Source organism: Martes martes, assembly GCF_963455335.1.
Source record: "Martes martes genome assembly, chromosome: 6".
NCBI classification, from domain to species: domain Eukaryota; kingdom Metazoa; phylum Chordata; class Mammalia; order Carnivora; family Mustelidae; genus Martes; species Martes martes.
The window spans coordinates 8409871-8554049 of NC_137893.1; the positions used below are offsets into that span (position 1 = coordinate 8409871).

The window sequence follows — 144179 nt, forward strand, 5'->3', positions numbered from 1 at the left end:
GGATGATGGAAAACATTTTTTAAATTTATATTAAAAAAATTTAAGGTGAGAAAGACTAGAGTATGTCTGAATGTTGGGGAAGAATCTTTCAACACAAGAGGGAGACACCACAGCATAGAGATCAGGGCACTGGGCCTGGATTGAGGAGGCATCTCAACAACAAGAGGGACATGCTTCAGGCTCGTGGGAGACTGGTGGCTCCGTCTGCCTTGAGAGCTGAGGAGTTTCCTGAATAAGGGTCAGTGGAGTGTGCAGGTGAGTGATGATGGGGAGTAGATGTCAAGACCCTGAGGACAACCTGATGAACCTTTGTGGAAAACTGCAGGAAGCTGAGGGAATCCCAGACATACTGGTGGACTGGAGAGGCTCATTTTGCTCATTGAGAATCTTGGATGGAAATACTTTGTATTTTCAATTCCCATCTATATCTTAGCCATATGTTTACCTATTTGGTGAATATTTACTGTAAGCCCACTCTGTGCAGGCTCTGCGACAGGTAGGAGCAAGGGGGGTAGGCAGGAGGTCAGAGTAGTGGCAGGGTCGTTGGTGTCAGTGGGTATGTTGGGGGAAGTTGTGGGGTGACCAAATTGTGGGGTGCCTTGGAGGATGTGGAAAAGACCTAAGATTTTATCCTGAAGAAGCTGGGTATCTCAGAGCACTGAACAAAGTATATCCCCTCGTTACACCAGAGCCTGGAGTAAACTCCTCTAGCCCTCATGAGGGCTCAGGGCCAGTTACTTCCAGGGCTTTCACAAACTTTCAAACTTTCTTTTCTTTTTTTTTTCCTTTCCTTTTCTTTCTTTCTTTCTTTCTTTCTTTCTTTCTTTCTTTCTTTCTTTCTTTCTTTTTCTTTCTTCTCTCTTTCTTTCTTTCTTTGCAGGGGGGAGGAGCAGAGGGAGAGAGAGAGAATCTCAAGCACACTGCCTTCTGAGCATGAGCCTGAGATCATGACCTGAGCTAAAATCAAGAGTTGGACGCTCAAGTGATGGAGGCACCCAGGCACCCCCTCAAGAATTAACTCATTATATCTTGTTCAGAAAGACTATGTTAACATCAGTTATTCATTTCATCATTGGCCTGGTAACAAAAAGCTTCATAAAGGCTGTGTATTGCTCTCTTATTTCTGTTCAAAATTTAAAAATTTCCTGGAGCATCTCAGACAGCAAAAAGAATGTACTTGGTTTTTTTCTTCAAAAACATAGGTGTGGTAGCGTGCATCTAAGCCATAATTTAATTATAAATATTTGGAATTGTCTTCAAACTTTTTCAGTTAAGAAAGTTAAGAAGGAATGCTACCCCAGTGGTAGCTAGGACTGAAGAGAAGGAAACATAACGCCTCATGTGAACAACAGAAAATCCTCAATATATCCTGAGTGAAATTTTAAAATGACCAGTTGCCTAATACAATGACTCACTTTCCTTATTTGATTTCTCATTCACCTATGTGTATTTGTCCTAAGATGTCAGTACTTTTTCCATATGCAAAGAGCCCCACGTAAGGGGCAGGCATTGGCAGCCTTGTTTCCCCCAGTTGACAGCCCTATGTAGGAACAGCTGATTGGATCAGGGTGTGGACCCTTGCCCCAGACATCCAGTCAGAACCTGGTTGGGATGGTTAAAACTGGGTACTGAGAGACTTGGAAAGCTGGTTGAGAGAAGCAGAGTTACAAGGTCTGGTGGACCAGTCATTGTATACAGGGTGGCAGCTGGACACTTGTATATGGCAGCACTGTGTGAAGTCTAGGGGCTGGTGGCATTTAGGTATCATGTGTCCAGAGAAAGCCATCTGCACAGAAGAAGATGGGGCCATGCATGGAGAGAAGTAGAGAGAACAGACCAGAGAGAAAAGGAGACAAGAGCTGCTACTGACCAACCTGTCACTCCCTGGCACTCCACAGAACCTCCCACACATTATTTCCTGTCTTGAGACTGTGTGGTCCCACCTTAGGCAAACCCTTGACTTAGCTCTTGAGTTATTTCTATTCTTGACCATCAAATAATCTCAACCTGAGAGAATATTGCTTTCCTAATCTAGACCAAGAATTTGTATGCGTGTGTTAAATTTATTGGCTTCCAACATTATATCAATTTTACTTCCCTTTTATCATAAGCCCTTGTGTGCTTAGTTCTCATTATGATTTTTAAATTCTGTACATTAATAACCTTACAACTAAGATTTAAAATCACACCTCTGTTCAAAACAGGTATGCTCTGTGGTTTCATACAATTTTACTGAGCTCAGCCTGATCTGAGAATGGCTGGAAATGGATGGTTGGGGAGACATTCTTACTTTCCAAACTCACTTCTTATTTCCAACTGCAAAATAGTTACACCTCAAGGAGAGGATTTTAAGGGATCCACAACATGCAAGATGCTCCATCAGCATGGACGGGCTCACTGATTCTATCAGAGGAACCCTCCCAATAGTGACCAAGAGCTTATTTCCATGTAGAGAGAGGAACCCCACTATAACCCCATTCATCATCACATTCCCAAATTCCCCAGCCCCCTGAACTGACCAGGACCTGTGGCTTGAGTAGGTCAAAGGGGAGAAAATAAATCAAAACTCATCTGGTAAAAGCTGGAAATTATGTTTTAACCAGATGGTAATAAAAATGCATGAAGCCTCCCAAAGAGCACGTTGCCTCCTGAGACCATCGCACAAAGGACTTGCCAAACGGGGAATCTGGGAACCGAGGATCCAGCCACTTGGGGACTACACGTTCCAAGTGAGAGATGGTCAGAAAAAAATATAACTCAAGTAAGAGAAAGTGGAATGGACATGTATTAAGTAGTATGTGCTAGTTTTTATTTTTATTTTTTATTTTTTGTGATAGTTTTTAAATTAGGACTATACTTTAACCTTCTTTCAACCTCAAGAAAACAAATGCATGGATACACAAATTTTTCTTATAGGGTGAAATAATATTTTAGGCCTTGCAAACTACAGAATATAGTCTCTGTCATATACTACTTTTTTTTTTTTTTTTGCTTGTCTGTCTGCTCTGTTTACAACCCTTTTGATGTGTGGACACTGTTCTGAGCTCACAGACCATCAAAAAACAGGTGGGAGCCTCCAATGACAAATTTAGATATTTCCATGTATATTCAAGGCCTTTCGGTAATGGACATTGTCCTATTTTCCAACAAAGCTCACTTGCTAACTGCACTCTTCTAAAATTTCATCATAATGAGCCAAATGTTGGGGCGTCTGGTGGCTCAGTTGGTTAAGCATCTGCCTTCAGCTCAGGTCATGATCCCCAAGTACCAGGATTGAGCCCCACATCGGGCTTCCCCGCTCAGTGGAGTGTCTGCTTCTCCCTCTCCCTCTGCCCCTCACCCTTGGAGTCTGCTTCTCCCTCTGTTCCTTAACCTGCTTGTGTTCTCTCTCAGATAAATAAATAAAATCTTTAAAACAAAAACAAAAAACATGGAGCCAAATATTCTTTTCCTTTAATTCCCACTTGTGCCTACTTCTGACCTCCAGGGTTGGCAAGCTCTTCTTTCTCAAAGCCTTTGAACTAGATGAAGCCTTCTTTAGGGAATCAGTACATTAATTTCCTACTAACTTGATACATAATGGTTTTGAGACCCATGGCATTCCTAGAACATGACCTCCAGACCTGACACAGAACCAGAAACTCGATGGTGCCCCTGTGCACTCATTTAAACTGTTATGTAACCTAGTTTGGACAGAAATCAGTAACAATACCACTTACTTATGCTTAGATTCAGTGGGGATTTTTTGATATTTTGTTTTGTTTCATTTTCGCTTTGGCTACTCTGTCACCTGGGGTTTGTAGTAATTTCTGTCAAAAAACTGCCAACATTTATTTATTTATTTATTTATTTATTTATTTATTTTTTAAGATTTTATTTATTTATCTGACACAGAGAGAGATCACAAGTAGGCAGAGAGAGAGGGGGAAGCAGGCTCCCTGCCGAGCAGAGAGCCCGATGCGGGACTCGATCCCAGGACCCTGAGATCATGACCTGGGCGAAAGGCAGAGGCTTAACCCACTGAGCCACCCAGGTGCCCGGCCAACATTTATTTTTAATAGAAGTTCAGATTTCCAGGATGAATTACAGTCTGAGGAGGTAGCAGGGCTCGAAAATCATCGTGTGAATGAATGCCAGGGAATTTCTTTGGCTTTCTGTGAGGTGAGCATAAACTCCTGAGCGACCCATGTCCTTTAAGATGTGGCTCGAGCATCCGGCCCTTTGGGGGTGAGACAGGGAAATTGCCCTTCAATGTGTGAGTCGCAAAGGGTGAGGGTGGCTTCCTCTCAGTGCTGATCTGGATACGTGTGTCTTCCAAAAGGGGCCCCAGCACCAAGACAGGCTTGTGGAACTGACCAAATGGCTCTTCTCTCATACATGCTAATGAATTATTTATACCCAAGGAGACACTTTCAGGAAATGTGCAATCTGCTGGTGCTCTCCCCAACAGGGGCCTCATTTTGCATCTTTCTCCAGTCTTTGATAGCAGGCCAGTGGAGGCTGAAACCAGATAGAAGTTCCAGAGGAGTGGGTGGGAGAAATGAAGGAAGCCACTTATGTGTTTATCAGGAAAAGTCACTTGTATCTGAAGACCATATCTTTCGCTTGGCCTTATGAAGCATGTTTGAATGTTATCTGTGTGAAAAACAAGGTTTTTAGATATCCTTTTTAAAATAATCCCTCTTTCATGGACAAGAGCCCTAAAAGCTACTTAGAGGTTCCCATCCTGTTTTGCAAACTAAACTGTGAGTGATAGATGAACTTGGTATCTAATCTGCTCTCTAAGGAATTCTAGTACTTCCCAGGCTGTCAGAATGCTTGCATTTTCTTTACTGTTGTTTACTGTGGAAAGGGGATCATGGAATCTGAGGAGAATGTCAGCGTTCACAGCCCCATGGAAAGAACCCTGTTAAGTTTCCTTGTAAGTTTTACCTTCAAACCCACCAGATACATCAGGCCGCCCCTCAACACAGTACTGGCACTGAAAGGAATGGACCCCAGGAAGCTGGACTGCATTCTGCCATTAAATCATTCCGTAGTAGCCTGGGGGCCCCAGAAAAGGGTACACCACCAGCCCCCCCACCTCCACCCGCTTCTCCGATGCTGAAACCTTTATGAAAGAAGACAAAACCTTCATGCCACGGAGCTCCCTGATTACATGGGACAGCCGAGCGCATGGAAAGGACACCATGTTTGAAAAAGAATTAGAATAATGTGTCTTTAAATAAATGTTGTCGTGTTGCCGTCCAAAGGGATAACAAGCATGTATTTTGAGGAGGAAATACTCAGGCAGGGAAGAGGAAAGGATTTTTCTTAACTGGACTTTTAAATCATTTGGGACCTAAAACCTTGATAATTCTGAAAACATACTGGATATGCCCCCATAGAGGCAAGTGGTAGTTTTCACCCGGGTCTGGACAGATTGCCTCCTGAAGATACGGTCCATATATACAGTGGACTGTTACTCAGCCATGAGAAAGGATGAATACCCACCATTTGCACCGACATGGACAGGACTCGAGGAGATTATTCTGAGTGAAATAAGTCAAGCAGAGAAAGACAATTTTCCTGTGCTTTCACTTATTTGTGGAACATAAGGAATAGCATGGAGGACGTTAGGAGAAGGAAAGGAAAAGTGAAGGGGAGGAAATTAGAGGAGGAGATGAACCATGAGACACTATGGTCTCTGGGAAACAATCTGAGGGTTTCAGAGGGGAGGGGGGTGGAGGGATGGGTGAGCCCAGTGATGGGTATTAAGGAGGGCACGTATTGCATGGAGCACTGGGTATTACACTCAAACAATGAATCATGGAACACTACATCAAAAACTAATGATGTCCTGTACAGTGACTAACATAACATAATTTAAAAAAAAAAAAAAAAGAAAGATTGTCTCCTGAGGTAGAAGGCACTCGGCTTGCATCTAGGTGGCCAGTGTCAGTCGCTGTCACCGCCAGCTCCCCATCACTCCCAGAGTCCAGCAGCGATCACTCTGCTGGTCTCATTACATAGAGTACAGATTCTTTGGACACTTCTAAAAGAGGCTCATAAAGAGAACATTTGCTCCAAAAAGTCCCACACGCATTTATCTAGTAAATAAGTACAAATTTAGCCACTTTAATCAATGTTCTTGCAGACAAGTGAGGATATGTATATGCCTATATACACATATATATATCTTTCAAAATTGAGAATTTACAAATATGATTTGATACATTTGGTCTAGCAATGGGTACACCCACGGAATAAATCTTAAGTATGGATCTATTTCCTTTGGTGGTGTTTTTAGTAACTCAGTTCTACTGCATAGTGAGAGATCTGAAGCTTAGATCTGGCGACTTTTGGAAGAGTCCAGTGAGAAAAGAGAAAGTGTGCAGCATTCCAAGAAGCAAGCACAGCATATTGATGCTGTTCCCTGGAGACACTGACGTGTCTGACTTTCGTGCCTATAAAGTGTGAAGACTGCAGTGAGTCAGTGGACATCCCCTGAAGCCGTGTGTTTCTGCTGTCTCTGGCAGGTGCTATTACAATCAAAACACGTGGAGAAGCGAAGTTAACAGCAACATTGAATTCTGTGTGTAGTCCAGGCCAATAAGTAGGACCGAGTTCCAGAGGGGAGATGCCTGAAATGTCCAGTGTCCATCACGTGGTCTTGCTGGAACCCGGGGTCCGTGGGGCTTGGAACACTGTCTTTTCCTGCTCACAGTCCCTAGTGCAAGTTAGTCAAGGGGGCCGGACAGGTGAGCTTTCAGTATGATCTTCCTGTAGTTACCACTTCCCTGGAATGGAGACCCCACACTCATACCAGCCCACGTAGTAGTAGGGGGTTCCAAAACCAATGTTGCCGAAGCTGACTGGCTCCTGGCGATACTGGCGGAAGTAGCCTACAAGGGTAAAAGGAGAGGAAGGGAAAGAAAATGCAATCTGTGATATTGTGATTGATAATAAGAAATCTATATTTGGTCTTCATCCCTGTTCCTGGCACACAGCTCCTAAAACCCTAGGACTTCCTAAGTGATGAGAGTGGTATAGGTATCTTGATATTCCTAACAAACCCCATTAGACCACGCCTGAGTTTATGCTGATGGGATTACTATCAGAAAGCATCTAATGATGGATTAGTCCATCAGAGAGACCACCAGAGAGACCAATCATGGGATTAGAGGTGAAAGTCCCACCTCCTGGCCTCTGCGGAGGGGAGAGGGACTGGAGATTGAGTTCAGTCATGAAGGGTCAATGTTTTCTTCAATCAGGCCTAGATAATGAAGTCTCCAGAAAAACCCAAACACACCAGGTTCTGAAAGTTTTGGGTTGTTGAACACATGCAGATGCTGGGAGGGTGGCGCTCCCAGAGAGGACACTCTGTGTTCTCTCCCCACACTGTGCCCTGGCATCTCTTCCATCCAGCAGCCCCCAAATTGTACACTTTTGTAGTAAACTGGTAGGTTGCCTAGTAAGTAAAATGTTTCTCTGAGTCCTGTGAGCCACTCTTGCAAATTACTCAAACCCAAGAAGGGGGTAGTAGGACCCTCCAATATGTAGCCAATAGGTCAGACACTCAGATGGCAGTCTGGACTTGTGACTGCCGCCTGAAGTTGGTTGGGGGGTGGGCGTCAGTCTTATGGGACTGAGCCCTTAACCTGTGTGATCTGACGCCACCTCTGGGAACACAGTGTCAGAACAGACTTGATTTGTAGTACATCCAGCTAATGTCCAAGAATTGCTATTGGTGTGGAGGAAAATCCCATACTTGGAATTGGTGTCACAACTGTAGTATCAAAAGTGGCCAAACCAAGAGAAAAATTCCCATCCTTAGAACCTCTGTTCAGACAGAAGATCTCTGAGGAATTGTTCTTATAACAAACGTTACTTCTAAATAAATACTACCATTTTTATGTGGGTCACAATAACCCCTTGGGTTTATACCAGACATGATTTGAGGGGATAATCCAGTCCCCACATGTGTGTGACACAGGTGGGAAAGCGTGTTTGTTAGTCCCCTATTTCTCTCTCCCCACAAAAGAATATCATTTGTAGCCGCTCTCTATGGAGACTCCCCGCAGGGTGAACAACTGCAGCACTAAGGACCTCAAGACTCTCCTACCTCAAGCCTCCAGGTTCAACTCTTGAAGTCTGTGGTAGGTTTTTAGATCTTTCAGGTAAATCTCTCAAGGAAAGAATACGATAGCACTTTTGAGCCATTATACTTTAAAGTAAAACTGAGGCCCCAGCCTATTCAAAAAAAATTTTTTTGGCAACTTCTCTTTGGCCCTGTTTACTCTTGCCAGATGAAAGGTTACCTGCCATCCTACCAGTGAGCATGCGGGTTAGGCAACACCTCTGCTCAGAACCAAAACCATGACCACAGCAAAATACAAATAATGCATAGTAACCCTGGGTCAATGCAAGATCCTGAAAAAAGGAAGAAATGTTATATATCTTGTATACTAACTATGACGGTTAATTCTATGTGCCAACAGGGCTAGGCCATGGTGCTCAGATATTTGGTCAAATATTATTTTAGATATTTCTGTAAAAATAGTTTTAGACGAGATTAACTTTTAAATCATCAGATTTTGAACAAAGTAAGTTACTCTCTATAATGTGGGTGGGCCTCATCCAATCAGTTGAAGGCCCTCATAGGAAAAGATTACCCTCCCTGACAAAGTCTGCCAGTAGACTGCCTTCAGACACAAACTACAACCTAGACTCTTCCTTGGGTCTCCAGCCTATTGACCTGCTCTGCAGATTTTGGACTTGACTGCCCCTATAATCATATGAGCCAACTCCTTAAGACACCTCTCTCTCAATCTCTCTCTCTGGTTCTGTTCCTCTGGAAAACTCTGACTAATACACTTACTTTTCTGTTCTGTATATTTTACTCTATCTTAATTCTTTGAAAATAGGAAATTTGTGTTTACCAGCCAATGGTATTTTTTTTCCAATTTAAAAAAATTGATAGAGCATCTCGTGTTTTGAAATTGCCAGATCACTAAGAGTTGAATGCATAATGGAAAGAGCGTTGGACTTCATTCAGTTGTTCTGTTTATTTTCTTGTTTTGGCAGTTGAGGGAGTTAGTAGCATACTGCAGGTTGTTAAACTTTGAGATTAATATTTTTGTTCTCACACTGTGATACCATAATGAAATAGTTACTACATTACCTCCTGAAGTATATGATAAGCTATGGTTGCTTTGCATGTTTGTTTACCTTTCTTTCTCTGCACCTGTGTTCATGCTGTCCTCTGCCTGGAAGACTAATCTTTACATGTCTAGGTCTTAATGACTCAGCTCAGACTCTGCTTCTTCTTTCCTGACAGCCTCAACTAGGCTTCCCTGAACTCAGATAGTGATTACAACCTGCACAATTACCTAAAAATAGTTCAACTATGTGATATAACTCCTGTCATTATCTGTACTTTAAGTTGTTCACTCTTAGTTGCCTTTCACATATTTATTTCCTCTTCCCAGTTATGGAGCAGGGAAAAGATTTTTCTGAAGTAAGGACAAGGTCTTATATTCCTTTGTATCCCTGCCTCTCCTAGGTTCACACCAATTCCAGCACATGGTTGGAGTATTTTGTTGGTTCCTTATCTATATGATCCAAAATGCTGTCAACATCCATCTTTAAGTGGTAAGCAAAAAGGAGAGCTATGATGATTTCCTCCTTATATCAGCCCTCCTTTCCTAACCCACAGGGTAGTATAATCAGGACTTTGTTTGAATTACCTTGAATGGTAGGGAGAGCTTCTACATAGGACTGAGGCCCTGTTCTTCCATCAAGATGTGAATCCACAAACTGGCAATGATCTTCACCTCTTCCCCAACTGTCCCCAATGTTGTAGAATGTGTCTGCATAAGGAAATATCATGGGTTAGTGACTGGTCAAAACATATACACTTTTCTAAGAGTTTGCACAAGCTTTGGAGACCATTTGAACTGGGTACTTAAACTCAGTGTGTCATACTTTCCATGTTGGAAAAATAGTAATAATGGCACCAAGGTCAAAGTGTTGTAAGGATTCAGCAAGATCATATACACTAAATACTTAACAAGTCCTCAATAAATGGAAACTATTAATAATACAGACTGTTTCAGCCTACAAATGGTAGGCCTTTTTACTCCTTGGTTTTAAAAAAGGAATAGATAAAACCACAATAGGAATGTATTATGAAATAATTACAAAAGGCATGAAATCTGTAAAAAACAGAAGAACCTATTTTCACACACAGCTAGAAGTAGGGTGTGTCTGTGGCATAACCTGCTGTCCATGGTCCTGAACCACCGCTGCACAGTAGGGCATTTTTTTCTGTCGACCCTGGGACACTGGAGCTGGCTGTGTAATTTCTGCCAAGAATTCTGATGCAGGGGAGGGCAAGCACAGTGGTGGGAGAGAAAATAAAGAGCAGAGAGAAACAGACAGTAGGTATTGGGAGAGGCATATGCACTGAGAAACTGCCAGAGAGGAGAATGGTAGGGAAGACTCTGTTTTGACATTGTCTTTAAATGATCACCACTAGCAAGAAAAAAAAATCTATAGCAGCCAAGGAAAAGTTTTAAAAATGTATGTACTAAAAAAATTAAAAGTGTGCAAGTTTAAAAATAAAAAACAGATTTGTGTAGGTAGGGGAATCAAAGCCAACTGGGTAGAAATGACATTTTGAAATGTTAGTAGTTCAAGGTGCTTACAGTATTCTTTGTTTCAATCCCCTACCATAATGAAAATAATGTAATTTTTGTCCAGGCACAGAAGAAGTAATACTGGGGTATGTTTCATCATCTACATTTTTTTCTGCATGAAGGTGTAGCAATGGCAAGAGCAGGAAGGGGGTGGCTTTTCCTTGATATTTCTAGCCTACGCTCTTATCTAGTATTATTGAACACACAGCAAAGAAAATTGGCCTTTACACTTTTAACAGAATTTTGGACCTCATTTCTAAACTGAAGTGGATTTTAAAAAATAATATATTTATAATAAATATAAATTTATAATAAATTTATAAATTTATAATAAATTTATATCTATTATAAATTTATAATAAATATAAATATATTATTTTTAAAAATCCACTTCAGTTTAGAAATGAGGTCCAAAATTCTGTTAAAAGTGTAAAGAACCAAGATGCCCTTCAACGGACGAATGGATATGGAAGATGTGGTCCATATACACTATGGAGCATTATGCCTCCATCAGAAAGGATGAATACCCAACTTTTGTAGCAACATGGACGGGACTGGAAGAGATGATGCTGAGTGAAATAAGTCAAGCAGAGAGAGTCAAGTATCATATGGTTTCACTTATTTGTGGTGCATAACAAATAACATGGAGGACATAGGGAGATGGAGAGGAGAAGGGAGTTGAGGGAAATTGGGGGGGGAGGTGAACCATGAGAGACTATGGACTCTGAAAAACAATCTGAGGGTTTTGAAGGGGCAGGGGGTGGGAGGTTGGGGGAGCCAGGTGATGGGTATTAAGGAGGGCACGTATTGCATGGAGCACTGGGTGTGGTGCATAAACAATGAATACTATTACGCTGAAAAGAAAAAAAAAAGATCAAATGATTTTTCAAAAGCAAAAAAATAAATAAATAAACAAAAAATAATATATTTATAAAGTAATGTATTTAAAAGAAATACAATGAGAGAGCACTTCACACCTACCAGGATGGTCATAATGGGGAAAAAAAGAACATGGAAAAGAATAAGTGCTGGCTATGATGTGGAGAAACTGGAACGCTCACATAGTATTGGCAGACTGTAAAATGTTACAGCCACTTTGGAAAAACAGTTTGGCAGTTCTTCCAGACTTAAACACAGAGTCACCATATGACCCAGCAATTCCACTCCCAGGCATGTGCCCAGGAGAACTGAAAACAGGTATTCACACGAAAACTCAGACACGAAGGTTCATTAAAGCATTATTCAAAATGCTGCAAAAGCAGAAATGACCAGAAATGTCCATCAGTGATGGATGAATAAACAAACTGTGGTCTACCCATATAATGGGGTATTATTCAGTCTTTAAAAGGAATAGGATTCATTTATATGTTACCATACAGATGAACCTTCAAGCCTTCAAGACAAAGGGACAGATACATAGTTCCAATTTTACGAGGAACCTGGAACAGGCAGGTGCATACAGATAGAAAGTAGAATGGAGCTTACCAGGTGCTGGAAGAGGGGAAATGGAGAGACTGTTTAGTGAGTATAAGTTTCCTTTTGGGAAGGTGAAAAAGCTCTGGAAATGGGTAGTGGTGATGGATATATTTAATATTTAGTATCACTGAATTGTGCACTTAAACATGGTTAAAAATGGTAAATTTTATGCTACATACATTTTACCACAATAAAAATATATACATTAAAAAATATAAAGTGGATTTAAAAAAATTATATGAGTGTGTGTGTGTGTGTGTTTATTTCTGGATGTCAAAGTTAAAACGAGGAACTCCAAAGTAAAGCCTGAAAAACTGATTTGTGTTCAAGCCACAGTGAGATATAATGGGTCCACAGCTCAAATACATTCTGATGCACCTGCTGTGTCAAGTTAGTACCTGACAACATACCTTCACATACCTTCCCATACCACACCATTCCCAAAGACCCACCTTTCAGATTGTCACTGAGGTAGATCTTATACCGCAGTGAATTACAAAGAACAACTCCCACGAATTTTCTATACCACGTCCGCTTCACGTATTGCCGGCCATGGCAGTCGGTGTAACTAGGGTCATGTTTGAAAGCAAATGGGATCCAGATGGGCTCACCACCTTGACAACACAAACACACTCTCTCAATCATGGCATTCCACGATGTTTATTCTCACACAAAATGTCAGAGAATTTGACTTATTCATCAGCCTTTCCCCTCCTCTCAGGGCTTTCCCCACCTCCCCAATAAGCACTCTTTCCCTCATTCTGCTTCTTTCTTGGCACTGATGTACAACTGAGGAGGTTCTTATACCTGAACACATTTAAAGTATTTGAATTTCTACAAGGGATTCTTGAAGTAAGAAAAAGCCCTTAAGCTTCAAGGAAAATAAGATATAATGGCATATTTGATCTTTTGGGATATGCCATCCTACCTGCCCCCCCACCAGTAGTCCCTCCTCATAGATTCTCACTGTTTTCATCACTCCCAAGAACTGTCTTGAACTTGAGAAATAGAGCTTTCACAGTTTGTTTGAAATATGAAGTAAAACTTTATTGTATATTTAATGCATTTTGCTACCTTTTCAGCCATTTAAAATATTCAAAGAGATTATGTAAATTAAGTTATCTATTTTATAGATATTGGTCACCCCATAACAGTTTCTTTTATATAGATTGGCTGCTATGGTCCTATAAAAAATTTCCAGATCATTCTTTTCCCTAGATCAGGATAAAGGGGGCAAGGAAACCAAAGAAGTTGTCAGAAAATCATAAAAATGCAAAAACAGTCTAGCATTTCTACTTGTGAACAATCATAGCAATCTCATTGTCAATATCCAACTTGGCTACTAGAACATCAAGTTTGTCAAGAAGAGAAACTTACCTGGTGGCCTCACAACAAGCAGAGGATTGTCTGTAAAATGAAAAAGAAAGAATTGGCTTCACTATCCTATTTGATAACCATGCAATTGTTGAAATGTTACTGTGGCAGAGACAGCTAACCGAAGAGCTCCCTGGAATAGGTACAAATAGAGTTTATTCGAGTGGTGCCAATGTTTTCCTTAGTTTTTATTTTCTAAACATTTCCTTTTGAAAAATATCCTTTTCTAGTTAAACTACCTTGATATTTGTATGGAAGTTGTGGTCAGTATAGTCAGATTTTGATTTGGAGTACAACAGAATAATTCAATACTCATCATTTTTAAAAGATGTGTCTGTCTTCAGAAAACAGTTTTGTGGTTTCTTGAAAAGGTAAACATACACCTACTCTATGACCTATCCATCCCACTCCTAAGTTTTTACCCAAGAGACATTAAAATACATGTCCGTGCAAACACTAGTACGTGAGCGTTCATAGCAGTTTTGTTTGTAATAGTCAAAAAGTAGAAGCAGCTCAAATGTCTATGAACAAGTGAATGAGTAAGTTATGGCAAGTGGTTAAGTTATGATGAAATATTGCTAAGTAATTAAAGAATGAACTATAAATAAGACAACAATATGAACACAATGGTTTTGCTGAGGGGAAGAAGCCAGACAAAGAGTTCATATTGTATGATTTTGTTTATATAAAATTCTAGGAAGCGCAAACCAATAGAAAGTGACAGACAGCAGATGAGTTATTCCTTGTTGACAGGGGAGAAGATAAGCCCGTGGAGGGGGGCAGGGGAGCTGGGTTTCGCAGCAGCAGTCAGCATGCTGCGGTGACACTGATGTTCACTAGTGTGATTGTGGCGATGGCCTGAAGGGGGCGAATATCCTTTAAAACACATCGAGTTGTACGCCGCACATATGTGCATCTTACTGTATACCACTTGCATCTCAATAAAGCTATATGTAAAACATCTCTATGTCTTAGCCAAAGTAACGCCCCTTAAGAAAATACGGCAGCGCCTGGGTGGCAGAGTTGGAGACACGTCTGACTGTTGGTTTGGGTTCAGGTCGTGATCTCAGTGTTGTTAGATCGAGCCCCAGGTCGGGGAGTCTGTTTGACTCTCCCTCTCCCTCCACCCTTTCCCCCAACTCTCTTTCTCTCTCTAAAAATAAATAAATAAATCTTAAAAAAAATACGGAACTAGTCTTCAAGCAATTCTGTTTTAGAAAGAATTCATTTTTACAAAATAACATGTGCCATTCTCCTTTTTTTTTTTTTTTTGAAAAATTATCATGGAGTAAGAGTACTCTTTTAAGGTAAATATCCTGTGAGTTTGAACACATGCATTGATTCACAGAGCCCTACTACAATCAAGACATAGAATATTTCCATCACCCCAAATCTCCTGTGACCTGCCCCTTTGTACAGACCATTCCTTCACTCCCACAGAAGAGTGACCTACCCTTAGCTATACGTGTAAACGCTCATGTTGCTCTCCTGCTCTTAAGTTTCAATAGTCTGCTGGGAAAAACTTCAAATGCTCCAGGGTGGAGGGGGACACATAAACCAACAACAGCACTTCACAAACGACATCAAAAGTTGACCCCATGCAGCAGCCTGTGCTCACATATGCATCTACCTCATGTATTTTCTATGTTTGGCAAGTGCCAAAATTCAATTACTTGACAGTCTTCCTGTTGTTAACCTAACCTCTTACGGCAGGGTTGTGCAAAGTGAAGGAGAAATTTGAACAAACTGAATAAAGTAAAGATGACCAAAGCTAATAATTGTCAAATTTCAAGTAATTGTCAAATGGCGTGCATGAGGATCTCCTGGGAGCTGACGGTAAAAGAGGTCTACATGCGGGGCCCTAGAGTGCCATCACCCATCCTTTAGGGGTCACAAAGTATAGGGTGGGGGCATGGTGGGGCTTTTCTTGGGAGGGAGAGTAGCAGAGCGCTGTCTTTTCCAATTTATACTGCAGTCTCAGAAATTACGTTTATATTTCTATTCTCAGACTTTGGGCCAATTTCTTGAAAGCTTTCTAGATTTGAATTATTATTTTTTTCCTATAGACTTTTATCATGTTAATTCTGATAGTCACCAAAGGTCCATTCCCTTTCCAGAAAATGTAGCCATGAACATAGACACGTTCCCTACTTTAGCAAATTAACCCTTGAAAATGGTTTTCTTTGACTCTTTCTTAATTACTAATGAGGAACACACTTCTTAAATGAAAACACTCTTGAGGTCCTTTGCCAACATTTCCAATATGAAGCTCACTCTCACAAAAGATTTTATTTTTTCCACTTAATTGTGAGTCAGTAGATTTCAAAGAAACACACTTAAAAGTAGCTTCCAATGATCAATATTCTGGGATCAAGCTACATGTGGGAAATAATCTAACTGAATAGAAGCTAGAGCAAATTTAGTGCACAGCTGGTTCAGCCGGACCTCTGAAGGCGGTCTGGCTTAGAGGCAGGGGGACCAGCTCCCAGTGTAGCTTCCTGTGTGGAAAGGCTCCCCACCCAGGACCATCACCACGGCCAGCTCGGGGCATAACTGCTTCAGATGACCACAAGATGACCACATCTTACAGAGGGCTGGAGAGTTCTGTACACCAGGCGTCCCCCAGTGCAGGGCCATCCTCTGAGTAATACTGCTTCTAAGATTGGATAGTATTCTAATTAAACTTTCCATATTAGGACCTCTTTGTCTCCTAGTGAAAGAACCATCTTGGAGACCTAATTGGGGGACGCAAATGACTCTCAGGCCACATGACATTTATGCTTTTCAGCTGTTTGTAATTTAAAAAAATTAGCTCTGCAATGAAACATTTTACAGAGAAATTCAAAATTATCTTTCCCACATGGCTGAAAACTAGATTTTTTTTCCTTTCTTTGGAATGTGACCTTTCCACTTTCTAGGCAGTTCCTCTTAATTTTGTTGTCCAGATTTTAACACAGCACAAAGAAAACGATGTTTATTTTATAAAGTGATATCCAGTAAGACTCACTAAACAGAAAAGTGAGGACTTCATTTCTTCAGTTTTTATTCTATTGTAGTCATGATTCCAAATTATTTGTCTTTGAGAAAAACGGGGGGAAAATGAGAATGTGAAGTCACAGGTACCTGATTCTGTAACAAATGAGACCGAAGGGCTGATGGGTCCGTAGCCATGTGGATTTTTGGCTTGAACTTTAAAATAATACCTGAAATTGGAAAAAAAAACCACATTTTTTTTTAAAGAGAAGCTTGTTTAATTTCTGTGTAATGAGACAGATCCCAAACTATTGAGCATTTAACTCTGTGGCAGGGTTTGAGTGTTATTTCATAACAAATGCGTACATCGCTGCTATTCGTATTTTTTCTGAACTTTCTCACTTTCCAATAACTCAAAATAATACAATTCACAGCATTGACCAATGCAGCTGATGGCAGCAGAAGGAGCCCATGGGGCAAATAAGCCATGTAGAGAGCGTATGTTCCTTAGGGCGTCAAGGCTGTGTGGCCCCACATGGACTCCCGCCTGGAGTGATGCTCCTGCTCCGACCCACCTGAGTTCCACAGCTCAAGAGGGAGACGCTGGAGCAGCAAGACACTTACAGCAAAATTCAAAGTTAACCTAATTCTTATCACTGGACTCCCTGTGAAAAAGCGGGTGTTTGACCCAGTAATGATGCAACTCATTGTTGGTGGAAGGAAGGCCAGCCCGTCCCGAGGTTGGCCTCCTCAGCGGAACGAACGTGACGATGATGTTTTGGGTGCATGACAAGTGCTACGGTCGGCTCTGGAGCTTTAAAAGTCACGGAGTCCTGAGCTTCTGTGCCTCCAGGAAAGGGAAGCAAGTCCAAGAAGAGGAAATGGAAAAGGCTGGGAGCGGTTTTGCTGTCGGATTTATCCTTGTCTTGGAACAGAGAATGTACTCGTTTGCCTGGAGGGAGACTGATAGGCAGAGCGGGTGGGAAGTCCCCAAACATCTTGCTCTGTGCTCTGACGAGCTACAGGACAAAAAGTGGTGGTGAAGTGAGTAATATTAGAGACCAACAAAGCAGCTGTGACCCACTATATCCACGGTTAATCTCCGTATTTCCTTTCCCTCTGGGACACCAGACATTCCCTGTGCTCTCCAAGTCCTGAGCTACTTACAGGTGAAGAAGGGGGTTAGAAACCCCTGTAAGGGGTGGTTCTGCCATTGCAGAGAGTTCCTGACAAGTCTTTTCCTATGTCAGTCTTGACACACAGGTTCTAAGCGGTAATTGAAATGCACTCTATTTTCAAAAGGTGGATAATTTATCCAGAGAGCAAAGGCATACGTCTGTTACACCACTGTCCTGGCACCAAGCCTCCAGAGCTCCTGAGATCACCAAGGGAGCCTCTGGCTTCACGGTTACACAGAAATATTTGACTTTGGGTTTGAATAAACAGAGAGCAAAGAAAGGCTAATTTGGTAAATTTAGTCTTCTTTTCAGGCTTTCAAGAAAGTCATTCACATCTCATTTAGAAGAGAATCCTTTTAAAATTTCATTTTAAAAAAAGATATGCACAATTAAGAACATATGAGTTTCCAAATCTCAATTCACTCAGTGGTCTGTGTTTTCCCAATTATGCATACTTTTATTCAGTGGTTATGGAGTTATTTAAGACAAAATTCTACAGGCAGTGGGTTTGGCATACGTCAATGATACTGGTCAAACTTTAAAGATACTTTTTCTTTCCTTAAAAAGGGAAATCAAACCCTAAGGAATGACACCTCCTCAGAGGCTACATGAAATATTTCTGCCGAACATTTCTTAAGCCTGAGTGGTCCTGACACCAGTTCTCAAGGTCCACAGAGGGAATCATGGCTCTACGATTGTAGGGAGGGGACAGGATGCCAAACTGGTTTGATTCCTTCATTGTATCAATTCTGTCTCCCCACTGAAACCCCAGTGTTCTCGTCTACTTTCTCTGTCCCCACAGTTCCTCTGTCCTCCAACAAGGACCGCATGGCCCAATTCCAAAGACACACTTCCATTTGAACCTTACTGAATGTATCAAAGCAAATTTAAATACATGAAGTCAAAAAAACACAAAATTATGGGGGAAAAGTAAGATTCCTGTTTTCCAAACCATATTAAACTTCTTCTAGAAACAAAAATAGCTATCTCATATTCCGAACAGTCTCTGCCTCACCCAAGTAACAAGAGAAACCCATGCCTTGCCTTCTTACATAAATTCTTTTTTTTTTTTTTCTTACATAAATTCTTGACACCTTCTTCTGAATAAGCCCCCACAGTCAGAATCTTTGTGTTTTGAAGGATGGATGAATTACGCAGATTCCAGAAAGTGGTCTAGGACTGCGTCGGGTGAACAAGACAGGCCATCCCCAGACTGAGTTATAAAGAACCAAAGCTGGTGTCTTACATTCCGGCCCATCTTGAGGGGACTGACTTCTTGTGTCTCCTCCAGGGACGCGATGGTGGTGGGTTCCTGAGAAGCCCCGAGGATAGTGCTAAAAACGGGGACACGTAGCCTCCGTGGAAGAAGGATGTGAACCACTAATGTGGGCCCATCAGTGTAATGCAGGGAAACAATAAGGGTCCTTACATCAGGCTGTTCATAGGGGTTTTGAGGAAATCTGTGTAGAAGACCACATGTTCTCTATGCCCCTGCCCAGTGCCCTCCATCAGAAGAAAGAATAATTGAGCAGGCATCCCAGAGAGAAGGCTACAGTAGCAGCTACTGTTCCCAGTCTATCAGGGCACTGAATGTGGGTGGAGGGTAAGAGAGAAGCCACAAGGGACTCCCAAGGCCCTCTGGGACCAGCCTGTTCAGCCTCCTCTCCTCCTGCTCCCGTCATCCTGGCCTCCTTCCCTTCCTAGAACATACCATGCTGTTGGACATGCTTTCCACCTAAAACAACTTGGCCTCACCCCACCCACCTTCTCCACGTTCACCACTGCTTATCTATTTCTCCAGGAAAACTCACCACTGCCCACCCCCTCCCCACAAGCTCAGGAAAAAAGTCTCCCTCGGGATATTGATTAGTCAACGTTTATATTTATGCTGCTGCTAAACAATCTGTCTCTGCTGAACTGTGAACTCCATGAGGACCATTCCTCCGTATTTTACAGCCCACCCTGACCCTGCTCCACTCCTCACTCCCTTCCTGCTCCCAATGCCATTCCACCCTCAGTGTATAACCTGTGTCTGGTGAAGAGCAAACACCTAGTACGAACAGAAGGAGCCGTGGACACTCCTTCATACCAGTTGAAAGAACAAATAAACCTTTATCTTCCATAACCATCTCCTGACATTCTAAACTCAAGATCAGCCTGGCAGCAAAAGTTGGAGAAAGAACATTGGCCAGAGGGGAAGGGGGGTCAGGAGACCGAGATTCAAGTTCCACCACAAGAAGCTATGCAGATAAACCCCTCCGGTACCTCTTTCAGTTTTGGGATACTGAGGCTGTGCTGGGGAAGCACCCTCACTCTGTACAATAAAGAGAATTGAGTGTTGACGCCACTGTCTTAAATGTGTTGTTTATGTTTGCTTTAATTAATCCATTTTCTCTCACTATTAGGGAAAAAATAAAGTCCCTTCTCAGGTTCCAGTTTTGCTCCTTGCTTTTTACTTGCTGAATCCGCAAATTGATAATAGTTTGTGAACTAAGTTTAGCTCAGGGAAGCCCACGGCACCTCTAATACCCTGAGGAAAGTTCTCAGCTAGTTCAGCAGAGTCTTAGTACCCATGGCTATTAATTAGTTTCTATCCCCTTTGGCACATTTCTGTTTAAGGAGAGTATTTTTTTTTTCAACTTTCTCCATATTTCTCTAACTATACAGGATACGAGAGACCTCAGACCCACAGACACATCATTTAGAGCTCTTCGCCCCATAACTGTGGGGCTTAATGTGACCATGGGGTGCTGGACTCAAATGCATGGGCTTGAGAGAAGCAATTATTAAATATTCAAGAATCCTGCAGGCCCACAGGAAGGCTGGAATTGACCACGGAGGGAGTGCTCACACTAGAGAAAATGGTAAGCTCCATAAACCAGGGACTTTTTCCTCCCCAGAGAGCTGTTTTACATGCACACCATGCTTGATCCTCATGCGCTTGGTGCTTTGCCCATTTTAACCGATCAGGAAAGCTTTCCTGATGATCATTACTATCAAAACCAGATAGTGTGAAAGAGGAAGTGCACGCTCACTCTGTAACCCTGGGAACAAGTTTTGTAGATTTCACACTGAGTGCCACAAACTCTGGCTCCCAGAGGGGCCTCTGGCCAGGCAGCTACTGCCCAGTCTAGGAAGACATGTGTGTAACCTTATTAATGTGCAACATTCGTCTTTCTAAATGGTCTGAACTTCCACATCATAGAGTCTGAGTACAGTTAACTAATATGTTCAACAATGGCTGCCTCATTAGTGCTACACATGAAGGTTGTGCTCTCTAATGTCACCACCTGGGTGCCTGCACATGGATCCGAGTCCCTTTCAAAACACAGAACAGTAGGCAGTGTTTAGTCTCTGGAAAATTGGTAACAAAATAGAACACAAAAGACTAACAACTCTAATAGATGCAGTAATTTCTTCTAAGAGAAATATGATGACACATGGTGTGTATTGATATTCTATGAGAAGTAAACAGAGATGACAAAGGAAATCATAAAACCTTTTCATCAACCTTTTCATTTCCAACCTGAGGATACCTGTGACAATGCACACAGGTCTCTCTCTCTCTCTCTTTCTTTAATGACTGACACATCATACCTTGTGTTTGGCTTCAGGTTCTCAATGGGCAAATGAGTTACTGAGGAAGCTTGAGTGGACCACTTGTTCCTAATGAAGTCTTCATAGGATGCACTGTAAACCAGGTAACCTGCAGATGGAGATACAGAAGGACTCACTGAGCATCAAGGAACCACATCACCCAAGAGGCGTGCCTGATGGAGGAGGATGGGTAGGAGGCCATGGCACAGAGGCATTGCCATCTGAGGGTAAATTTCAAGAATGGGAGCAACCTCCATATTGCGTCTGGATCGGTATAATGGTAACTTCTGATGAATTCAGATGTGGATAATAAAATTAAACACACTTTTTTGAAAACTGCTCGTTCCCTACTTCTCTTCCTTCTCTTTAACTCCCACATTTCCTGGCCGCCTTCATTTCCTCAGAACTAATCACCTCAACTGACCTTGACAGCACAGAGAAAAAGGCAGTGGAAGAAAAAGCAGTGACCTCCATGGAAATATTTAAGAATTTCTTGTCAGAGATATATACAATTGTCCTTACATGAAATGACAAAACTGTTGATGGCAAATGCTGTGTGTGTGTGTGTGCATGCACAAATGTGCACTAGCATGTGTATGTGGGACTGAAAGACTCCAGATTGGCAGTGGTCTCCTCACCCAGTTGGTGAAGGCTCTCCTTTGATTGCTAGTCGTTGAATATCTGTGCCTGCCCTTGACCTTGATGTCTAGTGACAGCAGGCAGGCAGGGCCTTCTGCCTTCTCTCTATGAATGGACCACAGCGGGTCCTGTCATCTGCCCAGCCTTCAAGGAGACCTCAGAAGGCCAAGTGAAGTCATGGTTCAGCGCATCCTCTACAGTTTCCCATGTTATACACAAAGGAAGAAAACATTCATCAGGAATTTCCCATGTGTCAAACATTCCAAACACATTCAACCAAGTTTTATTTTGATTAATTCTCCTGCTCTTAGTATGTAGACATCACTATCCCCATTTTGACACGAGAAAACTGAGTCTTACAGAGCTGTTAAAGCATGAGATGAAACTGAAGAAGCATAAAACAGAAATATTCAGTGCCCTTGAGTCATGCAGGTTTTTACTTTTCATTCTAAAATAAAGAGGAAGACATTACAGGGTGGCACAACCAGACTGCTTTTTTTGTTTTGTTTTGTTTTTTTCAGTGTTCCAAGATTCATTGTTTATGCACCACACCCAGTGCTCCATGCAATACGTGCCCTCCTTAATACCCACCACCAGACTGCTTTCAATGTCTCCCTCTGGTGCACAGTGAAATGGGTAAGGTATGGGGTGTGGATTGGGTCGTCTAGCCAGCTGGCTACTGTAATATCCAAGGGACAGATGGCAACAGAAGGTTAACTTGGTAGTTAATGGAGAGAAATGGATGGGTTCACGAGAAACGTGGAAGGTAAAACTAATAGGATTCAGTGATAAATTGAATATGGTGGGGGAAATTAATAAGATTTTAATACAATCCTATGCTTACAGAAAAAGGGTGGAGAATAGGGTCATGCTCTGAGATAGGAAACACAGATGAGTAGGTTTGGGAATCAGAAGGATCATGAGTTTGATTTTGGATATGCTGTCTGAGATGCTTTGGAGACATCCTAGTGATGATATCAAGTGCCCATTTGGTTTTAGTGTTTGAAGCTCGGAGGAGAGGTAGGCTTAGCCTCGAGCTATAAACCAATGACTCATCTCCAGGATGAATTAAGACTATGTTCCTGGGTAAGATCCTGGAGGAGAAGAGATGGAGCAAAAAGGAAAGAGGAGTTGGGATCATGCCCTGAGAAGTTCCAACACTTAATTCTGGGGCATTAAATGTCTGTCTCACAGATAAGCCTATGAGAGTGACTCAGAGGTTGAGAGAAACAGGTCACAAGTTTAGGGGAGGAAAATGTTAACAGCATCGAATGCATCTATGAGGCATACTTTATTTAACAACCCGTGGCTGCTGATTACTTTCCACAAGAGTCATTTTGGTGACATAAAGAGAGTGCATTAGAGGAACACAGCTAACCAATGGGCATATCAGAAGCAGGTGCACTGGGCTCCATAGCCCTTTACACACTGTTCCCCGGAGGAGTTCATTCTTCTCTTTTTTCAACAAACGTTGTGTGAGAACTCATGAAGGGCTGTTGCTCCCTCTACAGGGTTTCCTGCTCTGCTAACAGTGACATCAAGCCATGTATGCTTCCCGTGATGCTGTATGCATCACGGGAAGTGGTGCTCAGTTTGGTCTGTTGCTCTGCCTGCACCTGGCAGGGCTGTCGTGACTGAAATGTTCCATGGTCATCAATTTAGCGGGCACAGCTTTAAACTAGAAATGCCCAAGTCCCTGGAAATACCTCCTCTGTATTATTTATACTAGGGGCATGAGTGCCTGTGATAGGAGCACTGAGGTTTGGTTTCGGATGAGGTGTAGGGTACATGATGATGTGATGAGACCGAAATCTCCAGGCAGCTTTGTACTCCTTGGGATTCGTATTAACAAGAGCACGTGGTTCAGAAACACACCCTCTACAGGATAATACAGGAGCCGCATCTGAATTAATTCCAGAGGCAGAATCTTGGTCCCAGGGTTGACTCTTCCACAGGACAGCGCACATTAAGAAGTCTTTCAGGGCCTGTGCTGCAGGGTCTGACCTTGCAAGTGGCTATGTGGACTTTGTGACCATTTGTGGGATTACATAATGTTAGAGATGTAATCATATTTTTATAGGAAGGGATCAAAGTCCAGAGAGATGAAGCAGCTAGTTCAAGGTCATACAAACCAATGTGGGACGAAGACTCAGGACTTTTGACTTCCACCTGGTATTCTTCATACTACTTCACAAGGCTTCCCTTGTGGCCTGTATGTCATCCTTTTGAAAGGAGACATTTGCCTTCATCCCTCCAGTCCACCCACCTATCCACCCACCCTCGCATCCATCCACTTATCCATCACCTATTCATCCCTTGTAGTCTGTATTTTCCACCTACAGTCAATGAGAACTCTGAGCATCTGCCTTGGACACACCTGTTACCACATCTCCTGGGGTAGCTTTGTCCCAGTCCACAATGACAAATGAGTGGCAGCCTTCCATGGCGACCACAGTGATGTTGCGGGGGGGATGTTGAGGAGGCAGGTCACTCTTCCTCATGTCATTTGGAATGATTTCATCCAGGCTTTCCACTTGAAAGTGATCCAGAGCGTCGGTCAGAGAACATGGGGCCGATGGGTCTTTACTTAGGTATGTCACATAAGGAGCTGGAAAAGAAGAGAGATACCCAACTGCATTGTTGAAAACTTTCTCTAGAGGCAGAAACGCAATGTCGGCTGGATGGAGCAGACCCACCATTCAGTCTTTCCCTGCTAGACAGAGGCTCCAGCACCATCAGCCCATCAGCCCTGATGATAAACTCAGAAACACATCCTTAGCTCTCCTCAATGGATCCACCCATTTACATCTTCCAATCTAGAAGTTTCAGAAGATTGGTCTCCCCATCAATATCAACGACTGGGTCTTCAAAGTAATTTTGAAGGACCCCCAAACTATAATTGAATGTCGTATAAGTCTGCAGCATTCCACCATTTGTATGCCCAGATGTATGGAAAGGTATGAATCGGGCCCAGCTGACACTTAACTAGAGCTCTCTTGGCACTGTTCACTCCCTAGACTGTGCTGGAACCAGGAAAAAAAAATACCCTGATGAGGATGTGCAGCTTCTAGCCTCCAGTCATGGGTGGTCTTCCCTAGAGCTTCAGAGATACCCAAATCATCTAGGATATTTGCACAAGGCCAGGCCTGAACAGCCTTTACAACATTACTCCTAAGTACAATACAGCTACTCACATTTATGGACAGGTTCAAGGTTTCCTACATACATTGTCTCAGTGGATACAAGGGCCCTGGGAATAAAGCAGGACATGGACAGATACTCCATGTTCCACGTGAGCCAACTGATGCTGAGAGGGCCCACAAAGCTAGGCTCAAACAACACTCTACCTCTAGCCCATACTTCTTTATTATAAATGCTCTGTAAGAAGACAGAAATGTCAAGGAGTTGGAGCTGGGGCTTCATATATGCAAAACTCTGAAGTGCTTTCAAGTGACAATTTCTAGTACTTTCTAAACATTCCATTGCATACCAAAAGATGGTATAGGTTCTCATTCTTGGTGGCCACTGAGACTAAAAGCAATTTTTAGATCCTCTAATATCCAATAATTTGTATAAAATTAGACCTTGAGAGTTTGTTGATGGATCTAATCAGGTAGTTCTGGGGAGTAATGTACTATGCTTTGAAGAGTTTACAGACATTAAAAAAAAAAAATAGCCGGACAATAGTAAGCCTTGCAGTCTTGAGAAGAGTTCTGTGGAACAGCAAACAATAGTGCTGAAAGCATTTTCATTTCTGTCCTGGAGCCACAGAGAGGACGGACCAGAACATTCAGCAGATTCAGTCAGTCTGCTTAATGCCAGGGGCCAGCATTAGTGCTTGCCTCAGGAATGCTACCTCAAATTAATATTCTTGTTCTTCAAGCACATGAGATTTAGACACTCAAGACTACATCTTGGCTGGCAAGCACTTTTCTCTGCTTATGGCAGAACATTTGTTTTGGAAACAGAAAAGTGTGATATTAGTTTAAGCTGTTGCCTGTCTCCACTTGGTAATATTTTTTTCCGCTTTGTAATGTACTAATCTAACTGTCTCGTTAGTGAAGTTCATTAAGGGCATGGGAAAAGAAGACTCCCAAAGGGAGTGAAGCACAGTGTAGCGAAATAGAATTTCTTCTTGAAATTGTTTAATAACCGAGAAAGAAGAGTCAAGTAAACGTCTAGATTCCTAGTCCCCAAGGCTAATGAAAATTACAGGAAACAACAGAAGAAACCCAGCTTTGGCTCTGTGGTACCTTAAGATGTACCAGTAGCTCAATTCGGTAAGCAGCTCATCTTTGAGGAAGAACTTAACAACGTATAGGTGAGTCCCAGTGGAAGCCCCAGCTTGGAAAAGTTGCTAGAACACAAACAGTCATGTTCTCTGCTCCTGAAGATGTTTACAAGTGTTCCTTACCCTTGGTCTACACGAGGCAGACTCTCGAAGCTCTACTCGATTGGATACCAGATGTTCTCCTGCCAACCCCATTCACATGACTCCTGCAGAAAGCAAGCTAATATGCCTTCCAGCAGGACTGACTCACTGAGTCACCCCGAATGGAAACTTCACTCTGGGAAAGCTTCTGCTCCAAACGCGCTGCCTTGGCCAAGTCAAGAAATTGGTTATGCTCTTCCTCAAAGAAAAAAGTTAAAACCCATGTTTCTCTGACAAAGGAAATTCTATTTACCAACAAATCGTTTCTTTCCAGCCAAATCGAACTCTTCTCCAGGAAAGGAGCTAATGGAGCCTTCTGGTGAGATGACCTCAGGCACCGCAGCCGTGGTGGAGGGCCTGGTGGTGGCCGGTGGCCTTGAGGTCTCAAATTCATAATCTGAAATGATACAAAGGCTTTGTAATTGGGCTCCTCCAGAAAAGGGGCATAACTTCTCGAAATTCAACTCGAGACTAAAGCACACATGCACACACACCCCCCCCCCAAAATGCTATGCCTGAACCTAATTTGTTCCCAATGAAAAAGTATCCCTCCTACTTCAATCCCCTCAGAGAAGCAGCTACAGATAAAAGAAAGGAAGAGGAAAAGGAAACACATACGAGCAGAAAAATGAGGCTTTATACTCAGAGCTGGACAGAACCTTAGAATTCATCCAGTTTAGCACGCTCCTGTTACTGGCCCCCGGACATTCTGTACCTAAGTAATTTTCTCTTTTAGAGCCATGAAAGAGTCACATCAGAAAATAAACTTGATTTTTTAAAAAAAATTTACCTTCTGGGTATGGGCTTCTTTTCTGGGGACTGGGTGGAATGAATCCTATTAAAAAACTAATCCTTTAACATTTAAAAAAGAAAACTCTGCTCCCTTTCAACCGCTCAAAGATAAAAAGAAAGTAAGAATGGAGTTTAATGTTTTCAGAGGTGCTAAGAAACTCTTTTTTTTCTCCTGACATCTGTTGTTTTTCTTTTAAGTCAGTTTTTTCTTAAACTGTGGGATGAAACCACGTATCAAGCTTTACGATGACTGCATCAAAGGTGACATTATTCTCACATCGGGGTTTTGGGGCCCCTGGAGTTACAGATAATGGCAGACAAGGAAGCACAAAAGTGAGAATATCCTAAGTATCAAAGGCCAGCCCTGACATGGGGACAAAATGCCCACAGGAAAACTGCAGAGACAATTTATAAAACAGACAGAACCATCACAGGGTCACAGGGTCATACGTAGACTAACTGCACTGGCTCCAGATTCTACCCAAAGCATATTACATCCTCAGTCTTATAAGCTTATCCTTGCTTGAAAAGATTTTGTGATAAAAACACCTGCATAGTACTGCATTTCTTTCTTTCTCCCTTCCTTCCTTTCTTTCTTTCTTCTTTCTTTTTCTTCCTTTCTTCTTTCTTTCTTTCTTTCTTTCTTTTTCTTCCTTCCTTCCTTCCTTCCTTCCTTTCTTTTTCTTTTTTAGAGAGTGAGAGAGCACAGGCATGCACATGAGCAGGGGGTGGTTGGAGGGGGAGGGCCAGAGGAAGAGAGAGAAACTCAAGCAGGCCCCATGCCCGGTGTGGAGTTCCAGGCAGGGCTTAATCGTTCAACACTGAGATCATGACCTGATCCCAAATCAAGAGTCAGATGCTCAACTGAATGAGCCACCCAGGTGCCCCCATAGCACTGCATTTTTTAAACACAATTAGAAAAGGAGAGAAAAGAGAACAGTGAGAGGAGCCAACAGAGGAAGCGGAGTCATGGGTTAAACCAAGTCAGTTCACAAGGGCTGGTGGAAGCACAGGCCCAGACAAGCAGCTCCAGAGTTCCAGGGGGCAGGGAGAGAACGGGGACAAAAGTGCTCGTCTGGAGGCTTCATTCACATATGAAACTCACTGTTTTCCTTTGGATCAAGTAGTACTAGGGGCTAACTTGGAAGCTAGGGTACAACCACCTTTCCTGAGCATTACCATGCAGCCCAGAGTTCTGAGAGACACATGGAAAATTGAGATCATCCACTTAGTAATTAAAGTGAAAGAAACTGTCCACATCCAAACTGTAAAAATCAGTTGGTACCTTCGTCATAGATAACGTACGCCTCTTCCGTGGGCATTGCGGTGTCCGTCTCCAGTCCTGAGAATTCATCTAGTGGAGAAAAAAGGGAGAAAGGTTTCCGCTCAGCGACTGGGAACCGTGCCCCGGGCACAGCGTCCAGTCCCCACCATCCTTCCACAGGGGTCCGTCGCCAGGCCAGCGTCGCCCAGCTTTCTCAGAAGGGAGAGCATTAGAACCCAGACAGGAAATCCAGACTTCCTTTCCTTCACATTCGGGCGCAGGCACCCAGAATGCCCCCTGGCAATCGGAGGAAAGCCACCTCCCCTAGCACACCCACTCTCTGGCACAAAGCACCTTCTGACCTCCCCACCGCACACAGTGCCCGCTCACCCGCCTGCCCAGGGAGCTCTCAGGAGGCCGTGAGAAGGGCCCCAGGCCAGCAGGTCACAGGCCTGAGAACACACATTCTCAGAAAGCAGGAGGGTGGGAAACTGCTGCTCAGGGTGGGTCCAAAAACCCCTCCACCTGTGAGCTCCCTTGTGTATTAGGCCTCCATCTTCCTTACCCCCGCAATCTTGCCACAGTCACATGTTCTGGAAGCAGGGTGATTTCCTGCCTCTCCCATATTCTACGTTGGCAAACCACACCAATGTGAATTGCCTGTGCCTCACTGCTTCCCTTCTAACCCCCAACCCTCTCTGGTAGGAAGCCCGCAGCCCCAGGCCTGTGAGATGCTCTAGCACCTGCTTTGCCATTTAGGTAGGGGCCCTCGGTGTGTTCTGATGGGGCCAATGGATGTCAGCAGGACAGAGGTTGTAAATTACTATCCACCCTTCAGGGCTCAGGACTGTCATTTCAAGAACAGCTATTAAGACATAATTTTTCGGGGCACCTGGGTGGCTCAGTGGGTTAAAGCCTCTGCCTTCGGCTCAGGTCATGATCTCAGGGTGCTGGGATCGAGCCCCGCATTGGGCTCTCTGCTTGGTGGGGAACCTGCTTGCCCTTCTCTCTCTACCTGCCTCTCTGCCTACTTGTGATCCCTCTCTGTCAAATAAATAAACAAAATCTTTATTTTAAAAAAAGGCATAATTTTTCCTTAGGTTAGTCCAACGTCAATATTCTTGGATCCAAGAGGAATTACTTCTGGGGTGGTTCAAATCAGACAGTTTTTAAGTTCACATCACCGAGTTTGGGGCTATTTTGCCATTGCTTCCTTGGGTACCATTTTCCTTCCCTTGTCAATTTAACTTTTAAGAACATGGTCTTCTTTTTCTTCATTCTTGGTTCACATTCATTTCTTTTTCTTTTATTTTTAGCCAGATCAAAAATGAATAAATTGTATAACTTTAGCATCCCAGAGGAAAGAGGAAAAGGGGAAAGGATAGCATTTCTTTGCTGGATCTCGCTGTGGAGTGTAATTCTTGTGCTGGAACTGCACGCAGCAGGCCACAGAAATCATGCCTTTTACCTACACACTGGGATCACTTCTTGAATGAGTGTCAGTTAAGTCTTCTGGCAAAAGTAAACATTCTACTGAGTGATTTAGTGCTCTTTTTTTTTTTCCACTTAAGCTCAAATAAAGTCAGGCATAATTTTCCTAAAATAGCACCATCTTGGCTCCAAGTAAAAGTAAATTCCAGATGGAAGAAAGCTGTTGTGTGTTTTTTTTTTTTAAATTGACCCTCAGAATTTGTCCCACCTGATTGCCATTTTGAAGCATTGGGAACTACATAAAACTAGATACTTTATACGTCAACTCAGCATCATCATCAAAAGCTTCCAGCTCTTTACATAAAAGAGCCACAGCTGGCAGCCACCAACATAGTAGTACGGTTCATTCTTCGAGTAGTTTACCCAAATGGTTATGAAAAAAAATTGAGCGCAAGCTAGCACCAAAAAATTAAGGCCTTAGCTCCAGAGATATTTAACAAAACTATAAAAAAAAAATTCTGAGTAGAAGTTTGAAGAAAAGGCAGGACAGCCCTTGAAAACCAAGGATATTCGTAAATTATAAAGTTTGTCCAGCTCAAGTGAATTTTCGATTATTCTCCTTGTATTTTCTGTTTTCAGAGTGAGCTGTGAGTGAGTGGACTCATTTTCCATAATGACTGATGTTCTTCTGAAACACAGCCCAAGATCATGTTACAAATTATTGAAGATGTTCAGCTGGCTCAAAATTTCCACACATGCATGATAGCATCTAATCCACTGTAGAAATGGAACCTGAAAAACAAAGACCACTGGCTTTTACTTGTCAGTTAGAAAAACGGAGAGTGCCTATAGATTAAGCTATTGCTTAGATAACCAAAGACAAGTAATAAGGTACCATGAAGAATGTGAGATGAGCAGAAGGCACTGTCTCTACTGCAAAGAATTTGTTATTTAATGGGGGGGTGAGATCAAGCAAAAAAAAGTGTGTGTGTGTGTGTGTGTGCGCGCGCGCGCGTGCACACATGCGCGCACATGTGTGTATGGCAAGAAAGCAAGAAGAATAAAAGCAACAAAACACGGAAAACAAGCATATAATATGCTTCCAGGAATATACATACACATATGGCATGTATAACAAATGAGGAAGTACGTAAATACTGCTTGAATTACTGGAATTGTTGAATGACACAAGGTTATTCCTAGAATGTTATTTTAAAGCAATGTTTTAAAGGAAAAGAGTGCATGATTTAACCAGGGAAGCCAAGACTTTGAGATCTGAAAAAATGATTTTAAAATTGATGGGCTAGAAACAAAATTTTAGGACTTCACCAGTGGGATATAATAACAAATGGGTGACTAGGTGGGATTGTGGAGCAGGGGTCTTGAAGGACAGGTATTCATTTGCTGATCACTAATGCAGGTGCTAGATCATAAGCACTACCACAACAAACATTTGAGACTACTGGCCTGCAAAGTGCTATGGCCAAAGTGTCACTGACTGTGTACACATGGAGCCCCAGCACTTGTGAGTGTACATTATGGACTTCACTAAATACAACAAAAGAGAAGGGCCATGAGAAAAACACAAACCGGAGAGCAGAATAAGAGGAGACAGGACATAGGTGGTTCTGCAGTTCATGTGTGAGGGAGAACCTTGGGACTGTCCTTCAGCTGACAGAGCCTCTTACTGAAAGCATCCCTCTGCTTTCAGTATCATTACAGCATTTACAAAATAAATATCAAGGCCACTAAGAGTTGTTTCACCAACAAATGACAAACTCCATTGTATTTCATAGATAATGCACAGGATTTTCCAGAGTAATTTTGACTGTTTTTCAAATTATAAGCCATCTTTAGAAACTAATTCCCGCCTAAGACGCTTGCTCCATTGCCTCTCTCTAACATTGGCCCTGGCAAGTTTCATTCCAATGATGAAAGAGACTGGGACTATGTGTGGTATCCCCAGGCAAGTGGGGGCTGATGGAAGGAAGCCCAGTAAAGAATAACAAAAAGTATCGGGCCAACAGGCCTAGCTTATAGATGTAGAGAATGAAGCAAATCTAGGAAGCGTGATGAAGGGGAGGGGCAGATGGTAGTAGAGTTGGAGGACCCTAGGGAATGTGTCCCATGAATACAACTAGATAACTATCAAATATTCTGAATACCCCAGAAATCAACCTGAAGATTGGCAGAACAAGTTCCGCAACTAAAGGGAGAGAGACGCCCACATTGGAGAAGATCGGAAGTGCAGAGATGCAGCTTGGAAGAGAAACAACCATGGCTACTGTGGTGGGAAGGGAGCCATGGTCACAGAGATAGGCAAGAGATGGACTAGCACACAGGGGAGTGCATGGGAAAAATGAATCCCCATAGCAATCGGCTTAGAAAGTGAGAGAGGCCAATTTTGGGACTTCCGACAACCAGGAGGCCTTAAAGCCTAGAGTTTTAAAGGTCAGTGGGCTTGGCTCTGGGAGAGCCCAGAGGATATTAAGACTGCCCTTATAGAGAAAGTTGGGCAAACAGCATGACACACAGCATGGAAACAGTGATCTGAAGCTTACCTGGAGCACACAATGAGGAGGTTATTCACTCATCTCAGAGTGCATCCCAGAGAGACCACATTCACAAAGAGACCATCCCAGGAGCAAAGGAACTGGCAGGCATCGTTTCTCTCTCCCACCCCTCCGCATAAGCACAGGGCTACTTGCAAGAACCAGCACAGTGCCAACACTGGGTACCTAACTTGCTTACACCAAGCCCCAACCCCTGGAAGAACCACCATCCCCCAAGTCACAGTTTCTTCCGTCCCAGCATGGCAGACCCCCTCCACTGGAAGATCAGCCCAAACCACTGCTAGTACCACATCTTCTGACCTGGGAGTTTTGCAAAGTCTCAGTTCTGGCAGTGATGGTGACAGGTCTCATTTCACAAGCAGACCAGAGCACACTGAGTCAAAACTCATACGTTTAGGCCAGGAACCAAACACGACTCACAACAGGCAAAGAGAGCCTTTGCAGATGGCTGACCTGAAGGATAACATGGCCAGGACACAAGAGCAGAACACATGCAACCCACATTGAAGATACTCTCAGAATCATCAGGCCCTGGTGAACAGGGGACCCTGTACTGCAGGGTAATACAGGACCTCTTCTTCATAAAGCCATTAGAACAGGAGACATAATTGACTTTCCTAACACAGAGAAATAGTCAGAGAGACCTAAACAAAATGAGAAGATGGATAAATTTATTTCTAATGAAAGAACGGAATGAGGTCACAGCCAGAGATCTAAGCAAAACAGATATAAGTAACATGCCTGATGGAGTATAAAAGTAGTGATCATAAGGATACTTATCAGGCTTTACAAAAGAGGGAAAGACATCAGTGAGACCATTAACATGGAGATAAGAAATAACATAGCAGAGATAAAGGGCTCGATAAACAAATTGAGAAACATGTTTGATGGAAGAAGCAGCAGTTTGGAAGAGGCAATGGGATGAATTAAAAACCTAGAAGACAGAGTAATGGAAAGTAATCAAGCTGAACAAAAGAAGGAAAGAATACGCAAAACAAGAATAAATTTAAGGAACTCAGTGACTCCATCAAATGTAATAACATTTGTATTATAGAAGTCCCAGGAGAAGAGAGAGAAATGGGGCAGAGAATTTATTTGAAGAAATAATAGCTGAAAATGTCCTTAATCTGAGGAAGGAAACAAAAATCCAGATCCAAGAGTCACAGAGACCAGCCCCCTGCCAAAAACTAACAAAAGCAGATCCACACAAAGACATATTGTAACTAAATTGGCAAGATCTAGTGATAAAGAAAAAAATACTAAAAGCAGCAAAAGAAGACAATTACATACAAAGGAAACCTGATAAGGTTATCACCAGATTTTTCAGCAGAAACTTCCTAAGCCAGAAGAGAGTGGCATGATATATTCAAAGTGCTAAGTGGGAAAAACTTGCAGCCATGAATACTCTATCCAGCAAGGCTATCATTCAGAATAGAGGGATAGATAAAGAGTTTCCTAGACAAACAAAAACTAAAGGAGTTTATAACCACTAAACCAGCCCTGTGAGAAACATTAAAGGGACTGCTTCGAATAGAAAAGAAAACCAAAAGTGACATGAATCTTGGAACACTGAAAAAATAAAATAAAGTTAAAAAAAAGAAATATAATACCAGTAAAAATGAATATTTCTGTAAAAAAATAAGCCAAGGAACTCACAAAAAAAAAGGATGTAAAAGTATGATGCCATATATCTAAAACATGGAGGGGAGAGGAGAAAAGAACGGGTTCAAACTTAAATAACCATCAACTTAATATACACTGCTATATGCAGAAGATGTTATACACAAACCTAATAGTAACCACAAATCAAAAACCACTAATATATGTGCAAAGAATAAAGAGAAAGAAATCCAAACATATCACTAAAGAAAACAAGTAAACCATAGAAGAGAGAAAGACAAGAAAGGATCAGAGAGAATCTTCAGAAACAACCACAAGACGAGTAATAAAATGGCAATAAATATGTACCTATCTATGATTATTTTAAGTGGAAAGGGACCAAATGTTCCAATCAAAAGACAGGGAGTGACAGAATGGATAAAAACAAGACTCATCTATATGCTGCTTTCAAGAGACTTGTTTTAGACCTAAAGTCATCTACAGACTGAAAGTGAGGGGATGGAGAAAGATTTATCATGCAAATGGATATCAAAAGAAAGCTGGAGCAGCAAAACTTAAATTGGACAAAATAGACTTTAAAACAAAGACTATGACAAAAGACAAAGAAGGGCGCTATAAAATAATAAAAGAGAAAATCAAACAAGAAAATACAACAATTGTAAATATTTATGCACCCAACATGGGAGCACCTAAATACATAAAATGTTTGTTTTTATAACAAACATAAAAGAACTACTCAATAATAATACAGTAATAGTAAAAGACTTTAACACTGCACTTATATCAATGGATGGCACTGAAATCCAAACATATCACTAAACAGAAAGTCAACAAGAAAACAATGACTTGGAATGACACACTGGACCAGATGGATTTAACAGATACATTCAGAACATCCCATCCTAAACCAGCAGAATACACATTATTTTCAAGTGCACATGGAACATTCTCCAAAAGAGATCACACATTGGGCCACAAAACAAACCTCAACAGGTTCAAAAAGACTGAAATCATACCATGCATTTTTTTCTAACCATAGCATTATGAAACTAGAAGTCAACCACCAAAAAAAAAAAAAAAAAAAGAAAAATTAGAAAGACTACAAATACATAGAGGTTAAATAACATCCCACTAAACAATGAATGGGTCAACCAGGAAATTTTTAAAAAGCCCCCCAAAACTGCTAGAACTGATAAACAAATTTAGTAAAGTCACAGGATATAAAATCAACATATAGAAAGTGTTGCATTTCTATATATCAGTAATGAAGCAGCAGGAAGAGAAATTAAGGAATCAGTTCTATTTATAAGTGCAACAAAAATATAAGTCACCAAGGAATAAACCTAACCAAAAGGGTGAAAACCCTGTACTCTGAAAACTATAAAATGGTGATGAAACAAACTGAAGATGACACAAACAAATGGAGACCTTCCATGATCATGGACTGGAAGAACAAATATTGTTAAAATGTCTATAGTACTCAAAGCAATCTACACATTTAATGCAACCCCTATCAAAATACTGACAGCATTTTTCACAAAACTAGAAAAAATAATCCCCAAATTTGTATAGAATCACAAAATACCATGGATAGCCAAAGCAATCTTGAAAAAGAAAAGCAAAGCTGGAAGCATCACACTTCAGAGTTGTGGTAATCAAAACAGTATGGTATTGACACAAAAACAGACACATAGATCAATACAACAGAATACAAAATCCAGAAATACACCCACAATTATATGGTTGATTAATCTTTGACAAATGGTGTTGGGAAAACTGGACAGCAACATGCAAAAGAATGGAACTGGACAATTTTCTTACCCCATACACAAAAAATTAACTCTGAATGAATTAAAGACCTAAATCTGAGACCTGAAAGCATAAATATCCTGGAAAAGAACACAGGCAGTAATTTCTCTGACATCGGCCATAGCAACTTCTTTCTAGAAAAGTCCCCTGAGGCAAGGGAAACAAAAGCAAAAATGAACTATTGTGACTACATCAAAATAAAAACCTTCTGCCCAGCAATGGAAGCAATCAACAAAATTAAAAGGCAACCTACTGCATGGGAGAAGATATTTGCAAGTGACATATCTGATAAAGGGTTAGTATCTAAAATATATAAAGAACTTCTAGGGGCACCTGGGTGGCTCAGTGGGTTAAAGCCTCTGCCTTTGGCTCGGGTCGTGATCCCAGGGTCCTGGGATTGAGCCCTGCTTCGGGCTCTCTGCTCAGCTGGGAGCCTGCTTCCCCCTCTCTCTGCCTGCCTCTCTGTCTACTTATGATCTCTCTCTGTGTCAAATAAATAAATAAAATCTTTAGGAAAAAAATAGAACTTCTATAACTCAACACCAAAAAACCCAAATAATCCAATTAAAAATGGACAGAAGACATGAAAGATATTTCTCCAAAGAAGACATTCCAGATGGCCAACAGACCCATGAAAAGATGCTCGTCATCACTTATCATCAGGAAATGCAAATCAAAACTACAATGAGATATTACCTCACACCTGTCAGAATGGCTAACATAAAATACACAAGAAACACAAGATAAGGGAGGATGTTGGTGGGAAAGCAAAATGCTACACTGTTGGTGGGAATGCAAAATGCTGCGGCCACTGTGGAAGACTGTGGAGTGTCCTCAAAAGTTAAAATTGAACTACCCTAAGATCTTGCAATTACACTACTGGATATCTACCCAAAGAATACAAAAACAGAAGCACTGGGTGTTTTACACAACTAATGAACCATTGAACACCTCATCAAAAACTCATGCTGTACTATATGGTGGAAAACTGAACATAATAAAAATAAATAAAATTAAATTAAAAAAAACTTATCTAGCTATGGAAAACTACAAAAAAAAAAAAACAACAAAAAACACCCCGCACTAATTCAAAGGGATACAGGCACCCCTGTGTTTTTAGCAGCATTATGTACAATAGCCAAGATACGGAAGCAGCCCAAATGTCCACTGAAACATAAACGGATAAAGAAGTAGTAGATATATATAATGGAATATTATTCAACTGTAAAAAAGAATGAAATATTGCCATTTGCAATAGCATGGATGGAGCTAGAGAGTATGATAGTAATCAAAACAAGTCAGAGAAAGACAAATACCATATGATTTCACGCATACATGGAATTTAAGAAACAAAACAAACAACAAAGCAGAAAAGACAGAGAGAGAGAGAGACTGAAAGCAAGAAACAGGCTCTTAATTCTAGAGAACAGATGGTTACGGGGTGGGGGGTTGAGTAGGAAATGAGTGATGGGTATTAAGGAATTAACTTCTCATGTTGAGCACCTGGTGATTAAAATTAAAACTTAGGGAAAAAAAAAAAAAGGAAGCCTGGAGAATGAGTGAGTGGGCAATGAGGTCTGGCAACGAGATGAAAGTCCAAGGAGACACTGAGGTTTCAGACCTGGAGAGCTCTCCGGGTTACTGCAAAACAATCGTTACCCTGTGTCATGTTATTTTAAAGAGGAACAATTTGGGGGATGCCTGGGTGCCTCAGTCGGTGAAGCTTCTGCCCTTGGCTCAGGTTATGATCTCAGGGTCCTGAGATCGAGCCCCATGTCCAGCTCCCCGCTCCAGAGAGTCTCTTTCTCCCTCTTCCTCTGCCCCTCCCACTGCCCCCTTATGCACACACACACTCTCTCTCTCAAATAAATAAACAAAATCTTAAGAAAAGATAAAAATGAACAATTTGGTTTTCTGACAAGAGAGTGAGTTGTTTCTGTCCACGGTAGTTTCAATTCAAACGCAAGCCCTTCAGGGGCACAGGCAGGCAGTCATCTGTGGTTCTTCTGTGTGTCCCAGAGAACCCAATCCACCTGCACTAGATGATTAATCATCATTTGTGAATTTTATTTTGTAAAATTGTGAATGAAGCCAGAATAACAAAAACAAGAGTTACTCTATCCTTTCTAGTTTACCACATGAACTTTCTCATAATGATATCACCACCACAATGATAAAGATGAAACATTTTTCAAATAAATTTACTTCAATTCTACATCAGGGCTGACCTAAGGCACCAAACATAATCCTGCCCACTTTCCCTTTCAGAACCTATCATTGGAAGGTATACAAAATCACCATCTCCATAGCATTAGTTATTAGGGAATTGGAAATCAGAACCACCGAGAGACATCACTTCACACCCACTAGGATAGCAAGAATCGGAAAGACAGAAAAGCAAGGTGTTGGTGAGGATACAGAGAAATTGGGAGCTTCATGTGCTGATGGTGGGAGGGCAAAATGGTGCAGCCATTGAGCAAAACACGTTAGCAGTTCCTCCCAACGTTAAACACAGAGTTACCGCTGGACACAGCATCTCTCTTACCAAGTGTATACCCTAGGGAACTGAAAACGGGTGTTAAAAAAATTGTACACACTGTTCATAGCAGCATTATTCATAATAATAGCCAAAGGCGAAAACAACTGAAATGTCCATCAGCCAATAAATGGATAAAATGTGGTTTATCCACAGAATGGAATATTGATCAGCAGGAAAAGGAATAAAGTATAGATCTACTCTACAACGTAGATGAAACTTGAATACAATTCACGCTGAGCTGAAGATGCGAGACACAAAGTCCACATCTTGTAGGATTTCATTTATATGAAAAGTCCAGAAGAGACGAACCCATAGAGACAGAAAGCGGATTCGTGGTTTCCCAGGGGTTAGCAGGAGGGGGGGATGAGGAGTAATGACTAATAGGTATGGAGTTTCTTTGGGGGGGTGATGAAATTGTTCTAGAATTTGATAGTGGTGGTGGTTTCACAATCCTGTGACTATACTAAAAGCCACTAAACTGTACACTTTAGAAGGGTGAACTTTATGGTATGTGAATCGAATCTCGAGAAAGTTATAATTTAAAATTTTTAAAATAAAAACAACTACAATTATAATTAATACAGGGAATAAAATAAAGTTGTTAGTGGAGCAGCATAAATAAAAAAGGAAGGTCAGCCATACAGGAATGTTTTTAAAATAATAATTCTAGTACATCATAACATTATATAAAGATCCTAAGTTTCCACAAACTTACTTTTTTCCCAAGACTTTGTATTGATTTGTACTTATTTTGAAAATGCTGCCTAGAGGCAAATTATAAATAACACCTGGCTACGAATTTGGCCTAGGCTAGGGAAGTGGATGGATGATGACATAAGTGAAGTGAAAAAATACACATACATCATGATTTGCCAAAAAAAGAAGAAGAAGAAACAAAAATACCAAGAAAAACATTGACTTTCATGCCACATAAAAGTCCCAAAATTCAAAGTAAATGAAAAGAATATGATATAAGCTCTCTTAGACAAAGGAAAACGCAAAATATTCATAATAATAGTAGTAATTCAATCCAAAGCCAAAATAGTCACTCTCCTGCTTGCAAACAATTATTAAGAAAATATCTGTTCCAATTATACTTTGATTAAAACACACACACACATACACACACACACATATCAGTGTATGCAGAAGTGTAAGGTCAAGGGAAGTACATAATGTTTTCATACCAGAAATCCAAAGGTAAATTCCAAATCCTCCTCCCTGGGGAAAATGATAGTGTGTCAATCTTCTCCCCAATGACTCTCCTCTCAGCATGGTTCCTTATTCTTTGGTGTGAATTTTTAGGTGGGTCCGATGTCTCTGTTTCCTTGGAGCTTTTCTGCAGGAAGGCTGACTTCAAAAAGAATTCCCATTTTGAATACAGCATCCAAGTTCAAGCTGATCACGGTCAAGAAGGCTGTGTAAAGAATTCTGGGTGTGCAAAATGATTCCTGAAATGAATCATCTTCACTCTGCATCAGCTTAAAAAGACACAAGTTTCATAGTGTATGTGGCGATTCTTTTCCACCTAAGGGAAAGAAGAGGAATTTTTCTCCTCTGGGCCAGACACCAATGTACGATGACCTCTTCCAAAGCACCCTGAACAGGGACTGAGCAGAAAAGATGATGACTCTGCCCGTCCACTGGGACCTGACCGAAGTGTCCTCGCTTCCATTCCTCAGGAGAAACTGGCCATTCTCAGCAGGAAGACACGGTAGGGGCAGAGGATAGTCCTGACTGCATGTCTCGTAGCAGAGCAAACAGCACAGTCCTACCCAGTGGAAAGCAGTCCTACCCTTGCTGCCACCAGAGCCCAGTCGCTCAAGGATTAGCATTTTGCAAAGGAAGAGCAGATTGAGAAAGCATTCAGGACACTATACTTTTCTAGGAAATTCACAATGAGACTGTTCAAGGATCTGAATGATCCAACAGTAAGAATCATTAGCCTTGTTTAAATCACATAGCTAATTACAGAACTTTTTTTTTTAATATAATGCATACAAATCTACTAATATCCAGTAATACACACTTGGGGAAACGCTCATCCATACTCATAATGTTCCGTGTTTTAGCTAAATTTTTTGATTTGGTTTGTGATAAGGGTTGCCAGATAAAACACAGGATTCCCATTTAGATTTGAATTTTAAATGAACAGCAAATAATTTTTCACATTAAGCATGTCCCACGCTGTACTTTTATTTACTAAATCTGACAACCCTGGTTGTGACACATACCGCTGAACAAACATGTGGGACTGGAAATGCCTCTTGTTGCCATTCCACTGTACACCCTACTTACCTCTTCCTACACCCTTTGTGACCTGACTTGAAAATGAAGCATGCCAGTTACGTGGGCCACCATTACAAGGAAGGCCATTACCTTCTTCAGGGTAGCACTCTGGCACCCCGCTGGAGCCTGTTATGAGGTTGCCATTTTCATCATGCCGTTCTAAGGTCCCAGGGGGACAGGTGGGAACAGGGGTAGTGGGTTCAGGGGTGGTAGTAGTGGTGGTGGTCGTCTGCGTAGTGGTTCGAATGGTGGTCGTTGGGAGTGTAGTGGTGGTCGTTGGACGTGTAGTGGTGGTCGTGGTCGTGCGGCGGGTGGTTGTGGTCGTGGGCCTCGGGGTCGTCGTGGTGGGTCGTGTGGTTGTGGTGGGGGCACGAGTGGTTGTTTTGACAACCTCCAAGCCCACCAAAGGCTTCCCTCCTAGACTCAGAATGGGCTTATCCTGGGCACTGGCCACGGGTTTGCCATGCCGCCCCTGCCCAAAGAGGGGCAGGCCATCAGGGCTTACCACGGGCGTTCCTCCCAGATCTGAAACAAAATCAGACAAAAGCTGTGCAACAAGATGAGATCATCCAGAGGAAGTAAAAACCAAATGCAAAGTGTCTTCTCCAAGCTTATGGATTCTTATATTTGAATCAGTAAAAAGCAAAGGAAACATTAAAAGGATACTCAGCAGAGGTAGCAGTATCGGCTGCTATCCAGTAATTTCTCGCCGTCTTACATTGTCCCTTACTCTGAATTACCTTATATAATCCTCTAAATGCTTCATCGATATGCCCCATTGCCCTGAAATAACTCTTAGTCTCTAGTCAGAGAAGTAACTCTTTCCTCCTCTTGATTCCTACACCTAAGGAAGAAGAGTGTTACTTTGTACCCGGAGTGGCAAACTTATTCTGTAAAGGGCCAGAGAAGAGAGAGAGCCAGATATTTTAAGCTTCATGTTGCAGGTTCTCAACTCTGCCATTGCAGGGCAAAACAGCACCGAGAGTACACAAAGGAGTGTGTCTATGTTCCAATACAACTTTGAATATGGACACTAAACTGTGAATTTCAAATAATTGTCACATGTCACAAATATTGCTATTCTTTGGTGTGTTTTTTGTTTTTCTTTTTGTTTTTTTGTTTGTTTTGTTTTTGCAATCATTTAAAAGCGAAGAAACTATTTTGAGCTTGCAGGCAGTAAAAAACAGGCAGCAGCCGGGGTTTGGTCTTTGTGTTGTCGTTTGCTGACACCTGCTGCTCTGGGCTGCCCTATCTCAAGAAGGAAGTCAAATGCCACCTTTTCTGGAGGCAAGAGTAGAACTACAGTTGTATCAGGGAAAAAGCTAAGTTCTGCCCCTTTGGGACACTCCTTTCCACATGGCTAAAAGTAACTGGACCGAGGGCCCCATTAAAAATGGCAGGGATTTGTTATCCCATAGCTAGTTCAGAACACTTTTTGTTACCTAAAACAATTCTCACTTACCCACAATGGTGCGACCATCGCCTCCTAGTTTAATTCGAAGAGGATTTCCTTGTGAATCCTGGAGGTACCTTCCTTCTGCATTCAACACCAACCCACGATCCAGATCCACGACCTAAAACCATGACACAGATTAAAGAATATACTGAGCATGAATCTACCTGCACAAACATATCCAAGAAGCCTCCGCAGAAGGAAACCATAATGTGAGTAGAAAATATTACTTTTGTCTGCATCATTCACAAGGCCTAATAAGAACAAAGTACGAAACAGTACCATTTCGTATTATAATGGCTTAACCATAGAATATATAAATTGTTTTCAATTTCTCAAATATGCAAAAGATGTTCATAATACTGCTACCATTTCGTATGCTGTGTGCATGCTGAAAAGAGGGAAACAAGTGTTCATCAGTGGAGGGAAGGGAATAAATAAAATATGGCCCATCTACACAGTGGAAAGCTAGTGGGCAATGAAAAGGAATTGGAAATTCTACATATATTGACATTAACTGCTACAGACGCAGATTACAGGACTGATTATTCTGCAGAAATAAAAATATATTCATTTGTGTATATAAGTTTAAGACTGCAGAGAAAAATAATCTGGATACATATATCCCAAACCGTTAGCAGTGGTTATCACTGGGGAGTGGTTTGGGATGTTGATTAGCTTAGAAATTATCTTTGCATATATTTCTGAATTGTTTTAACTTCTTGCCATGAACATGTACTTCTAGTGTATTAAAAACATGAAATGTTTCAGATGGGAACAGGAGGGAGACAAACCATAAGAGACTCTTAATCTCACAAAACAAACTGAGGGTTGCCGGTGGGTAGGGGGGGTACGGAGAGGGTGGTTGGGTTATGGACATTGGGGAGGGTATGTGCTATGCAGAGTGCTGTGAAGTGTGTAAACCTGGCGATTCCCAGACCTGTATCCCTGGGGCAAATAACACATTGTATGTTAATGAAATCTTTGTTTTCGATTAAAAAAATTTTTAAAATTTTTAAAAAGAATGAAATGTTTCCATCTGGCTGTTAATGTCAAACACTGAAGTTGCTATAACAAAAACAATTTAATTTGTAATTAAATTGCCTATTAGAGAATGTAGGCAAAATTTTCATATTCTAAGAAATTATAAAACTTTTGGGGGGAAGAGCTATTATTATCCCTGTTAAGGAACAAACTCATACTCCACACTGGTGGTTCTCTAACTATGGCTTGAACAAGCAGCCTCACTGGTCAGATATGCTAATTACCTAGCCCTACTCCAAACCTTATTTGACACGCCCCCAGAGATTCTGATGCTCCATAAAGTCTGAGAATTGTGACTCTGCACAGTAGGTCCCTGGAGGAACCCCTCCCAGAAGGCCACTTTGTTGGGTGCTGTCTCAGTAATTAAAAATAAAATATACTTATATAAACCCTTCTTTTGAACTCTGATCCACACTGCTTCAATGTGAAATTTTTTAAATAACATTTGACTTTAATATACATTCTTCCTTTATAAATTCCTTTTCCTTTAAGAAATGATAAAATGTATCTTGTTACCTGTGACTAAAAATTTTATGAAGTCTCTCAATGTTTTCCTAAACCTTACCGCTATAAAGGGGAATTTGTGACTAGGAATTTCCAGTCAAAATATGAATAATTTTGTGATTCTCTGAAAAAAAGTCTTTTAAATCCTTGAACATTGTACAGTGTTCTGCCCATTATCCTCTAAATTACCAAAAATTCCTAAACATTTAACCCCAAGAAGTTAAAGTCATTTAGCTTAAACACAATAAAATACTGATAGTTATTTTTTATTTCATTCAAACGACAATCATTGGAAAATTCAAAAGGTGATCTAATAAAAATTGCCTATTTGATCCAGAGGTTTTTGGTTTGCTCAGTTGTTTTTAACCTGCTTTCTTTTATAAAGGATCTGAGACAATTTGGACAAAAATGTGTATATTAGTTAATCAAATAATAAAAAATAAAAATAAAACGAAGCTAACAGAGGTGGAGAAAAAGAAGTCCATTTGAGGAGCTAAGCATCAGAATCTACGTAATTGCTGGGGGCTGGAAAAAATATTTGTGTGGTCTTCCTAACCAGTCAAAGCAAACAGGAAGTAAAGGCCCACTTATCTTATTAGTTATGAGAAAAACACGAACTAGTCACTCAGAAGAATAAAAGATCCTTCTGAGCACAGGAAGAAGCAATATAAGAATATATTGATGTATGAGTGGTTAAAAGTGGAGAAGAATACAAAAGACCATTTCGTTTATTGCTACACAGTGCCCACCACTTTTCTCTTCCCAACAGCATGAAAACAACTCGTATGTGTAAAGAAGTTTACCCTACCCACTTTGTTCCTTGAGGGCCATTGATAATTCTTTGTCCACTTGGATTTCCATTACTACCAGGAAGCACTTTCCCTTCTACATTTGGTCTGCCATTATAACCTACACGGCACACAAAAGAAAACAATAGCAACAACAACAACAAAGCCAGAATCTGGTAAACTCAACACTCTTGTAAAGTTGGCTTCATACCAAACTCTAAGTAGTAACACATCATTTCGAAGACAAATACTAAACAGAATTTTAAGACAGTAATTAGTATATATTAGACTACAGTCTTAAATTGTGACTTCTAAGTACCAAATATGAATGTCTATGAAGAGTACAATAAAGTGACAGTTTTCTGACAATACTGGGGAAAGGAAAGAGTCCAGCACAAGTTTTCTAGATAAAGCTTAAGACAGTAGTGGCTATCGTGTTATTTTAACCATTTAGAATATAGAGGGAAGGAAAGTTGGAAGGATGGAGAAACTCTCTAAAATATACTAGATGTTGTTTTGCTCTTCTTAGCAGATTATACTAAACCCAACAAGTATTTCTAGCTGAATCAGGTCCAATCATCAGTCACCAAGTGTAAATGCTCAGTGCTGGCCTGTGTAGGGCTGCCTGAGAAGTGTCTGCTCAGAGATAAAGTAGAAGGTCCCGTTAGCTGCCCCTTCAGTTCCTGCTCTGTCTGCTCCTAGCACCTGCCCGTCCTCTTCGTCTCTTGGCATTTCTGATCAGCTACAGTCACTCGAGGTCTGTGCTGGGAGCACTCTGATCCAGCCCCACCAGTGGCATAAAGTACTTGGGCTTTCTGACAACTATTTGAGGGTCAGAGACTTACTTTTCTCACTCAAATAGCTAATGAAAACTAAATATTAATTGAATTTCTGCTCTATACAAGGGAATGTGGATTTTACATCTATTATCAGGGTCTAAGGTTTGCTTAAAATAGTCTATTTTAAGAGTAAACTGAAAAAAATAAAAAGTAAACTGTCCTCTCCATAGGGCATTGTTTTTTTTGGTTTTTTTTTTTGGTTTTTTTTTTGTTTTTTTTTTTTTTACATCAGGCTAAGGTAATAATACATAGTACAGACTAACAAACACTAATGCATTGGTTCAAGAATCTTCCATTAAGTACCAATTCCATGCAAGGAGAGCACAAGGTGTCACCAAACTGAATGCAGACATGGACTAAACACCCTAGATCCTGCCCTGGGTCCATGTAGACGCCAATTCGTAGCTGTCTACATGGTGTCCTCAATGCAAGTCACACATCTGCCTCTTAATCCTCCGTATGACAATCATCTTTAACGTGCATTTTCTGGAGGTTTTAAATAACACTCACTGATTGCAATATCTAAGCAATTCACACCCAACACATTGAGTTTGTCCCAGGGTATGTTGAGAGTTTTATACGCAGAATCAACAAGAACAAGATCCAGCCTACACAGTTACCTAATTCCTTTCTGTGGATTCTTTAAATATACCCTGGCCGGTGAGCAGCTAAAAATAACCTAAAATACAGGAACCTCGTTTGGCATCATGACTGTGAAGCATTTTCACAGATTAAGAGCACATGTTGGGGAATGTAAAGAGGTAGTATGTGATAGAGGCATGGCAGAGGCCTGGGAAATTAGCACGTCTGGAATGGAGCTCAGCCCTCAGAGCTGTCTGACCTCGGCGAACCGCTCAGATCCATGGGCCCCTAGTCACTCATGGGAAAACCAGGAGACACAACACAAGAGGCAGTTGAGAGGATGAAATCAGTTACATCTGTAAAGCTCTTAACACAGTGCTTGGACGGAGCAGAGACTCAATAACGTAAAATAAAAGACCCTCAAGAATTGCTACGAACCCTTTTGAGGACCCCGAAGAGAACGTTAAGTTAAAAACGAATTACCTTGTCTGGCAGGGGATCTCGCCGGCTGGCGCGAGAGGGGGTTCCGGAATCTGGCGTTCATCATGCGCTGGCGCAAGGAGAGCATAGGGGTGGTGGAAGAATAGACCGGAGGGGCGCGGGTGGTGTACCGCTCCCGGGCCGGGGTGCCCGTGGTGGGGCTCGGGGTGGAAGGGCTGCGGTGGGCGGGTCTGGGCGGGGGGTGCGAGGCTCTCGGGGAGCTTCCTGGGGGGGGAGGAGGAGGACGCTTCACAGGAGTGTCGTTCTCGTCCTGGGGGGAGCCCACCCTGGGGAGTGAGAGCACAATTGCAGGGTCCGTCTTGTCCTTAGCGATGTTCCCATCCACGTATTTGCTGGCCCTGGGACTGGAGGAGGAGGGCCACTTTGGAACAGAGGAGGACAGAGGGTCCTTGTCCTTTCCTCCTTTAAAAAACATCGCGTCTTCACCCTCCTCCTCTGCCGAGACCGACTGCTGAGACTTAGACGTGAGGGGCTCCCTTTTGGACGGCGCGGCCTGGGGAGCGCGGTCCTTGTTCCCCACAGCCTGGGGTCCCAATCGGCCCGGGACCCTGGGGCGGGCGTGGGGGTAGTGGCGGGGGCTGCCGGGCCTCAGCGGGGAGCTTGAGGGTCTGCGGAGGTGACTGTCGCCTGCGCCTCCTGCGTGAGCCTCCAGCTGGCGGGGTTTGGGAAGGGACAGGATGGGGTCCCTGGCTCGGGCCGGGTGTGTGGGCGCCCGGGCGGCTCGGGCCTCTGCTTCTGTGCTGTCGTGGTGGTTTCCGCCAGATCTGCCCCCGGAATCCTCGTCCCGATGGTGGGGAGACGCGGGAAGCACCCCTCGGGAGCTTGCCCTGTGGGGGGTCTGACTGCCTCTGGCCGCGTAGGGGTCCGGGAAGGAGGGCGCCGCGGGGTGCGGACGCCCAACCGGGGGCAGCTCGGCCTTGGGTTTGGACAGCGGACGCCCCACTTCCTTGCTCGGGGGGCCGCGGGGCTGCGGCTGCGACACGGAGACCGCGGGAGAAGGCTGCCCTTCCGGAGCGGAGGCCCCGGCACCCAGCCCCTGGCCGGGTGCGGTCCTTCTGGGCACGCCCGGCCCGGGGTGGTGCTGGGACCGAGTCGCGGGCCGCCGAGCGGGGGCCAGCTGCGCCTTGGGGTAGCCGCCCTCCACACCCACTTCTGTGCTCTGTTGGACGTCCAGCGCCTTGGAGGCCAGGGATTTGCCCTGAGGATGCGCACCTGCCTCAGTCCCTGCGAATTTGGGGTTCTCCGCCAGGGGCTCCTTCCGCTGAAGGTTCGCCCCTCTCTGCGGGCCTTTTCTTAGATGGTCCACGCCCAGGGAGGCAGGCTCCCTGGAGGAGGAAGACACGTGGTCGTTTACCACGGTGGCAGGAAGTGGCTTCTCGTCCTCCGCTTCGCTCTCTGCACCGTCTCCACGGATATCCAAGCCCTGCCTGTGGTCCAAAGCTGGGTGAGAATTCACCCTTGAGTGGACTCGGGGGGACACGGTGGACGGCGGGGAGCTGGAGGGATGCAATCGGGGTCCTCGGCCGCTGCCAGCCCGGCTTGGATATCTCGTATGGGCAGCAAAGGGCTTGTTTCTGAACAAACTGAAATGCCCGGAGACAGGCGGACCTGCGGGTAGCCGGGCCCGAGACGTTGGGGCCGTGGCTTCAGCCTGCCTGCCTCTATCTTCTGTATCATTGTCACCATTCCCATCAGAGGCATCCTCTCGCTCAGAGACCTGTGTCCTTGAGGAGAGACCAGAAGACCAGGAAGACTTGGACTGTGATGGCACACTGGACTTGGAGGCTGGGGTGTCCTGACCATCCTTCCAGCCCCTGGACGGTGGAGCCCCGGGGTGTGGTTCTGTGGGCAGCAGCCGAGATGACCCTTCCTGGGGTGGAGAAAGTTTCGAGGATGAGACTGAGGCACCCGAATTTTCCTCCCTACCCCCAAAATGGGGTGCTCTCCGCGCCGGCAACGCTGGTTTTGTGTTGTGGTGCCCAGGGCCTCTGTCCCGCAGGGCGCTCGAGGTGGCCTGACGGCTGGGCCACAGGGCAGGCCTAGCCTGGGTGGTGCTCTTAGGAGGCAGCCGCTGGGAGGCCCCGTCCTTGGGGTCCTGGGAGCCGGTGGCTGGCTCGTCCTCCTCTTGGCGCACTGAATCATTGTCAGTAGAGCTGGGGGGCAGATGGGTGGAGGGCCCCCCTGAAGGGCGGCGAGGGCTACCCTCAATGGGTGTGTGACGTGCAGACGAGGACGTCCCTGGATGAGGGTGGGAAGGCAGAGAGGAGCCACCCTGGTCTGCGCCTTCCTTTCGGGGCAACACTGGGGTCTGCACTCCCACTGGGGTCCTCCCAGGAGCAAGGACTGGGGGGACAGATCTACTTGGTGGCCTCTGCTGTGGCTTCCGCTCTTGGGTCTCTGAGGGCAACGTTGGTGGGTCCCCCTGGGAATCCAGCTCCTCCTCATCAGTGATTTCTGTCGACTGAAGATCCAAAACTTCAGTCCTCTTAGGGTGCAGCTGGGGTCTTCTGGGCACCCCACCATTAGCCAATATTTTGTTCTTCAAGTCAAGAAGCGGGTTCTTGACGTTTCTGCCTCGGGGAGAAACAGGCAAATGAGTGTGTTTTGTGGAAGCGGGAACTTTGGGAGAAGTCTCTGGCTTTTCAGATTTCCAGTCATCTTCAGCATGGGTCTTCTGCTGCACATCGGACTCACCAGAACTGGCTATAATAGATTTTAAAGATTCTGCCGTCAAAAAAATTGAAAGCTGAGAAACATCAGGTGAGTATTTCAGATGGCAGTGTGGAGGCATTTATAATTAGTCATTATAATTAATAACTTCTCATTCTTTAGACATTGAACACATTTTCCAAATTATGGCAATCTCTTTTAAAGATCTCTTTTACTTTAAGTAATGATATAGTCCAGAAAATGTGTATTAAATTTCTATAAATTGAATCATTATGTTGCAGCTTATTATTTGCAGAAATTTTGAAAGGAGTACTTTAAAGTAATCCATTGATTTTTGTGAATGCAAAATCTTATGTAGGATTTTCTTAATATAACTGTCAGGATACTACAGATATATTATAGCCACTCTTAGTGACGTAGGGAAGAAACACACATAAGCCTGGTAAAAAGTGTTGAAGATCTACACTCAAAACTAAATGGGGATGTGTTGTGTGTGATTTGCAGGTGACAAGTGAGCAACAAATCTGTAATATTTAAGGCATTGCAAAGAGTTCCCTATTCCCCCTAACATGTCTGTATTTGTTTTCTCCTTCTTACTTAAAATCCCTTTAATAATGGATACATTGTAATAAGGCCTGAACTCAAAAGACTCCTGGGGTAGGCAAAACATTTTATTACAGGTGCCCTACAATTTACTCTTTCCTGAGAGCAGGGCTGAATGCAGGAAGGGATGCTGCAAGAGTGGGGAGAGTTTATATGGCAATGGGGGCCCCAGAGGGAGCAAACCTCATCTATTCCAATTTTTCCAGCACAGAACTGTTTAATATTGCACCATACTGTGAATCCTCACAACACACCATGCAGGAGACAGCTACCAACATCTGGTGTAAATACGGGGAGGCAGAAAAGAAAACACAGTCTAGGAACCATGAGAGACTGTGGACTCTGAGAGACAAATTGAGGGTTTTGGAAGGGAGGGGAATGGGGGGATGGGTGAGCCTGGTGGTGGGCATTAAGGAGGTCACGGGTTGCATGGAGCACTGGGTGTGGTACATAAACAATGAATCTTGGATCACTGAAAAAATAAAATTAAATTAAAAGAAATAGAAAATACAGTCTAAAAACACCTCACTCCAATTTGGGATTTTATTAGCCTCCATTTTGATAGTGATCAGATAACGAGGTAATTTAAATTCTTCTGACTAGAGCTGCACTCCAAAATAATGGAATATAAACTAAAAATCTTAAGCGCTCTCTAGAGATTGAAGAGAGCTAATAATTAAAAATGTCACATTACATCTGTAAAAATGTTATTTCCCTGTCATCATAAGCCCCAAATTACACAGTGATATAAGATCAATCACATAATTAATACATTCATGTTATTGGAATATTGTAACTGTCATTCATATGACTAGAAATCAATAACCTTTTAGTCTCCGGGGAGACCAATTTCCCAAGGGACAACAAAAATATTTTAGAAATCAACAGGCAAATGTAGCCCCCAAAATCATCAACAAAGCAGTTCTAAATCGACGAGCATGATTCAAAGTAAGACACCACAATTAGCAGTAATGAAGAGAGACAGAGAAAGAGCCACAAACACACAATGCTTACTTGTTGGCATAGCGACAATGAAGGCTTTGGAGTGAGGCCCCAGTCCTCTCCTGTTTGCGGCCCGGATTTTGAAAAGATAGCGTTCCCCAGGCTGCAGACCATCCACTAGGGCAGAAGTAGTCTCTCCAGGATAGGTGAGGGACTTTGCTCCAAATGGTTTGAGAGCCGGGGCGTATGAAAGAATGTATTCTGAAATGATTTGGCAGACGGTTGGAAGGAGGAAACTGAAAACAGTCCTGTGTCCAGCAGACAGACTGTATGGGCAGGATGAATTAGAACGTGCATTACTAAAATTAATACTGTAGCAATGCACGCCAAGTCGGCAGCTGGAGCGTAAAGACACAACGGACGGTGAACTAACATCCATTCAGGCTACGAGACAAGGCCACGGAGTGAATTCTCGGGCAGATTCCTATTTTCGGCAAATTAAACATATGGAACCCGGGAGGCCAGTCTTCACACAACGTACCAAATCTACTTAGACTGCATTGGAGTTTTTCTTCATTGTGCTTATTCACTAATTTACTATGTCAGCATTAATATATCCTGAGTAGGAGAAACCATGGAAGATTTAAATGACCACGGTCAGAACTGAATCGGAAGAGCTACCAAGACCTCTAGGAGTCTCAGTATCTTGATCTGGGCTATTTGTGCATTAAGCCAGATAAATCCCATATATGGAGTATAATTTCCCTTTTGTAGGAATTACAATCCTGACTCAATATACCTAGGTAAGGAGATTTCACAGTATTTAAAACTGTAAGGAAAAGTTGCCAGTTCATAGATTTATGTGATGTCTAATGTTTCCATTTCCAATCACTGATATTTCCGAACATGTAATGCACTAGAACTTTGAAAATCAGAGCAAATTCAGTCCAAGGAACTAATATCATTGTATGGCTTCTACGGAAATGCTGTACCATAAAGAAGCCATGTTTTGAAGCAGAATTTCCACCCTTGACTAGAAACTGTCATGCCTCTTTTCCTCTCAATGTACTCAAGACTTACAAAACTTATCAAATTAATGTGAGTAGGAGCTAACCACGAAAAATCATCTGAATCACAGAAAAACCAAGCAACTGTCATACTATCTTTGTCATATCTAGAGAAGCACAGAAGACCTTTTCTCTCCCCTGAGATCTAATCTTTAAAAAGTACATTAACTAAAAAACTTCAACCAAAAATGTCTTTGCAGCATTTGTCTGAAAAAAAAAAAAAACCCACATTCTTTTCTCTTTGAAAATGAACAAACTAGTCATTTGTGGTGGTCAAAAGTAAAAATTAAAAGAACCCACTGTTTATAAAATTTGGTAATACAGGTTTTTTTATGAATTCAATTCATCTGGAAAAAATGCAACCATGTCAAACTATATTCTTCTATTGTGTTTTATATTTGTCATACATATAATTCCCCAGTGTAATTATGAATTTTCAGTCCCACCATCACTCCTTTGTGAAAACTGCCTAAGCAGAGTTAAGATACATGAGTTCTTTTGGACACAAAAACTCGGTAGCTGTTACTATTTTTGAAAATATTTCATTGACTACCAAGGAGGTTCATTCGCCAGAGAGTTATAAATATAAACTAAGATGTGGGAGAGGGAAAGAAAACAAATAAGTAGCATGATAATAAAGTCATGAAAGGAGCAACAATTGACTTTTTTATAACCAATGAAAGTCATCGGCCAAAAATGTCTTTATGCAATTTTCAGAATCCTTGCCAGCATCATGACAAACTGTCATAAAAAGGATGATTTAAAGGGCCAACTAAATATTTCTTCTCTTCATTTGCTTCTCATTTATTCCACTGGGAAAAAAATGAGCAAGAATAGTACAATATATTCTTTAAAATCTCCAAGCAAATGAGAAAGCGTTAAGTTTAGAAACTACTCCCTTACATGTGCCTCCCTTAACTTCCATTTTCCCATCTTTACAGGTCCTCAAAGATAACTGAGATATCTTTGAAAATTGAACACAAGAGAACATTTCAGCTTTTTCAATTAAGAAATTCTCAAAAGAGGTTAGTAGATAATTTTCTCAATTTCTTTAAGCTTACACAAACCTTTCATAGTTTTTGGACATAGATGTAAGTTGTCTTCCAAAATCAAGCAGTAGTAAAATGTACCCTTAAGGCACATTTCTATATGCAATGTCAGGGGGAAAACCACCATACAGCCTTCTCAAATGTCTCTGAAAAGACTTATGAAAGGTTCTTGAATGTTTTTACACCAAAAAGAAGTAATTCGTGTTTTTATTTCACACTCTCAAGAGATTATTTTTAAATTTAACTAGCTGTGAATATTTTATTCTATTTTAATTTGGTTTCATCTTTGGTATTTTTTTTCTGTTTTAAAGTCATATTTTTCCTCAACCAAAAAAAATTTAATTAGAAAGTCTGACAAATAGGAAAAAATCCATTTTTATTTAATTTTTATTACTTTTTTTTTCAAACCCATTAAATATCTATGGTCTCATTCAAGACATCTGTGGTCCCACAGGGTTTCTACTTACTCCCACATTCCATGATCTTATTGGTACAATGAGAAGATCCATAGAATGAAACACAAGGTTGTCATTTGTATGGGTAAAGTTATGATGTCACACCCATGCAATTAAAAACACCCCTCCTGATAGCAGCACTGAAATCGCTGTGGATAGGGAAGATGAAAAGTCATCTTCATGAGGACCTGGATCCTACTGACAATGAGAACCCTACATGAAATACCCTTGTTCGTTGGGTTAGCGCCCCATACACATATGTTGCTTCCCTATTGCTCTCCCAGTCACCAACCCTGCTATTAGAGCTGGTGTTGATCAGAGTCAACGTACACATCTCTATTTGGAGTATGTCTCTTCTGTGTGCACTTGGTACCTTAAAGAATGAGGTTCCTACCTTTCACTTTCCCCTCGGTCTCAGGCAGTGCGTCCCAAGCTACAGTGACAGCGGTAGGCTTGCCGTTGACTGGCCAGACATTTAAGTTTTCAGGAGCTGTTGTAGGAGCTACAAAGGGGTAAGGACCCAAGGTTTTAAAATGCTCTTATGGATATTTTAAAAGTAAGTGACATATGGTCCCTGCAGATGGATTTTTCAGGGCAGCACTACTATGTTCATTTTTAATATACATGGCAGAAAACTACACTCCGTATTACTCTTTGTGCAATATAGTGGTTACGTCAGTACTACTGACTCATGTAGTGAGTTCAAACATATCTAGGGAAATGCTTTTAGAAATTCAGAATATCTCTCTTGCTGAATCTTGAAATATATAAAGAAGATTAAAATCCAGTTCGAACTTCTTTTTAATAAAACTTGTAAAGACATCATTTAAAAGAAAATAATTGATACCAAGCACAATTCTCCCCCAGAATCAAATGCAAGCTCAGCCTCAGGGAAGAAGATTCTCCCTACCCTCTGTGCCCTCCATGCATTACCCAGGGGCATGCACACACCCAGTGGTGATTTGTAATTATGCTCTATTCTGGGATGTACTATGCTCCACTTGTCAGGATGACACGCTAATGAAGACGGCCAGTGAAGGATAAACGTGGGCAACAATGCCCGAACTTCTTTGCCTTGGTACCTAGAAACACATCCCAGATTTAGGGTTAATGTTACTTTTTTTAAAATTGCCTCTGCTGGCCTTTATCACCATTGGTTTCTTAAATTATCTTTAAATCTTATTTTCAGGGAAATTCCCAAATGGAAGACCCAAAGGCCATTTTAAATACAGACCAGATTCTGGTGTTCTCTGGAAGACAGATGTACTCCATTTGCCATCTCTTTCACCCTGTGAAATACGGACTGCGAATTCATACATGGTGTCTGGAATCAGGTTCTCAACCAACACGCGTCTGTTGGAGGTCTGCTTGTGGTCCCACCTTGCCAATTCCCCCTTTTCTCGATAGCGCACAGTGTACTGCCTATAAGAAAACAAGGCAACAAGGCACCCACTTGACCAATTCTCTGTAACTGAACGCTAGGTTCCTTGCTATTCTTCCTTCCCCATAAGGAATGACTTTGGGAGGAAAGGAGAGAAATTAGAGAGGAGAAAAATCTACATTTTTGACTATGTTAGTAAGTCAAAGAATTTACTCTTAAGTTCCAGGAAAGGTGTCTAAAGTCAGCCAGGAGAGACGGAGCTTAGTGTCTTACAGCTCAGAGATAAAGAAGGGAAGGGACAGAAGGGGACAGGTTTGACCAAGCAGGTGCCTTCTGAGGGATGTGTGTGTGTGTATGTGTGCAGGCATGTGGTGTGGAAAAAGCAATATTAAGAACTGAAACTGGCCCAAGGGTAATCTTGGTTCTCCAGAAAAGACAGACAAGAAGATCCACTTCATGCCAAAACAGGCATGTTTTCTATAGATTCAGGAGGAAAGGCAACATGTGGTTTTGAGTAGAATTATTACCATGAGAAGGAGCAAAAGTGTGTAATAAACAGAGCAGGATAGAGGAGCTTACAAAAGGAACTCTACTGTGTGATTATCAGGGAGAGAAATGTTAGAAGCAAACATGGTAGTTAACAATCCCAGACAGAAGACATCCTCCACACTCAAAGAGTTGCAAACTCCCTTATTGTATTCCTTTGCCAAGAAATGTTCTTTGCAGCCACTTGGCAGTAGAAAGCATCTGAACATTAACAAGGTGATATTTAATAAGTCAAGATAAGGCTTCAGTTGCAGACACAGCCCGCCAATTAATACAAGAGTCTTGCTCTTGTATTATAAACTCAGGTCCTTTATCATTTTGATCAAGATACTGGGAATCAAAGTCCAGTGGTAATTAGGAACAAAATGGAAGAGAATCACTATGAGCTTTCTTACATCTTTCAAATGAAGCAGATGTCTTTTTCTTTTTCTTTACTAACAGACAGTAACAAAAACTGTATATAACACAAATAATGGTGTGTGTGTGTGTGTGTGTATAAATAATAAATAAATATGATAAAACTATAAAAATATATACATAAAATACATATACAAATACATTATACTCCATTCATTTTTTTAAAGGACGTTCACTTTTCTTGGTTGTAGATATGTTCAAAAGTTAATATATAGGGTCCTTAAAGTTAATATATAGAAATCTTTGGCTTTCTCTTGGTAACATAAACTATTCAGTGGTTTAACAATAAAATTTTGATGTTTATATTAATCTACCACTAACAAGGAATGGTGTTCACCAATGTTTTTTAAACACAAAAATTACTTTAATCTGATGATTGGTTTTTCTTCTACTGCTATTGCAAATCAGTATAAAAATCTGAACAGCATAATACCATGAGATATTATACTATCTAATATTATCATAGTATCATTATGAGACAAAACAGTGCCTTCTGCTATGCACAAATGAGCTAGATATAAAGCAATTCAGTGTCTGAAGAATGAAGAACTACGGTGTGCAAGGCATTTGACAAATGTCCCCTTCTCTACATAAAAATCCTTCCTACTGTCACCCTTCCTGGATAATAGGAGGAAAGGTAAGACTCCTTCTAAGATGGGGTCACATCCTCTGCTCACAAACAGATCATAGTGAGACAAAGCAAAACCCACATGGGACAAAGAAAGAAAACGGAATCTAGGGAATTTCCAGACACAAGATAAAACTCTGAACAAGTGAGAAGTGAGGTCCTGCTGTGTTCATTACACACAGGCCCTGGTCTGATCTGAGGAAAATGTGTGACAGCACCCGAGACTAGCTAGATTGTCATAGAACAGTCTACCACCCAGCTATAGGAGAGACCAGCACTCACATATCAGAAGATATGGTCATGCAAATAAACACATGTCTCTTCAGGGCCAGAAAACCACATCTCTCATACTTAAAACAAAGACAAAGAAATAAGGGAAAGTACCTTGATGCAACAACTTTCTTCTGTTTTTCCAAAACAGGATCCACCCAGGCTACAAGCACAGATTGGGATGACATGACCCGGACATTGATGTCTTCAGGCACGTCTAGTTCATCCTCTTCTGAAATGACAAGGGGACACGTTAGAGGTTATCTCTACGAGAGGATCTGCCCTGAGTTCCTCTGGCCCCCAGAGTTCATTATTCATGCTATATATTTTTTAAATTGCTTACACTTGATGTAAATAAAATGAAAGCTAAGCAATTATTTGCTTGGTTAATGTAGAACAACCAAAATCTCCATTCTTGTTCTTACCCACAGTCTAATAAATGGGCAGTTCACTTGAAAAGTTCCCCAATCCAGCTGACCTAAAGAACAGTGCGAAAGGGATGCTTTGCCTTGGTCCAAAATACTCCAAGTAACTCAGTGTTTTCTTAACATATACTGTGAGTTTCTGGGAAATAATACAAGATTTACAGAAAGCAAAAGTTTTGGGGGAGAAAAGGTCAAGCCAGAGCATTTCCTTAGTGATCATGGCATGAAATGAAATTCTGGTTCAAACAAATGCACAAATCACATTGGGTTCAATGTCCTCCCATTTGAGAAAATGTGGTTCCAACAAGACAGATTAAAAGTTACATTCAGACATAAAATAGAGTTCAGTTTGCCAATTTCCAAGAGAATACATCATACTCATGAAGCCTGTAGTTTCTGTTCAATCTCTACCCAAAATGAGGACTTACAGGCTTCAATTTTGCTTTTAGTCTCTTGGGGTTTTGTTTATTTTGTTTTTTTCTTTTCACCTTTCAGGGACCATGTTTCAAAAGGATGTGACTTTTCTACCGGTAGGGGAAGGTGGAAATAGCTTGTTCAATGTGTTGCATGGAGCACTGGGTGTGGTGCAAAAACAATGAATTCTGTTACGCTGAAAAGAAATAAAATAATAATAAAAAAAAACCAATGTGGACACTTTTTCTATAGCAGTAAATACTGAAAAATAAAAATGCAGCATCATGTATTTGAGATTTCCATCACACAACGTAAGCAACTGTAATCATTAATAAAAAATGATAATATAGAAATATACATAATTTAGTATCTGGTCTGTCATATAAAACTGTAATCATAAATAAATTGTGAATTCATGAAAATGACCATGCTGCAGGTTGCCTCTTTAAGGTGTAGGACCCAGAATAGGTATGTGTAATTTATTAAGTTGTAATATTTTAAAAATCGGTGAATGGATGTAGGGAAAAAGCATCCCTTGGTAAATGACCAATGGTCAGACTATGAGTAAGCCTCTGCTACACTTCTTTCACTCTTCTCAATGCTATGTTTAGGAGATTTGGGCTAAAATTAAGTATGAGGGCAGATCTTGCTCACTGCCCCCTCCGCACGGACTCTCATTTCTCTCTGTTCATGGTCTGCCACCAAGGGCAACTGATGTGTGGGTTAGGCTGTGACTGTAAATGGACCAAATGCTTGGCTGGTCCTACAGCGGCAAATCTGTCGCATGGGGAAGCCATTCAAAATACACAGAGAAATATACTTCCTCGGACGAACACGCTTATCTCTGAGTATAAATGAAACATGCCCGTGTCCGAAATATGACCAAGCCGGTCCCGTGGTTTCCTTCACACTCAGTGACATCCAAGTGATTTGCCACTTATGCAGCATCATTTGGAAACAACCCGGCATCCACGCAGACCAGGACGTGAGCAGGTTCGCCCTTGGAAACATACCTGAAATCTTCCGTTTCGTTAGGGCAGCCCTGTAGACAGGCTGACTCTGCCCCTGTGAGTTCATGGACTGCAGGGAGACCACATACACCGACTCCGAGGCTGTGGACCAACCGGCAATGGGTGAGGCTCCGCGCTTGGCTTTCCGGGACACACACCCTCTTTGTCCGCAACCCCCGCCCACAGCCCCGCTCCCTTCCCATCTCGTCTTTCTGGGCCATTCCAACTTTTTCGGGATAATTAAAGATGAGACCAAGAACATAAGAAAACTAGGCTCAAGAAAAACACTATCGTGTGAGAAAACGTGATTATTACCTGTAATTCTTGAGAAGTGGGTTTCTATTTCCTCAACATCGAAGAAAGATGAACAATGTTTAAAAAAGAAAACAATAATATATTTGCCCACAGAATCCCCCCAACTTCTTTTTACCTCCAAATAGAGAAGAGGGGTCACTCTGGTTTTTTATCTGTCATCACAAAGAAGGGAGCAAGACAAGAAGAGTGAGTGGACCAGGTTATCAGTGCAGAGAGGATGCTGGGCCCTTGGAAACTGAAACCCTCAGAACCGTGGCTCCGAAGATTTGCTAAGAGCAAATGTAGGAGTTTAAACACATCCTTTATTTCTAGATTGTTCTTTCAGTTAGTTCCTTTTATGCCACACTCCAGTAGTATCCAAATTTGAAAACTATTCGGAAAAAAATTACAATGATGAAATAAAACTTGTAACTCTTGAGTACCATGGAATCATAAAATCTGGGATCCAGATGAAACCTTGATTAAATTCCAATTTGGCCTTCTACTTTATAAGTAAGGACATAGAGCCATGAGAAAATCGATTTGCCCACAGTCGTGCCCCTAAGAAGGACTCCTAATCTCTGAATCTGGAGTTTCTAATGCTTAACTCCCGGCTCTATTGACTGAGTTTCCAGCAGTGGCCTTGATTAGTTCAAGAATAAAAATGAAGCAATATGATATATGATACATTTCTTTTTTTTTATTTTTTTTGGGGGGATAGAATGAACATGGAGAGGGCAGGACGCAGGCAGAGAGGGAGAGAGAGAGAATCTTAAGCAGGCTCCATGCTCAGTGTGGAGCCCAGCATGGGGCTCCATCTCACCCCCCTGAGATCGTGACCCGAGCCCAGATCAAGAGTGAGGTGCTTCATGGGCTGAGTCACCCAGGCTCCCCAGTATGATATATTTCTAATCATACACCATCAGGTAATACACCATCTGGTAATACACCATCAGGCAACTACACCATCAGGTAATACCTAAGCAAAACTCGCAGAGGTGACAGAGATGCTAGTGAGAACTTGCAACACTGGAGAACTTCAGGCATTGCAAACTTTCACAGTAATGGGAAAATTAACCTTTTGTTTTTGCAAACAGCATGTCAGTTAAACATAAAAGGAGATCAGCATTCAAAAACCTCACACAGAGTAACTTATAAACTGCAATAGCCCAGTCACATTTCATGGGAAGGGGATATTATTTGACAAACTTCGAACAGCCTATCTCTCTCTCTCTCTCTCTCTCTCTCTTTTTCTCTCTCTCTCCACACACACACATACATACACACACACATAGGGCAAATGAAACTCATGCTTTGATGAGTAAACTATTATTTAGACTAAGGTTCTGACATGCTACCACCGGATTTTGAAATGTATGTTTCCTAAAAGAGAAAAATCAAGTTTGTAACACTGGGATTCATAGAGCATCAAACTAAGCTTCCAAAAAGAGAAGTCCCATAAGATGGTTAATTTCTTGGTGCTATTGACAAAGGAAGCAGCCAAAGGTCAACAAAGAAAAACTCTGCCATCCAACCTCGCTACCCAGGAACACGTATAAAGAAACTTAAAAAGCAGTGTGCCATCATTTATCAAGAGCTCCCAAGAAACGAATAATTTCCCACAACTGATGTTTTTACATATTTGCGATGCATTTCTTAAAGTTCCTAGATTGTTGTTAACACCCAGACTCTTGACTTGCAAGCTCTCTACACTAAACCTGGCCTGAGATTATCATGAAGTAGCCCACGTGTCTGGGTCTGGTCTGGGCTGGACTGAGTGTGTCACACCTGCCCCTCATTTAGTCCCAACAAAAGCCCCATGAGGAAGCTACTCTCACAGTCTCCTCTTTGCAGATGAGAAACCAGGGTCAGGGGGATGAGAGGACCCACCCACAGTCATGGACAAGGTGTTAGGGCCAGTGTGACACCGGGATTTACTACAGCAGGTAAGGGAGTAGGGCCGAGAGCCAAGTGCTGGTTATGGAGCAACAATCTCTTTTTCACAGAAATAATGAAGGCTCACTGGTACAATAACACACTCCGTTCCGTGCCCCTGATTATTGGTACTCTGGAGATAAAATTTCCAAAATGACCGCAGCATCATCAGCCCAGTGCCCCCCGAGACACCAGCCACCACAGCCCCTTGTCAGAGCCAGTGTATCAGCTCTGGACTTGGGACTGTCTGTCATAACTTCCTGAGGGCCCCGAACTCATGCACTACTCCTTTATTACTGTCCCACTCCCACGTGAGTCCGGGCGCTTGCTATGTCCTCTGGCTTCTGTCTTCCATGGCCGTCCGTGCTCCCCTGGATGGGCTTGGCCTGGGGTGCCCGCCACACCACTTCCGGCCCCCCGTGCCTGCTCTACGGTCTCTGCTTTCATGACACTCTGTCTGCGATCTGCCTCTGTGAGGGACTGCTGGGGCCCCGGTGTCCCCAAGAGGCCTGACACAGAAAAAGTCTAGTCACATGTGCTTTGTGAATGAGTGGGAGGGTGGGATTTTTGCTGACAGGACCTCAGGCCCACCTCTCTCCAGGTTTCCTTGACCATTCTCTGTGGGCACCATGCTCTCAATGGCATCTCGGTCATAAACATAAGTAAAATCCTATGTAGGATAAAATGAGGACACTGGCCTCCCATGACATAGCAGGTCCACTGTAACATCCCCTCCTGGAATTCACAGCATCCTCCCCATTAAGATAGAGCAAGTGTCAAGGGAGATCTCTTCTTCTTCCATGCCTCATAGAGCATTGGTGATGGCAAGTCCAACACTTTTTTGTTTGGTGAAAATTCAAAAGCCAGCACGTCGTGGAGGCGTGGGAGGCACTGTCCATCAGGCTGGGACCGGAGTCCAGCCCTGACTTCAGTTCCCACATTGGCTCAAGTTCAAAAAGCAAAAAAATCCTTCTGTTGCCCTCGGATGAGCCAGGGGTCACTACCGAGCAAATGAAGAGACAGGAGCACTGGTCAGGTGAGAAACTTGTTCGCACTAAACCAGGTTTTACTGCACGGTATCTATGAAGGACTCAGAGCAATGAAAACCTCCCACTGGAAACACGCTGCCCTGCAGCCTCAGGAATGCAGAAGGAGTGACTCCGCTGCTGCTGATACTCTGGGTAGAATCTGGCCCATTTCCCCTGTGGAGTACACCTATTCAGGGCAAGGGGTAGGTTTGGGAATGAATGACTGATGCGTCTCCAGATGACGGGCCCTCTGGCTCTAGGTCTCACTGCTAGTCCTGAAGTCTCACAAAGAACGCTCAGCTCAGATGTCTCCAGTGCCTTCTACGATCCCACGTGGTTTCCGGTGGCACTGGAGAAGAGAGGCAGCTGGTCTTTTTGTCGGGGGACTCTGGAGTCTGAATTTTGAGATGGTTTGGATATTATGCCTAGGAGAACACCCACCAGAATTGTCCAAGGGTCTTCAGCAGGTGGCTGAACAGACAGCTTGAATAGGACGGTGACTCCTGGCTACACTGGAAGGGAATGCAGCGTGGGCTTTCATTAGTGTCTCCAACCAGCTCAAACCAGCCCCGAACATGCCTGCCATGTAGCCCAGGGGGCTGGCCTTGGGAGTCCTGAGGAACTCGGAGCTTCTTGTCCAAATTCCAGAATCTGTGGTCATGCCTTGAACAGAGGGGACTGTGTTCCCGGAGCACCTGGGGCGCTTGGGGCCAGCAGACCTTCTTTCCACAGGCAGCCCTGGTCCCACCATCACCTTTCTCACCAGGCTGTTTCCTGAGCTCCAAACTACTGGTCATCATTGCTGCAAGCCTAGAACCCTCACTCTGGCTTCCATTTCTCTATTTTGTCTCGCCTGTCTCATTTCCCGCCACTTGCCGGTCTGTCGTCGCGTCTGACAAAGACTTAAGGAGGCAACACGGGCACCACTGCCCTCTCACCGGTGACTCTGTTCATACCACAGACCTTCAGCTCTGTGCCTTTCTGGGCTCCTCTGCCCGGAGCCGGTCCTCCTTCCCACCTCCAGCCCATCTCACCAATATGAGGCCTGGCTGGCATCATCAAGTGAAGAGATGACCAGGTCCTACTGGAGTCTTCTGGGAGGGCCCAATAAAGAACCCCCCATCCTCATCTGAGTACTGATCCAATTTGGAAGAGACTGAAGAATAAGCAGTGGGGCCAACATATTTATTGCTGGCACCAGCTATGTTGGAGATCATGGGGCAAGCATGCTTTCTAGTATGAGCAGCAGAACTGCCAGGCTCTGCTGCCCAACCCTAGGCCCTACGTGACATATGCCCAGAGGAACTGAGTAGATCACGTGCTCTCTACAGTCTGGCTTCCCTGTGAGAGGAGAACACACAAAGGGGCAACCCATGCTTTCCCAGCACCTCCTGCCAAACTCATCAGGTCAATTAGAGGGTGTGAGGAAAGGGGGAAAAAAGCAGGAGTTTGCAGCATCGCCTTGCTCGGACTGTGGCCTCTGCCACTGTCCAGACCTGTCAGTGAGTGAGAGCATCAAAGGTCAGGCCTCGACCCAAGCTGGAACCATGTGCACAATCTCTCCACATTCCAGCAGACGTTCCCATCCGCATCCCATGGCCAAAGCTTCCTTCACACAGTAAGGGTCTGCAAAGGAAGAAGGCGGGCCTGGTGTGCAGACTCTATCAGCGGCCACATTTCACCTTGAAAGAATCCAAGGTCCAGTGTCCTGGGAGCTAAGACAAAGCTTAAAAGAACAAAATGGTGAAAGCAGAGACAAGATGAGAAAAGCATCAGCTTCCCTCCCACGTCCAGGGTAATGGCCCAGCTCAAGGAACTGGTGCTGTCAGATGAGGCAGCAGCTGAGGCGCACATGGAGGGGGGCCTCGTCCTGCCACTAACTGAAGGTTGAAAGGATGAAGGCACGGAGGACGGACAGAGCAAAGAACACAGTTAATAATCATCATACCTGGAAAATGAACAGCACTGCATCTCAAATACAATCTTCGGTTATGAACGAGCTTCTAAATATTGACGTGATGGCAAAGGTCACCAACACATCGGATACCATTTAACATTGTTGAACTCACCCAGTTTTTTAATTTCGTGCGTCCGCTCATCTCTCGTCAGTGGGACATAATTCATCTTCCGGCCACTTTCTCCGTAGCCCAGAAGAAAACCCCGTGATCTGCGTGGACTCTTGGCTCCCGATAGGCGCGGTGCCTTCCACGCAACGGAGAGCCGGTCGTCTGAGGATCGGACGCGGACACGCAAGGGCTTGTTTGGCACTTCCTTTTCTTAAAGAGGACATGACACAGAAATTATTACACAGTATACCCCGAAGAGTGAGCCGCTGAGTCTATAAAGTCCGTCTAAAGATGGTGCAGCAACAATTAGCAGCTGGGCTCAAAACATCCATTTTTGGTAAATCAATTCTAGTAGGAACACTTTTCCCCCAAGGGTATCAACACTCGATGCACCCGTTCCTCCCCGTGCTTCAGACAGAGAGGTCTCAGGAAGTCATTGTGAAGCTGCCAGCCGGAAATCTTGGATGATTTACAATGTTCCTTCTTGTCTATTTTGCCTTCTTATGGCCAAAACTGTATATTCTCTAGTGAGAGCTAAAGGTCAGTGTAAAAATAGAGCAAACACACTTGTGCGTTATTTCTAACGGTCCTTTCCTTAGCGCTTTCCACTCTAAGGTTGAAAAGACAGGCTTTCCTTGTTTTTACAGGAAATCACTAAGAGTGCAATGCTAACTGGTTTTTGTGTTTTACCTTGGTTTCTCTGACACGGCTGTCTTGTCCCTCCAGACAAACACAGCAGCAGTCCCCAGTCTCTGTTCTTTCCTTCTTGTGAAATCAATGTCTAGAAATCCTCTTGCTAAATGAGCAATCTCAAGAAACACCCTGATTGTTAACTTTTTCAAAGCAATGCATTCTGGTGGCCAATACTTAGTGTTCAAAGTCTTGCTTTTACATCAATTAAGAGCTGATAGGTTTGGCAACAAGGCGGGGGTGGGGAGGGTGTGACGACCACACTGCCCGTTTGGGACATTAGCCGCACTGTGGCCCTACAACAGGGATACAGTTTGGCTAATGAGCATCTCTCCGCCTACAGAAGCCAGGTACTTCCCAGGCATTATTCTTCAACCATCTACATTGGCCCCATTATTAGTCAATTCTCAACTAACTTTTTAGACTGGAAAATTCCCAGCTAAGCGAAGACATAAAAATAAAATCTAATGTCTCAAGTTAGTGTCAACTTCAATAATGCAATAAAACAATAGCCATTGAAGATGGTTAGTCTGAAAAGTCAGACACACAGTGCCCATGTCTTGAATCTAATCAAAAGGAATATCCTTTAGTACATGAGCTGGAGATTACCTACTCAGTTATTGGGCACCCCCATTCCTAAAGGCATCTACAAGAATACCAAGTTATGGTTCAGTAAATACTTTTCTCAATATGCAAAATGGTCATTATTAAGATTTTTTGGTTTTGACCCAAAAATGCAGACAAAGGACTAATTACATAGAACTTGCCCTTACAGCCTGGTGTCACGAGTGTAACCACTTTCTGTAGGGTTATACTAAATTGATTTCAGTTTTGTTCCAAGTAGGAGGTAAGCTCTCAATTTCAAGGACTAACCTCTATAAAAACTAAGGACCACCAAGTAATTATAGAAATGATAACTACACTCATTTATATAGTTCAAAAGAAAATAATTTGCCAAACATATTCAATACCGATAACCCAACTCATTAATGGCACAGCATGGAGTAACTGTATGAGTTCCTACATTAATCCTATGACTTGGTAACTTTTATACATTCCCAATGGGGATCTCTCATTCATAGCCTTAATAATGTGGTGCCCATGTTCCTAGAAAGATCCAGGCTACTAAAACTTATTAAGTGTTTGAGTTGTCCACAGGTGACTGTGTCACAGAGGTGAATAGGAATGTCCTTTGTCAGCATTGGTCACTGATGAATAGACCTTGTGTGGGGCCTGAGTGGGAATTTTTTTAAATACTGAGGGAAATGTCTCATAAAAACCACATATGAAAAGCAAAATCTGAATAACTAGCAGCATGTTCAGTCTCATTTATCAACAATGATGTTTTGGTTTGTTTTTAAAGTTTAGCAGATTTGCAGAGGACTTTCATTAGAACAAAACACATAACCAAGTTGACTTTCTCAGCAATGGTGTTTGTGTCATTTTCAGCTTTGTGCAAAGTCATGAAACAGACTTGAAATGAGCCATGAGCAGGGGCATAGAAGTCAAGAGAAAATTTCACAGGAAGCAAAAACCTTTGCTTCATTCTGTCTTTACAGCTTCTAAGTCACGTTCCCCTTTATGTGCCTCCAATACAAACTGTCACCACATGCACAAAATTCAAGTTTTAACAGAAGGCCCTCCTGTGAGTGATGACATAGATTCCCTGAGGGTGAACCACCTGAGGTTGGGGTTTGATTTCATGGGGTGCCCAGCTTTGGACAAGGGTCGGTACTATGTTTTTTAAAAAGTTTATAAGGTGAAAATTATCTCTGTCAACAACATAGGATATTTATTTTACTTCTGTAAAAAGTTCATACCTCCTCAAGGCAACCTTTCACTGATGTGGGGCTGAAAATGATGCTTGCTCAAGCTGCCACAGGCCATTTGCACTGTTAGTATTTTGGGCAGAAATGACAGGGTTATCACCCAACCATGGCTGCCACGGTCTATTTCCCAAGACAGCAGTAAATAGGACAGATATTCATGGTGCTATTATCAGCTTGACTGTCCTCGGTGTTATCCCCCATCCCGGCTCTTTTTCTAAATCCCTTTGTGGCCTATGGCAATGCTCCCATCACTCCAGAAAGCAACACATCAGCATGGGAGTTCTGGGTGATCACCAGCAAAATGGGCAAACGTACTGAGAACACACATGTGGGTCTTACAGGAGTCAGAAAAAAAAAATCAGTTATTGAGCGGAGATAGTATTCTCTGCCATGGGGCTCCCCTCCGGTCCTGGGACACTTCCAGCCATGCACACTGCAGGGCAAAGTGTTTCGGGAGGGCGCACTCTCACTGCTGAGCCCTGGGAACACAGCAGGTCTCTACTCCAAACAGATAACCCCTGACACTCAACAGTAAAGCACTGACAAAACTCTAAAAAGGAAAAAGACCACTGGAACCATGACAGGGTCCCTGAGGAGCAGGAAACAGTAAGGTTCCAAGGACAAGGATCTTGGTCTCAGACGGCACAAGTTTATTGCCTCAGGCGCCCAGCTTGTGGCTCTGTCTCGATTCCTGCCAGGCCCCGTAGGCATCAGCCACACCGCTGCCCTCAAACTGTACAGGCTTTCACCACAGTCTCTAACCTGCTATGTAGCCACCCCACACCAGGCCAGCCTCCTGAGCAAGGGGGAATGGGGAACAGGGCTGAGGCTAGCCCCAGCCACCAAGCACACCGTCTGCTTTACATAGAACTTCACAGTTTACCACAAGGAACAGGGCTGAGGCTAGCCCCAGCCTCCAAGCACACTGCCTGCTTTACATAGAACTTCACAGTTTACCACAAGCCCTCACGTGGTTTATTTTAATTGTCCTTACAAGAGCTTCCAGGTTAAGTAGGATACGTGTCGTAATCCCCAAGAGAAAACTGAGGTTTGAAAAGGTGAAGTCGCTGACCCAAGGCCACACAGCTACTAAGTGCCAAGTGAGGACATGAATTCAAGCCCTGTGGGCTGGGTTCCATTCTCATCTCACCAGACACCTTCCACTTCCACTCTCCCCTCGCCCCATGTGCCCTCCCACCAACCACCTAACCTCTCCTGCCAACGAATGTGAAGCAGGGTTCTGAACTGGACAGGCCCTCCTCAAGGCATGAGCATAATGCCTGGCACAGTAGGCATTGAGTGTGTGTGTGGGCACGGGCACGCACTTAAATGGACCAGACGGTACACACAGCAGGTAGCAAATGAGTAAGAGAAGGCCTCTCACCAAAGACTGTCCTGAGATCTCCTCCCACCATACACAGAGGTCACTGACTCTGCAAACCACAGAGTAAGGTGAAAATGGCCCCCTCAACCCAGTCCCCCATCTTCCAAACCTTGGTTTTAGGAAAGCCAACTGTAATTTTTTTTCAAGTATTTTGAAATTTTCTTTTCTTTAATATTCTGGGATACATACCATCAACCATTTTCTAAAGATCTTTTATAGGTCATCTGGTAATCTTCTTTTAAGCTGATGCACACATTAAAAAAAAAAAAAAAACCTACCCATATGGTTCAAATTCACTTGCCATGAAATTATTTTAGTATTTTCTCTAAGCCCCATGAAGTTTTTCTGATAAATCTCCCTTAAGTCTTCTATCATGAAAACAGGAAGTCACAATTGCCATGAGTGACCACATTCACACCGACCAGCGCAGAGTGTATTTTAAACTTGGCAGGATACAGTCCCGCCTCCACTGCTCTTGGAACAGCAGAATCAGGTAGATTACTCAGAACGGGTCAATCACAGAAGACCCACAACACTTAATTACACACTGTCTCCTTGGCAGGGCAGCTGGGTGTGACAATTACCACCGGGATTATAGCAGACTCCAGAAAGCCAGACAGGATTAGAACATCTCTGCTGATCTCTCCTGCCAGCTACGAAAATTTGCAAATATTCTGAAGTTATACAGAGTCAAAATCGGTTCTTTTCACGAAGAAAAAAAATAAAAAAATCAAAGGATCAACATGCTGCTGTGCCCATCTACACTCCAGCACTGGCTGAACGTGGTTGCTTCTGCATTCGGCTTCCACAGGCACTGAGGTCAGGGTCTGAATCCGAGTCTGGTACTCCCAGGCTGGGTGACTTTGAGAACCTTCACTGAAGCTCAGTTTCCTCTTCTGTGAAGTATAGACAGCATACGGAGTTTTGTAAGATAATCCATATAAGGCATTTAAAGCTGTACCTGGCTTCCATTAAGCACGCATTAATTGCTTGATGTGTTTGCGACTGTGATAAAGATGAAATCCCTTATTTGTCAGATTCCCTGGATGGGTGAGCCACCCCCTCCAGAACGTGAGCCATGGCTGGACCATAGAGCTTACGGTGATGCTCTGTACACAGGCGGCACAAAAAAAGATATGTCTCAAAGAACCAGACATAAGCAGAAGAAAGCACTATTGTCAAAGACTCTTCACACTGAAAACCCTCTCAGCTATGAGGTGGTCCAGTCCAGCCCCCTTTCTCTGCACCATAAACTGGCAGTGCTATTCTTCATCAACATCTAACAATTATCAGTTACTCCGAGCAAGTCCCTGCTCTTGGTTGGCATAAAAGAGTCCATGACCACTGCTGTCCAGTGACCACTTTCCTCAGCCTGGTCTCAGGTAACGGGACGTCCTCATTTTCCTGCAGAACATCCACCATCACTCAGCACACAGCTCCACTGAGCAACCTGGCACCCTACTTCACTGACCGCCCAGCTTCACAGAGATAGATAGTCCCGATCCTCCTCTTCATGGCCTGAAAGGGCTGGCCTATGTGTTCTCCGGCTGTCCGCTCACCAGTCCTCTGCCCCCAGCACCTTCCTCCAAATCCCCAAACATCAGACCCCAAGGGCAGCAGGGGCACCAGTCTGTACAGCAGGAAAGGGTCTAACTTATGAGGCCAGTGCAGTGACCCTCACACCGCAGTGTGCATCAGACTCACCTGCAGGGCTTATGAAAACACACCCCAGCCTCCACCTCTATCAGAGCCAGGTGGGAGTCCAAAGCTTCTGTGTACTTTTTATTAAAAAATATATATATATTTATTTTTAAAATTTCTTTTCAGTGTTCCAGAACTTTTTTAAAAAAGAATTTATTTATTTGACAGAGAGAACAAGAGAGCACAGCAGGGGGAGCAGCAGAGGCAGAGGGAGAAGCAGGCTCTCCACCGAGCAGGGAGCCCAGTGAGGGACTCTATGCCAGGTTCCTGGAATCGTGACCTGAGCAAAAGGCAGACACTTAACTGACTGAGTCACCCAGGGCCCCAGCTTATGTGTACTTTTGATAAATAAGCATAAAGAAGAGGAGGGAGGGCAGGAAAAGGGGAGGGAAGATGCATTAGAGGGGGTGCAGATCAACTGTGGACAGCCAGACCAGAGACAGGACGTGGGCTTTGCTGTCCCCACTCAGAGTATGGATTCTCTGCCACTGACATAGACCCAGCCCCGGCATTGAGTGACGTCTGCCAGGGGCTCCTTCCTGAGAGAGTTCTGACCCGTCATCTCGAGACACTTCTGAATGTTTCACGAAACTCTCCTTCCACACCAACATAAGCAACACTTAAACTGAAGTCTTTTGAATGATTTTGTTTTCTTTTCCAAAAAACATCCTCAATAATCTGACTACTGGGTTTTTTTTTTTTAAGATTTTATTTATTTATTTGACAGACAGATCACAAGTAGGCAGAGAGGCAGGCAGAGAGAGAAGGGAGGAAGCAGGCTCCCTGCTGAGCAGAGAGCCCGATGTGGGGCTCGATCCCAGGACGCTGGGATCACGACCTGAGCCGAAGGCAGCGGCCCCAACCCACTGAGCCACCCAGGCGCCCCTGACTACTGGGTTTTTGTATGATATTTGGATAGGCCTAGCTATTTAACAATAAGGAGAAAGGGTATCTTATTTCTTTATTTTAGAATAGTGACTGTCACTATGTCACCAACCTTCATAAGTTATTGGCTCCCTACCAGGTAGAAGGCATTTGACAAACGTCGTCACCATCACCCAATAATGCCCTGTTTACAAAGTGAGGCTGAGGATGCTTAAGGGGGAATTTCAAAGCCAGACAGCAGCGTCAGGAAACTGGGCTGGAACTGCAGTCTGTTGGATCTGTAGCCTTCCTTGTCTCCACTTCCCTCTTGTTCAGAAACTCTTAGTGGCTACAGAGTTGGTGTCACCAGCAGCCACACTGTGGCATAAGCATGGTGCCTGCCCTGGGAGAAGGTCCCCCTTGGTGCCTCACAGACACCTCGGGGTAAAGGATCTGGTCTGCTGCTCCAGGAATCACTGTCCATAACCTCCATGCCACGAGTATACCCCTTACAGAAAATGCCAACATTGTCCCCAAGACCTCGCTGCTCTTAAGGGAAGTCAGTCCATCTGCTCCATCAGGAGCCACTCATCACATGAGTCTCTTGACATTTGTACATTTCAGCGCTCTGGGAAACACCATGCAATGAAAAGCCCAGCACCTGGCCAGCCACACTGATAGTCTGCCTGCCTGACTCATCCTGGGAAGCAGTTGGGACATGAGGGAGAAAAGTTTTGCAACTTATACACATCTCTCCACCCTCAGAGATACTAAAACAGCAGCCTTAAGACCACAACTAGAGGTAGTACATCCTCACTGTCTTTCCAGGGTTTGGGAGAGGACAGAAGATCTTGAAAGAAAAAAAAAAAGAAGAAGAGGAGAAAAGAAAGAAAAACAACCTTGATCTCCCCTGAACACACCACTGCCAATGACTAATAAGGTTATGGATTGTGGAAGCCCAAAGAGCCTTTCTAAAACATCAGACACTAATTCTTAAAACAAACAAGCCAACCTAAGTGTCTTAGGTCAAGCTTCCTCCTGCCCCGGGACCTGTCCAGTTCTTCATAGACTCCTCCCTCCTGGGATCATGCATGGACACCCAGACTGTCACTAGATGAAGAGCCACAGGGCATCCTACTCGGCATGAAGTAGAGAAAGGACAGTGTAGTCAGAGGCCAACTCCACAGGCTGGTGTGAGGCTGCCAGCACTTGTGCCTAAAGGGTGACCGTCAAAATCCAGAGGACTGTCTCAGAAACAAAGCAAATACTGTAAGCCATCCTGGAACCTATCCACAGAGGTCATTTTGTCTTGTCTGCTCTCTGTTTCACAAGATTGTGGAATCCCTGTATCACTTAGCAGAGCTCCTCAAACTCTTCCCTGAAGTTCATTTAACAGCAAAGAAGATGGTGGAATCCCAGAAGCCTGGCGCAAGGCAATGTATTGATAATCTTTTTCTCAAAATCCCACTTCAGTTTTGCAGACTACTCTAATATCTTGGTGTTCATTTTAAAGTAGAAAGTAACATTTTGAAAGATCATCCAGAAAGCACTTCCTGGGGACGTGGCCAGTGTCTCCTGTGCCTCACGGACTCCTGGCAGGGTGGCCTCCTCCCAGGTTCTGAGAAGCCCAGTCTGTGAAGCCGCAAGAACCACTGGTACATGAGCAGCTTCAGGCTGGCATCCAAAGTGTCCATCCGTGGCTGACTTTGACCCCAGCAGTGCTATGAATATCAGTAAAAATGACTTCATGCTGGCAATGTCACCCCACAGCACTAGGGCTGCAAAATGCCAGGTCACCCAAGATGGGGTTCTGCACAAGTTGGCTGTGAAGTCCTGCCCCAGGCGTGAGAATGAAGAGGTTCAGCAACTACTTTCATGGACACATCCCTCAGTTCTTACAGATCTTAAGCCTTTTGAGAGGCATCTCTCCCTACACTAAGCTGACCATCTTACTGTACAGGCAGAGCGAGGGTCTGCTTCCCACTCAGGACAGCAACTCATCTCTAAGCCTGGAAGGACGATACCAGCCACAGATGTCCTCAGCCATCTGTGACAGGAGCTTGCAGGGAGCCCAGCCCTGGCCCAGCCCCATGGACCCAGCATGAGGGGATCAGGGAGCTTCTTCCCCTGTGAAGGTCTCCTCCATTGGAGATGGGCAGGGGCTGTCACAGGAAGCATCTGCTCTAGAACCCTCTGGGGGTAGTGTTGCCTCCAGAAGCTCTTCCTGAGGACCCATGAGGGCCACGGAAAGCAAGGGGAGCAACAGCCCATTCTTGATCTCCTCAGCAGCTGAAATTCAGACATCTGGCATTTCTTCACCCTGCAGTGTAACATGGGGTCAGCCTCCTAGACTATGGAAGCCAAGATGAAGGAGTGGGAAATATGCTGAGGAAAATTGTCTCTGTTCCAAGGTTTGTTTGGTTCGGTTTGTTTGTTTTAGCCTAAAGCTCTTCTGCCTTGCTTTCATTCGGGAGCAGGTCAGTAAGCAATGCACTTGTTTTCTGGAAATGAAAGACCTTGTTTCTGTTGAGTGGCTGCTGATTAATTCAACTTTTTACTGTGACCCAACATGCCCTTTGCAAATGGAAGACCCGGTTATGATATATGAACAGGCTGGTAAGTTCAAAGAGAAGGGCTTTCTTTCAGGTCTAATACCTGCATTTGCAGGGTTTCTATATAAGGACCACATCCCCCTTCAGTGACCTCACAAGGGACATGCCTGACCTCTTCTTCACTCGGACATGAAAAGAAAAGCCCGCGATGGGTCTGCCATCAGACAGTGGCAGCTGGCCCCCAAGATGCTGACCTCATCAGAAGCATTAGGTATATTAATGAGTGCAGGACATGAAGGCCACACATGTGGGGACAGCTCATCTCCCCAGCGTTCAGGCCCTGCCCTGCCCTCTGGGAGGAGCCACTCATCAGCCTCTGAAGAGAGCACCCGCCCCTCACCCAGGGAAACAGCCTCACTCCTGGTCGCCAGCTTCCTAGGCACCCACTGATGGGAAAATCTGTGAGCACGTACTCACATTCATCGATGTGGAGGAAACGCACGGTATGCCGGGGGAAGTCTCTCCAGTCCGCGACAGCTCCTGATTCCCTTCCGGGCATTTCTGTGGGGGCTGGAACCCCTGAGGCCTTTGTTCTGGCCCAAGAACATTCTAATGGGAGACGTTACATAGCTCTGCAAACAAGATTCCACTGCCTACACTTTCATTGTTGAAGAATGGGCTTGAAAGCTGGGGAAGTCTACACTCTAATGGGAGAGGCGACTTTGAAGGAGGCACTCTGATAAGATGGGAGGCCCCAGGAAGAAGGGGTATCCCCACAGCAGATGGATCCTGCTGTATACACACCTCGTCTTCACAGACCAGCCACCTCGTGGAATTCCAATCCACAAATGTACTCCATGTCATTCCAAGACACTGAAGGCCAGAATTAGGATCTCTGATTCATGGCAGCACCCCTCTGTGGCCAACACTCTGCCCTGCCCAGGACCACCCCCAGCAGCAGTGGCTGAATTAGCCAGGGGTGACCCTGACCTTCTGACACCCCCCTCTGCATCTTGCACTGTCCTAGCCTAGACTTGTCACTGCTCATCTCCTCTCCCGAGGCGCAGACACTGAGTGGAAGCAGCCTCCAAATGCACTTCTGTTTAGCAAGCATTTATGGAGCACCTACTGTGTGCTTGACCCAGGCCCTGGAGATACAAAGATGAGTAAATCAAAGAACCCTACCATTGAGGCAGCTCACCATCCAGGCTGGGGAGCAGAAACTGATTTTTGCCCTATAAACTGCACTTAATAAAACTCATGATTGTATGAGAAAGCTACTGAGAAAATCAGGCCATAGACATTACCAATTCCCTGTGGGCCAGGGCGTTAATTGAAACTAGCGTGAGAAAATAGGACCATCTGATCATAGTTACTTTAAAAATTCTGGACTGGGGTACACTTTAAGCACAAGTCTGGCACACAGCAGCCCCTGGCCTGGCTCCAACATTATGGGATTGAGTCCCGAAGGGAGCAGCACTGTGTGCAAATGCCCACTGGTGTGCTACACCGGCACCTTTTACCCAGAGTGACGCCCACAGTCTAAATATGTTAACGGGGCCTTCTTCCTGGCTCATATGGTGGCAGTCTGCCATGCCATCACACACAGAGAAAGGGGAGTAGTTGGTACAAACAACGGGGCCCTTGGGATACGTGTGTCCGGTGGATCACTGGAGACAATTCTTTATTCTGTGCACCTCCGTGTGCTCAGGCACAAATTCAACACCTAGGAACTGCAATTAAAGCATTTCTCCCTTTAGTAATATGATGTTTTGCTGACCCAAAACAGTCAAAGGCGTGGAGAAAAAGGCACAGAGTCATTTCTCAGTAATACAAATGGTTCCCAATTGCTTGCAAAGTTTAAAACCACCCAATAAATGTGGCGGAATCAATACACTTCATGTCCTAAATTCACAAAATTTCCAAGCTGAAAGGAACCCTAGAACTTTAGAATAAAACTTAGAACCTGAGATGGTTCTTAGGAAGGAGACTAGAATTTCCAACAAGACCCAGCATTTCACAGCTGAGGAATCTGGATCCAGGAATATGCTGGAACTGCAGCCGGGCCAGCCATGAAGGAGTGGACAGGGTGGGAAGTATAGCCTGGTGGTGACTATGCTCTGAAATCAACAGGTCAGGAAAGGGCCCATAGCAGGACACTATGAGTAGAATTTCCACCCTCCACATCAGTCACATTTAAATAAACTGGCAAGAAGATACACCTGAAGGTCAGTGCTCGTTCTGATGAACTATTGATAGGAAAGGCAAGAATTCATAATTTTAGATTATGAAATACCCATTTCTCACATGACCATAGTTATTTCCTAATAAAAGGAATGCCAGGGAAGGAATAAAGATGCCAAACTGTGGTTTACATGGTTTCTTAGTTTCATCATTTCCATGTTAAATAATTCAACACCTGTTCAACAGCAGGTATCAGCCTTTTGAGGCAGGCACCGAGGAGACTAGTGGAGCTCCATGATGGACCCGAACCTAGGCTTACCCTTAGGTCTGATCACGTGTGCAAAGCAGCTTCACATATATGAAGTCAGTCTTGAGGAGTCGTGGGGACAGCAGTTCCCCTCAGAGCCAAGAGGAGGGAAGGGAGATGAGAGTTTGGAAATCATGAGAAAGAAGAGGAGTGGTGTGACGCTGATGACCTTTATTTCAAAGGGAGGCAGAAAGCAAGGCCAGAAGCAAGAGGAGAGAAGGAGGAAGGAGACTGAGCAAAGTGGCAATATTTTAGACCTGACAACCCATAGAAGAAAGGAAGTAACCTTAGTAAGGACACAGAGAACAATTGCCAAACAGTGCTGAGGACCCAGGTGGAGTTAGCAGACCAGCTGCAAGGAGTCACAAATGTACAGATCAGCTTAGCTCTTTGATTCTCCCACAAGACTCAGAATTTCACATGCAAGAGGGAAGTCAGGGAGTAGAGGCCCTAGTATGGGGACTAACAGGCCGCTAAGGCTGTCCCAGGGTCAGGGGAGCTGCCAAGCTGTCATGAGCAGGACCAGAAAAGACAAGAAATGATCCAGGAGACAGCTCTGAACTGTGGAAATGGGAAGGGTCTATGGACCCAAAGCCTGAGTAGGTCCAAAAGGGAGCTCAGGGGAGTGAGAGAGTTGAAAAAGTGAGATGACTGTGGAGAGGAGCAACTCTACCACAGGCAGCGGGTGGTAGCAGCCGGACACCACGAGGTGAAGATGTCACACGGGCCACCACCATGGAGGATGCCCCTGTGGACAGGCCATTAGGAGCCAAGCACTAACTTGCTCTTCATATTTGGGGAGCAGCATGGAGGTCAGAGAATGGCTGGGCACAGTTATGCTGGTACTGGTTGAAAATGGCCAAGGAGAACGGTGAACTCAAGTCGGAGCTATAATTTGTTTAAAAAACGAGCAAACTTCATGGACTGAAATATAATGTAAGAAAATATGAGGCAGAAATCAGACTTTTATCTCAGTATTATGTCTAGTTTGGGCGCCACAGCTTAAGGACACCATAAACAACTAGATTTTTAGAAAGCCATCACCTTATTATAAATACACATGATCCTATTGAGAACTAAAATTTTCCAGATGAAGAGTCTGCTGAAAGCTGAATGACCTGTGCGCCAAGTCCCTGGGTTGGTTGGAAGCAGAGCTGGACTGTGGTCTTGTCCTGACCCCAGTGTCTGTCTTGGCACAGACCAGGTGACCCAAAATCCGGTAACAGAAATGAAAAGCTAAGACAACTTCAGAAAAGAAGTCTGCAGAGAAGGCAAATAATAAGATTGCAATATCTGAAGGGACTTGGGACCTTTCTTCCCAGGGGACAAAACAAAGGGATATGGGTTTGTATCTCAACATGAGGGATTTCACATTGAAATACAAAGAAAACTTTCTAACTAAAAGATACAACATGAGCTATCCAAAGCCCAAGCCAAAACTTCTGTCAGAGTTGCAGTTCTGCTTAGTCCTCCTACTTTCTGAGTCCTGAGGGCTTTCAGATTTGGACTAGTGACTAGTCTAAGAATCATTCGAGTTGACCTGCCTTGTTCTTCCTCCTCTTCATGCTCCCACTGGCCAGTGGTCCCCATACCATCTCAGCAACATGCCACCATCTTAGCACCTCCCCAACCTGGCTTAGTCTATATCTCACTGTTGTTCATTTTTCAAAGAATTTATGATTCTGCTACAGGCTGAATTGTGTCGCCACCACAAAGTCATATGTTGAAGTCTTGACTCCGAATTATCCCAGGAAGTAACTGTCTTTGGAGACTGAACCTTTTAGGAGGCGATTAAGTTACAATGAGGCCATTGGGATGGGCCCTACTCCCAACTGGCTGGTGTCCTTTTAAGGTGTCTTAAGACACCAAGAATGTGTGCTCACAGAGGAAAGCCAAGCCGAAGAAAGGCCCCATGGGAAATCAAACCTGCTGACACCTTGATCTTGGACTTTCAGACTCTGGAACTGTGAGAGAAAATAAACATCTGATGTTGCCACCACCCTCTGTGGTATTTTGTTATAGTGGCCCTCAGAAGCAAATACAGATTATGTGGGTTATTTTTTGTTTACATGTTTATTGCCTTTCTTTCCCACAAGAATCCAGTCTTCATTAAGGCGAACCTTGTTTGTCTTACCCACTATTGTATCTATAGCATCCAGACCTGCCCCTGGAAAGCCAATGACACTGAATGAATGAATCTAGCAATTAGTGAAAGACAATGAGGTCAAGATAGGTCTCCACCTCAAAAAGAGGCCTTCTGGAATTCAAACTGAAACTACTGTTTCCAGCAAAGCGAAAGGATAGATTTTCCTCTGGTTTCAAATAAAACACTCAAAGAAAGTGAGATGTTACCAGTCAAAGCACTAAAGGGAACCCCTGGGGCCTTCCCACAGGAGCCAATGCCAATGACTACATTTTGAAGACAAATCCCCTCCTTTAAATGAAGATACCTGGAACACAAAATACTTACTTTGTTTAATAGGATTGTCATTTATTTAACCATTCCTCCAAACAGCAGCATAGCATATTTTCCAAGCCTTATAAAAAAGGCATAAACACATGCTGATCATTTACTGATAATTTCTCATAAATTATTCTTAATATTTTTACTACCAGTGAAATGTAATTTTTTTCTGGACCATTGTAACCAAGTCTGTGCATTCTGGTATTCATTTTTTTTAAAAGAAAAGATTCTGCTTTATATCATATGCTGGAAATAGTTTCAGCTAGCAATTTCTTCCAGTATATTTTTTATCATAATGTAAAACAAATATAGTATTATGTATTACAGAAGAGTGCTCTTTGGCAACTAGGGCATACAAAGTCTTCTACAGAGAGAGGTTAAACGATTTCACAGTATGCAAAACCAATAATGAGTTGGAGCATGATTGTCTGTGGGTCCCAATTTCCAGTGTTTCTGTAACCCAGCACTCACTCAGAAAGGTCAGAGACACTCATACACACACAGGCACACACACGTTTTTATTAAAGAAGTCATCAGAAATTAATTACTTAAAAAGCAAAAGAAAATTACTTGTTCTAAAACCACAGTCATTCAGAAAACTTTATCAGAAAAAATTATAAAAAATAAAATGGTCATTTAAAATACAAGATTCCAATACAAGGCACTGAACATCTGTCAGTAAAAAGTTTACATACGCCTCTTCAGGCTAGACAATCTTGGAATAAATACCCTTGCCTATTTTGCACATTTCCTAGGTGTACTACCATCACGGCTACTCCTCACTGTCATCGTTCTCTCAGTTTTGATCTTAGCCCTTTGCTTTTATCCCTCCTGTCATCCTCATACTCTCTCTCGGCTTCCACTCACTCTAGAGCATGACTCTGGAATCTATGCCCGCCCCTTAATTTTCTTTTCCAACTTTCATCTCCCTGCCTCCAGTCACCTCCAAGATGTCTCCCTTCCAACACCCCATGGTCGCCACAAGTCCAACATATTAGAACAAAAGCATATCACCTTTCCTTGAAAGCCAGCTTCCTTTTCAGGTTGCTTCATTTTTCTAACCCCTTTCTGTGGAAACGGGACTTTGAAACTGCCTACACCCATCAAAGCTGACCTGAGAAGTTGATTTGGGTCATTGGTTTCAAGGTACTCACCTTCCTGTCAACAACAACACCAGATCGATGGACTTTAAAAAAGTGGTTCATAGAATAGAATACAGGTCCTGGCCATATTGCCTTTGGGATATTATCCAACCACACTCCAAAATAACTGCATTTATTTGCATTATTTTTTCACCATTAATCAAATATATTCAAAAAATACAAGAAATGAAAACACTTCTCCCAACAAGCAAAACAATATGACTAGACAACATCAACATCCAAATGATAAAACAGACATATATACAAATATGGAGCCGAGATGGAAGGCAGGTGCTCTGACATACCACAAAATATCCCACGCTCATAAGAACAGAGAGAAAGACTTGATGTCATACATTTGCCAATAAAAGCCACTTCTTGGTGGATTCCATTCATTTATGCCATCCGCAAGTAACAGAGCAGTAAACATCCTTATCTTGGCCAGGGCTGCCATCTCAACGACCATATTTGCCTGTTAACAGTGCAACAGTATCCCCAGATGTAGACGCAGACAATTCCCCACACCAGAACACAAAAGAACAGTGCAAAATGAGCAAACGCGGGCTAGAGCCTGGGCCATCAGGTGCAGAGCAGATTGACCGAAACCGTGTGCCATGTGTGTTAGTTTAGCGATGGGAACTACATGAAGGTTGGTAAGCAATGTGTGTGACAGAAGCACAACCTTCTTGCGAGACGGTGCTTCAGTGAAGACATGAACCAAAGGAGGACATAGTACCTGTGACGGTTTCATTAAATGGTCCTGGACCCTTAATGGGAAAACCATCAATCTGGATCCATTCACCTCCTAAATGAGGAAAATGCAACTTCATAGTTAGAAACGAGGACGATCGGATTTTCCACATTTCAGTGCAGCCCTAATATATGTTTAGTGGTCTTTTCAACAGTCCTCAAAAAAAAAAAAAAAAAAAAAAAGGATCCGCTCAGGCCACATCAGTAAAGAGGCACCTAAGCTTTCTGGACAGCACATCTTTTTGGTCTTTTGCAGATGGCTTACTCTAATGAGTACTCAAAAAATTTAGGACAAACCACTAACAACCTACATTAAAATTACTTTAAAAGAAGGAATAACTCTCTCCTAGTTTTCTACCTTTCAACTTGCTGTACAAGTCATTCTTGCTCAGGAACTCTAATTTAAAGATTCTAAATTTGTATAGATCTGAGAAAGCAAAGGGGGATGTTTCTCCCCATCTAAGAAACAAAAATACAGCCTCCAATTCTAGGTAAGACTTACCAGGCGGGCTTTCAGCTCTGTAAACTGGACGGCTCACTCCATTGTGGTTTTCTGCAGTAACCAGCACAAAGTACACTACCCCCGGCTCTGAAACATATGGTTTATATCAAGCCACCATTTCAAATCTCCAAGAATGACAGTTTGATTCACTAACTGTCTCCCTTACATAACCAAATATAAAAATCTAAATTAAGTGACGAGTCTAACTACAGCTTTCTCTCTCTCTCTTTAATCAGTATCACTAATATTCCTCTCATGCAACAAAAATACACCTAACCCAAAGAACACAAAATTTATTTAGTACAAAGTACATGGCATGTCTAATAAACCTGGATGCATAAGCAGTCAACAGAAGCGGCTTTTGCAACTGTGAAATTAATGTAGGAAATAAGAAGACACCATCCACTAACTAGGTGTTTTATAGCCTACAGCGTCAGTAACTGCAAGTAATATCTCCCCCTGGAAGCTTCAAACAGAAATCTCCAACACATAGAAAGAAAATGTCAGGGTAACTCATAAAATTTAGCACACGGAAAATCTTCATTGCAATACATAAAGCTTCATGAAATTCTCTCCTTATGATAATAAAACACTCTCTTTACTAGGTCTGCACGTTGTCTTTGACCATTTCAACAAAGACCTAGAGAAACAGCTGCTGGAAACTTGGACATGCTAATCTTGAAATAACTGGGCTTCATTTCGACTTGTATCTAGGGGTCAAGTTCAAATAGCCATGGTCTCTTTGGCTGAGCTCCTGAAGTCAGTGGGACGGGAAGAGAAACCGAGAGGCCACGTTATCGTGTGAGTGAGCCCTGAATTTGCAACGGCAGAAAGGAAAACTCCAGTAAGGCTGGTTTTCCTGAAGATGAATTACTGTGAAAGGTAAATGAAGGTGCCAATTCCTTGGAGAGATGAGAGTTTGCAGGCATTTGCCCAGACGGACAGTTGGAGAGATAAGGGTTAGTTGTGTCAAAGGCAAGAAGCATCTGTACATTTCTCAGGGTGTTAAGTGTTCCCATAACGGAACCTCGGTTCTCAAGCCAGAGGCCCAACAGGAGAGACACAGCAATGCCATCGAGCATCCCTGCTGTGCTCCAGGTCAGTAAGACCTCTGTCTGACTGCAGGAGGGCCTGGTGGCATTTCAGGTTTGGCCCGGTCTACCAGACTAACTGGGGACTGCTCTCTAAGGTCAGACACATGGAAAATCATGCTTCACCAGGCACTTTCTCTCTTCATTCTGAGGTAATTCGTATTTCAGAGAAATTTAATCCACATGTCTCTGATTCCTGTTAACTCATCAGTGAGTTACTTGAGAGACACTTTGTTTTTCAGTAAGTTCCAGGGCTCTCTTTCTGCATGTTTTTCTTCTCTGCAGTGATCATAACAACCTAAGGTTTGAACAAGCAAAGATGACCCGGCTCATGCCTCTGGCCCAACAGAATCTCCATTTAACCTCACTGTCAGACTTTGTAGGGTCATACTGATGTGGAAAATATTCAGAGAAATGTTCATTTAGCTGGAACCACGAAGAAGGAAATCCAGCTCCCTTTATGTTCGTTCTATATACTTTCTGCTCCGTTACTCAGAAAGCCTAACATATATAATGTTATATATGCAGGAGGTGGAGAGGGAGAAAGTGTGTAGACTATGGCCAGGAATGTGAGGAGCCACAAGTTGATTTTGATCCACTAAAGAAAGGCAGGAAAATGGTAACCTGGTACAGGGAGACCTGGTTGTCAGAGATGCTGACTTCTGTTACTTCCTTACAACCCATCGTGAGGTTGGACTGTAGAATAAATGCGAGTTTCAGGCTCATGGGATCAAAAAAGCAAATGAAAGAGGATCCCAAGGAAGCAGCTCAAAGCCTAAGTTCAAAACCACCTACGCCTGCCTAATAAAACAATATATTTAGGAGAATTTTTAAATATCGCAGACTTCCAGAATCAACTTTAATGGGGGGGATGTCGCATCTTCAAACCAGATGTGGCTAAGTGTGACATATCACACACACCCTCAGAGGGACATATTATTTGAGTAATCTCTAATTGATTTATAAATTAGAAATCTCAAGATTAGGCTACAAAGTAGTTAAGTTTCTATGAAACAAACAAAGGACCCACATGTTTTCCAAAATCACATTCAGAAACTAAAAACTGGTTTCCTGCATCCATTTGGAGAGCTATCCAGAAATACTTGAGTTAAAATGCAGAGTGAGGAAGTCCGGGGAGGTTGAGCAAAGGTTGAGCAACAGCCTCATGACCTTGGCTACCTGTTCTCAAAGAACCATGAGTTTCCTGGAGCCTGGCCACACTGTGTCTCACAAACAGCCGCCCTACCTAAGAAGGGAACTGAGAATGTTGATGTACAGTTAGTTCTGACTGGAAACAAGACCAGAGTGTCACTTACCCACATCGTCAATAAGGAAGGAGTACGTCTCAGCATTCACCTTGATGTATTTAAGACTTTTCAGTGACTTCCCATAGGCAATGTTGTAATGCTCCACGGGTCTACTGGTAGCATCTTTGGGTGGGTCCCACGTGACTTTCAGGCCCATTTTAGTGGACAGCAGTTTCACATGCCTTGGCTTCAGTGGGTGGTCAGCTATGCAAACAGCGCAACTATCAACTTATGGGAACGGCAGATTGTGAAAAGGAATTTTTTCCCAATGTTCTCTAATATTGTTATCAAAAGAGCAAATGACTTTTAATTTGTCTGGTCCTAAAGACGTTAAGTATAATCATGATTGAACATCGTTATAGTATGAGAGCAAAACAAACATATCAAACCCACAAACTTTTATGTGTTTTGGATAATGGTGGGTGGTAAATTTAAAACAAAAGTGAAACAAATCAAAACAAACTCTAGGCATTCTCTGGCTTGATCATGTTGCCTTGCTAGTGCAGGAATAACAAATTCATAAGTTGACACACTCTCCAGAGGCATTCATATATCAAATAAGCTCTTAGTATTCTGTAAGGTACAGTTGGATGATCTTTAAAATACCTCCAAAAAGAACAACATAAAATTGTCATGATGAGGATGACTATCCATTGTATCCAAAGCATTCATTTCCACAAAGAAAAAAAACCAAGATCATCAACACCTTAAAAGGGAGGAAAACCTCTGGTTCAACTGAATAGAACTAATTTAAATGTTTCCATGTTTTGTCCCAGAAGAAGAAAAACAAGTTATTAAGAAGCATAGTTACATTTTTATCTTCAGTTATGAGGTTCCATAAATGTATTCTTGATTTTAAAAAATAACCCAAACGAAACATAACATTTTGTCAAACAAAACCTCTCAGCTCACATTGTAACAGATCCTGCAACATCGCATAATATAAATAGACGCTAAACATTCACACAACAGTCAAACAAATTTTAGGCAAACCTGGATCTGAAACTGTTTATTCAATGACGGAAGAACCTCTCAGGAAAGAGAAAAGTAATCTAAGATACCCAGAAAACCTTTAAACTGAGTAACATGAAAAAAAAATGAATTTTTTCATGTGATGACACATGGATTGGTTAGTATGTGATTTTAATACTGGATGAAAATTCTGAACACCATAAGCACAGATGATGCTGGCATACATCACTCATCCCTCCCCAAATTGCCCCACTACCTCAGGAGTAACCTGATGGAAAAGGAGAACTCATATGGTCCCACTCAAAGAAATCCAAGGAATGGAAAAGAAGAGAATGAACCTGATGATTTCAAAGCAGTAAAGAAAGAGTGCCTATTTTGGAGACAAAAGCATGTTGTCAGACTCCATGCAGGAAGCAAAATCCACAAAGCCTCCCCTCCCCGATTCCAGGGACGAGGGTCCCATAAACCCATAATGGGAGAAATCAGACAAGAAACCTAGTGCTCTCTACAAAATTTTGAGTTGAGGAGATTGTACACACAAGGCGTCGGTGACTTTCTTGGAATTTACTAGCAATCATGGCTACTCTTCAATCATTCTCATGTATCCTTCCCTCCTCACGCAGGAGAAACCTTCCAGAACTTACTTAGCCAGAGGACTGGAGTTCCCTTCTCTAAGTTTCCTTTCTTTCCCCCAAGGCTTCACTACAAAACCTCTCCTCTTTCCCTGCCATCTGACTAACCAGCTTTTTTCTAGTTGTGATCCCTATTTCCTCCAACAGCAGCAATCAGTCCCAGGAATTCAGTATTCCACACAGACTGAAAGGTGTTCAAGAGCAAAGCAAGGTCCCCCCCAAAATGGCAAAGGGATGCTCACAGTTGGGCATCCTCCCAAGGAAGGAAACGAATGAATGTGCAAATGACGTTTTTCTCTATAGTTCGCTTCCAAATCTCCCTTAAGGAAAGTTATGTCCTGGACACACAGCCAAAAACAAGAGGTCAGTGACCCCCAAGCACTGTCACATCTTCTCTTGGGCGCTCATGATTCAATCAGTACAAAATCAGTACCATCTGCCTAGGCCTGAAAACGACTGACTTTCATTACTGATACTCTGAAAAGAAGACCAGTTCTTCCCAGCCCTGCCTTGCATCTATCCTTGGAAGCTGGCTAGAAGGGTTTCCAGCTTACATGAGAATCCACATTCAATCAGTTCCATCAGTCCAGCATATGGGGAGACATTCTAAACCTTCAAGGAGCATATGCACAGAGATACGCAAAGTAAAGAAAGGCAAGGGGGAAATACCTCTGGGTTGCCAAAACCTAATGACTATCGTTTACGGGGCTTACACAATCGGAGCTTCCAACTGTGTCTGTGCATGGGTTTGTTTGTTCTCTTCCTGCCAATGACCAAGTACCGTCAGCGTGTCTCCACTTGATAATTGCCTGAGCCAGCATTTGTACGCTGAGAGAAAAGCCATATGGTGTGCAACGATGGTAAATACAAATGGATCGGAGGTGGGGGCGTTACGGAGTGTCTACCACCCACCGCCCACTACTCTGAGCACCTAACCCAGCGTTACATGGGGTGCTCAGAACCCACACCACCTGGGAGGTGTCATTTATTCCCTCCATATTCCAGACGCAGAAACAAGGCCGGGAGCAAGGTTAAGGTTCACCCAGAGTCACACAGCTGCACCAGAGCTGGAGCCAAATGCAAGCCCTGCTTTGTCCAATTCCAAAGCCCAGCTCTCCCCTTCCCAGCTCACAGACCCTCAGAAGCCGCTCCTGCCCGGATATGACCTGTGACCACTGCTATCGAAAATTAAATAATTTAGGAAGCCACCACCATTCTAAAACAAATTACGAGCCTCCAGAGCGGGGTTTCTCATCTCTCCCACCATGCCACTTTCCTCTCTGGGGGACACTCCTGCCCCCCATACACTGTCATGGCACCTTGCGCTGAGTGTCTTCATTCTCCTCCCTTTCTGGAAGGAATGGAAGAAGCAGAGCATGTGCTCTCTCAGGGACATTTGCATTCTTATGACAAAACTTAAGACCAAAGACTTTTCTAATAGTGACAATTTAGGCCTCAGAGAGTTGCCTAATGAAGGTCATTTGTGAATAAAGGTCTCTGGGAGACCTGGAAATCACACTTTCAAGGCAGCCTTACATTCAGTTTCCTTAAGATAAGTCCTGAATTTAAGGTTTTCCAAAGGTGCTAGGCCAATCTACCATGACCCTTTCTCCCACCCTCCCCCCAGCACACACAAATTGGGTCAGTTAAACAAACCATATGGTGGCTTGGTTAGCAGATATTTTCACTCCCTGGATTGTTATCTACTTTGATATTTCAAACTGTGTCATTTTTGATGCTTCCTGGTAAACATCATCTGTGTCTGCTTAGAAAGAATTGGAGGAAGAGAAGGAGAGGGGGCTGGATGGAAAGCCATCTTTGCTGTCCAGCCCCACCCAGAGCCCCTCACTCTCAGAGAACTCATCAAACCATCATCTACCAGTGGAACACTCAGTCTCGGCAGGCACAAATCAATGTATGTGCACTTGAATTACTTGACAGAAAGCTTCTTCTTGGGACTAGAAATGTGACCATATGTTCTATTCTTGATGATTGTTTTTGTAGGTCTCCTGATTTCATTCCTTACATGTGCAGTCAAGGCATAAAGGATGTGAAATTGGTTTCCAGGTCCGCAGACTGCATTCTGGTTCTGTGCTGTGGGATCAGTATTCTGGGAGCAAAAGGATGAAACGTGACAAAGTGATTCCTGATTTATTCTAACTGTTCTTAGAAATTAAGACCAGAGCACCCTCTCTGCTAGATAAATGCCACACATAACATTTTGTAGTAGTTTTCTGTATTCTTATCTGATAAAGATAATACCGGGTACATTCTTTAAAACTATAAATCCCATGAACTGCCTCTCTAAAAAGTAAAAAGGACAAACCCAAAGTCAAGACAACAGGAATTCTATGACCCAACAAAGGGAACATGGGGAGGTAACCTCACAGAGCCTCCATGACAGGTTAGGGCTATGACAAGTTGTTTTTTCCTTCTCCCCAGGCTACAAAATGAGGAAATGAGCTTAAGCGGCAACCTAAGGGATGCTAGGTTAAGTCAAAAGAATTTCCTGTCTGTGCCTTTTCCCATTTCTCCCCATTCAAGGAGTCTTTGAATGGAGCAGATGGTAAGATGATCCAGACAGAAGAAGGAAGCTAGTAGAGTCTGCTATGACTCCAGCAATTACATACCATGAGAAAGTCACTTCCATAGTTCATCCCAGTAAACACTATCCAGATTCAAGGATATTTTGCCAAATACCAAGTGGCAATGGTATTTTGGTGATCTTTCAGATGCCCAGAAACTGCCAGGCTGGATGTTTCAGGGCCATGGCTCCAATGAGACCTCTACTGGTTTGTTCGGGAACAGACAATATGGGCACAGTCAGCAACCTAGAATTGTTACTGTGGTCTAGCTCCAAACTTCCAGTCTTATCCAAGAGTGCTCTAGGAGGCCAGTTTATTTCCAGGGTCAAAGTACGGATCCACTTTTGTTCAAGGATGGAGACCAAAATTCCAATGACTCTGGAATGTCTGTCCTTCTTAGGTCTTCAGCTTCTGCAGAGTGCCCTCAAGGGGTTCTCCAGGGCTGATGAATACCCTTGGGAAGCCAGAGCGAGGTTCCCAGGGCCAGGCTGGCCTGACCAACATCTGCAGGGCTCATTTCTCACAGTGGATAGGGGTATAACACCTCACCTGGCCCTTGCTCACCTTCCCACTCTGACATCTTACTCACTTTAGGTACAGATCTGTTCAAGGACTCATATCTCACTGTCAGACCTCCCTCTGTTCCCTGAGAGGCATAAAGGCTCTGAAAAAAAAAAAAAAAAAAACTGGCCTGGGTTCCAGAGAAGGAAGGAAGGCCCATCCCAGGATGGCTTTGGGGAAGGGAGTACGGGATGCTACACAGGCTTTGGCTACTAGCAGAACCGATGACAGCTACATGTCCAGCACTGGCCTAACCATCCCAGACCAACAGTCCCTACTGCCTACGTGAGGGTCCCATGTGAGTCCAAATGGAACATGTTTAAAATGAAACTCAGTATCTCACTTCTCTTTGCCTTGCTTCAGACACCACCACCCATCCGCAAGGGTACAGGTATAGCCACAACGAACAAAAATACATATATTCCTAGAAAGGGAATTCTGTGAAGGGCTATTTCTCAGAATAAATGGAAGGGAAGTTCACAATCAGTTGATAAAATGAATCAGTGGTAAAAGTAATCCAAAATGCACACAATTCATGGAGAAATCATGCCTTGAGGACTATGATTCAAAACAGTAACTGAATATTTCTGGATCCAAAGTGTTGTTTTGCTAGTTTCTTTGTTTCATTTTACTTTTAAAAAAATAACATAATGACTTCATCAGAGTCTCCGAATTGGTGAAAAAAAAATCAAACCATCAGGTTTATTATCGATAATGTTACATTAGAGAGGGTGGATCTGATATGGGACCATCCCCGTGCTTCCTGTCTCCCTCCCTTCAGACACAGAGGGGAAAACCAAGCCTACACAGCAGACCCCTCAGGGCCACTGCCTCACAGGTGGGGTGAGAACAACAGGCCTGAGCCACCACCCAGTGCCTTCCCACGTGGAAGTCGGAGAGGAACCAAATGCAGCCTTCCACCAGGAAGGCAGACCTGAAGAGGAGGCTCATATGCCTGTGTCTTCCAATGCATCCATACCATGGAGTAGAGAAAGTAGACCAAGAGAGACTGGACTCTAGTCCCTCAAGCCTCAGATACAGCAAGTCTCAGCGAGGACAGGGAGCACAGCATGAGGCCAGTGGCCAGAAGTGAAACATGAGGTGAGGAAAATGGAAGTCCCCTTAACATGTCCAGCGGGCTATTTGCTGGCCCCATTGGGCATGACCATTAACCTGAGGTCAAGTGTGGCTGCTTCCTCAGAGAGAGCATCAAGATCGCTTGTCCCACCTTCAGGGGCCTCTGCAGGACTAATCACTGTCCCATTATTATGCTCTTGGGGTGAAAGTTGGGGATCCTTCTGGACCCCAAAAAGCTCTGAGATGAGGAAGGCTCATTCTTTGGTCAACTCCAAAGCCACAATGACCTCTAGGCTAAAAATCCACTCTTGCCTGTCCTTTCCAATCTCATATCTTGACCAGTCCATGCTGTCCAAAGTAGTCCACCAGCGTTTAGGCAATGGGATGATATATCAGACACATATTCTGATAATACAATATCAGCAATATAAAAATGTTTCAATTTCAATGTAAGTCCATCCCATTATGAAATTCCTAAGGAAAATTTAGAGTCCAAGAGTGAAGCTTTCTGGGTCTTACAGCTTAAAATCTAAAGAAATTGAAGTCTAAGTTTCTTTCCACTCCTAATTCCCGTTCTGTCTAGCCTTGGCCAGAGGAGATTCATCTAGTGCCCAGATGGGGTCAGAGTCCCTGCCATCCTTCTCTGGAACTGGTGTGAATTCTTCAGGATTCCCTGATGTAAAAATAATCAAATCCAAAGTTTTCCACCTGCCTAAATTCTTAAAGAGCCCCAAGACCCTCAAATCTCTATAAGCCAGCAAATCCAAAATGTGCAGTGTAAAAAACACATATTATGTTTGTCTATCCAATGAAGCCTCTCCCAGTTCTGGTAACAGACTTCTGTTCATGTGAGCTCAGATGGCTCAGGAGACTTCACTGGAATCGTTCTAACTGGAACCAGACCCTGGGCACTGCCTCTGCTTTCCAGTCATGAGGCTGTGGCGACAGCATCTTAGAATTGTTAGTGACAGCTTTCATGTCACACGGAGAAGAAACCAGAAATGGACAGAGTGTCTAGGGGCTGTTAGAGTCCTGGTTCCGAGGTTTAATCCTTAAGGCCAGCTGAACCCCCTCACTTCAGAACATACAGCTCCACAAAGCAATGAATTTTGGGACTTATATGAGTTCAAGTTGGGGTTTTGGCCACTTGCAGTCAGACCCTGATGGATTAATCAAGATCTTCTATGAAAGTCAAAAATAACTTTCTGAAGCTACCCCAGTAGCCCGTACGTTTAGTCACAAAACGCTGCCAGTGTGCAGACAGACACCCCCCTAAAAAATTAAAGCAAATACCAGCCAGGGATGGCTGCCCTTCCTAGCTGAGGGCTCTGTGCAGCCCACCCAGTCTGGCAGTTGATGCTGAGGAGAGGAGTAGACAAACTTGGTTAAGAAGGAAACCCCCAAAGGAATGTTAAGAGCTTTTGAAATAAACTAATACAGTGAATCTTGGAACACTGAGAAAAAGAAAATAAAATTAAGATGTTAAAAAAAAAAAGAAATAAACTAGTCCCTTAAAACCCCAAAAATTTTAAAATTATTTCTTAAGTATACTAAGGATTGCTCTTTAATGCAACAAAACCTTCGTGTTTATTTAAGTCTCCCTACTTTGTCTGTGTTTGAAATGCAAGTTTTACTTTCCACTGGAAACCGCCAAATACTTCCCAGACTGAAATGAAGAAAACACAGATGCAACCATGAGTGTTTGACCAAAAATTCAATCAATAAGCCAGAAAAGGTTAGGATGTAAACCAGGGCGGGGCGGGGGGGGCAGGTTTTGAATCAGTGTGATCTACAACTTTGAGACTATAATTCCAAGGAAAGGTGGAAAAATTCGGCCCTTGTCCATAAGATACCAGACATAAAAGGAATAGTCACAAATGTAGAAACAACCAGATGGTTGGCAACACACGGGCGAAACACTGGAATGCCCGGCCAAGTTTTAATAACTTGTCAAATGGATGGAATTATATTTGCCAAATAATTATGATGCTTCCCTCAAAAGCAAACAAGGACAACCAAAAAACAAAACAAAAAAAACAGGGCAAATACAGGTTGTTTTGCAATGGTGTAAAGAAAAACTGATGAGTATAATCTACATACGGTTGACCGCATTTTCCACCTGGAGGACTAGGGCTGGGTAGACACAGACTTGGTATTAAAATAATGGCCTGGCTCCTCTTCTGACATTTCACAATATGAATGGGGTTCAATAAAATTGTTTTCCACAGTTGGCATGGTTCTCTATGGATAACTGCTTTAAAAAATAAAACCTAAGTCTGGAAGTCTAGGTCCTTGGGGTCTTTAAACTTAAAAAACACTCCACAGACCTGAAAGAACTTTGCAAACAGAACCTCTGACCCCACCGTGGGGAAGCCGCACAGCGCTACCCTCGCGTCAGAGAGAAACACCAAGGCAAGCAGATGTCCCAGGTCCTTCGGGAGATCTGAGGCGGCCAGGGCTCTCCAGACTTTACCCCTGGCCTGCATTCCTCAAAACCCAATCCACCTTCCCTTGTCCCAATGTGCTCCCCTGTTACTGGGTCCCACCCCCATGCCCAACGTGTCCTGTCACGTTCACCTATTGAGGGCACACACAAGTAGAGTGAGAAACCAGAAGACTCAGAACGCCCCGGACAGCTCTGGTGTGTGGCTGGGGCACCCTGACCCTCACTGCCGGCACTTTCCTAATGAACAGAGGGATGAGTGAGGCCACTAGGCTCAGTGTGTGCTCTGCTCACCTCTCTCCTCAGCTAAACCTGAGTTCCCTGCCCTTGTCCCCAGACCCTCAGGCTATTCCAGTATTTTGATCACAACAAAGCATCATTTTATTCAGAATAAATGGCCAAATTCACAGGCGTACATGCCAATGAGCTTATAAGGGCACTCGATGGTCACCGAATACAATTGTGAATCACATTTTTTCTCCATCAGCTCAAAGAAGCCAAATGAAGCCATCCAAATCTCCAAACTCATGCCACTGGCCAAACTTGAGTAGAGTTTGTCTGAGTCCATTTGTATCCTCCCCAGACAGTTAGCACTGCCATCACCTTCCTCTGCCTCTGCACAAGCATTTTCACCTGGGGCAATTCTCAGGTGGCTACATGTCACAGCAAGAGGCATCTTCATATGTAGCTTCAGTAACCTGCTTCCCTGGGTCATGGTGGGGGGTGGGGGGGCGTGGTAGTGTTACACATAAGCTGGCCATGCCCTAGGCTGCCCAGCACTCCTGCCAGGACATGAGAACTTCCCAAAGAAAGATCCCCAGTGTTGCATGGGCTGTACTTTCTTTCCTGTGTCCCTTTCTCCTTAGGAGTTGACCCCCAAGCTCCCACCCAAGGCCACCTGCACCCAAAAAAGGCTGTCATTCAAATGCCATCTCATTACCCTCAAGGGTTTATGGTTTCCTATGGGAAATTTCTGCCTAGAATGTTCTAGATTCTAGGTTGTTTATTTGTATTGGGGGACGAAGTGAGGTGAAGAGATAAAGGCAGAATATCTGTTAATATAGTTTACCTCACATTAATCCCTTTCATTATCTTCCTTCTTCCCTGTCAGCCACCTTGGGGACGATCTATAAAGCAGGAAAACACACAAAATGGACAACAAATTGAGGCAGCAGGGAATTGTTTCAAAACAAGCAGCAAGTGGAAAAACTAAAATCAAATGATCAAGCCCAAAGAATACTCTTAAAGTGAATCTGCCTTCTCCCTCAAGATGTCTTCTGAGATGTTTCAAGTGGAATCTTTATTAGTTTCACTCAAGAATGGCCAGTTTCCCAACTAATTTATGACAGTTTAAAACTTGCACTGAATTCAGAAAGTGTCATGGCAGATCCATTTCTGGCTTCTTCCTCCCTTGACTTCTTCCACAATAGAAACTGGGATGCTAAATATTCATGATCCTTCAGCCTTCCCAGTAGCCATGGGTGGTCATGTGATCCATTCTAGCCAATGACAAATATGAGGAAGTTACTGCTATCATTTTCAGAAAAGTGTTATAAAGGGGTTAGGATCCGCTGTCTTGTGCTTTTGACCTTTTGTACCTTCCTTTTTTCCCCCGTGGGATGTCAACATGACACCTAACCAGGAAAAAGCCATTTTGGAACATGAGGTGACAAGCCTGGGTGTAATGGCCCAGCCTGGGATGGCAGACTAGAAAAATGGAAAGAACCTGGTTAGCCTCTCTGCTCCTGAGATTATTGATGAGTGAGATAAACAATTCTCTTACCTGTTTAGCCAGCATTTATCAGATATTGTGCCATTAGTACGCAGTCCATTGCTACCTGGTGTCATCGTTTCTGGACCCATAAAATCAAGCCACTTTTTCTCTTGATTTCTAAGTGAGAGCTGCTTTGTTTTAACTTATTTCTGTCGTTGTTGTTAAGGGACCTGCTCTGGGAATTTGATTTTGACAATGTCAATACTTTATTTGTCAGTATGCCACAGACTTGAGTCAGTACATCTGTCCAGAAAATGATGCAGCCAAAAATTAGAGTAAACTTAACCCACAAAGCTGGCAGAATTGGATTGTTAGGATTTAAAGTTTTAAAGCTCTTGGCCATTTTATTCAGGAACTAATATAAGCAAAAGCTACTGTTCCAGAGAAAAGACAACAATGTTTCCCCATCTAAACCACCAGCTTTCCAGAATGATTTAGGGAAATGGAACTGGAGTTATTGGACAGATATATTTATTTAAAAAAAAAAAAAAGTAAGAAAACAAGAGACCGAGAAGCGAAAATACCTATGGACTGAAAAGGAACACAGAGCTCATGCCTTCTGTTGACCGGCATCAGAGATCCCACTAGACACCAGTACTTTCCAGGTTTTTGTGGGATCTTTTGCACATTCTTCAAATTCAATTCGCAACTGAGGAATAGTTTCTCAAAGAATTACCATTGTTTGCTAGTCCAGCTTAAACTCAGCCTACTATAAACTGCTTGACATGCCAGCCAAGAAAAACTCCCTGAAAATTCATTCCTTTTCCCAAAATGTGAAAGTCATTGTCTAACTATGTTAAACACTTGGGTATTACTGTCACTGAAATCACCACTCATCTTACTCAGAAAGCTCCCTGAAAAATACCCTTAGAAGATAAGCCAAGCAAATGTTGTGGAGAGACAGGTATGAAACAGAGTAAATGAGACAGACATGACCAGAAGCCAATGACCACATGGGCCCAATGACAACCCAGACTACTACTAATAATCATCTTTTAAAATATGTTCTCATATTTTAAAAATTAATATTTTAGATAATCAGTTAATGGTTATGAATAAAGGCATAGGCAAACAATCTCTCAATAAAGAGGAAAGAAATGCTCAACACACCTCATGAACAAGGAGTTTAGGTTTTGTAGTGGGGTCCTATGTAATCAAGAAAAAATAGAGAGGGAAGTAAAGAAAAAAAAAGGAATGAATATTTATTATTTACCCATTTAGTAAGAGCCAGACATCTCATTTATTTCTGCAACAGACATATGTTGAATACCTACCACGTGTCAGATTATGATTAGGCACTGGGGACTCAGAGGTGATTAAAAAGAGTTCTAGATTACCATGACTATCAGCTCTTGAATCTCCATAAAAACTGTATCAACTGTGCTTTGGTATCCCCATTTTTATAAATGAGGAAACTGAGTCTTATAGAGTTCAGTGACTCCCCAAGGACACACAGCTAGTAAGTTATGGTGGTAAAACCAAAACAAATCCAAAACCAAAGACAATGCTCTTTATACTACTCTTTGTTGCCTCTCAGCTGCAGTTACCACTGAAAGAGATAAATGTAGGCCTGGACAGAAATTAGAACCAAAGTTATAAAACTGCAAGTTATTGGGGCGCCTGGGTGACTCCATTGGTTGAGTGTCCAACTCTTGAACTCAGCTCAGGTCTTGATTTCACAGTTGTGACTTGAGCCCTCCACTGGGCTCTGCACTGGGCATGGAGCCTACTTTAAAAAAAAAAAAAAAAAAACAACAAAAAAAAACACTTTGAAAGTCCAGTAGAATTCCCCAGGGAATCCGTCAAAAGCTTCTGCACAACAAAGGAAACAATCAACAAAACAAAGAGGCAACCCACAGAATGGGAGAAGATATTCACAAATGACAGTACAGACAAAAGGTTGATATCCAGGATCTATAAAGAACTCCTCAAACTCAACACACACAAAACAAAACTCATGTCAAAAATAGGGCAGAAGACATGAACAGACACTTCTCCAATGAAGACATACAAATGGCTATCAGACACATGAAAAAATGTTCATCATCACTAGCCATCAGGGAAATTCAAATTAAAATCACATTGAGATACCACCTTACACCAGTTAGAATGGCCAAAATTAGCAAGACAGGAAACAACGTGTGTTGGAGAGGATGTGGAGAAAGGGGAACCCTCTTACACTGTTGGTGGGAATGCAAGTTGGTGCAGCCACTTTGGAGAACAGTGTGGAGATTCCTCAGGAAATTAAAAATAGAGCTTCCCTAAGACCTTGCAATTGCACTACTGGGTATTTACCCCAAAGATACAGATGGAGTGAAAAGAAGGGCCATCTGTACCCCAGTGTTTATAGCAGCAATGGCCACGGTCGCCAAACTGTGGAAAGAACCAAGATGCCCTTCAACGGACAAATGGATAAGGAAGATGTGGTCTATATACACTATGGAGTATTATGCCTCCATCAGAAAGGACGAATACCCAACTTTTGCATCAGCATGGACAGGACTGGAGGAGATTATGCTGAGTGAAATAAGTCAAGCAGAGAGAGTCAATTATCATATGGTTTCACTTATTTGTAGAGCATAGCAAATAGCATGGAGGACTTAGAGAGATGGAGAGGAGAAGGGAGTTGAGGGAAATTGGAAGGGGAGATGAACCATGAGAGACTATGCACTCTGAAAAACAATCTGAGGGTTTTGAAGGGGTGGGGGGTGGGAGGTTGGGGGACCCAGGTGGTGGGTATTACGGAGGGCACGTATTGCATGGAGCACTGGGTGTGGTGCATAAACAATGAATTCTGTTACACTGAAAAGAAATAAGAAAAAAAAAAAAACCTGAAAGTTATTGTTGACACCAGAATTCATGGTGATACCTGAGCTCATTGTGCTGAGTGAACTCTTACAAATACTAGGAAGAGTCCATGTTGCCAAACACTCATCTCTTGGTCCTTGACTTACTCTATCTACTTCCAATGACAGCTGAGGGGTTCTCCTCAAAGTACCTTTTCTTCTGTCTTCCCTGACCCCACTGTCACCTGCTTTCCAGGACACCATCCTCCCTGGTTTCTCTTCCACATCAATGGTCTCCTTTGCCAGAACTCAAATGTTACAGTACTCTAGAGTCCAGCTTCTGGCCCTCTCTCTTCTCTGCATGCACCCCCCTTTGTCTTCTCTCCCTCCTTAGCACATCTAATCCGTGATTGCAAATGCCATCCATAAAATCATGACTCCCAAATTCATAACTCCAGTCCTGGTTTTTCCTATTTTTTTTAAGATTTTATTTACTTGAGAGAGAGAAAGAGACAGAGAAAGCATGACTAGGGTGCAGGGCAGAGGGAAAGGGAAGAGCAGACTCCACACTAAGCATGGAGCCTGATGAGGGGTTTGATCCCAGGCCCCCAATTCATGACCTGAACTGAAGGCAGATGCTTATCTGACTGAACCACCCAGGCACCCCTGGCTTTTCCTTTGAGCTTCAGTGTGTCCAAGAGTGTACAAGACATCTCCAGTGGGACCCAAAGAATATAGATATCTGAAGAATGACTGGAAAGAAGACATTTTAATTTGAACCATTAGTTATAAAGAGGAAGTCGAGGGAAAAAGTTGCATCTTGGAGGACAGAAGTGGAAAGACTTTCAGGAAGAAGGGCCTAAAACAAAAGAAATAGGTCATCAAAGTTTCTCTTGGAAAATATAAAACTGAATTACTTGCTCTTCTAAAGCTATCTTCAAAGGACTGATGCAACAATAAAATGTGAAAGAAAAATCATAAGGCACTCAACTAATGTGGGAGGCAGAAGAGCCACAGAGGGGATGATGCCACCAATTAAAACCCAATAGAAAATGACTGGGCATAATTCCCAGTACCTGGGCTCTTGGTCAGTTCTCCCTCCTCACATAGCAGGAGTGGGCTTGGGATCTTCATTTTCCTCAGGAAATAGTCTTTGGATTAAATTTTAAAATCTTAAAAGTTGAAAGGAAATTTAGTAATCTGGTCAACTTCCCCTTTTCAATCTGCCTATCCATTCTGTGCCTAAAACAGTCTTCAGTAGTTTCCATGATTAGACAGATCTACCTAGTCAAATTCCCCACGTTCCCCCCTCTTCAAAGGTATATCTCCGTGAAAGTGTTCCTCAGCTGGGTGACACAGAGTTAGTATGAAAGTTGCTGCCCTGGGAATACAAGTGAATAAATTCACAGATGGGTAAGGAAGGCAGTGATCTTCAGGCTTCGGAGGGAAGCACTGTACTCACGCATGAAAAAAAGGGTAAGGATATCAGACATTTAATATCAACTGAATGCTACTAATTATGAACATTATCAGGGCTCAGAGGGTGAGGAAAGGAAGACTTTCTCAAGTCAGGATGATCAGAGAGCAAAGTACGACATTGGTGAGATTCAAGGAGGGTCTTTGCCAGAGATTTCCCCCATGTGTGGGAGAACCTGACCAGTGCTTTCCACAGCTTGAATTTTTATTTTAAATTTATTTATTTTTATTTAAATTCAATTAACATATAACGTATTATTGGTTTCAGTGGTAGAGGTCAGTGATTCGTCAGTCTTATATAATACCCAGTGCTCATTGCATCCTTATGCCCTCCATCACTAAGTTACCCCATCCCTCCACCCTTGTCCCCTCCAGCAACCCTCAGTTTGTTTCCTATGCTTAAGAGTCTCACAGCTTGAATTCTAAGAGGAAATTTAATCAAGGCGTTTCTGTGAGTCTAACCCAGCCTGCCCTTTAACCCTGAGAATGCTCTGAATTGCTTCCTGTAACAAAAACTCCTTATAATTTCAGAGCATCAGTGGACCCCACAGAACTCATCCCAGAGACTCTTAGTTCAAAATCCTCATGTTCCTCGAGAGAGGCACGTAAGCTGCTCAGACAATACCCCATGTCTCATCTCCAAGACTTCTTCCTTCCTAGGTATTAGAGTCAAAATGTGGTGATGACACAACTATAAAATAAGATCAGCCTGTGTCTCAGGGAAGTTGGGGAGCATAGTGTCCTCTGCCTCTATTTTCTCCTCCCCTTGGCCCTGGTTTGCTCGGATATCTGCAGGTACATGTGTGGATTCTGAGAGTTATGAACCACAAAAAGAGGTTTTAATTCTCCCAGTCTATCAGAAAATAATAGAAGGCAAATGTTGGGTGGGGTAGGAAATGTGAAAAAACAGAGCAGGCCGGGGCACGTGTTACAACAGAAAAAGGACATGACATTTTTCTATGACATAAAGAATGTCCAAAATTAGATAGTCTGTGAGAGAGCAAAGCTGCCTCACCTCATCACCTAGAAGTCTCGACTAGAGACTATAGTCTAGATAAGAGAAAGATAGTGGTGCATCCCAAATTTTATTGAACAGGAAATAAATAAAGATTGAGTGAATATTCAGGTGAGACCACCAGGAAAAGTCCTCACACAAATTTACTGATTTCTCCTGCAATTCTTATAATTTTATGTATGTCAGTGTAAAAACATTCAGAAGTTGTTGAATAACAGTGGCGAGAGTGGCCATCCTTGTCATGCTCCCGATATCATAGGAAGGCTTTCAGCTTTTCCCCATTGAGAATGATATTCACTGTGGATTTTTCATAGATAGATTTTATGAAGTTGAGGAATGTTCCCTCTATCTTATACTTTAAAGAGTTTTAATCAGGAATGGATACTATATTTTGTCAAATGCTTTTTCTGCATCAATTGAGAGGACCATGTGGTTCTTCTCTCTTCTCTCATTGATTTGTTCTATCACATTGATTGATTTGCAAATGTTGAACCACCCTTGCATCCCAGGGATAAATCCCATCTGGTCATGGTAGATAATCTTTTTAATGTACTGTTAGATCCTATTAGCTAGGATCTTGTTGAGAATCTTGGTATCCATATTTATCAGGGATATTGCTCTGAAATTCTCCTTTTTGATAGGTCTTTGCCTGATTTGGGGACCAGGATAATGCCAACTTCATAGAAAGAGTGCACTACTGGGTATTTACCCCAAAGATACAGATGCAGTGAAAAGAAGGGCCATGTGTATCCCAATATTCATAGCAGCAATGACCACAATGACCAAACTGTGGAAAGAGTCAAGATGCCCTTCAACAGACGAATGGATAAAGAAGATATGGTTCATATATACAATGGAGTATTATGACTCCACCAGAAAGGATGAATACCCAACTTCTGTATCAACATGGACAGGACTGGAGGAGATTGTGCTGAGTGAAATAAGTTAAGCAGAGAGAGTCAAGTATCATATGGTTTCATTTACTTGTGGAACATAAGGAATAACAAGGAGGACATTAGGAGAAGGAAAGGAAAAGTGAATTGGGGGAAATCAGAGGGGGAGATGAACCATGAGCGGCTGTGGACTCTGAGAAACAAACTGAGGGTTTTGGAAGGGAGGGGATGGTGGGATGGGTGAGCCTGGTGGTGGGTATTATGGAGGGCACGTATTGCATTGAGCACTGGGTGTGGTGCATAAATAAGGAATCTTGGAACACTGAAAAATAAAATAAAATAAAATAAAATAAAATAAAATAAAATAAAATAAAATAAAATAAAATAAAATAAAAACATTTGGAACTTAACTCTATATCTGATGAGTAGAAGTTGATTAGAAAGTACTAGATGATCCTATATTGCTACACATCACATTCAATGCCGTTACTTATTGCTACATCAATCCTGATTTCATTATTAAGTCTTTGTATCCCTGTGCCTCAGAGCCTAGCATAGTCACTGGTCACAGAAGACATGAGTTAATTACTTAATGACTTACTTTATGAATGAAGGATTCAGCCAGGTTTGATCTATGAATTAGGCGAATTGAATGTGTGTAGGTCTTTGGAACTCTGGGTTGACAGTTCAGCACAGAGTACAACACAGTGACTCATGTCTTCCTACAGCTCAACTATGGCCCACTGCTGGAAGCTGCAAGAATTCTTTCACCTACTGAAAAAGAATTGTGTTGGTAGGCATACCATATGTTGTGGGTTGAACTGTGTCTCCCCAAAAGCTATGCTGAGGGCTAATGCCCAATATCTGTGACTGTGATTTGGAATAGGGTTTTTGCAGATATAATCTAGTTTAGATGACTGTTATGCTTGATTAAGTTTAGCCATGATCTATTGTGACCTCTACCCTTCTAAGAAGACTCAGAGAGAAGACCATATAACAAAGGAGACAGGAGAATGGAGTGACACATCTATAAGCCAAGGAACATCAAGAATTGCTGGAAACCACCAGTCACTAAGAGGAGACAAGGATGGAGTCTTTTTTAGAGCCTTCAGACAGAATATGACCCTGCCCTACAGATTTCAGACTTCCAGCCTCCAAAACTATGAGAGAATAAATTTCTGTTGTTTAAAGCCACCCAGTTTGCAATCCTTTGTTATGGCAGCACTTGGAAACTGGTATACCATGAAATATACTTCTCCAGCTGCTGATGGACTTCCAACACAAGCCAACACTCTTCAAAAATCAGGGGCTGACCTCACAATGTCACAGGAAGATGGAGGCAGGACACTGCCCCACACTTGCCACACCCACGTATCCTGTTCTTGTCAGGTCATGTACATAAATATATTTGGTGTATGCCGCAATACCAAAAAAAGCACACATCAATACCAACCATTCAGCAAATATTTATTAAGCATCTTCTCTCTGCAGACAGCATATCATTCTAGGCAATGAGGAGACTTCAGTGAATAAAACTAACAAAACGTCCTGCTGTCATGGAGCTTATAGTGCCATGGAGGACAACAGCCAATTATCAACTACAAAAGCAAAGTACATGAACTATCAGGTGGGGCTAAAGGTTGTGGAGAAAATTAAGCCAGGATAAGAAGTGTTGGGGGGTAGGGATAGGATTACACTGTTAAACTGGGGAGAAAGTGGTCACATAATGCCTCCTGAGACGTTGCATAAAGAATCTGGAGACAGTGAGAAATGTACCCATAGATGTTTATGGAAAGTTGTTCAGGCAGAGGGAACAGTAAATACAAAGGCACTGGGGTTGGAAGGTCCCCAGCACATTACAGAACCAGCAAGGAAGCTAAGGAGCGGGAGCTGACAGTGGGGGGGGGGGGTGTGGTATCGAAGACGATTATGTGTAGCCCTGAAAACTTGTTGGGATTTGGGTTTTTATCTAAGAGAGATGGGGGGGAGGGTACCGTGACTTCTGTGACTTAATGCATCACATGAAGTAAGAACCACTGTGACTCCTGTTCTGAGAATAGGGTATAGGGAGAGAGGACCAAAGCAGGGAAACCAATGAGGAGGTTCTTGCAGTAATCCCGACAAGGTGGCCTGGACCAGGGTGGCAAGCAGTACTTTCCTGCTATGACAAATTACATACCATGAGATCTCAGAACATACAAAAACACTGGCAAGCTAACTGTAGTGATCTCAAGCAGAATGGGTGAAATACTTCCTAAAAATAGGCTTTTACCAATCTCAAAAGGTGACATATTCCATAGTTCCATTTATACGACATTCTCTAAATGCCAGAATTATAGAGGTGGAGAATGGTTGGTGGTTGCCAAGGGTGAGGTGAAGTTAGGTAAGAAGGAAGGTGAACGCACATACACACATGGCAAAATTACGCAGGAACCCACACAAGCCACAGGTCACACTGGTGAGATGGGAACAGCAGTGGATGGTAGAGATGTCAGCTGCCTTCCAGACCCTGCACTAGAGTTATACAAGCTGTCACCTTTGGGAGACCCTGGGGAAAGGATACAGGAGATCTCTGCATTTTTTCTTACAATTGCATGTGACTACAACTACCTCAAAGATGACACTTTAAAAAGCCGCTCTTGAGAAATAGTCCTTTGTGCCTCCAGTGGAGTCCGAAATCCTAATCCGGATGCTTGGGGAGTAGAGCACCCCAGGGTAGACTCCTAATCAAGGATCGCTGAATGCATCCTCGGAAACTGAGCCACTGCCCTGCACATCACACCAGTCTCACCGTGGAACAGGCTTCCCGAAGCTTTCTGTTTTCTAGTTGGAAGCAGCTGTGTGGCGCCATCACGTCTCTCTAGGGGGACTTTATTTGATACAACTCTGCTGTCGTAAGACGGTGCCACTAAGAAAGCAGTCTGCCCCACCATCACCTGGCCAACAGCAGCCCCCGGCCGGGGTCTTCAGAAGGCCGCCATCGCCTGGCCTGGCTGAGGTTGCTGCTCCCAAGCTCCTGGGAGACCACACCTGATTGTCCAGGGTCCCTGGCCTCTTCCCCTGCCCAGCGCTGTGAGTTCCGGCTGCAGTGACTGCCAGTGGGATTTCACCCCAGACAAACATGGTGTCCTCCCAAGTGAGCCTTCGTGGTGCACCCAACTGCTCACTGCAATGCCACCTAGTATAGCCACAGAGCCGGTGCTATGGAACCCGCCATCCACCCTGGGCCAAGGACAGCACAGTCACCTTCCCAATCTGTGTCTGTTGGCTCTAACCAACCACCTGTCCACCACATAACAGCCTTCAGACCCCCAGAACGAGTGGATGCTTAGGTGGCCTTTGAACAGAGTGTCACTATTTAGACTCTAAGAGCCTGCATAAATTATATGCATTGATTTTCTCCTTCCCAAGTTACCCACCGCTGCTGCCCCCATGAACTCCTAAAATTACTGACACCATTTTTTCCCTTGGAAACTAAATTCCATCCCCAGAACCACCCTTGCCCCCAAAGCCATTGTATTCAACTGTTTAGCTCCCCCATCTTAACTATAATCTACCCACATGTGGAGGCATGAGACTCATGGTAACTTGGAACCCATTCCAAGATGGGGTTGTGCTATGCCAGAACATTTCAGATAGAACTGAAGGCAAAGATAGTAGTTAGGAGCTATCAGCTTGGTCTATAAAGTAAGAAGAAACCTCCCAAATCTCAAATAAATCAGAAGATATAAAAGAACCCCCTCCCCTCTGGCCTGACTCCTGCACTGTCCTCCACTCAGCATCCGTGCGACCTCCTACTGTGCACACTCCTTCAATGGTCATTGGACCATCTAGCAGGGCTGTCCTTCCAGCCCTGAATGCAACCATTCCCACAGGGGCCACTTTGCAGGAGCCACCAGAAATGCATATTTCTTCAAAACTGTCACGATGCTCTTTGCCTCCCTGTGTCTTCACACACATGGCATGGTGCTCCTTCACCTGAAATGTCCTTCCTTACCCTCCTTCCCTACGTAATGCCCACTCCTCTCCTCAAAACCCAGCTCAAATATGGCTGTCCTGGATGTCCAATCCGATTTCCCCCAGGGACTGTCCTAATATGCACCACACTGTGTGCATTCCCTCCCCTACTCCCCTCCGCCTATGCCTTCTGGACAGAGGGACTGTGCTTATCAGACTTGGTATGTCTGCATCTGACATGTATTAATGCTGACTGACTGAATGGATGGATGGATGCCCTTTAAATGGAGACTCACGCAAAGTTATCACCAGAAGGGACCATTAGCCACGTCCATAGTCCGATCCCCTCACTTTATAGATGAGAAACAAGCCTGCAGAATTATGAGCCGCCCAAACTCACACAGTGCAAATTAGCAGCTGGGTCAGGTGAAGCAAATGTGGGTGAAGAGATGGGACCCAATAAAATAATCCCTAAAAGACAAATCCCAGCATTTAGAGAATACTGTTTTCTGAGAAGTTCCAAACACCTTAACAATAATGCTCTTACAGTCTTCTCACTTCTATGAGGTGACACAGATTAACAACTAATGTCTGTCAAACCCATAGATTAACAACTAATGTCTGTCAGCAGCGTTCCTTGATTTAAATGGTCTGCTGTAAACAAACTTGAATTCTGGGAACCTTGTGGTTACAACACAAGGCTGACAGCCTCCATCATAAGGATCAGGCATCCACAGAAAACGACTCTATTAAACTCTGAGGGTTTCTGTAACTAACTAGACACAGAGCATGGATCTCAAGGGCAAGTTTTTTTTTTTTTTAGGCCTTTAAAAAATTCTTTTTAAAAAGTAAAAAAATATATATTTTTTAAAAATCTTAAAAAAATTTTTTAATCTTTATTTTTTTATTAACATATAATGTATTACTTGCTTCGGGGTACAGGTCTGTGAATCATCAGTCCTACACAATTCACAGCACTCATCATAGCACATACCCTCCCCAATGTCCATAACCCAGCCACACCATCCCTCTCTCCTATCCCCCCCTCCCCGCCTCAGCAGCCCTCAGTTTTTACCCTGAGATTAAGAGTCTCTTGTGGTTTGTCTCCCTCTCGATCCCATCTTGTTTCATTTTTTCCCTCCATACCCCCCACAAACCCCTGTCGTGCCTCTCAAATTCCTCATATCAGAGAGATCATATGACACTTGTCTTTCTCTGATTGACTTATTTCATTTAGCATAATACCCTCTAGTTCCATCCACGTCATTGCAAATGGCAATATTTCATTTTTGATGGCTGCATAGTATTCCTATATATATATATATAGGAATACTATATATATATATGTACACATGTATATATATGCATATGTATACATATATATCACATCTTCTTTATCTATTCATCTACTGATAGACATCTAGACATCTAGGTTCTTTCCATAGTTTGGCTATTATGGACATTGCTGCTATAAACATTTGGGTACATGTGACCCTGATCACTACATTTGTATCTTTAGGGTAAATACCCAGTAGTGAGATTGCTGGGTCATAAGGCAGCTCTATTTTCAACTTTTTGAAGAACCTCCATACTGTTTTCCAGAGCAGCTGCACCAGCTTGCATTCCCACCAACAGTGTAGGAGGGTTCCCTCAAGGGCAAGTTTTAACAGGAGTCACTAAGGAAGGGACACTGCCTGCCATGAAGATTGAGCTTGTACCCAATGCCAAATAGATTTTGTAACAGGGAACAGGTTCCCTACGACCTCATCTGAACTTAACCCCTACTACAGTTCAACATGCTTCGGTGTGTGACAGGATCATTTCTCAACAACCAATGGCAGTGTGACTGCAGTGTAGACTTAGAAGGGCATTCCGAACCAATCAAAAGTGGTGGTACCAGCTCCCGCTGCCAGCCCACAGGAGAAAACACGGGGAATTCAGCAAACACCCAAACAGTAGCTGGGTTAGCCTGCAGGAAGCACAGAGGATGTGGATCTAAAAGACTGGGGTCCAAATCCCGGGATACCGCAAACTACATGACTTTGGGAAAACCAGCGAACTCCTGGGAACCCAGTTCCCTTGTGGTGAGGGGAGCGTGTTACCAAGTTCATGAGGTGGCCACGAAAATCAGATGGCATGACATAGAGATAAATGTTAAACTTTGTGGCACTTTTAATTGCCAGTTAGTATTAAAAAGAAATTTAAATGCAACACTGAAGAACTCCACATAAAAATGAAAGTAGAATTGTGTAGGGTGTACCATATAGATTATGATGCTAGTATAATTTAATCATTTCCTCCACATACAAGGGGCCACAGCCGGGAAACGTGATTCATAACATAAGCAGCTCTCCAGCTATTCCGCTAGTCTTAGAAATCAGCCTTAGATCGCGCATTACTCTCCCCAGATAAAAAAGCATCCAGGGAGGTCAACGGGGAGAAACTTGAGACTGATTAACCAACTCACTCAAAACTAACTCGCGGTACTCAAGAGGTCCGTGTCCTCCTCCCATGTCCCTTGTCCCTCCCCGTCTTCCAGCTGCTGCAGTTCTGGGGGGCCGGCAGAGACGCCAGCGGTGCCCCGGGGCTCAAGGGCTGCCCACCTGTGCTTTAGCTTTAGGGTTTCATGCTCCCCCTCCCCAATGATCATTACTAACAAGCCCTCAATTCCAGTCTTAACGCCTGATTTGTCCTCCCTGACTTACTGCTTGAAGGAAGCTTCAATGAGGAGCAAAGCTGACAAAAGGCAAACATTAAGGGAAACCCAAAGCAGATAACTGCACGTTTATCCTAATTTTCTTATCTCTGTAAAGCCACCGCGGCCGGGGGCGCCAGTGCGAGGGGCCAGCGGGCTGTGGTAACGCCGCCACAAAGCCAGCAGCGCCCTCTAAGGGCCGCTGGGCGCAAGCGCGGCCGCCCTCAGGACCGAGAGGAAAAGGTGGGGGGAGGGGGGGGAGGAATGTGTCTTCCTCACGACGTCACCTAACTCTCAGTGGCACAGATTCCTTATTCAAATTTTCTAAATTTTAACCATCTGGCCCATACTGGAGAAATTTCCTTAATGAAAAATCAATAATAACACAATTCCCAAAAACAGAATTAAATTCATACTCTTTGCAACAAGACTAGGATAAATTCTAGAAGGAAGGAAAAGATGTTAGCTCATGTGTATAACCAATACCCCTATCCATATGACCTAATATGTGCTTACTAAAACTGATAAAAGAAACAAGCAATATCTGTCCCTGCCCCCACCTACCCAGCTCTTGTCAAAGTCATCTAAAATTTCAGGTTTGGATATATTCCAACGTAAATATTCTATGGATTAACAAGTAAATATATGTATGTTTTCTCTTCTTCATTTTTATACCTCTAAATACTCGCCTCTATATTTTCAGACTGAAATAAAATGTCCTGATAAGAGATTTAATGATAACTTAAGAAATCCCCAGTTCCACAAGAACAATGAAGAAATGTTTGCTCTTCATTCAGTGACAGGTGATGGGGTCCTTCCCGAAATGTTTGCTTTTAGCCTCCCCTCCAACCCTCACCTGCAGTAGCAGAATAGCAGCCCCCAATGATGGGCATCTCCCAGTCCCCAGAACCTGTGAATATGTGACCTCATGTGGCAAAATGGACTTTGCAGATGTGATTGAGTAAAGGACCTGGAGATGGGGAGACTATCCTGCATTATTCCAGTGGATCCAATAGAATCACAAGGGTCCTCATAAGTGAAAGAGGGAGACAAGAAGATCAGAGTCACAGAAGGTAATGTATGGGAAGGAGCAGAGTGACAGGACCGCTGGGAGAGGCCGCTAGAAGAATGTGGGCACCTCTAGAAGCCTGAAAAGGTAAGGACCAGATTCTCTCCAAGACCCTGCAGAAGGAACACAGCCCTTCGTTTTAGCCCAGTGAGACCTATTTCAGAGTTCAGACTTCTAGACTTACAAAATAATAAATTTGTGTTGTTTTAAGCCACTAAATTTGTGGTAAACTCTTACAACAATAAATAAGAAACTAATACAACCCCCCCCCCACACACACACACTCCTCACCTCCTCCCCTGCCTGTTTTCAGGAAATGGGGCTTTATAACTCAACTAGAGATATGAATGGCCCTGGGAAGACATATTGATAATCCTCTGGAACCATCCAGTGACAACTCCTCAAGGACATGAATCGTCATTCTGAAATTCTGTTATAACCTCTGATTCCACAGCAACAAATTGCACGCTCAGTTGATGAATTAAACATTTCTTTCATCTGGGCGGGCTCCAATGCACAAGACAAAAGGAAAGGGTATATCCATCCTTTCTTCTCAAAGAGGACAAAAGTAGGTGGGAAACCCTGCAGAGCTGGGCATAGATTGGGCCACAGGAAGACCCTTGAAGACTTTGGAGATAGAAGGAATCTTTCCATTCACTTGGACTAGTGGAGACTGACCAGCTGGCCCAAGGCTGGCCACACCGCATGTGAAGGACACCGCACTGAGTCTCAGAGTCAGGCATCTTGATGGAGAACCTACTTCCCCTTTCTATCCCAGTGGCTATCAAACTTCCTCTTCTCTGGATTCCTGTCTACTCTTAAATTAACGACCATCTCCCAGAGGTTATATTTATGTTGGTTTTATCTGTTGTGATCTACCAACCAGAAATATAAACTAGGCATGCATTCCTCTGCATGCAATAAATCATTTTAAAATAGCAGCAGTAAGCCATTTCATATTGGCATTAAAAAAACTTATATTTTATGAAAAATAACTGTTTTCCAAAACAAAAAGAAACGGAAGAGTGGCGTTGTTTTACACTTTGGCACATCTCTTCAATAGGAGACAGCAGGATCTCTTCTCTGCTTACATCTTCAGTCCATTATAATATGTTGTAGTTGAAGTGCCTGAAGAAAACCCAACTTCACACAGCTCTGTAGTTGGAAAAGTATCTTAACAACATCACGAATCTTTTTGGAAAATCTTTGATACTACACCAAAACTCATCAAGTAGCAGTTTCTTCCAGGTTGGTTGTGATGTAGAATCTGAAACTGTATAAAGAATTTTTCACACTCTGTTACATGAAAGATCCATTGGGCTCTCTTGCACTTGGGCTGGATTTTTTAGTTAGGCAAGATTTGGTAACTTTAGGCGTTGGTCACTTGGAATTTACTGGTTCACTTGGTTATGCAGGTCATCTAAATGCTGACACATGTTTATAAGACAATATTTAAACCATCACATTCATTTATCTCACCACCAATATTGTTAGAGAAGTTTTTAAGCACTGGGAAGCTTTCAAATGATATTGGAGATGACTTGGCAAAATTCCAATTTTCATCTGCAAGCTCAAATTTTATCACTGGCAAGACATACTATCAGTTATTTTACTAGAAGTGACAGGTCCCCTCGTTCATCTTTGAGAAGATGTCTGCCAAATACCCAAGTTTGTCTGTGGTCATTCTTTCTGGTAAATATGGTGTGCCATGAAAAAAGAAGCTAGTTCAGTTCACAACTCAAACTATCACACAAGAGCTTTTCCTTAGGATTACCTCAGGATTACCAGGATTTTCCTCAGGATTTTTCTTCAGGATTATCACTGAACTTGGGCAGTCCGCAGAAGTAATTTATGTCCCTTTCCTGTTCCTTCCCACAAAATATTAAAAAGACATGCATTCAAGGGTAGAGATTTGTAAAATTAATAATTTTTACTGTTGCACCAGGACATTCTTAACTGAAACTGGCATATCTCTTCTTCACTTCAATGACTATTATTTCATTATGGTGCCAAAGCCTCAATTCACCCTAAAATACCAGCAGTTTCACCCACCAAGCATTTTACCCTTGCAACAAACATCAACACGGTAAAAAAAAAAAAAAAAAAAAAAGGCAAACAGTATCTTGCCATTTCTTTGGAAATGGTTTTGACCTTACAAATTCCCTGAAAGGATATTTAGGTTCTAAAGAAAAAAAAAATTAAAAGTCACCCATAACCACCCTAAGAGAACTGCTAGAAATATATGTGAGTGTGTGTCCTCACATTTTTAGAGATATGTATCCTATCAGACTGGCAAGGGCCACTGTAATCTCAATGGTTGCTTAGCAGTTTATTGTAGGGATGGATGGTGGAGGCATCACTTGCTTATTTTGGTTTATGTTTTAATGGACCACCAAGGTAAAGGGTTTCTTTTGATCTTTCGTGTGCCCTGCAAATCTCCTCTGTTTTAAGGAAAGTTCCTCTGAGCTCTGGGGGCCTGACATTTAGAGTGGCTCTGGGTGCTTTCATTACAAGGATTCTGGCCCCCAAGGTCTGGGGAGCAGGGTAAGGCTTGACCCAGGCAGCTAGCTGGGCCCATGTGCTGATTCAGCCAGAGAAGGAGCGGTGTGCCCATGGCCTTGCTATCAGACCCAGAATCCAAGTCTGGAACAGCGACTGCAGCTATGTACGGCAGGACAGACAGGAAGCCTTCCAGAGGAGCAGATGAAATAAATTATGTGCCCCATGACTTCTTTCACAGCAGTGGGGAGCTATCTGCAGATTATATCTCTTTCTTTCCTTCTATTATTTCATTTAAAGGCAGTAGATATTCATTTCAAAATGTGCTGGTCCATTTCTAGTCTGATCATCATTTTCCTGCAAGTCCCACGTCAACACAGTCGAGCGAAGTGCCAGCAAGCATTCCAGCTCCCACATTCCACAGCTCAGTGGATTTACAGAGCAGAAGGCAAGTGAGGGCATAGCATTTCGGGAGCTGCCACACAGACCCTAACTCCAGGCACAGGCAAATGTAACCCACTGGGCAGGCGGCAGAGGAATCCAGCAGGAATGAAGCTGGAATCATCATGAAGCCAGGTTAGCATTACCTCCAGCTCCAGCCCATTTTCTGAAACAAAAACTCTTTCAACATTCAGAAAACTTAATTTAGTGGAGGGGAAAAAGGCCATGGGTTGTAGGTGGGGAAGTCGAAAAGCTTTAAAATAGCTTTATTCTTGTTAACTACTGCACCAAATATTCAGTGAATGCTTTCCTAGAGATTGTTACGAGAGGAAAACAAAATCTACCACTGGTCCTGCCTTTTAGGAAGAAGTGGCTTCGGGCATCCCACCATGTGGCATGAACCTGCTGCAGTGGTCCCCACCACAAAGAACTGCAGGACGTGACCCGCCCCCCAACTGTTCCTCATTTCCCCTTTTTAAAAGGGCAATAAGGACACTAAATAGCATCATCAAGCAAGTAGCCTTCCTTGGAATCACATCTGAATTTTTATAACCCAGCTGGGAGTGAATAGTATCAACAAAAATGTGGACTTCTTGGATTCCTACAAACTGATGGCATAAATAAAAGCCTCGCCGTTTCAAGTGTGAAAATGCCTGCACAGGAGGTGGGAACAAGGGCCACCAAAGGCTTCGGGATGAAAAACCCACCACAAACTTTAACTCTCTGCAGGAAACCTTCAAAACTTCTGATACCAGCACGCTGGTATTTTCTGAAGAGCGCTGCTCACGTTTCATCCCCGAAAGAAAGCATCCTTCCCAACTCCAGCCCTGTCTCTTCGGGGAAGGGCGAGCTTCTCCCAAATCGGCTCTCCCACTTTCTCTCTCCCTCCTCTCAAGACCAAGGTCTTCTCCCAGCTCCAAAGTTCCCACCTGGAGGTACCGGCTTCCGTCCGAGTGCCGCGGACGCTTGGGCGCCGGGGGGTACGCGACCGCCCCCGGGGTGGCTCGCAGCTTTCCCCCGTGCGCTTCTAGAAGAGTCCTGCCTCCCTGACTCCCTTCTGGTCTCCCGAGCGCCACCCTCCAACAGGCATCCCTACCTCGGGGCAGGTGAACTGAAGGAAAGGATCCCCACAGGGAAATTCTGGGCAAAGAAAAATATGACCCCCACCTCCACCGCAATGCCAAAGCGTCGCTTTTTCTCTTTTCTTTTTTGTTTTTCCTTTGCCTGAATCTCTCCAGGAAGTTAGCCTGACTGCTCGCGTCTCCGGACTCTGGGGCGTTCGACGGCAAAGTTGAAACCAAGGGCACCGAGGTCCCCGGCACCCATGGTGTCCCCGCGCCCGACTCCCATGCGCCAGGTGCCAAGTGCCCAGACCCCGCGTCCCCAGCCGCCCCTCCGCGCCGCGACCCGCGAGCGATGAGGACGCACAGGTTAGTGACACGACACGTACAGCACAGAGCGGGACGGCGGTCCCCGGAGCGACAGGCAGGGTGGGTGATGCGCGGAGGGTGGACAGAGAAGCGGCGAGGAGGCGCGGGGAGTCGGGCAGCCGAGACCGGGACTGCGCGTACCTGGAGCCCCCGCCGGGGACACGACGGGCAGCAGCGCGGCCAAGAGCAGCAGCACCCAGGGCAGCGGGCACCGCGCGCGCGGGGCCGCCCCGGCCTCGGGCGCCATCGGGAGCCCGGGGTGCGCGGCGGGCTGGGCGGGCTGGGCGGGCTGGGCGGGCCGGCTGCCGGGTGGGCGCTGGGAGGGAGTCAGGGAGCGCCGAGGCGCCGCCGTCGGGTCCTCGCCGTCCGTGTGGGTGCGCGCGCTCGCGCCGTGGCCGCGGCGCCCTGGCCCAGCGCTGATCGCTCCGCCCGCGCACCGACCGCCGCGCGGTGTACTGAGGCCTCGGGCCGCCCGCCGAGCCTTTTAGCCGCGAGCGGGCGCCCCCTGCCGGCGGCGGGGCGGCGGGGCGGCGGGGCGGCGGGGCGGCGGGGCGGCGGGGCGGCGGGGCGGCGGGGCGGCGGGGCGGCGGGGCGGCGGGGCGGCGGGGCGGCGGGGCGGCGGGGCGGCGGGGCGGCGGGGCGGCGGGCTCCGGCAGGAGGGGCACCGGGTGCCGCGTCGGGGCTCCTGTGCCCGAGCGCCCCGGAACCCCGCTTGGTGGTTCTGAAAATTCGGTGATTCTCAGGGCAGTGAGAATTTCCTCCCCTTGTCTAACGTCTCTGGTTCTCTGGCTCGGGAAATGGCTCCAAGAGTGACCTACGATCCCGTCGATACCCCGGGTTTCAACGCTGGGGACCGGAGCCACGTCCCTTCACCTCTTTCTGCACATCGTGGCCTTTCCTGCGGCTCAGCCCGGCCTTCCCACACCCCGCGCGCCCAGGAGAGGGCTTTGATGTCCGCGGACCCTGCGGCTCAGGCTGTCCTTTCTGCGGAGCTCATCACTGCTCTCGGGAATCCGTCCTGAAGTACGGGGAGTCTCCGGCCCGAGGCCTTGACTGACCCGGCCTCCTCTAGGATCCGTGGTGTTAACACTGCTTCGGAGCTCCCTGTCCTGGACTCCCACCTGTGTGTGGCCCGCTCCCGCCCTCGGAAGCCTCGCGCCCCTCCGAGCGGCTGGCAGCGCCCCTGCAGGCGACAGGGACACCTGCGCCGGAGCTGCCGGCTGCCCCGCGGTTTCCGCGCCAAGCTGCTCCGGCGCGAGCTCACAACCTAACCCTGAGCCGCCATCGGGACACCCCAAAACTTGACCAGGTGTGTGTCGTCCCACAGAGAGGAAACGATTGTTGAATGAACTGTGGACCGATGAAAAAGAGAAATGCAGTATCTCTTCTCTGAAACAAAGCCACAACACATTCTTTTTTTTTTTAATTAAATTTTTTATTTATTTTCAGCGTAACAGTATTCATTGTTTTTTCACCACACCCAGTGCTCCATGCAATCTGTGCCCTCCCCAATACCCACCACCTGGTTCCCCCAACCTCCCACCCCCCGCCCCTTCAAAGTCCTCAGGTTGTTTTTCAGAGTCCATAGTCTCTCATGGTTCACCTCCCCTTCCAATTTCCCTCAACTCCCTTCTCCTCTCCATCCACCCTTGTCCTCTATATTATTTGTTATCCTCCACAAATAAGTGAAACCATATGATACTTGACTTTCTCTGTTTGACTTATTTCGCTCAGCATCATCTCTTCCAGTCCTGTCCATGTCGCTACAAAAGTTGGGTATTCGTCCTTTCTGACGGAGGCATAATACTCCGTAGTGTATATGGACCACATCTTCCTTATCCATTCATCCGTCGAAGGGCATCTTGGTTCTTTCCACAGTTTGGCGACCGTGGCCATTGCTGCTATAAACATTGGGGTACAGATGGCCCTTCTTTTCACTACATCTGTATCTTTGGGGTAAATACCCCGCAGTGCAATTGCAGGGTCATAGGGAAGCTCTATTTTTAATTTCCTGAGGAATCTCCACACTGTTCTCCAAAGTGGCTGCACCAGTTTGCATTCCCACCAACAGTGTAAGAGGGTTCCCCTTTCTCCACATCCTCTCCAACACACGTTGTTTCCTGTCTTGCTAATTTTGGCCATTCTAACTGGTGTAAGGTGGTATCTCAACGTGGTTTTGATTTGAATCTCCCTGATGGCTAGTGATGATGAACATTTTTTCATGTGTCTGGTAGCCATTTGTATGTCTTCATTGGAGAAGTGTCTGTTCATATCTTCTGCCCATTTTTTAATATGATCACAACACATTCTTGACCTTAAACCCTGGCTGGTGCCTCTTGCCTGGTGATCAGCTACGAACCTGTATTTCCTTCAGCCTTCCTTTTGGGAACGTTTCTCTCGCTTCTCAGTGAGGTTTGTTCTTCATTCATCCTGAGGGTCTCATCTCAAAATGCTTAGTTTAATCATATATTCTTGAGTGGTATCTGTTTTGTTCTGGTTTGCACAACAATCTTAGAGACACTGCTCTGCATCTACAGAGAGAAAACCAAGGCTCCAAGAGTTTATGTGGCTTGTCCGCCTAGTGTAGGTGAAGCCCTCCCCCCACCATCTGACTCCAGGTGCGTGTCTTTTCCACCACACCATGCACCTCCAGATGTCTCCTATTCGATTTTCAGCAAAAGCATCAGGATCCAAGCAGAGAGTACAAATAAAACTGTGTTTTGCTCACCCCGTGTCCAGTACAGATGGATCAGAGACACCTCTTTATCATCCAAATGGTGAGCAATCTTTGTTAGCAGACAATTACACAACACCTCAATGTTACATCATTCACCTTCTCGAGGTTTGGAAGAGGCAGGAGAGAAGTGCTGGTTACATTTCCATAAATACATCATTGCCCGAAACATGCTTCCTCTGGGCAGAAGTTCTGACTAGTTTCCGTTGCAAAGCGCTACCAAGGCAAGTCCTCTTCTGTGCAAATATACTGCGAATTAGTGAAACATAAAGGATTAAGATGTCAGATACCCGACCTAGCCTAAGAATCATGGAAGATTCTAATTGGGAATGTTTTGATTGCCATGATAGGAAAGCCCACAGACCTTACTCTAAGTTTCTGTCTGGTGGCCCCAGGCCATTAGGCAAACATGCTGCAAATGGAAGCAGCTAGATATCCACGTTTATCACCCGCCACTTGTCAGTGGGCACAGAACTTGGCTAGATCGAGAGAAAACATTCATTAATCTATTCCTTTATGTAACCTTGGTGGAACAGCTGTTCTTGCATCAAGTAATGTGTTAGAATCTAGGGATAAATTGTGACTGAGGCTCAGGCAGCTCCTTGCCTCGAAGAGCTTACACACAAGAATTTACAATCCCAAGCACTGGGCTGTTTCAGCTGTGAAACTTACGGACCTCTTTCTAAACGCCGCCTATCCCTTCTCTTACTTTATTCTCTTTTTTCCCCAGGGAGGGCTTTAACCCCCCCCCCGCATGTAATTTCCATAGGCAGACCTCACTCAGGGTGCACTCACTCTAATCCTGCAGAATTAAGAAGTCTAGTTTGGGGAGAAGGCGTTAGTAAGCCGGGGTGGAACAAAAGCTCAAAATGTCCCACCTTCGAGTTGTGGTTGGAAGTTGCAGAAGTTGGCTGAGGCATTATGCTAGCAAAACACACGTCTGGCTGCCTTCCAGCCTGCGCTGGCCCCGCCCCGCCTCCCACAGGGCTGCAGTTCGGTGGGTACAACGGAGGCACAGAGCTGCCAAGCACAGAGCATGTCACACCAGCCACATGCGCCTCGGACCCCATGCAGATAGGCGGGTACCGGTGCTCAAAATGGGGAAACTAATTTTTTCTTCAGCAAGCCTTTAATGAGCTCCTACTGCATACCCGGCCTATATTCAGCGGCACAGACTGGTGGTCACCTCTGAAATGGCATGCGCCAGCTGACAGGGGACAGGGGCTTTGCCATCAGCAGCCCAGTGGGCTACCCCCAGGGCAAGCCACGGAAAAGTCTAGAATAATCTTGGTGCCCAGCAAGACCCTCGTCTCCCCAGAACACATAACCTGTAGTATCACGCTACTTAGAGTAACCAGCCCTGGAGAAGGTGATGAGGAAGAGAGATTGTTAGCAGTGCCCCCCACCGCCTTTCCTCCTGGGTGGCACCCCCTCTCATATGGCTTGGCCCAGCACACAGCACCCATGGAGCCTCTACCAACCCCTCCCACTACCAAACCTGCCTTCAACGACATTCTTATACCTCCTTCTAGCTGAAATGGGACTGACTGATATGGCTTCATGTACTCTTAACTGTAAGTATGTGGTGCTTTTCAACTCACAAAGCATGACCTTGTTCACCTTCATGAACCATGAAGGAGGAAAACACACCAATATTCCCATTTCACAGAGGTACAAACTGAGGTTAAACAGTTCGTACAACTGTCTAACTGTGTATACAGTTATTGTGAGAGCCAAGAGGCAAATCATGACACTCCCTTTGCAAACTCAGCCCTCTTTGCATTATAGACTAGTCTCCTAACACTTCTGTGAATTAAAAGCAACAAAATATCAGCAAGGGGAGGGGTATTTAATACTAGAGCCTCTTTTATTAACACTTTAGAAAAGGCACTTTTTTTTTTTTTGCATCAGTTTCATAACCAAATCTTTCAGACCACATTTGAGAAGCAGCAAACTGAGCCCATTTTTCTTACATCCCTCAGAATCTGGACGAAAGTGTCACTCAAGAAGAAACGTCCTATGATTTTGTACCATTCAAATCCATGTGCTTCTCTAACATAATTCGTGAACTAAGTAATTATTTTTATGATGCTCTTGAAAGAAAAGGTATAGCTGAGCTATCCCTGGGTCACCTCCATTCCTGGAAGGGCCCTAGTCCTCTGCTCCTGCTTCAGCCTTAGTCCCATGACTGCCCAGTGGCGTCACCTCCATGACCTCTTCCTCCTTTGGGAAACACCCTTTTCTTGGCCCCCGACACTCAGTACTGTCCTGGCTTCTCTGCTTCTGCTGCACAATGCCTCCATCTCCTTTGCTGGCAGGGCCTTTTCAGCTCTGGCTCTCCGTCTGTCTCTTTTCTCAGTGGAAGGCCTTCTTCCCTCAACCTCTCCCCTCCCCACCCATCCTGCTGCAATAACTCTGCACACAGCCACCAGCCTTCTCGCTGTCCCCAAGTCACTGTGCTGCCTCCTCCCACAGGGCTTTTGCACCAGCTGATCCCTTCCCCTATTTTTTCTGCCTTCCTTCCTATCCTTCACAACTCAGCTCATATCAAAGTCTCCCAGACCTCTGCAAGCTGGTAAAATGCCCCCCCCCCAAATGCATGCCCACTTGAAGTACCAGATAACTTTGCTTTGCAAGCCCTTCTCACGGCTGTGTGTTTATAGTTCTCCAAGTGTTTATCTGTTGTGCATCATCACAGTGTGACTGTGAGCTCCACTGGGGCTGAGACCATGTCTGGGTTTGCTCCCCTTGTAGCCCAGGAACTGGCATGTGACCTGACTGACACAGGTGCACAGCAAAAACTGATTGAGTGCATGCAGGCTGGAGGACATTCTGCACTCAGTAGTACAAGCTTGGTGGGATAGGCCTCTGCAAGAAGGAAGTGTAAGCTTGGACCTCTGCCCTGCTGCCACCCCACTCCCACCCAGATCCTGGCTGTGCTGAACACCCTCCATGCTTAACCAGTGATTCATTGGACCAGCGGGCAGACATCCTCAGGTTAAGAGACCCTCCCGCAAGCACAATTTAGAAAGACTAGATTTCCCCAGGGCGCCTGGGTGGCTCAGCTGGTTGATCATGTGACTCTTGATTTCAGCTCAAGTCAGATTTCAGGGTCATGAGATTGAGCCCCACATTGGGCTCTGGTCTGAGTGTGGAACCTACTTAAGATTCTCTCTCTCCCTCTCCCTCTGCCCCTCCCCCTTTCTCTCTCTCTCTCTCTCCCTCCCTCCCTCTTAAAAAAGAAAAAGACTAGATTTCCCATTCTGGGACGATCACTGCCTTGAGTCTGGTAATCACAAGCAAATACTCATTTATTGTTTCCAACATGGAGAAGGAATGAGTGGAAAGTAATTGTGTAACAAATTCAGGTTTGTTTTTTTTTTTTAATTGATTGGTGACACACATCCCGTTTCCTGTTTCTTTAATTCATTCAACAGATGGGTGTTGGGTACCTTGGGATTTGCAGACACCATAATTTCTCCAATCAGCTCGTGTACCTGGTTTGGTATATTTGATACTACCCGTTGCTGCCAGGGAGGAGTCCGTGTGCTTACAAATGTCCGTGATCACCTTGACCAACACCATCATATCAGAAAGGCAGAGATTGAGGGATACTCCTCTTCTAGTCCAAGGATATGACAGGTTTAGTTTTTTTCATATTTTTTTTTCCAGAGGGCTTCTGTTTCAGCTATTTCAAATAGTAGTGACTTAAAGCAGTGCTCATGTGTTGTCTGCCACGGCTTCTGTGGGGCAGGAATTCAGAAGCAGTTTGGTTAGACAGTTACAGTTGCAGGTCTCGCACGAGATGCAGTCAGAACGTCAGCTTTGGGTAGTCATCTGACGGTTTGCAGGAGCACCCACTTTCAAGAGGATTCCCTCTCATGGCTGGCATGATGGTGCTGGCTGTTGGCTGTTGGCCTCAGTTCCTCTCCATCTGGGCCTCCAACAGAGCGGAGTGTGCTCAGAACATGGCGGCTGGCATCCCCTACAGTAGCCAGAGCAGAAGTCCAGGAAGAAGCAGAACAACCTTCTGTGATATGCCTTGGAAGCATCTACCACCACTTACATCATATTCTATTGGTGACTCAGACCAACCTTGATGCAGCACGGGCGGGGACTACACAAAGATGTAAAAACCAGGAGGCACAGACCATGGAGGACTAACCTGGAGGCTGCTACCACAGACTGATCCTGTGGCCATGTCCCTGCTTTCCTGCCAATTCCTAGATTCAATGACCAGTGATTTGTTTCTCTTTGAATCTTTACTCCACGCTCACTCCCCTTTGTTCCAGCTGAGGTTGCGCTGCTGGGAAAGGCAACCCACCTCCCCGGGCCTCCTCCACAGGGTCACAGAACATGACATTCTACCCTCCACTGCTTGTGATGTCCTTCATCAGTGTGTCCCAGAGGCCAGTGTCCCTGAGCATGTTTTGTTTTTTTTTTTTTCCCCGAGGTTTTGACTTTCTGGTTTGCTTTAATGGCAAGGATCCTTGTGCATTCATAGAATATGACATAGATTTTAGCTCATAAATTCTATGCAGAGACCCATCCAGGACAGATTCCATTTGCAGCTTCATTGCATTTAGCAGGCCCCCCTTAAGGATCCTGTGAATGGAAATGACAGTTTCTTTCCTAATTGCTCCCGTTGGCCACCTCTCCTCCGTACTCCCTCATGCACCTCCCTTAACCTAGAAGGTCCCTACCCGTTTTTCCTTCACCTAATCAGTTCACTTCAACAATGTTTTTTTGCAGCATGTATTCAAATCTTACGCCACCTCCTCCTGGAAGCCTTCCCTGACTAGACTGTCAAAGAATTTTCTCCTGAAAATTCCTTTGGCACTTATGTCTGCATCACATCATTTGTAATCATGTGTTATTGTTCCAGCTTGGTGGCAAACTCCTATTCCTTTTTGGTGTACCATGAAACCATGAAGAATGTAGAGAACATTCTAGGCTTTAGAAATTATGTTTAAATACCTTCACTGATTTTTCAATAAACATGCCTGGAATGCCTTCTACGTGTCGAGCACTAAGCTAAATACCAAAAGCACAAGCGTGAGTAAAACACAGTGTCTGGAATGATCTTTCAGAAGAATGATATTTTGGTGGCAAATCACAGAAGGTACGACCATGTATCATTCACTTTCATGTGTGACTTATCTGCCTGGCTTAGTAAGCTTTATATCAAATACAAGTTCAAATGTAGCAATCAAAATGTGGTCACTTTGCATATTGCAATAGTTAGCAAACTCCTAAATAAGGCTAATTAATCAAGCTGGATATTCTCTTCAGGCACTCGTTTGTTGGTTTGCAGAGCCTAACATGAAGATGTCATCGGAATGTATTTTTAAAAGCAGGATGCATTGTTATAACTGTTGGCAGGAAAGAAAATATGCAAAGTTTCAAATATCACACGGAAAACTTGAAACTGCTAAACCACCAAATTATAACTTCTCTGAGAAAAGAGACTGCCACTGTTCCTCAAATGAGGATGGATAATCTCTCTGGCAAGCATGATCCTCTGCCCACTCCCCTCACTTCCCTGTCTTTGCTCTGATGTCCTTCTGAATGTGGTCACTGGGCTCCATGCACATATTCGAGATTGAATCATTCATTCAAAATAGTATCTCTGGGTTTTTTCCCTCTATTGTCCATATAAAATACACATCAGTGGAGAGCTCTTAGCCTTTTAGCCCTTCAGAATTAAGTCCCCTGAAAGCATCCACTGAATACACCCCACTTCCAGTCCAACCCTCCACCTAGAAAGCCTTCAGGGGAGCCACTCGGTATAATTATGCAGTTACAACCACCACAGTCTTCTCAGGGATGTCTCCACAGTGCTCCCTTTAAAACAGATGGGATCCTATAAACACATTTCACCTTTATGTGAAAGAATTATTAAAGATGGGATTGGTATGAGAAAAGCAGGGGATTTGCTACAAAGATGAAATATAGGGGTGCGTGCGGGGCTCAGTCAGTTAAGTGTCTGAGTCTTGATCTCAGTTCCGATCTTGATTTCAGGGTCATAAGTTCAAGCCCCATGTTGAAGTGGATGTGGAGTCTATTGAAAAAAAAAAAAAAAAGAAGACTGAAATAGAACCTGACTGAAAAAGGCAGCTTCAGAGTAGTAGAAAAGAGAAGGAAAGGAATTCTGAGACAAAACACAAAACAACTAATTCCTGAGGGAAGGATAGGACTTTGTGTGTGTGCATCTGTATGTCTGTATCTGTGCAACTGTGTGTATCTGTGCATCTGCATGTGTGCACATCTGTGTATCTGTGCATGTGTGTGTGTGTGTGTGTGTGTGAGAGAGAGAGAGAGAGATGCTTAATGCACTGGAGACACAAGCTTGGTAAGCTGAGGAAACAATGAAAGTGTCTTAGAAGGGTGAGCATTTGAGCCAGACCTTGAAGGAGAGATATTGCAAGTGGAAACAGTGATAACAGGACCTTCTCACCAGAGAGACTGATGTGAAGAAGGAGAAGGAGAGCTTTGAGAAGCTCAGGTTGGCTGGACTGGAGGATGCATGAAATGCATTGATAGACGGGATCCTGGGAAGTAGAATTTATAGAACATGGTATATGTGTGATGGCAAGAGGCATTTTTTTAAGATTTAATTTCTTTGTTTAACAGAGAAATAGAGAGGGAGAACAAGCAGGCAGAACAGAGGCAGAGGGAGAGAAAGAAGCAGGCTCTCCGCTGAGCAGGGAGCCTGATGCGGAGCACGATCCCAGGACACTGGAATCATGACCCGAGCTGAAGGCAGCTGCTCCACTGACTGAGCCGCCCACGTGCCCCTTGGGAAGTGGATTTTAAGGGATCCCATGATTAATTGTTGGGCTTACCACAAGGCAAAGACTGAATCCGAGTGCCCCCAAGCTCAACATCAGCCTGGACTCCTGAGTGTCCTACGTCAGAAACATCTTCTGTCCCTGGCAGGAGCAAATACAAAACCTCTTTAGATGAAAACATCTCCATTTTAGGCCCTCATGATTTCCACAGTTTAAGGTTAATCAGATAAGAAATCACAAACCCGCAAAGAAACAAACACCATGAGAATAATCAGCAGGAACAAGATTCAGGCTCTCAAGTGCTTTAGATATTAGAATTATTAGATACAAAATATGAAATGATTATGCATGATATGTTCAAAGAAATAAAAATAGAATAAAAAGTAAATAATAGTTTGGGGATGCCTGGGTGGCTCAGTCCCCTAAGCATCTATCTTTGGCTCAACTCATGATCCCAGAGTCCTGAGATTGAGTCTGACATCAGGCTCCTAGCTCAGCCTCCCCCTTGTGCACTCTCTCACTATCTCTGACAAAGAAATAAAATCTTTTGAAAAATAATAAAATAAATAAATAATAGTTTCAACAATACCCAAAACAACTTACAAATGAAAAATATTACCATGAATAATAAACATTCAGTGGATGGCTAAATAGTAGATTAGACACGGCAGAAGAGAAAATTAGGCAACTGGACAACTGGTCAGAAGAAATTGCCAAGACTGTAAAACAGAGGTAAGAGAAGATGGAAAAGATAAAGAAAGGAAAAGACATTTTAAAAAAGAATGGGAAGATCTGGCATCTATCCAATCAAAGTCCGGGAAGAAAAAAGAATATTATGGATTATCATATTTGTTTGCTCATCATCATTATTTGATTTTCTCATAAATAATGTTAATAAATTTGAAAACATCTATGAAATAAACTCCTGGAAAATTATAACTTACTCAACTTGACTCAAGAAGAAAGAGAAGGTCTAAATGGTCCTACAGTTTTTAAAGAAATTTAATCTGTAGTTAAATATCTTCCCAAAAATAAAATAGCAGTTTCAACCAATTTTATGAGGAAATTCTAAGAAAGATCATTCCAGTCTCTTAGAAGATGGAAATGAGGGAGTACTGCCCCAGTAACATTCTATGTGGCGAACAGAGCCTCAATGCCAAAACTAGGCAATGATAATATGATGAAAGAAAATTGCAGACAATCTAACTTGTAAACATCAATACAAAAATCCTAAGCAGCAGAACAAATCCAATCCAGCCAAGTATAAGTATGAAAATGTATCTTCTCCAGACTTGCTCTATCCTAGGAATTCAGGGGAGGTTTAACATTAGAATAAACATAAGGAATCACATTAATACATTAGAGGAGAAAAACCATATGGTCTTCTCAGTTAACTCAGAAAAAGTATTAGATACATGCCTTTAGGTTAAAAAAAATCTTAAATTCAAAACTCAAGGGAGACTCCTTAAACTGATGAACAGTATCTATAAAGAACCTGCATATAGCAACACCTTTCTTAATTGAGAAATACGAGAAGCATGGAATGTCCATTCTCATCAGCCCACTACACTGGAGGCCTTGGCAGTCAGCCTTTATTTCAGGAACTTGGCAGTTTCTCCACCTGTCAGTTGCACTGCTTGGCACACGAAAGGCAATCTTTTCCATGTATCTTAGTAACAAAACAACACAACTTTATTTACTTAAGCAATCTTCCTACGATCCTATAAGATGCATGTTGGTGATTGATTTAATTACCCCCAGCTCTTAAACAAAATCTTGCAAAGCCCCTGCTCCCACGTTCTAATTCTCTCTCTTCTGGAAATTTTCTATTCTTTAAATTCAACAAAAGTAGTTGGAGCAAAAAGAGGGGATAAAGTAAAATATGTACATTTTTCCTCTTGTTCATGATGCAAGAAATATTTCAAGAAGTTGGTAGTAGGCATGATTCCATTTCTCAATATCCTTCCTGGTACATACAATTCTTGGTGATAGACTCTTCATTATCACTCATTCTTATGTATGATTCCTATCATCCATGAATAATCCGGACATTTCTCTGTGCACTGGACAATGAACCCTACATGTATTGCTTTTAATGATGGCATTCACCCAGTTGGAGAATCTGATTCCTTTTTCATATGCTTCAATTCAAATCATAAATTATTCTACTTCTACAGCTGGTTTTTCTAATATATATTTCAGTAAGAATAAAGTAACTGGCAAACATGATGTTAATTAGAGGAAATTTTTGTAGCATGCTTGACTGTTCTTTTTGCTGGTATTTGACAATTATGTCATTGTTTACAGTTGCTAAGGTGATCATGTGAGAATACTCAGTTTTAGAACACTTGGAGTCCAAGTTTGTGGCTCATATCCTTGTGAATCACTCCACTTATAAATAAAATTAATTTAACACTGGGCCATTTAATCAACTTTACCTCTGGCAAGTTAAATATAAGCCAGTTGTATTCTAGCAAGAGTAAATGAATTATTGTTGGCCAACCCCTTGCAGCTAATATCGTTTAGTTCATTTAGAAATAGAATCATTCCACCAGGAAATCAAAGTGATATTGTATCAGGAAAATTGAATAAAAGGACAATCTCTGGGTATATCACCACAGAACTGCTTAAAGCCAATAAAAAAAAAAAAAAAATGAAGTCCAGAAGCTTTCAGCTGTTGGTGGAAATTTAAACTGCAATCGCAGCAACTACAGATATTTGCCAAAACATTAAATGTGCATGTTCTTTATGTCATCGACAAACAATAGAGACATGTTCAGGCTAAATTAGGTATAATAATTTTTAAGATTTTATTTATTTATTTGAGGGGAGAGAAAGAACAGGAGCAGGGGGCGGTAGAGAGAGAAGTGACTCCCCACCAAGCAGAGAGCCTGATGCCGGGCTTGATCCCAGGACCTGGTGATCATGACCTGAGCCGAAACCAAGAGCTGGATGTTTAACTGACTGAGCCACGCAGGGGCTCCACCTCTTTTTTTTTTTTTTTTTTTAATATTCTGTTTATTTATTTGAGAGAGAGAGACAGAGACAGAGAGAGAGAGAGACTGCACAAGTGGGGTGAGGGGCAGTGGGAGAAGCAGACTCTCCGCCCAGCAGGGAGCCCGATGCAGGACTCAATCCCAGGACTCTGGGATCATGACTTGAGCCGAAAGAACAGCTGGATCTTAACCGACTGAGCCACCCCGGCGCCCCTACATTTGACCAGCTTTATAAGATCCCTTTCAGGACAAGTCATCCCCAACCTTTTTCCAATTTTATGTCACTCTGTTCAAGAACCAAGTTCCCAGGAGGGAGTATCTGATTGGCTTAGTCAGATCACATGACAAGAACACAAGCCACAGTTTCCTCTCCAGGAAGGACAAACCCTGGCCCCACTTTGTATTTGCTTTAAAAAAGCACAGTGAGGGGTGCCTGGGTGGCTCCCTTGATTAAGCACGTGCCTTTGGCTCAGGTCATGATCCCAGGGTCCTGGCGTAGAGCCCCGTGTCCAGCTCTCTGCTCAGCGGGGAGCCTGCTTCTCCCTTTCCCTCCGCCTGCTGCTCTGCCTACTTGTGCCCTCTCTCTGTCAAATAAATAAATAAAATCTTCTTAAAAATAAAAAAATTAAAAATAAAACAAAAAAGCACAGTGGAAGACAACAATTTGAGATGTGTTCTTATCATATCCCTATCCCCAAAGGTACTGTTGTCAGACCAAGAAGAGCAGACAGACAGACACAAACAACATGGGGTCAATCTCTTGGCAGCAGCACCTGCACATCAGAGAATCTATTCTTCTTCTACATCACAGAAGTGGTAAAAACTGTTTCTTAATGGAAAAAAATAGTAAGAATGTCCATTAGTAAGGGGGAAGTTAAATAAGATATTGTACATCCGAATAGGAATTTTAGCTTGTCACTGGTCAGTGAAATTAGAGGACACAGAAAGATTTCTAATATACATCCCTAACTGAATCAAGAAAGTTCCAGAAGGGGAAGTAAAGTATAACAATGGTCACGTACAATTTTAAAAGATGTGTATGGAACAGGAAAGACACATAAATTCTAATGAGAAAACTTCCCTATTTTTGTCTTCCACCAGTCCTTTAAAATATATCTGGTCTTGCTGGAGTGGAGAGGGGTGGGAGGGATGGTGTGGCTAGGTGGTGGACACTGGGGATGGTATGTGTTGTAGTGAGTGCTGTGGTTTGTGTAGAACTGATAAGTCACAGACTTGTACCCCTGAAACAAATAATACATTACACGTTAACAATAAAAAAGTTAAATAAAATAAAATATGTCCAGTGGGGAGAGTTCATTCTCTACTTAAGGGAAAAATTCAGGTGGTATCCTGGCCTCTGTGAACTCATAGGTAATAAGCAAATGCTATGGTTGCTTTAAGTCATAAGCACAGCATCAACTCAGCAACTGAAGACGCCTAACCCTGTATAATAATAAAAATCCCAGATCTGACTTAAATTAGATTTTCTCACAACCTGTCCAGTCTGGACCTGCTAAACTTGGAAGCCTGTAGACCTTGAAGTCTCCTTCTTCTGTTTTCCTTCAGTACGGTCTTCCAACCCTCAGCTTGCTAAAGGATTCTGACCCCATCGGGTTCAGAAACAGAATTCTTGCCCAACTAGGGATCCTACAGGTTGGCATCACTCTTTTTCCTGGGTGCTTTTGGGAGTAACTCACAGGCCTCCTGTAAAGAACACCCAACAGCACTTTACATGATGTTGGCTGCATTTTTTTCTCCAGATGGCTGTCCCCTCATGTTTGTTGTCTTCGGGAGACAGAGCCACATGGATTCAGGTGGTTGACACCCATTGCCCTCTTGGACACGACTGAAAATGGCCAGTTCTCTCTCTCATATGGTCCACATCTGGTCCATGACAAGGACTCATAAACCCACGTCCCATCCTCCCCACTGGCTGTATCTGGATGCACATAGTGCACCCAGGTTCCTCCTACTCGCTGCCTCTGGCTGAGAGAAACTCTACATTCTCAGCTGTGTGTCAGAGGCTGGCCCACTCCTTCGGAAGGGCCCCCTTAAAGCTCCAGTTGGCTTCAGATAAAGGGGAATCACCTCTGTGTTCCCACCCTTAGGAGATAGGATAGATATTCAGAGCAACTGAAGTTACTTCTTTTCAAAGCAATTCTCCTGACAAGTACTCTCTAATCTGCAGTGACCTAGCTCCACCACACCCTTCATGTGAGCCATTCAATCTGTTCTTGACCATCGATTTAAAAATGTCTGCACAGTGGTATATTTCAAATACCACCCCATTGCCTTGTGTTTCTCTCTCTCTGTGTCTCTGTCTCTCTCTCTGTCTCCCTATCTCTTTCTGTCCTTAACTGTCTCTCTCTGTCTCTGTCTCTCTCCTTTACACACACACACACACACACACACACACACACAGACCCTTTAATCTAGTTTACCATCTTATTACTCATGCATGTGAGTTTGTGTGTGTGTGTGTGTGTGTGTGTGTGTGTGTGTGTGTGTAAAGTCCTAGCAAAATTTGGAAGGACACACTCTGTATCCATTAGGGTCACAGCATTAAAACTGTATAATTTGAAAAGAATTTGGTAAAAGTACAGGTGGAATTTGGGAAAGAATAAGGTTTAGGGCAATGCCCAGGACTAATAAGAGCATGGAACCATTATAACCCACAAGCCCGACATAACCTGGAGAAGGTGGCTTTATGGAAAAGGTCACTTTGGTTTCTGGCAGAGATGCAATCAACTCATGGTAACCCAACAGGGAGGAACTGAGAGGGAATAAATAACCTGACATCAGTCGTCTCCTGCCCTCCCAACTCCTACTAATGCCTCCCTTTGGCCGACCCCAGTGATAAGCCCGAGAGCAAAGGATCATTCATGCAGTCTGCTCTGGGTCAGCCACTGAGAGGCAGCGGGAGAAGGGTGGGGAAGAGATCAGGAGGACAAATGGAAGTTGCTCAGAAACACATTCCAGGATGCTAATAGCACTTACCGCTGGAGAGAGACGTGAAAGATGACTTCTGCCCTTTATTCTTTCTAGCTCCGTATTCTGCATTTTGAATTTTTTATAACAACCATAGTATTCCTTTTGCAATGTTTTTAAAAACTAAAAAGTCCCTTGAGTAGTTACAGTCACAACTGTATGATTTTAGACCGTAGACAGCACTGTGTGCAGCACTGGAGATTCTACTCCGTGAGTTTATTAGTTTCCAGTGATCTGGCTCATGACTTGTGCCCGACAGCTAGTGTTGCTCAGTCAGGGCGTACTAGCACTTAGAGCTGAGTAAGCTCCAGTGATACCCAGAGCCAAGCACAGGCCACTGCGGAGTTCTTGCAGGAAGTGTGACAGAAAAAGCTAGAACTCACCTTTGCAAGAGCAGGGTAACTGCTCCCAAAGACGTCCGTCCACGTCCTAATCTCTGTGTCTTGTGAATGTGTTACCTTAGCAGGCAAGAGGCCTGGCAGATGTCATTAAAGATCCTGAGTGGTGGAAATTATTCTGGATCACCTGGTCGGGCTCAGTGTAGTCACAAGGTCTTTAAAGGGTGGAAGAGGGCAGCAACCGGAGAGTTGGAGAAGATGTGACAATGGAAGCCAAGGTCACAGTGATGTGACCACAAACCGGGGACCGGGCAGCCTTTAGAAGCTGAAAAAGGCAAGGAACCGATTCTCCCCTTCAGTGTCAGAAACAATGTACCCTTCAACTTGGCTCTGCGACACCCATTTTGGACTTCTGACCTCCAGGATGGGAAGAGAGTAAGTTTGTGTTGTGTCAACCCACGAGACTAGGGTCCCCGGTTACAGAAACTATCAGAAACTCACACACCTAGTTTTGTGTCATGCCCTGTATTTTCAGACCCCTTGCAGTTAGTTAAGTGAGGCAAAGTGACTGCGTTCTGGCCAGCAGACAATAGATCAAAGTGACAGGCGTGACCTCAAGTCTTGGCCCCTAAGACATCCCACATATGCCCCACGCTCTCTGGTGGTCAGCTGGAGGATGGAGTGAATCTGGCAGGGGATTCTGAGGCCCTTGGAGATGGCAGAGCTGACAGGTGAAAGGACCCCAGGGCCCAGAACAACCCCCACCCCAACCTGCTTTATACTCTGATATGAACAAGAAATACTTCTTATTACCATAAATCATTGAAACGTGGGCTGTTTGCGAAAGCAAGGCGCTTACTTTGACTATTACAGGGAGACCTGTTTCTTCAATGGTAAGGAGAACATACTTCTACATGGACTCCTGTGGAGATTTTAATGATGAGAAGCCCTCATGGAAACCTCAGGATCAGTTTTTAATCACAAATACTCATGCTGGGGGTGCCTGGGTGTCTCAGTTGTTAAACGTCTGTCTTTAGCTCAGGTCACGATCTCACGGTCCTCAGATGGAGCCCTGCATCAGGCTCCCTCCTCAACAGGGAGCCTGCTTCTCCCTCTCTCACTCCCTCTGCTTGTATTCCCTCTCTCCCTCTCTCTCCCTCTCTCTGTCAAATAAATAAGTAAAATCTTTTTTTAAAAAATGCTCATGCTATCCTAAAATCATTTTCTCAGATCTTGCAGAGTAAATGTATGCTTTCATTTCTAAAAAAAAAAAAAAATCCAAAAGAAAAAATGTTTTCACAATATGACTGACAACAGTTGCTATTGCAGACATTAATCTGACGCTTCTGAAATTATCATCTCTAATGTGCACGAAAAATCAAGGACAGAGCTTCTGTCATTTACGCAGAGCCAGAGACTGATGCCCAGACACTCACGCTTGGTGTGACAGTTTTGACTTCTTCACGTGGCAGGTAATTCACCAGAACTTGCAGAGTCAGATGACGCAAAGACAGGAAGGGAATTTTTAAAATCCACTTTGGTTTCCAAAAGAAATGAAATACTTGGAGCCAAAGTAGAGGAACTATCACTATAGTCAGATTTCATTTGGCTAAAATGTATAGTCAAGAACTTCCCTAGAGATGCAGAAGCACTCCTGAGACATCAGATACCCAGGAATGCCAATGACCATGAATCACGGTGCAGGTACTCATAGGTCCTTGAAAGAAAGAGAAATGGAATTTAAGGAACATATCCCAAATGTCAAGTGGAAGTGAAGGGGCAATAATGAGCGGAATGGTCAGGTGCTCTAAAGCTGTTTTCACCTACTTCCAGTGCCACTACGGAAGCAGCCAGGGCTGCTCAGTCTGGCAAAGGTTCCTGGAAGCATGTTGTCCCAAGTACACACAGGACACACGTCATTCCAGTAAAATGCAAATAATCCAGTCTTTCAGGCTACTGGTATGAATTTCTGAGGACAAAAAGAGCATTTTCTTCATCTTTGAGTCCACAGCCTATAGCAGAGTTTTCCCACAATTTGTGGGTGCTTGATAGAATTTTTGGTATAACCAAAATCTCAAAATTGATGACGCTCAGTTTAATTCGTACTGAGCAATCCAGCGAAAGCCTTCTAGGGCTTTCATGATGAAAAAGAAAAACAAAAGGAAAAAAGGAAATGAACAGCAAGCTAATAATTTAAGAAAAGTAAGTGATTGATGAATATAAGAATATATGGTAAATAAAATTTTATGGCTTTCCCATCCATACCAGAAACAATCAATTACCCTTCAAAATGTAAAAGATTCTATTTTTGGGGCACCTGAGTGGCTCAGTGGGTTAAGCCTCTGCCTTTGGCTCAGGTCATGATCCCAAGGTCCTGGGATCGAGCCCCGCATCGGGCTCTCTGCTCAGCGGGGAGCTTGCTTCCCTTCCTCTCTCTCTGCCTGCCTCTCTGCCTACTTGTGATCTCTGTCTGTCAAATAAATAAATAAAATCTTTAAAATAAAAAAAATAAATAAATAAAAATAAATAAATAAAATATTCCATTTTTAAAACAATCAAGTCATAAATGAGAACAACTTTAATGAGGCCTACAGGTGGAAAACTATAAATCCTTTTTTTTTTTTAAGATTTTATTTATTTATTTGACAGAGTGAGCACACAAGCAGAGGGAGAAGCAGGCAAAGGGAGAGGGAAAAGCAGGCTCCCCGCTGAGCAGGCAGCCCAGTATGGGGCTCCATCCCAGGACCCTGAGATCATGACTTGAGCTGAAGGCAGACACTTAACCAACTGAGCCACCCAGGAGCTCCTATAAATCTTTATTTAGAACTTTAAAAGAAGGCTTGACTGAATGGAGAGATACTGTATTCATGAAATACAAATTGCTCAGGAGTGTTGGAGTATTGCTATGAATAATTGTATAGACAGACAAGGAACTCTATTCTCTCCCCTGGGGATCTTGCTTCTTTGACCAAACCCTGACTGCTACCAGGAGCTTATCAACATTATCATTGTCCATGTCATGCTCAACGTAATCAATCATAGAAGCACTGGTTTTCTCAGGTAATATTCTAGGCAAGCTGAAGTCTTTAAAAGGATTCATTTATTTTTCTATTGCCTTAATCCTTAGAAAGGCAAATATCATTCTCCCCATACTATAAATAGTTAAATAAATTGATACCAGAAGTCCCTTGAGGAGCAAGGGTCTGACATACCCATTTTTCATTCCAAAAGTTACCGTGAAGGAAAGAGGAGGTGTGACTAGCCTGGCAAACAGGTCTCCCACCCTTGTTTACCTGGAAGAGGTCAAGGGACCACCTTAGGTCAGCTCAGCTCAGGGTCATACAAGGGATTCAGTAAATCGGGTGCGTCTGTGCACATAAAAATTCAACCCTTTGAATGTTTTGCTTTTAAGGGACTGACCTCCGTCTGCTTGGTTAAACAAAGCTCTTCTGATTAGTTCTAACCAGCCTTGAATTGGGGGTTACTTGGCCTTGGGCAAGCTTAAAAGTAGAGCAAGTCAAAGCAAAGCATAAAATGAGGGTGTGATTTTGCATAGGGTTTTTCTTATTTATTGGTTTCACCAGCTCTTTAACTTCCCTGAAGGTCTAAGATACTAGAAACTTCATGCAAGAAAACACCTGCACTGCAGAGCCTCCCTGAACCCGGGAGAGTCGCAAATGCTCCGTCTCACGGGGCTGCCTCTGCACCACCGATCTGGCCCACGTCCCAGGCTTGTGGGGGGAATGGATCCCAGCCCTCGTTCTCTGTACCGCAGGGGGATTTGTCTTTTGATCCCCCATCCTGTCGCAGTAAGGAGGAACTCACGCAATCTCACACAATCACCGTCAGGGTCTCCCTCTTTTCCCTGGAGTTGCGTGTAAGGGCAGAACGTTTAGAGGGTACAGAGACTTTGGGAAGGTTCTGTGAGACCCTCATTTCATCTGTTCAGCGGGAGTCCCCACTGAGACCGCACATGTCCCTGACCACACCATCCTTTGCCCTGGTGGGCCTTCCTGTGGCTTCTGTGTCACACTTGGAACAAAAGGACATTTGGCTGCTCCAGCACTCCATGGGGGGAGGGAGAGGGTGACAAAGAACACCCTGAAGATGAAAACAACTGCTAATATGTCTCAAATAACATCCGGCCCTGGTGTATTATTAAATTTTGTTCAGCTTGTTTTCCATCTCTCGAGCAAGAAGTTGATGCCTCCAGGACATTAGCTGTGCCTTACATCTCTACACATGCTCACCCTTCAGCAGAGGGCCCAACGACACACTTGTATTGTTGACAATAATCCTGTGTGGGTAACATGCACTTAGGTATGTCTAGGGGGCTTTCGCCATACATGGGACCCATGTCTTAATTCCCCAAAAGTGGACCCTCTGATGATTCGTGTACAAGCGATGGGGTGATTATGAAAGTAGAGCTCCCAGGCCCAACTGGGAAGCAAGGAAGGTGAGACGAGGGGCTCAGCAAAGGCTCACTCTCAGGCCAGAGCCCCACCAAGGGTAGCTGGTCCCGGTAAATGACACCTCGGGGTTGTCCCCAAGGGACCCGTGGGTGCTGGGACTAAGTCTTATTCCCCAAGACTCCCAAGGGCAGTCCTTTAAAAATGCTGGGGAGCACACAGATATGGTGAAAAAGGGTCCAGGGGTATGAGCAGAGCCTGGACACGGACCAGTAGAGCACCCCCCACTGACTGGACCAGTGAGGACAAGCATGGCCCGGAAGGGACGCTGGTGCATGCCACACAGTGGTGTAGCTGTAAGACAAACAGAAGCAGGACAGGAAAATATTTAAAAAAAAAAAAAAAAAGAACCTGAAGCAAAGGTTTGCACACCTCTGGTTCGCTGAGAATCTTTAACATGTAATGTCAGCAGTATTGTGACTCTTTGAGCAATGGCTTCAGGCCAAGAATTTACCAAATAGAGCTGCAAAAATATCACAGTCATTTCAGAACGTCAGCATGCATGTACTGAGACACAGGAGAGAATTCAAATTCAGGTGACAGGCGCTTGGAGATAGTAATGCCCATGATACTTATTCACACAGATGCATTACATAATTTATGGGGAAAATGGTCTCGTAAAAATTCAGGAATTCTTTTACTCTATTTTACATACGATATTTTAAAGGAGCACTTATGTTGGAAAAGTTGGAAAAGAGATCATGACTTCTAACTTTGAAGACCTTTCCCCTTACTTAGAGGAATCATTCTCAAAGTGTGGGAGGTGTGGTTCTGGACCAGCAGCAACAGTCCCACCCTGGGGGGTTGTTGGAAATGCAAGTTCTCAGGCTGAACCTGCAGCTCTGTGGGTGGCCCAGCCTAGTGCAAGCTCACAGCCCCAGGTGATACCGGTGCATGCTGAGGTTTGAGAACCATTGCTTTAGAAAACCACCTACGGGGTGGGGGGCACCTGGGTGGTGCAGCTGGTCTAGCCGTTGAATGTTGGACTCTTGTTTTCACCTCCAGTGAAGATCTCAGGGTCCTGGGATTGAACCCTGCTTGGGCTCCTTGCTCAGCGTGGAGTCTGCTTGGGATTCTCCCTCTCCCTCTGCCCCTCCCCCCACCCTCTCTCTCTCAAATAAATAAATAAATCTTTTTTAAAAAGAAAGAAAGAAAACCACCTAATTGAGTTTAAGTTTATGATACAGAAATGGGGAAAAGTACACTGGAAAGAGTTCTAATTAACAACTTAGAATTAAGATTCTCAGAAAACTTAACCTTATTGAAGCTACACAAGATAGATTTTATTTTAAAAATGACAACATCTTTAATGATTTTCAGACTCCAAAAACTGTCACGTTCACTATTTTAAACTGTTAGGCATTACAGAAAGGAAGTACATATTTCTTTATATATATACATGCATCTATGGGAATAATGAGCGTTCCCTTAAATCCCACCACTTAGGAAACAAAATCAGTTAACATTTTGGTGTATGTCTTCTAGATTTTATATATATATATATATATATATATATTCCAAAATAAAGGATCATACTAGACATGTTGTTTGTACATCTTTGCAAAGTACTTTTTAAATTTAAATATATACTGTAAAGGGGTGCCTGGGTGGCTCAGTCGGTTAGGTGTTCAACTCTTGATTTCCACTCAGGTCATGATCTCAGGGTCACGAGATCACTTCAGCTCCATGCTGGGTGTGGAGCCTACTTAAGATTCTCTCTCCTCTGTCTCTGCCCTTTCCCCTCCCACTCACACTCTCTCTCTCTTTAAATTAATTAATTAATTAATTAAAAATAAAAATATATCACGGATCTCCTTAATGTGAATAGGTAGAGGTCTACTATATTGAGTTGATGTCTGCATTGTATTCCATGAGAAGGAAAACCACAATTTTTAGCGACTGCCTTATTAATGAATATGCAAGTTATTTCCAACATTTGACTATTATAAACAACACTGCAATGAACATCCCTGTGTTAACGCCTTTGTGTGCTGGACTGAGTAGATGCCTTGCAGATCTCTCCCCCAAATTATATAATCCTACTTCCACGTGTAAGCCACCATGCTGGGGCACAACATGTCATCCCTTCCTTACCCCTCTCTTGCATCTTCTCCCCCTCTCTCCCTCTGAGCTCCCTCTTGAGTTCTCTCTCCCCTCCCCTCCTCTCTCAGCCTCTCCCAAGCAGGAGCTTTTTCTACGGGAGGAAACTAGCTGGACTCGGCCTCCCTCTATACCAACCCTAAAATCATGCCGGAAACTCAGGTAGCAAGGGAATGCACAGGAGAAAAAGACTGTATTAGGGACTCTAGTTAAAAATTCCTTGTATTTTCTCTTTGTCTCCCAAGGAAACCCTGCCTGCCCCTCTGGAAAACTAGCCCACATCGTTTCCCATCCCAACTGAACCGCAAGGCAGATCACGTCACTCTGTCATCCAGGGTAAGGACAGGACTTGGAAGGGCTCGGGAATGGCTACTGCTCTTCCAGGGTAAAGCCAGACAGAAGGAAGGAAGAAGAATAGAGAGGGGAGCTGAAGAGGGTGGACGGAGCAGAGAATGGGGTGGGGTGGGGAGGAGGGCAGGAACTTTTCACAGAGGTTTGTGTCGTTTTGGAGCAGGGAGCAAAAAAAGCTGCCGCCTCACGCCCCTCATCACCTGGAGCATTGATTACACTTAATACTCCAGCAATTTGTGCTTCCATAAATCCTCAAGCCACTTTTCTTTACGACCTCGGACAAAATTCCACTTCTGCTGCAGTGGCTGCGGGCCATAATAAATACATCTCCGGCAGTTTCAGCTCATAACGTTGCCAGAATCCTTGTGCCAAATTTCAACCGAAAACTTGAAGTTACAAGCACCCGAGCTACAAATTTTTTCAATGTGTTTTTCCTTTGACCATATAATGGGGATAAGAAAGAGAACTCCCACCGAAATGTCAAAACGCTTCAGAAGTTGAAAGAAGACGAAAAATACCATCCGTAGACGAGTGATATAAATCATACACACACGCACACGCACACATATTTTCCATCCTGCTGTGTCACTTACACCAATAAATGCCAAGAACAGAATGGTACAACTTTCTGGTAAACCTGAAATTTTAGGAGCTCCTGGGTGGCTCAGTCATGATCTCAGGGTCCTGGGATTGAGCCGCACGTCAGGCTCTCTGCTCAGCAAGGAACCTGCTTCCTCCTCTCTCTCTGCCTGCCTCTCTGCCTGCTTGTGATCTCTGTGTGTCAAATAAATAAATAAAATCTTTTAAAAAAACCCTGAAATTTTATAAGAAAAAATGTCTAGTCACCTGAGCAAGAATGTGAGCCTGACTAAAAGTGTTAATACTGTAGAACCACCTTTTCTGCAATAATGGCAAATTACTGTAGTTGGTGACCTCATCGGCCACTCTCCCTAAGCCCCACTTCAGCCCACTGTCCCATCCCAGTCACCTCCTGCTATGGCCCACTTGCTCAGGGCAGCAGACCCTCCTTCGCCTCTCTGCTCATTGGGCTTACAGACTCACCTTGCCACCCTGACCACGTGGGGCCCACTGCCTGCCTCTGTTGGGTTTATCCAACTCTGACCCTGGGTCATGGGGTCCATATAATCCTTCCACCTGCCACCCACCCAGACTCAAAATCCTGCCAAAGCAGCTTGGTCATGTGACATGTCTTGGCCAATGACAGGTGCTTCTTAAAGGAGCTCAGGCCAGCTAGAGAACAAGGGATGGCATTAGCCAACAGTCAACCCAGGCCCAGTTGGCCTAACCCCCCTAGAGAGTGGCGAGAAATAATAAAATGCGCTTGTTTAGAATAAACAGATAATTTGCACATGAAAGCAATGGGGATTATCCTAGTCCTCACAGACTCTGTCCCCTTGCTGACACACTTCCTTATGTTATAGATACAGGACCTGTATCTGCGGGCCCCGGGGATATACACTTTCAAAAGACACTCACTGGATTTGTAGCTGAATAGCCCAGAATTAGGAGATACCACTTGCCAGTGTTTGGGCATTTTGATTGGAGTTGCATCATCTTGAAGGGTCCACACTGACTCAGGAACAGCCCCGTCATGACACTGAGGGTCCCCAGAGGAAGCATCACTCAAAGCCTGAAAAACAAGTCTGCCTGGAAGTGGCCACAGCTCCCTTGACTGAATGTCTCCACGTGTGCGTGCACAGCTGCAGACACACACCTGCATGCACACACACACTTCTGTGGCTGCAGTGCTTTGTGCATATGCAGCCTGGCTGATGACAACGGTCACTGGCCGACCCCAGGAGGTGCTCGCTGCCTTCCTAGCTGGGCAGAGTGGACTGTGTGGTACAGAGCCGCTGCTCATGGCTGGGGGCCTCTGGCTGCAGGGACCCAGACTCTTCCCAAGGAGCCTCGAACAGGCCTTGACAGCCAAGCAATGTGTTCATCAGAGGCCCAACTCCTCCTGGAGGCTGGCCGTAGGCGGACCTGAGGAATGCTTCTGGGCCACTTCTGGAAGACGGGAGTGGAGACCTCAGGGCATGGACAGATGCACCCGTGGCACCAAGGGGACTAGGTGTCATTCTCCACTTCCTGGGAGACTTTACGGAAAGGTTACTGCTGGGTGCAAAGACACCAAGCGGAGTTAAAGACACACGGCAGGTGGAACAGAAGGTGAAGGCGTAGTCCTCACTTCTGGCTTTACTCGGCTCCCTTGTCATCAGTTAGTCAAAGAATACATCTGTGTCTTTCCTCCAAATTTAATTGTAAACTGCTTGGCAAGAATCGATATTCCATGTTTTCGGGTGCTAGGCAAAATGCTATGAACAGTGCAAAATACATTCTGACTTGACTCGCCAGGGAAAGGAGTAACATACCCCGATGTGTCTTATTTTTTAAATAATTATAGATCAGATCTCCCCTGACAAAGAGAAACAATGACAGACTGTATCCATATCAGAATAGATGCACTTAGGGGCGCCTGGGTGGTTCAGTGGGTTAAAGCCTCTGCCTTCAGCTCAGGTCATGGTCCCAGGGTTCTGGGATCGAGCCCTGCATCGGGCTCTCTGCTCAGCAGGGAGCCTGCTTCCCTTCCTTTCTCTCTGCCTGCCTCTCTGCCTACTTGTGATCTTTGTCTGTTAAAAAATAAATAAAATCTTTTAAAAAAAGAATAGATACGTGTAATCCGGATGCCTTCAATGGCACAGTGGAGAGAACAGCTGCCCAGCATCTGAAAACCAGATCTCTGGCGCACATTTTTAGCTCCGCCACCAACCTCCCCCACCCCCTCACACTGGGGAAGGGCCGTCACTCACCCAGGCCTCCGTTGTCTCATCTGAAAATGTGCAGCATTTGGACAGTGGTAAATAAAACTTGTAAAGGGCCAGTTTGACCTCCACGGTGGAATTACTTCTTTCTGCTGTAATAACATAAATAGACACAAGTATAAAATAAGGTATCAACCATTTAGGCTTGTAGCTGGCTCTCAAGTATCATCAAAGCACATTCGAAAAACATTGTTCTTAGGAAGCAATAACCTAGGGCTCAGCTGGCAAAAGTAACGTAAGAGACAAAGTCACGTTTCTGAGAGCCCCCGGCCCTCCCCTCCGGGTGTGCACGGCCGCGCAGACTCAGCCTGGGCTGGCTTACACTGCGCAGAGCTGCGGGCAGTTCTCCAGCTCCTGTGAGGAGACGGGGAGCCGGAGCCTCTCTGCGCCTCCCCTGACAGGTGAAGGAATAACACACGGCACCAGCCTGACCGCAAACACGATCGCAAACGAGAAAACAGAATCACAGGACAGTGGGTGATTAGAGAGCAGAACCAAGAATATGCTTGTATTTTAGATCATCCCCGATATTCAAACAAAGCTCTAGTCCTGTAGAGAATTCCAAGGCTTTTCAGAATCTGTCACGATACTTCCGCCAGGGAAATGCAGGAATCAAAAACCCTAGGGACCATTGCTGCTATAAACATTGGGGTACAGATGGCCCTTCTTTTCACTCCATCTGTATCTTTGGGGTAAATACCCAGTAGTGCAATTGCAGGGTCATAGGGAAGCTCTATTTTTAATTTCCTGAGGAATCTCCACACTGTTCTCCAAAGTGGCTGCACCAGTTTGCATTCCCACCAACAGTGTAAGAGGGTTCCCCTTTCTCCACATCCTCTCCAACACATGTTGTTTCCTGTCTTGCTAATTTTGGCCATTCTAACTGGTGTAAGGTGGTATCTCAATGTGGTTTTGATTTGAATCTCCCTGATGGCTAGTGATGATGAACATTTTTTCATGTGTCTGGTAGCCATTTGTATGTCCTCATTGGAGAAGTGTCTGTTCATATCTTCTGCTCATTTTTAAATATGATTGTCTGTTTGTGTGTGTTGAGTTTGAGGAGTTCTTTATAGATGCTGGATATCAACCTTTTGTCTGTACTGTCATTTGCAAATATCTTCTCCCATTCCGTGGGTTGCCTCTTTGTTTTGTTGACTGTTTCTTTTGCTGTGCAGAAGCTTTTGATCTTGATGAAGTCCCAAAAGTTCATTTTCGCTTTTGTTTCCTTTGCCTTTGGAGACATATCTTGAAAGAAGTTGCTGTGGCTGATATCAAAGAGGTTACTGCCTATGTTCTCCTCGAGGATTCTGATGGATTCCTGTCTCACGTTGAGGTCTTTAATGTTTATAGCAGCAATGGCCACGGTTGCCAAACTGTGGAAAGAACCAAGATGCCCTTCAACGGATGAATGGATAAGGAAGATGTGGTCCATATACACTATGGAGTATTATGCCTCCATCAGAAAGGACGAATACCCAACTTTTGTAGCGACATGGACAGGACTGGAAGAGATTATGCTGAGTGAAATAAGTCAAACAGAGAGAGTCAAGTATCATATGGTTTCACTTATTGGTGGAGCATAACAAATAATATAGAGGACAAGGGTAGATGGAGAGGAGAAGGGAGTTGAGGGAAATTGGAAGGGGAGGTGAACCATGAGAGACTATGGACTCTGAAAAACAACCTGAGGGTTTTGAAGGGGCGGGGTGGGAGGGTGGGGGAACCAGGTGGTGGGTATTAGGGAGGGCACGGATTGCATGGAGCAGTGGGTGTGGTGAAAAAACAATGAATACTGTTACGCTGAAAATAAATTAAAAAAAAAAAAAAACAAAAACCCTAGGGACCTCTCAAGGTTTTACAGCCTATTCTGTTCAAATCTAACCACACGGAGCCTCAGAAATACTGATTGCAGTGCACAGATCGGCCACCAGAGGGAAATAGATACCCATCCAGGAAGATGAGAGGCCCGTGGAGCTGCCTCCTCCTCCACCTGCCACAGCCAAGAGCGTGGGGGCAGCAGTGTGCCCTTGTTCCCTTCCCATGGGTCCTGCACATAAAATAGTTCAACCCAGCTATGTACGTGACAGGTGTGCAAATAATACACATCCACTCTTTTACTCAAATCAGAGCGTTTTTCTTTTTATTATTTTCTCCTCATTTATTTATATGTATGGAACAAACTTTGAGTGCTCCCTATTTGCAAAAAAAAGACATGCTCCCAGGATTCAGGTTGGGCACAAAATTCTTTTTTTTTTAATTCAATTAGCTAGCATATAGTTCATCATTAGTTTCAGATGTAGTGTTCAATAATTTATCAGTTGCGTATAATACCCAGAGCTCCTTACACCACGTGAGGTCGGGCACAGAATTCTAATAGACTTCTAACCTAAGCTGGGTTGACAGTTCTCAGAGAACCTGTCTCCAAAATCAACCAGTTAGGATCTTCACAAAGTGTGTGGCCTCTGCAGTAGAAGGACATAAGGTCGCATCGTCTGCAAATAGCAGAGAGGTATCCGTACCATGGGCAGCTGTGGGGGACTGGGAGGAAATGTACTGCGTACTGCTTCCATGGACTCTCTTGGTGGAAACTCATTTTGCTTTCTAAGCCATTCATTCAGCTAGCAAACAGTTCCTGAATACTACTTGTGTACTCACAATGTAGTAGATGTTTCTGGAATTGGAAAAAAAAAAAGGCAAAGACAACCTGGGGACATCAGAACCTGCACGGCAGGAGCCATGCCTCTGCCCTGTCTCGCAGCCTCACCCTGCAGTGGCTGGACCCATGTGGACTGCGGATGGACTCCCTCCTGTTTGCCTTGCACAGTAATGCAGAATGGCATCTTCGCAGTGCCCACCTGCCACCTCATACTCCTACGCCATATGCCCTTTGCTCCCTGGAAGGGAAGGGAGTGGTCCCCCTAAGTCTTTGGCGGATTGTGTCATCTGTGCCCCAAAACAGCATTGCCAGGGCCCCAGTTCTCAAGAAGCGGCTCCTCATGACCCCCCCAGCTTCAGCCAGCAATGACTCTCTCTAGAACAGCTCCAGAGCCTTCCTCTTGCTGCCTTCACTGCCTCCCCTCAGGCTCATGGTCCCAAACTTCCTCTCCTCTCCTCCAGCCACAGAATAAACCTCATTTCCCTTTAGCATGAAAAGAGTCACAAACTATCTTGTTCTTCTGTGTGACCCCAGGGTTTGACCCTGGATGCTGTATATCAGTCTGATCTTTCCAGTAGTTTGGGCCCTGTGGAAGGAGACTAGGGTGAAGAATCGAAACCAATGTTGCATTCAGAATTAAAGTGTGTAGAGTAAACCTGCTCCAAGAATAACTTTATGGGACACCTGGGTGGCCCAGTTGGTTATGTGTCCAACTCTTATCTTCAGTCATGATCTCAGAGTCATGGGATCAAGTCCCACATCAGTCTCTACACTCAGTCTGGAGTCTGCTTGAGAGTCTTTCCCCCTCCATCTTCCTCCCCCTCTGCTCCTCCCCCTGCTCACTCTCTCCCCCCATCTCTCTCAAATAAACAAATAAACTTTTTTAAAAAAAGAATGACTTTAAATGATCTAGTTTACTTATGAAGTTTTGTGTAGAGATAAATCCTGCCCTTTGGGTAGGAAAGTTTGGTAATGTTTAAGTTCTCAGAAATTATAGCTTTCCTTCTATAAACTTCCATTCCCTCATGAGTATACACCCATTCATCCTTTCAAAAAAAGAAATGATTTTGCACCTATAAATACAAGGCATCCTGCTAGGCCTGGAGCTATAGTGAGAAATATAGTTGGGTCTCCATTCGAGAAAACTCAGTGTGTCATGGAACAGAGGCAGGTATGTTCACAAATCATCACTCAACCAAAAGGCTTTGCATGTGTGTGCTGGTATACATACATATACGACAAACCACAATTAGAGACTCTCAGCACTCCATTTTCATGGTACTGGATGTCCTTATTTCATACAAGATTAAAGACAGCTGGGAGACCACAGAGCTGGAGATACCACCCTGTGGGTTCAGATAAGAAACATTCAAAGACAAACAGGAGACCAAACGACCACACACAAAGTAAGTCGTAACTAACAACATATGGTGCCTGAGGAAGGCCCAAGCAGGGACTGAGAGGAAGTGGGTCCCAAGAGCTGCTGGTCCAACCTGTTACATCTTTATTCAGCATCTAGAGGAAGGGGCAGGTCATGTTCATCCAAACAGCAAAGGATGCCATGCAGTAGCTGCTATAAACACCAAGGAAGGCAGGGCTCATAAATCAGACCTGGGGATAAGCGAGCACAAAGGGAAACCAAGAAGTCCACAGCCCTGGTTCTCCTGGAGGAAGACAGCCTGAGGGGTAGAACAGACTGGATGTGGGTTAGTCTGCTTGGGTTGCTGTAACAAAGTACCCCCAGGCTGGGTGGCTTAAAGCACAGACATTTGTGTTCTCATGATTCCAGAATCCAAGATCAAGGTGTCAACAGGTTTGGTTTCTTCTAAGGCCTCTCTCCCTGGCTTGTAGACAGGCACGTCTCCCTTGTCTGCACAGGGTCTTCTGTCTGTGTTTCTGGGCTCAGACCTCTTCTTATAAGCACTCCAGTGACCTCATTTTAACTTAATCACCTCTTGAAAGATGCTATCTCCAAATATACTCACGCCCTGGGTTACTGGGTTTAGGGCTTCAATGTTTGAGGTGAGGGGGAGGGCATGATTCAGTCCCTAACAGATGACAACCATGACAAACCCCTTTTTCCAGTAAAAAGTGCTTTCTCTTGGGAGAGCCAGATGTCACAGAGGAGGTGATTTACCTGATAATTGGAAAAGACTAGATAGAGCAGCAAGCTGACCTATGGACCTTGGCTTCCAGCAAAACACAGTTTATGGCCCAGAATTCCAGACTCATTGTCCGGACTGAATAAATGATCCCCTCTTGTACATCCTGAATGAATGTAGATGCTGCCCTAATTAAGAAAATAAAAAGTATAAGGGTCATTTCAATCTGAACTAGTTTTGGTTGTTAGGTTTTGGTTTTTGTTGTTGTTTTTTTAAACACCAACAGCTCAATGAATTTGAATGACATCATTCCTGATTTACGACTTTGGGCATATAATAAAAAATTGATCTTCTGTGTTAAAAGTGTATTGTGTTTTTTGTCGACAGATATTTAAAGAATTACTATTGTTTTATTAGGGAGACTTAAAAACATATTTATTTTTAAAAGGTGTCTGAATCAGCATTATCAGGCAAAAGCAAAATTCCCATCTCAAAAGCAAAGAATATCCTCAGAGCCAGGGACAGAATCTGACTCTTGACCTTCCTTTCACAGAGGTAACTCAGGGGAGAACTAACAGAAAAGACGAAGGCAAATCAAATGCACCTGAGCGTGTAATTTCACTTTTTCACCTGGCTATCAACACGCTTCGCTTGGCTTCTGGTTCTAGGGGAACATCCTGCATGAGAAGAAGCTTCTCCAAAGGGACTTCCTGCCTCCAACTGCAGGCAATCCAACAGCAGAAAGAGCAATCCGTAATGAGTCCCTGGCTTTTCGCTTCTTGGTGGACCACCATGGGGAAGGGAGGCCTGGCTCCCCCTGCTGTTGAGGGCCAGATGGGGCCGGCAGTCAGGTGTGGATGGGCCCATCCACAGAGACGCCATCTTCAGGATTCCTGTGATAAGGTGGGGGCCCAGTTGGGTGGCTCTCAGACACCACAATCATCTGGAGAGTCTGGATCTGTGGGTCTGGGTGGTGCCGAAAGGTGCATGTCTAGAAATTTCCAGGTGGTGCTGTGGATCCAAAGACCACACATTGAGAAGCACTGTCTTGTTGGTTGCCACAGCCTGGCCATATGTTATGTTTTCCGTTCTGCCAGTCAGTTCTTCAAGAAAAGTGTTGGGAACAACACCTAGGCAGGGCAAGAGGGTCTCCTCTCGCTGCTGCTTGGGAGGCTGGCCCTTTGGCCTCTCTCTGGCTGCATCCTGAGCTCAGCCTTGGTGGCTTCTATGTTTCCAGGATTTTTTTTTTTTCCATTTATTCTAGGTTGTCCAAGTTACTGGCATATAATTGTTCATAGTAATCTCTTAAAGTGTTTGTAGCTCTATAGTATCAATTGTAATACCCCTTCTTTGGTTTATAATTTTATTTATTTATTTGAGTCCTTGCTCTGTTTGTTCTTGGTAAGCCTAGGCAAATGTCATTTTTGTTTATCTTTTAAAAAAAAATAGCTCTTAGCTCCATTGATCTTCTTTATTGTTTTTTTCTGGTCTCTCTTTCATTGTTTTTTTAATCTGATGTTTATTATTTCCCTCCTTCTTCTAACTTCGGTCTTCATTTGTTCTTTTATTAGTTCCTTGAAATGTGAAGTTTGGTTATTTATTTGAATCTCTCCTTTTTCTTAATGTAGGCTTTTATCATATCACTAAAATTCTCCCTCAGAAATGCTTTTGCTGCATCCCATAAGTTTTGATATGTTGTGTTTCCATTTGTGTTTGTTTCGATATTTTTTGAAATTGCCCATTTTGTTTCTTTTTTTGGCTCATTGTTTCTTCAGGAGCCTCTTGTTTAATATACACATATTTGTGGATTTTCCAGTATTTCTCCTCTTATTGATTTCTAGTTTTGTATTGTAGTTGGAAAAGTGAGTTGGTGTGATTTCAGTCTTCTTAAATTTGCTAAGATTTGTAACCTAATATATGATCTATCCTGAGAATAATCTGTGTGTACTTGAGAAGAATGTGCATTCTCTTGTTGGATGGAATGTGTTGTATAAGTCTGTTAGGGCTGTTTGATCTAAAGTATAGTTCAAGCCCAGCACTTCCTTCTTTGTTTTCTGTCTGGACGATCTATCTGGTGTTGAAAGCGGAATACTGAAATCCCCTACTTTTATCACATTGTTGTCTATTTCTACCTTCAGATATGTCAGTATTTGCTTAATATATTTAAGTGCTTTGATATGGCATGGATATGTATTTATGATTGTTACATATTCTTGATGAATTGACCCCTTATCATTATATGTAGACCTTCTTTGTATCTTGTTATAACTTTTGAGTTAAGGTCTATTTTATCAAGTAGATGTATAGCCATCCCGGTTCTCCTTTGATTTTCACTTGTGTGAAATATCTTTTCCCATCCCTTGACTTCAAGCCTATTTGTTATTAAAGCTGCAGGGAGAGGGACACCTGGGTGTTTCAGTTGGTTAAGCGACCGCCTCTTGATTTTTGCTCAGGTCATGATCTTGGGGTCATGAGATCGAGCCCCGAGTCAGGCTCTGTGCTCAGCAAGAAGTCTGCTTGTTCCTCTCCCTCTGCTCCTCCCTGCCCCCAGCTCACGCTCTCCCTCTCTCTCCCAAATAAATAGATGAAATCTTTAAAAATAAAATAAAACAAATAGCAAGCTGAGGTGAGTTCCTCACAGGCTGCATATATTAGGTCTTCTTTTACCCATCCTGCCACTCTCTGGTTTTGATCAGAGAGTTTAGTCCAGTTATATTTAGAGTAATTATTCATAAGTAAGGTCCTACCAATCCCATCTTAGTTATTGTTTTCCAGCTGTTTTGCTGTTCCCTTGTTCCTTTCTTGTCTTCCTTTGCAAATTGATACTTCTCCACGTGGTGTGCTTTGACTGCATTACCTTTGTCTTCTGTTCATCCACGGTAGGTTTTTCTTTGTGGTTACCATGAAGTTTACGTAAAATGTCTTATAGATACGTTCATCTGTTTTGTGCTGATAACAATTTAATTTTGCTTACATACAAAAACCACCTCTTTACGTTTTTGATGTCACAGTTTGCTTCTTTTTATATTGTGTATTCATCAACAAATTATTATAGCTCTTGTACTCTGTCCTTCAGTCTTTATCTAGAGTTAAGTGGTAACATGTAACCATATTACAGTATTAGACATTCTGAATTTGACTATATACTTACACGTGCCTGTGT

At 43.7% G+C, this 144179-nt stretch overlaps 1 protein-coding gene across 1 annotated transcript; it reads right to left on the minus strand.

The window, feature by feature from the left end:
• Window positions 1–6062: 6062 nt before the first annotated feature.
• FNDC1 (fibronectin type III domain containing 1) lies at window positions 6063–110895 on the minus strand (the record flags this gene model as incomplete). Its single annotated transcript, XM_080806910.1, has 23 exons — window positions 6063–6884; window positions 9729–9851; window positions 12608–12769; window positions 13533–13562; window positions 16653–16732; window positions 21278–21386; window positions 24294–24524; window positions 26602–26745; window positions 28426–28494; window positions 40756–41190; window positions 42128–42239; window positions 44475–44575; window positions 46359–49079; window positions 50664–50852; window positions 53557–53664; window positions 54397–54584; window positions 56519–56636; window positions 58257–58355; window positions 63580–63786; window positions 79430–79498; window positions 79946–80032; window positions 82353–82547; window positions 110790–110895. 23 exons carry the CDS (start codon window positions 110893–110895, stop codon window positions 6769–6771), a joined length of 5799 nt encoding a protein of 1932 aa, XP_080663036.1. The 3' UTR covers window positions 6063–6768.
• Between the last annotated feature and the right edge of the window lie 33284 nt (window positions 110896–144179).